The 129879-nt window shown below is 36.4% G+C and overlaps 2 protein-coding genes and 1 long non-coding RNA gene across 13 annotated transcripts in view; 1 reads left to right on the top strand and 2 right to left on the bottom strand.

Moving 5' to 3' along the window:
* LOC141370773 (uncharacterized) overlaps positions 1–11454 on the top strand; it is a 24268-nt gene extending 12814 nt beyond the window's left edge. The window contains exons 2-4 of the long non-coding RNA XR_012375109.1: positions 8760–8841; positions 10383–10530; positions 11261–11454. This is a non-coding gene — a long non-coding RNA (uncharacterized lncRNA). The remainder of the gene's footprint in view (positions 1–8759; positions 8842–10382; positions 10531–11260) is intronic.
* Positions 4404–50741, bottom strand: GXYLT1 (glucoside xylosyltransferase 1). Of its 3 annotated transcripts, XM_025883159.2 has the most exons (8): positions 50016–50736; positions 41601–41693; positions 31886–32057; positions 28662–28787; positions 25756–26007; positions 17240–17363; positions 16756–16928; positions 4404–10208 (listed from the first exon to the last, which is right to left on the bottom strand). In XM_025883159.2, the coding sequence occupies exons 1-8, from the start codon at positions 50234–50236 to the stop codon at positions 10047–10049; spliced, it is 1323 nt and encodes a 440-aa protein (XP_025738944.1). In that variant the 5' UTR covers positions 50237–50736; the 3' UTR covers positions 4404–10046. The 3 variants fall into 3 exon arrangements, with proteins under 3 accessions (XP_025738944.1, XP_073738209.1, XP_025738945.1); XM_073882108.1 differs by lacking the exon at positions 28662–28787 and having other exon boundaries at positions 50016–50741; XM_025883160.2 differs by lacking the exon at positions 41601–41693 and having other exon boundaries at positions 50016–50733.
* Positions 50742–59334: 8593 nt separating this feature from the next.
* On the bottom strand, positions 59335–129661 carry YAF2 (YY1 associated factor 2). Of its 9 annotated transcripts, none has more exons than XR_012375111.1 (7): positions 129470–129661; positions 128917–129042; positions 126916–127294; positions 125881–126015; positions 106179–106311; positions 105987–106086; positions 61963–62100 (listed from the first exon to the last, which is right to left on the bottom strand). XR_012375111.1 is itself a non-coding variant. In XM_025883231.2 (5 exons), the coding sequence occupies exons 1-5, from the start codon at positions 129493–129495 to the stop codon at positions 60883–60885; spliced, it is 615 nt and encodes a 204-aa protein (XP_025739016.1). In that variant the 5' UTR covers positions 129496–129658; the 3' UTR covers positions 59335–60882. The 9 variants fall into 9 exon arrangements, 3 of the variants coding, with proteins under 3 accessions (XP_025739016.1, XP_025739017.1, XP_025739018.1); XR_012375110.1 differs by having other exon boundaries at positions 106179–106250; XR_003210399.2 differs by lacking the exon at positions 125881–126015.
* Positions 129662–129879: the final 218 nt, after the last annotated feature.

The raw sequence follows: 129879 nt of genomic DNA, 5'->3' as shown, positions 1-129879 counted from the left end.
AGAAAGAAAGAAAGAAAGAAAGAAAGAAAGAAAGAAAGAAAGAAAGAGAAAGACTCCCAAATTCACTATAATCTTGCCAGCACTGAGTTTCCTCTCATTAAAAAACAAAACAAGCTACCAAAAAATACTTATATTACATTAAAAAAAATGCACCCCTTCTAGTCTGATTTTCTTTCACTATTAATGAGGGTGTACCTTTTTCTAGAATAGAATTTTATTTAATATCTTTATAAATAAAATGGCCAGAATTCAAACTCTTCCAATTTTACAAAAAAAAAATCCACAATTTTATAAAACATCTCTGAATTAATATTCATTCACCAAATTTGAGTGTCTACCATGATCAGTCACAGTACTAGGTGACCAAGATACTACAGTAATAACAGAAATGGTTCTTGCCTTCAGAGTTTACATTCTAGAATTGCACTATCCAACATGGTAGCCACCAGCCACTAGTGGCCATTAAACACTTGAGACGTAGCAAGTTCAAATGGAGATGTGGTGTATGTGAAAAATACATGCTACTTAGTAAGAAAAAAAAAGTGTTATCTCCCTAACATTTTCATACTGACTACATGTCCAGATGATAATATTTTGGATATGTGGGGTTAAGTAAAACATATTATTAAATGGCTAGCTTAGTATAGCACACAACTCTTGATCTCAGGGTTGTGAGTTCGAGCCCCACATTTGGTGTAGAGATTACTTAAAATCTTTAAAAAATAAATACAATAATTTTAAAAATTATTTTCAAGGGCTTTTTACTGCTTTTGTGGTTACTAGAAAACTTAAAATTATACATGTGATTGCATCATATTTCTGTTCACACTGTTCTAAAAGATTAAAAAAACTCTTTAACCAGTTAAGTGGCCCTATTAATAGATTTTAAATGCTAAAGTACAGGCAAAGAACAGGTCAGTTTTTGCTAATTTTCACAAATTCTTTTAAATCTACTCAAAAAAAATTTTTAAAGATTTTATTTATTTGGCAGAGACAGAGAGCACAAGCAGGGAGAGGGGCAGGCAGAAGGAGAAGCAGGCTCCCCACTGAGCAAGGAGCCCAACGCGGGCGGGACTTGATCTCACAACCCTGGGTTCATGACCCGCGCCAAAGGCAGACGCTTAACCAACAGAGCCACGCAGGCACCCCACTCAAAATACTTAAAAAAAAAAAAATGTAAAGGTAGAAGAACAAACCTAAAGTAACAATATTCAGACTTGCCAGTCTCGCAAAAATAGTCTTACTTATTTTACTAGTATGTATTGAATAAACTATACAGAATTTTTCAGACTTTTAATTAAAAAAATAAAATTATATTTTGCAACAACATGGATAGAGCTAGAAAGTATAATGCTGAGTGAAATAAGTCAGTCAGGGTAGGCAAATACCTTTTGGTCTCACTCATATGTGGAATTTAAGAAACAAAACAAATGAGCAAAGGAAAAAAAAAAAGAGAGACAAACCAAGCAACAGAGTATTAACTATAAAGAACAAACTGATGGCTACTGGAGGGAGGTGGGTAGGAGGCTGGGGGAAATAAGGGATGGAGATAGATGAAAAAAAAGAGAAAATAGCTTATTGTTTTCCAAGACTATATTTTTTCTATAAAATGATATAGAGGTTATCTTCATGTTTTCATAATCTAAATAAAATTCAAAGATCTTAATAAAAAATAAAACAATCTGACATTTACTTTGATGCCTGAGGTACACTGGCTTTTTGTCCACAATTTAATGCCCCTTAGAGTAAATTAAATTACACTTAACTAGCAAAATGGGCAAAGTGGTTATTTACTATGAAAACTCATTATGTAACACATTTATATTTCAGAAGTCTGTGTGCTAATCTCTACATAAGTACATTACTATAAAATATGCAGTTATAAAGAATGAGGTGTATCTAATGTATTGACAAGGAAAAATATTATGTGGAAAAAAGTCAAGTTGTGTAAATGTGCAAAGTAGGATCCAACCATAACTTTATTGTGTGTCTTATATATATATGTGTGCACAGCAAAAGATTTCATATACTTTAAGTATAATTAACAGTGTTATATTAGCTTCAGGTGTACAATATAGTGATTCAACAATTCTATACTACTCAGTGCTCACCACTGTATGTGTACTTTTAATTCCCTTTATCAATTTCACCCATCCCCCCACCCACCTCCCCTCTGGCAACTACGTTTGTTATCTGTATTTAAGAGTATGGGTTTATTTTTTCTATTTTTGTTCATTTGTTATTCCTTAAATTCTACATGAGTGAAATCATATGGTATTTTTCTGATTTATTTCACTTAGTATTATATCTTGTTCTATCCATGTTGCTGCAAATGGCAAGATCACATTCTTTTTCGTCGCTGAGCAATATTCCACCGTGTGTATATGTATACATATTTCTTCCATGTATTTATAATCTATGTATCTCTACATACCACAACTTATCCATTTCTATAGATGGACATGCTGGGTTGCTTCCATATCTTAGCTATTGTAAATAATGCTGCAATAAATATAGGGGATCTTTTCAAATTGTTTTCATCCTTTTTTTTTTTTTTTTTGTTAAATACCCAAGCGGTGGGATTACTGAATCATATGGTAATTCTATTTTTAAATTTTTGAGGGACCTCCGTACTATTTTTCACAGTGGCTGCAACAGTTTGCATTCCCACCAACAGCGTACAAGGGTTCCTTTTTCTCCACATCCTCAACACTTATTTCTTGTGTTTTTTATTTTAGCCATTCTAACAATGTATGGTGACATTTCATTATGGTCTTAACTTCCATTTTCATGATTAGTGATGTTGAGCATCTTTTCATATGTCTGTTTTGATCTGTAGGTCTTTGGAAGAAATGTCTATTCTGCTCCTCTTCCTATTATTTAATTGGATTATTTGGTTTTTTGGTGTTGAGTTACTTAAGTTCTTTTTATATTTTGGACATCAACTCCTTATCGGATATACCACTTGCAAATTATCTTCATCAGGTTGCCTTTTTGTTTTGTGATGGTTTCCTTTGCTGTGCAAAAGTTTTTTATTTTGGTATAGTCCCAGTAGTTTAATTTTGCTTTTGTTCCCCTTGTCTGAGGAGACGTATCTAGAAAAATGTTTCTATAGCTGATGTCAAAGAGATTACTGTCTATGCTTTCTTCTGGAAGTTTTATGGTTTCATGCCTCACATTTAGGTCTTTAATCCGTTTTATTTTTATGTATGGTGTAAGAAATTGGTCATTTTCCCAACACCATTTGTTGAAGAGACTGTGTTTTCCCCATTATATATTCTTGCCTCCTCTGTCATAAACTGACCATATAAATGTGGGTTTATTTCTGGGCTCTCTGTTCTGTCCTGTGGATCTATGTGTCTATTTTTGTGCCAGCGCCATACTGTTTTGATTACTACAACTTTGTCCTATGTCTTGAAATCTGAGATTGTGGTACCTCCAATTTGTTCTTCTTTCTCGAGATTACTTTAGAGTATTTGGAGTCTTTTGTGGTTCCACACAGATTTTAGGATTATGTGTTCTAGTTCTGTGAAAAATGCTGTTGGTATCTTAATAGGGATAGCATTACTTCACATATTTTTCTGTATTATTTGAATTTTTTTTTCAATGGGGACATTTTGTAACTCATAAAAGATTTAATTGAAAATATGATAAAGATTGCTAATAAGTATTTATTAATATATTTTTCATGAATTTAAAAGAACTGCTTCTTGAAAGCAGTCATCACCTCAGTAATCTTTTAAAACCCTTTATATTGTATAAATAATAAAATATGTAAAACTGCAAACTGTGAGGTCATAACAATACAGAGAACTTTCAAACAAAATTACACCTTGGCACAGAAAAGGTGCTTGTCTCTAATCTGAAATGTGATCCCCCTGGAAATTATAAGAAATACTTGGGCCCATAAATAATGTATGGCCTGTCGCCTACCCAGTAGCTATCTCCCAAGCTCCCAACCCTTCTACCTCACCAACTGTTCCCTTTCCTCTGAGCAGCCATTCTTCAAGGAGAAGCCATCTTTAAGTTTGGGGCAAATCGTCATGGTCTGAGTAAACTGTGAGTTCTATTGCCTTTGCGAAGTGACTGTTTTAGGCACAGATACTATTATGGCTATGAGAACAAGTAGAACCTTCCTCTTACAACAAAGACGTATTTCTGCCTCTGGTTGTGACTGTAATCTGGATGTTAGTGGTCACTCTGGGGCCATGTGGTGAGACCAAGCTCACATGGTGAGAATGGTAATGGAAAAATAGACAGTACTTAATTTCCTGATGACATTGTTCGGCTGCAGAAATACCCACTCCAGAAACTGCCCACTGCCTAGGCTCCTGGTTATCAAGCATCCCAACCCTAAAGATTCCAAAATTGTTTTTGATGGCTAGAATAATTCAGACACGCCATTTGAGGAAATTAAACATTTATGGAGTACATATTTATTTAGCAACAGCAATACAGTTTCTCAAGATGACTTGAACTCCCCCAATACAGAACAAAGCAATTTCCATTATTCTCAGGTTACACCCAAATCTAGAATCTTATTCCCCTTTAATAAATTTTAAGATACACAAAATACTTGGAGGAAGATATCCAAATTATCCTAAAATCATAATATTTTAAGGTAAAAAGCAGTTTAAAGGTAGTAATTTCTACATGTCACAGTATGCCAACATGCCTTCCTGCAGCTTTAGAACCATTACTACTGAAAATATTAATATATTTATGTAAAATGCCTGTGAAAAATTGAAACACCTGCAACTTTTCCAGTTTATTTTGGGAACAGGTGCAAACCACGATCTCCTTCACAGATCTTCTGTTATAACATCCATCAAAAACCACTGGTCCAGCTCTCAAATACTGATGACAATGCATATTATGCATGTGGGTTCTGCTAAGTCTTGAATGGATGACATACTCTATGGGTATACAAGCCCTGAATTATACTTTTGCATAACATTCCAATATTCCCTGAAGAGATTTTATACAAAGTTGAAAACAGCTATTTGCCATACATAGTCAAAGTCGCTTTACTTTTTAAATGGAATATAACACTTGCGTTCTCTTCATGTTTTACAAGGAGTTGCTATGGTATTATGTGTGTGAATATGCTCACAAATTCAGATTGTATATATAAACCAAACATAAGCAAAGGCTCCACATCAGTTCTTAAGTCTGATATTAAGATGCCCGACCACAGACCCTCCAAATAGCATTCACAGTATTGGCAGTTAAGAGAAATTTTCCTTTCTTTTTTTTCCCTTTTTTGAAAGGCACTTTTTTGTTTAAAAACAGAGTTTAAAGAAAATTCTAAAGAAATAATCCCATTAGACATTTGGAATTATTGGTAGAAATGAGGTGACAATACATTGTTCTCCATTTAAAAGTAAATTTGACATTTATTTTCATCAATTTTAAATTGCCTAGTCCAACATGCTATTCCATATTCTTCTCATGGTTCTCTAATTCCTAGACATTTGAATTAACATCATATTCATTTTTATTAAAAAAAAAAAAAACAGAACATTCCTCTGCCACCTCTTAGACTTAAGTTTATATAACTTAGTTTTAGAAATCTGGTTTCCGGTTCAGTAAATTAGGAAACAGCGAACACTGGAACAACTTAGCCAGACTTTAAGAGGCAAAAAAGGGTTGCTTTGGCAATGTAAAAAGGATAACTGTTACAAATCATTAATCTACTTCTATTAAATATTAAAATGCAATAAGGCAATTGTTGTTTTAAGACACTTGAAAGTACATTTAATAAATGGATAACTGGCCCCATACCTGACATATTGCACCACTACTATCCTTCTCTATTTACTCTAAGGACCAAAAAAGGTATTTAAAAAAACAACAACAGATCCATGATCTTTCTAAAATGGTTCAAAGAGGTTCTGATTACTATTAAGGTATTTATTACTTACAATACAAACTTCTGAAAAGTATCTTTTCAGGCTTTTCCCTTCAATGTGTTTCTCCTGTCTCCTCGTCTCTTAAATCCATTTATAACGGTTCCACTGAAAGTATGCGTACTGAGGAATCAATAGATGTGATTTACTGCCATGGGGGGGGCAGTGATTCCCAAATCTGGCTTCCTATCAGTATCATCTGGAAAACTGTTGTAACAGATTCCTGGGGCCCCTTCCAACCTAACTGAGCCGTCCCCTCCACCCACTATCCATGTGGTTAGTCTTGTATAATCCAACAACTGACTGGGATCCAGTCAAGAAATACAATGTTGAATCATTATCACTAAATTAGTGAGTACAGTGACTGGAACAGGACTCTAGTATTGACACATCAAACCAAAGTAGTTGTGCTGCCCGCCTCCATGAAAGCCAGTACCCTTCCTGACCCCGGAGGGCCTCACGAACTAAAAACAGAAGGCAGGCAGACAGGGGCACGGGGTGGGGGGCCTACAACTCAAAAAGTGACAGTTTCCACAGCATTTCTCTCCACCTCCACTTCTCGATTTTCCCACTCTCATTCCATCTTTTCTCTTACTCTGCCTTTTGCCATTCTCACTTTTACCCTCTTCTCTTTCCTCACCTTTCTCACTTTCTCTCTTTTCCTTCTTTTTTTTTTTTTTGAGCATTCATTTATAATCACTCCTTTCTTCTCTGCTTTCTCTTCCTTAAAATCTCCTCCTTACATAATATAAGCAAATTCTTACTGGAGATATAATACATGTCAGAAAACATTCACCCTAAGGAAACAGAATGATCTGTACAGGAGGCAAAACAGAACTTCAACACTAATGCTCGTGTGTGGCATGTATTAGCCATGTAGAATGCATGCAGATCCATTATCTCTGTGGAGTCACGTAACTTTCTGACTTATGACTTCTGAGACTCATGAGGTTGGACGAGCATATCGATTGTTACAACCTAAGGCACAGAGAAGGTGAAAGGATATGCCTGAGGTCCCCATCCAAGGAAAGAATCCAGATATAATATACAGATTGGTTTTTTGCCATTACACCAGTAACATCTTACAGGAGGCGAGATGAAAGAGCAATGAGTTAAGCGGTAATATTATTTCAGGTTCTAAAGTGTCCAAAACATAACTGGGTTACCTTATACATTATGAGCTATTCTTCACAGGGGAAAAAAAAAGTTATGTATTGCTTTAAAATGTAAATCACAATATATATTTCCTTAAGATTTCCAAGTTCTTTTAAGATGGCTATTTCATACAAATGAAGTATGACTACATTTTAAAGTCATTCCACTTTGGTAATACTGTAGCCCAGAGATAGTTCTGAGGTCAGAATTGTTCTAATACAAAGACTCAAAGAATATATAATGTAATTTATATAAACTGCATAGATATACTGTTTTATGAAAAGAAATATATTCTCTAAGTCGTTCTATAAATTTAACCTCACTAATGCTGAGAACTGCATTTCTTAAGAATTCTCATAGAAAAAGTTACCTTATCTAAAGATAAATTCAGAAAACTCATTTTACCATTGTTATGGACTTTCTGTGATATCCTAAATTTTAGGTAAATATAGTCCCTAAGTAGAAAGTTTTCACCATATCCCAATTTATGGTAAAATGCCCAATTAGGTCAGGTCTGAATAAAACCAAACGAAAACCTTCTAACTGATCCACAATGTGGAGTGTGTGACAGTGTAAATAAGCCACAACATAAAACCAGAGATATATAGTCCAGTTGGATTAAATTATGACCACACACTACATAGCCCCAACCCACTTTATTAGAGCCCATGGGGCTGCGATTCCCTGTTCACTGAGGAAATTAAACCTAAGAAACTTACTAATAATATCAATTCATATCTTGCCAATAACCCCAATTCCTCTAATATTTCAGAATCACATTTATAATCTGTGCCAAGAATTATGGTATCCTAACTTCAACCTTCAGCTTGGCAAAACGGCTCCCAGTATTTCCCAAACTAGCTGACATCAAAATTATCTGAGATGCTTATTAAAAATAGAACCATAAGATGACTTATTTTTGCACTCTAATCTACCATTGGAGACAATTAAGGAAATTTGCTTAGGAATGGATAGTAAATGAAGTCAAAGGAGGTATGATGTCACTGTAGTTACCAAAGCACTCATTGCAGTGAAATAACAGGCTATCCGGCATTTTCTTTAAGATATTTCAGCAAAGGGAAAAGGAATACATGACACAAATATGGTAAGATATTTAAGGTTTAATCTGGGCGATGAGTACCACTGTACTGTTCTCTCTACTTTTATGTAGTTTTAAAATCTCTTCATTAAAAAAACATTTGCAGCCCCTATCCTAGACACAGTGTCCAAGAAGTCTAAAGGGGAAGCCCGGGGATCCATGCTCAACAAGCTCCCCACGAGAGTCTAATCTAGACAGGCAAAGTTCTCTTTTGGGGACCATTAGAAATGATCTTATATATACTCTCCAAACTTCAAAATTCTAGGATTCTAATTCTCTACTCAGTAAACTCAATTATCAGCACAGTTCACAAGTGCTTATATTCACCGTGGCATTCTGCCAAGGACATACAGATTGTGTGCTCTAAACGCATCTGTTCAAAGAGTGCTGGGCTGGTTATCAACTTCTAATTTGCCTTTCTTTACACCTTCCTCTCTCAGTTTGCCCTGACTGAACTGCAAAAGACAGGGGACAACTGCACTGACCATGTCTTCTTGCATATGCCATGTCTTCACAGAGGACACTCTATCTTTATAAAGCTGATCACTTTTTTCACATAAGTTTTTTTTTTCTTCATTTTTCCTTCTCTACCTAAGCATTAAGATATCAAAAAAGGAAAAAGAAGAATAACCATATAGCACTTAATAAGATGAGATACATGCCACAGCACGGTACATGGTAAGTACTCAGACTCTCTAGTCATGTTAGAGAGCAGTCAAGAACACTGAGAAGTAATCTTTTTCTTATCTTCGAAATTAAAAAAAAGTCTTAAGTGATGTTCAAAAAAAGAAGATATGCACATTAACCCAATCAAAACTACTTTTTCTATACTCAGATATAACAATCTTCTTAATCCAAATCATCCATGAACGTTGTCCAACTGACTTAAAGTAAGCTCTCTACATTTGCTTCTTCAAAAGTATCTTGTAAAGCCATTCTGAGGTAGAAGAAAAAAGTTTAAATCGACCACTTTTTTCTGCTTCATTGTAACTAAAATTACTGTTCACAGGAAGTATATAGCTTATGCCTTTTGGTCCATCACATTTTCCACAATCACGTAAGTATACTAGTTAGGTTCTCACTTTATGATCAGCATACTTTTTGTCCAGAATGCCCAGTAAAGCTGAAAATTTTCATTTAAAGTGATGAAAATTTCCAAAAATATCTTTTTAACAATCTCAGATTTGAGTTTTGGCAACACAGGTTAACATAAACAAATGAAAATACTACACTTCACAAACACACACAGACTAAAACTCCAACATTTTTATGGTTTTCCCACTTTCTTATATAGCTCCATTTTAAACATGCAGCTTACTTATAATCTAATTTTAAACATGATTGTCACAGGAGTATTTTAAAACAGAGATGAAATGTATAAAGGCACACATCGATTGTCAATGATTACATCAGTTACATCACATTGCTTTAGAAACAGAACCTGTTCTGTTCCTGTAAACTTTCTGTCACACATTTAAAGTGAGGTTAGTGCTGACATAAAATTATTGCTATACTCACAGTTTGAGTGTTTTCACTGTGTATGAGGTACATTTTCTCCATCCATACACCCCTACTGTTCCTACTCACTTGAGAAGAGTCAACCAAAGTCTGTAGGCTACAAACCATTCAATATTTTCATCAATACTGGATTGACAGCAAACAACATTACAAAACATCAGAGATCAAAAATGTCTTGCTGGAGTCCAAGACTTTAACTTCTTCTTCATTACATGAATATATATACTCATTTAACTTCTTCAGGAGAAACAATTATTCTGAAGATGAATAATTCCTTCCTGAACACTTCATCCAAGACCATTCCTTCATACATGTCCTCTGATATTTTGTTGTTTTAATTCATTTGATTTAACGGTCACCAAGGATCACCTTTCCTTTGGTGGTCTATCATAACGATCTTGTATGCTTTTTGTTAGCTGTTTGATAAATATTTTGTAAATTTTTCCACAGTACGTATGGACTGTCTTTTGTAGTTCCAGTTCTAAAGGTTTTAATAAGGAACGGATGCTGTCATCTTTAAAAGAACACTAGAGAAAGAAAATAAAAAGACAAAGATATATATATATATATATATATGAAAATTCAATTATCCTCTAAACTTCCTCAATTTAATATTGATAACTTCCACTTAGTCTCACAAAAAGTACATATGCTCAACAAATATTTTCAATGAATTAAATGGATGTATGATCTCACGTTAGTCACAGTAAATCACTGAGGGCATCAGGGAGTTTTTCAGAGAAGAGGTAATGGAGGCACGGCATTTCAAGCCAAGACAAGAACGTGTGCAAGAGCAGAGAAGGCCCAGAGACAGCGACTGCTGTGAGATGATGACCAAAAGTTCTGAAGGTATGTATCTGAGAGACACTAAGGAAAGCCAAAACTCACTCCGATAATAGTGTTGAGGCTAGACTACAAAGAATTGAGAGAGGCATGCAGTGGGAGGAATGAATGCAAAATGACAGCACAGTTCAGGGTTTCCCAAAGAGCCCTAACTATACAAAGCAGCCCCATGGGTAAATGCATTTGGGAGCCACTCCACATCACACACTCTTCATGGGAACTCACACCGGCACATGAAAAACTGTAAACAGTAAAATGAAAAATACATGTGTTGAATGTTGTTTGGCCCACCAGTTCCAAAATATATTTTGACCAGAGTCCTTTTTTACTGTAAAATATACAATATCCCAAGGAATACATTTTGAAAAACACTGTAGTAGCAGGTATTATAACTTGTGATTTTAGTGCTTTCAACCAGCTATATTTTTTGATTTGGCATTTGCCACTAGGCATATTTTCAATTAGAAAGATAGATGGGGTTTAAAAATGGAATATTTTATGTGAAAGTTTAGAGTCAGTGAAAAATGCAAACTCCTGAAGGAAATGCAGAACCTGACATCTCAGAGGGCTCAAATGACCTAAGGTGATCCCCAAGGTTCACTACCATGACACTGAGGAAGAGGAAACCAAGTGCCACTTGAATCGCAATTAGTGAGTCTATGGGAAGCCATAGCCAATCTTTGGAGAACAGGATAAACTTAAAGGATAATTTGTAACATGGCTTTTATCAATGTAGAGATGTAAAGAGATGATGAACCTCAGTATCTCTTCAGAAAGAAAATATGAGCATTAACTGCATGAAACCATCACTCTTGGGATGATTTTTAAACCCAATCACATGCACTGAAGATAAACACTGTTTAGAAGATTAAAAACAAAAAGAGGAGAGGATGCTTAACTAGGAAGAATGCACTGAAAACAGTACTAACTGGCATGTAACTGGGAGAAACTAATAAAAGCTGGATTGGTCTTTTGTTTGTTTGAAAGTGCTGTATATGGATACGCCTAAAATTTATTTGGGGTTAAGAAGAGCAGCCATGTTGAAAAAGAGCAGCCTTTATCAAGGTTTATCACCTTTATCAAGTAACATCTCAATGCATACAAAAAACATCCTTAGACGACTGTGGTTGAGAGGCTAATAATAACGGGAAGACCAAACTATGACGTTTTTCTAAGCAATGAAAATAAAATGACAACATGGGTGACCAGGTAATGGTATTAAGGAGGGCACGTGTTGGGATGAGCACTGGGTGTTATATGCAACTCATGAATCGTTGAACACTACAACAAAAACTTATAATGTACTATATGTTGGCTAACTGAACATAAGGAAAAATAAAAAAAAAAATTTAAAAAAGGAAAATAAAATGACATTACAAAGGTGTTTAAAAGTTAATTTCCAGAAATATGAAGTACCTGATATTCAGTTCATTCATTTTCATGTTATTTAAATCCCAGTGTTTGTGGTTAAAAAAATTTTTTTTCATGGGGCACCTGGCTGGCTCAGTAAGAGAAGCGTGCGACTCCTGATCTTGGGGTCATGAGTTCAAGCCCCATGTTGGGTGTAGAGATTACTTAAGTAAATGAGTAATTAAAAAAAAAATTTTTTTCTTCCCTAAGTATTTTGAAGAAGATTTTTCTAAAATAAAAACAGTGCCTCGTGAATTAGAGCTCTTTTAGTCCACATATAACACAACTAATTTGACCTTTTAGAGAAAAGATGATGAATTACCAAAATTGCCACCCATATAAATAGAGCCTGAAGTCATGGCACATTCTGCCATTCACATAATCTGTAGCACTGCAGAGCTGTGCAGGACATAACTTGCATCTAGGTGTTCCCCTTCCCAGAGCCCACATGTGGCCTCACCTGACTGGAGACCTTTTTCCATTTTCCACACTGTATGCTATGCCTGACTCATTTTCACTCTTCCTTCTCTGCCTTTATTACAATATATTGTTATATAATTGTTCTACTTCATTATTATTGTTCTTAATCTCTTATGTGTCTAATTTATAAATTAAACTTTATCAGATGTCGGGAGCCATGAGCAACAAGGGGGTTAATCAGGTAGAGCAAAGGCTCCCTGATCCCTTTGAACCATGGCCACCTGACTGCCCCCATACAAAAACATGTTGTACTGGCTAGCCTGAGTTGTATATAGGCCAAGAAAACCACAGTGTTATTAATAGACCCTGAAAGATAGCACACCTGGCCCTTTAAAGGCATACCGCGTAAACAAAACAGGGAAGAAACTATGCGCTTGAGGAATCTGGCCTTGAACCAGAAACTCGGGACGGAGCCAGGAGAAGGGCAGGGAGGAACCTGTGGAATTTGTTTATGTCTTATTGTTATATAACCTAAGCCTATATAAAGTGTGTGAGAAAGAATAAAGTTGTTGCTCGCGGCACCCCCGTGGGCAGCCCTCCTGTTCCCATACTTTTACGTTTCATTCTCTTGCCCTCATCCCTGTTCGACCTTGTACGCGGGCCGTGGCAATCAGAGATATGTATGTATAGGAAAAAAACAGTATATATAGGGTTCAGTACTATCTGTAGTTTCAGACATCCACTGGGGGGCTTGGAACGTATCCCCCATAGACAAGGTGGACGAGCATAGCACAGAAGGGAAACACTCAGGACGACTCCCTTGTGGAGACAGTTATGCAAATATAAGCAGGATGTGAAGTAATTCAAAGTTAACACAGAACCACCAAGAAATGTAATTCAGAATGAAATACATGAAGCAGAAAATACCTTACAGAGCAATAAAATGTTTTGTTCCCATTTTAATCTTAATATTTTTATTCACTCAACAACTAATATTTAACAAAAATGTATGGACTGTAAAACCTGATTTGCTGGAAGACACAGACATGCATTTACATTTTAAAGATGGTTCATATCCTTTATAATTCATATTGTTCATTGCATTCAATGGCAATGACTAAGCTTCTGTCTGAAACTTGCATAAATACCCTTGTCTGAATACATTGCTTTTAAAAATTACACTTCTCATTGAATTATAGATAAGGGAAGATAAAAACACTAACCAAGAGCACCATAAAAGACTGATTATCTTCATTAAGTTGAAAAATGGAAAGATACAGCTATAGTTAATCCAGATTCAAAACAAATACAAATAATCAATTCAGTATTTGAAGTCATTTTAAAAGATTTATTTTTTAAATCAAGTGTAATTAGTCAGCTTAAAACCATTACTCAGCTTTTTAAAGGTATATATTTACCAAAGATCAAAGAAAAGATCAAATAAAATTAGTGAAATTTAATTCCTTAATAATGGAGATTTTCTTAGTGCTCAAAGGAAACAAAGAAATCATATTTTTATAAGAATGCATTTCTTTTCTATTCTGCAGTCTCAGAACCCCAAAAGTACTTTTCTTCATTTTTATCACCTTTTGACAAAACATGATAAAGCATTAATATACAAAATTGATTTCTGGAGGCATATAAGGTCTGCTACATTAAATGAACATCAACACTAAATTTTAGAATTCTTCAGTGAGCATAGCTATATCATGATAAACTGATTATACAGAAACTTTATCTGTCTAGTTTACAGGAGAAGAAACTTAGCAAATAACATACAAAATGGTAGCCTACCATGCCATTAGCACTTTGCCTACCACCAAGTTTGAGAAACACTGATTTCCAGGAAAAAACTTCAATTCCTTATCATTGCAGATCATCACCTTGATGCAGCATATCATCACCACACTGATCCCAGCCCAGCCACTGCCTACCATCACCCAGCACTCCACTCCAACTGAACGGCTCCACACCTGACCTCTCCATGGACTTTTCATGAAAAAAGTGTTTTTTTTGTGTTAAAACCCCTGAGCCTTTTTCTCAGGCAGTACTCTGCCCAGATAGACCCCGCTCCTGGAAAACTCTTCCTCATCCAAGGCCCACTTCAAAGGCCTCCTGTGAGTGAGGCACAAGGCTTCCTCAGGCTCTTCAAGGCAAACAAAGTTCTTATACTGTCTTATGGTTCCAGTACAGTCTCTGTCACAATGGATTACAGTTAAGTATTTTCATCCTCATTCCTATTTATGAGGCTGTACTAGACCAATCATTAGCAATAAAAAGAATAAGAGTCTAAAAAACAGAGGCAATCAGCTCTTCTCCTGACCCCCACACTTAAACCAAACTAGCACTCCTATTATTTACTTATGTTCTGTCTTCACGTCCCCATAAGATTAGGCACAGTCTAGCAGAACAAAGAGTACATCTGCATGAGACATAAGTGGTCACATATACTTCTCCCCAAGTATCAGTGAATTAACTGCATAGACAGGAGGATATAGCTCATTAAGCAAAATCATAAATCGAATCTTCATCTGGACTTGCCCCAAGTTTTGGTCCCCAACATATTCATGGAGACCTGGTTTATGATTCAAACTGAGACATGTAAAGTACAGTCATCTCTCCCTGTCAACCCACCTTAATCACATAAAAGAGGACTGCAAGAACAAGAAAAAAAGAAGAAGAAGATATCTGGGGCAAGGGTGGGAAAGGGGCAGTACAGTTTTCTCAAATTCAATATAAAGCAGATGCTTAAAAAAGGAAACCCCATTTACAAAGGCAACAAAAGATAAAATACCTAAGCATGAACTTAAGATATGTTCAAAATCTGAATGAAGAAATCTATGAAACATTCCTGAAAGAACAAATGGAAAGATAGTCCTTGCTCTTGATTAAGATGTCTCAACACCATCAAAACGTCAGCAGTTCCTAATATAAGAAACTAATTCGCTCCCAATAAAAATAGTTTTTTGAGTTAATGAGTTAATGTTTGTTTTTTGAGTTAAATGAGTTAATATTTGTGGAAAAATAAATATGCAATAGCTAGGAAAACACTAAGAACAGGCTCTGAAGAGGGAGTAACCCCCCAGATACTGAAACACAGTACAATGCCTTTATAACTAAAACAGTGCAGCATTAGACAAACCAGTGGAACAAAAGAGAAAATTCGGAAATTACAAATGGAACTTCAGTATGTGATAAAGTCAGTATCTCAAATCTTTGGGTTAAAGACAGACTTTTTAAATAAATGGGTGCACTTTTCGAGTGCATGTTGAACATTCTCCAGAATAGATCACATACTGGGTCACAAATCAGCCCTCAACAAGTATAAAAAGATCGAGATCATTCCATGCATATTTTCAGACCACAACACATGAAACTGAAGTCAACCAAAATAACCCAAAATAATGAAGGGAATATGTCAGATGGGCACACGAGTTTGGCAAAAGGGACTCCAATGGCCAAATTGGAAACAACTTAGGCATCAACACAAATAATACATTATAAATCATCGAAAAAAAACACCTATCAATGATTTCTTACTAATAATGTATCAGTCAATAAATGGGTAAAAGGGGATGGTTCTTCCTTACAGGAGAATGCTGAGTGCCAAAGTTGCACGGAGAAGGACAACTAGGGCTGACAATCCTCAGTCTGCAGCGACCATAGTAAAGACTGGTTTAAACAAGAACCAACAATGGATGCTCAATGTGGCATGGAAATTTTGATGAGGAGGTACTGACATGGTTTTAAAGAGTCTCCCCACAGACTGCTTACAAGAGGAAAGACAACTACACAGTGGAGAAACTGAACATTTTGAGTGAGTGATCAAAAGCAGCATCGCCAAGGAAAGGCAGGTAGACAAAGGTGACTGTGAAGGTGACACCTGAGAAGCTCACACTGCTTACACAGTACTTTGACCAGGAGGGCATACGCCGAACCTAATCATAAGGAAACATCAGACAAGGCAATATGAGGAACATTCTAATATGAACAAAAGGTAAAGAGGCTCTATTCTCCAAAAACGCCAATGTCATAAAAGACAAAAACTGAGAAACTGTTCTATATCGAAAGAGAATACACATGAAAGAACTGTATCAATATGAAATTTCCTGAGTTTGATACCTGTACTGTGTGGTTAATAAGAGAATGTCCCTGTTCTTAGTGAAAACACATTACAATCTTTAAGGAGCAAAAGAGCATGATGTGTGTAACCTACATTCAGATGGTTCAGAACAAAACCTGTCTATACTGAAAGAGAACCAATGGTAAAGCAAATAAGGTAAGATGTTAATAACTAATGAACATGAGTAAAGGATATGGGAATTCTTTGTATATTCTTGCAAATTCTCTAAGTTTGTAAGAATTTCAACATAGAAAGTTAAAAAAAAAACACATTCTTACATTTCTCAGTGCTTCATAAATGGCTCTAAATGCTGGTTGCTTATCATCATGGTAAACACCTCTGTTCCCATGAAGAATAAAGATTCCTTCTTCTTCTGCTTCCTGGCAATTGCTTCCATATATACAATGATCTGGTCGATAATTCCATTGACACGGAAAAACAAAAAGGCTTTCTATGTGAAGAAAAATAAAACAATGAAGCAAATAACCCCAATTCCATAGAATCAACATTCTGCAAAGCTTTTAGTTTAAAAACACAGCTCTTACAGGAGAAGATTTAAAACAGTGAAAAATGTTTGGCATTTAGATCCTTTCCTACAAAAACAATATTAAGAAAAGTTTAAAAAAAAGTTTTACCCAGTCTTAAACATAGTGATAATCATTAATATAAGCCAAAATCAAATAACTGCATTTCATTTTTGACTAAATATTATCTATGATTTTTTTTACAAATGCAAAGAATAAAAGAAATTTAAATGATTACCTGGATTATGAAAAAAGATGATATTCAACAGATCTTGATCCCCCCATGTGATGTTAAGTTTGTATTTTTTAAGCAATGGCATAAGTATATCTCCCCATCGCAGCCGTACAGTTGTCATGTCATTCTGTTGGTAAATACATTAAGAAGATCCTCAGGCTTCCATGTTTAATATGGCAGCACAATGATAGTTCCCCATTCTTCCCTTAGCATCACAGAGCACCAAGAAATGCAAACTTCTTCTGTTATAAAACCAAGTGACTAACGTAAACCTAAATGTGAGTAGGGCTGTCTATCTGGGAACAGTAAAGATAATAAAAGAAGGTATCTGAAGCTACAACATAGAAGTGATAAAACTAGTAAGTCAGGAAAGATTGGGAAAGAGAAAGTAGGTGATAGTTTAAAGTACAATGACTGTGTCCTCATCCTAAAATGCAGATAGTTTTAGTACCTACGTCATATGCCTAGACACAGTACCTAGGTCTATATCACAGTTATTATGGGTTCAACCTATTAACATATAAATAAAAAGTACTTAGAGAGTACCTGACACATGACACATCTCAGTGTTAGCTATTATTGTTACCAGGATCACTATCACTCAGACTGATTTGTAAATCTTTTATAACTGACATTTCAAAGAGATCAATTTGAAACTGGTAAATCAAAAACAGTGAATTTCATCAGGGGCCTTTTCAGCTTCTATAAAGTTGCCCATAGCTCATTTTTTTAAAAAACACAAAGTCAAATACCCAAGGAAACAAGAGTTGACGGAGAGCTCTAGATCTTGTGAATGTGGGTGAGAAGCAGTGGAGCTGAATACTAAGCCTTTTCAATTCATTCGACTCTTAAACTCTTCAGACTTAGCCCAATACTCCTCAAAGTACAGTTTTCAATGTGCACAACAGTGAATTTTTAAAGTCCTTCACAATATTAAGTACAGAAATTAAGAGTAACATTTAGAAACCTTTACAGCAACTCAACAGAATTTTAGGTCTATTTAATCTAATACTTTTCTAGTAACTTACATCATTTTTACAAAAGTATTAGCTCACGAAAAATTGTACATTTAAAAAACAAAATTGATCCTCCATACACAGTTTGAAAGACATTGTGATAATCTAGTCTAGGATATATAATAAACGCAATGGGTGTAAAAACAATCTATCCTCTAAGAAAGACAAAGAAAAGCCAGAATTCCTAAGGGGAAAAGATATATATTTAAACTAAATATTATCTGCTCTAACTGTATTACCCTTGTGTGAAGTTTTCAGAACACAGTAAACACAATAATTATAAAATAATCAGAAATTCCCCCCAAACAATCTGGAAGATGACTGAAAGAAGTCTTACTTAAGGAAAAAATAAGAAAATACTTTATTGAAAGGACAACTCCGAAATAAGTCATTTAGCAAGTTAACTAAATATTCTTAGCATCTGAAAAGGAAACTCTTAATTGTACAAGAACAAAGACTAGCAACTCATTCGATAGACAGGGCTGGTGGGCACCTTGTACCAGGCCATGTTCAAATCTTCATTGGATTCTTTCCATTCAAATATAATACATATAAATATATATAAATATATATACCTATTCAAAGAAAAAAATCAATGAAAGATCAAATTACAAGGTCCAGTTGCAGTCTTAGGGAAAAAAAAACAGATGTTGGCAAGGATGTGAAGAAAGGGGAACCCTTTTACACTGCTGGTGGAAATGCAAACTGATGCAGCCACTCTGGAAAACAGTATGGAGGTTCCTCAAAAAGTTAAAAATAGAACTACCCTATGATCCAGCAATTGCACTACTAGGTATTTACCCGAAGGATATAAAAAGTGATTCAAAGGGGCACATGCACCCCAATGTTTACAGCAGCAATGTCCACAACAGCCAAACTATGGAAAGAGCCCAGATGTCCATCAACAGATGAATGGGTAACGAAGATGTGGCGCGCGCGCACACACACACACACACACACACACACACACACACACACACACACAGGAATATTACTCAGCCATCAAAAAGAATGAAATCTTGCCATGTGTAAAAAATTTGGATGGAACTAGAGGGTATTATGCTAGCGAAATAAGTCAGTCAGAGAAAAACAAATACCATATGATTTAAGAAACAAAACAGATGAACATATGGGAGGGGAAAAAAAAGAAAAGAGAGGAGACAAACCATAAGAGACTCTTAACTATAGGGAAAAAACTGAGGGTTGCTGGAGGGAAGGGGGATGGGGGGGATGGAGTAACTGGGTGATGGGCAATAAGGAGGGCACTTGATGTAGTGAGCACTAGGTGTTATATGCAACTGATGAATCACTAAATTCTACCCCGAAACTAATAATACACTATATGTTAACTAAATTCAATTTAAATAAAAATTTTATTAAAAAAAGAGGCATGACATATAAAAGGAGTTCAGGTTATAGAAAAAAATTGTAAAGTAGAGAAATGGTCAAGGGGTATGGACAAACAGCCATTCACAAAGGAGGAAACAAATGGCCAAAAATTAAATGAAAATATAATTTTCCACACTAGTAGTATAGTCAGGAAAGTATAAGCTAAAATATGAGATATTTCCAGCCATATAACTACATGCTCATACTAGTACACACAAACAATAAAACCAAATCATCCATTCTCTGCTATCTCATTTACACATTAAAAATGTGACAGACTATGTACTGACATAAAAATGAGTCAATTACATATTTACTAAGTAAAAAAGGCAAACTGAAGATGTATAAAAGGCATAAAAAAGATGTAAGTGCTTATGTACATGTATATCTGTTTCAAAACACATTTTTTAATAGGTCTGAAAAATATATAGCAAAGTTTATAACATCATTGGGCAAAGAAATGAAACTGGGAAGAATGCTATATAAGGGGAGACTTTTTATTCTACATACAATGAATTATTTCAATTTTTATAAGCCTGATTTCATTTTGCAATTTATAAATTTTTTTAAGTTCATTTATTTTAAGTAATCTCTATACCCAGCGTGGAACTTGAACTCACAACTCCAACATCAAGAGTCACATGCTCCTCTGAGTCAGCCAGGTGCCCCTCGTTTTGTAATTTTTAAAAAGAAAAATGTAGTTCTAATTTACTAATTTTAGCCAACCTACCACCAAAATGTGCACATATTAAGATCAATTAATTTCGTTTCAGAATGTATGCTTTTGAAAATACTTATCATTATGAGTCTATCTTATATACAAATATAAGACTGATAGCTGGCTATTCATGGCATGTTCCAACGGTGCTAGAAACTGGGAACTCATCAATTCCCAAAGATCAGTTACTGCACTAATCTTTGAAAAGAGTTCTACCCTTGTTAGTAAGATGTTCAGATACTCTGTTCTCATAAGCTATACATATATATAAAATAGAATAAAAGTTCTCCATCACATACATTTTACAAACATGTAAAAATAACCATCATGTCTACTTCATGGATGTGGAAATGTTCTTTCCAATATTTTTTAATAACTCACTAATGGCCCAGTTTCTAAAACTTTCATCTATCCTCTGTCAGGAATTACCTACTAAGTTGCTATTTTATGTCATACCCCATTCTATTTTTTTTTTTAAAGATTTTATTTATTTGACAGAGAGAGAGACAGCAAGAGAGGGAACACAATCAGGGGGGAGTGGGAGAGGGAGAAGCAGGCCTCCCACTGAGCAGGGAGTCAGATGCAGGGCTTGATCCCAGGATCCTGGGATCATGATCTGAGCCAAAGGCAGACGCTTAACAACTGAGCCACCCAGGCGCCCCTCATGCCCCATTCTAAATATTCCCAATACAAAGTTGTACAAAACACACATCCTGCCCTCAGTAGGTGGAGAAAACAGACAAAGATTACTTTACAAAGTAATATATGGCAGGATGTGAACAGAGTACAGCAAATATACAAGAGAAGGATTCTCAAGATGCCTTATTTGGGGGCACCTGGCTGGCTTAGTCAGTAGAGCATGTGACTCTTGATCTCAGGGTTGTGGGTTTGAGCCCCACGTTGAGTACACTTAAAAAGTAAATAAAAACAACAAAAAAAATTTTTAAAGATGCCTTATTTATATTCTTTGGTTTTCCCTAATAAATAGAAAAAGGCTAAAAAATATCCAAATAGGGATTCAATACTGCAAATATAATCGTAACACAAAATACAAAGCAATAGCTTAACCACTTTATCATTATCTACCAAGCATAATGAGAAACAAAAAAGCAGAATTTTTACTATTTTAATTTTTAATGCATATAATACATTAGTTTGGAAATGAACAGTCATGAATGGTAGGGACTGGGTGACAGCAAAGCAAATTAAGAATTTAAAATATGGCCATTATCTTAAATGGGTAGTCTTACAGCTTTTCATGCAATAACTACCATGGAGCAACATTCACAGATGTGTACGGAACAATTTAGAAAGTTAGTATAAGTAATCAGTTATATCACTAGAGCCAGAAACTGTAGAATTAGTAGGAAAAAACAAGGCAATGTTTGCTACAAATACAGTCTGGAAAACAATCAGGAAAAACAAAGACAAACATATGAAAAAAGGAATCAAAAATAAATTTTATAGAAACATATTAGCAATCATAAATATAGTAATATTTGAAAACAAAGCAAATCTGTGTTGTTCCCACTGGGCAACACAGGGATGGTAGGTTGAAGTAAACTGTACCTACTGAATTAATGTATTAATGTAATTAATATATAATCATGCATCTCATAGTCTTCTTCATTAAGGCTACTACACACAGATGAAAACAAAGTTTGAGGGGCGCCTGGGTGGCTCAGTTGTTAAGCGTCTGCCTTCGGCTCAGATCATGATCCCAGGGTCCCCCACATCGGGCTCCCTGCTCAGCAGGAAGCCTGCTTCTCCCTCTCCCACTCCCCCTGCTTGTGTTCCTGCTCTCGCTGTCTCTGTCAAATAAATAAAATCTTTAAAAAAAAAAGAAAAGAAAAGAAAAGAAAACAAAGTTTGAAAGTTTAGAAATGATTTCAACGCCTGTATCTACAGCTCTAGTTGATTTTAGAACATGCCATGACAGAAAAAAGGGGGGGGGGGACGTTGAAAGTATTTAGGAGTGACATTTAAATAAGTAAAAGACAATCATAGATTTGAACTGGAGAGTTGTTAATTTTGAAATGTTTAAAAAATAATGGTGTTTACTAAATTATCTCTAAGGTTCTTTGCAATAGTAAGCTTCTCGTAATTCTATGAATTTCAAATGAAGAGTTACTGAGAAGTCATATTATTCCTTAGCAGGTAATCTTATAGCACCATCTTCTGGTATAATATTACTGTGCATAAACTAACAATCAGAATAGGAGGAACTCATGGTATTATGCCTGTTTTATTGAGTACAACTTTATGGTACATGAAATTTTAAAATTTAAGCTATATTAACAAATTAGGTAGCTGAAGAAATGTTCACTGTTAAGCAAGAGCACAGGTTACACTAGCCTCGTTAAAGCATTCAATTGTGGGAGACAAAATTGAAATGAAATCAAGGTTTCGAAAAGGTTCAGAAAATGAGAAGGCAAAAACAACAGCAAAAAAACTAAGTTTACTAGATCTACAGAAAAAGAATGATGGGTACAAACAGTACTAAGACTGAAATGTCGAAGCATGGGCATGGCTGCAAGCAGTTCTGCTGCATACACCAAAGATGAATCAAGGAAACAACTCTAAATGAGGCCAAAATTTAAATACGACACACAAAAAGGAGTAATAAATAATGGTGTGAAGTCTGGTCTACCAGAAGCCATAAGAAAAACATCTGACATGGGGCGCCTGGGTGGCTCAGTTGGTTAAGCGACTGCCTTCGGCTCAGGTCATGATCCTGGAGTCCCGGGATCGAGTCCCGCATCAGGCTCCCTGCTCAGCAGGGAGTCAGCTTCTCCCTCTGACCCTCTTCCCTCTCGTGCTCTCTATCTCTCATTCTCTCTCTCAAATAAATAAAATCTTAAAAAAAAAAAAAATCTGACATATATGCATACATACACATATACGTATTTTCTTGTATCATAAAAGACATAATATTCCTTAATGTTTAATATAGCCCCAACCAGATGGAAAGGGATAAACAGCACGTCTATATGGGTATTTCAGAAGTCACTGTATTTAGCTAACATTTAAGTGCTTACTATGTGCCATGCTCTGCACTAAGCATTATATTTTTTTCATTTTAATTCCAGTATAATTATCATACAATGTTATGTTAGTTTCAAGCATTCAATATAGTGATTCAACAATTCCATACATTACTCAGTGCTCATCATAAGTGTGCTCTTTAATCCCCATCACCTATTCCACAAATCTCCCCTCCAACCACCCCTCTGGTAATCATCAGTTTGTTCTCTATAGTCAAGAGTCTGTCTCTTGGTTTGTCTTTTTTTATTTGTTTTCTTTCTTAAATTCCATAAAGAATGAAATCACATGGTATTTGTCTTTCTCTGACTTATTTCACTTAGCATTATACTCTCTAGATTCACCCATGTTATTGCAAATGGCAAGATTTCATTCCTTTTTATGGTTAATATTCCATTGTGTGTGTGTGTGTGTGTGTGTGTATACATACACACACACACACACACACACGCATCTTCTTTATCCATTCATTTATCAATGGACACTTGGGTTGCTTGCTTCCATAATTTTATGGCTATTGTAAATAACGCTGCAATAAACATAGGGGTTCATATATCCTTTTGAATTAGTGTTTTTGTATTCTTTGGGAAAATATCCAATAGTGGAGTTACTGTATCACACCGTAATTCTATTTTTAATTTTTTTAACAACCTCATACTGTTTTCCATAGCGGCTGCACCAGTTTGTATTCCCACCAACACTAGATAAAGCTTCCTTTTTTTCCACATCCTCACCAACACTTGTTGTTTCTTGTGTTTTTGATTTTAGTCATTCTGACAGGTATGAAGTGGTATCTTTGTAGTTTTGATCTGTATTTCCCTTAGAATGAGTGATGTTGAGCATCTTTTCGTGTGTGTATTAGCCATCTGGATGTCTTTGGAATAATATCTGCAGATGTCTTCTGCCCATTTTTTATTTGAATTATTTATTTTTTGGGTGTTGAGTTGTTAAAGCTCTTTATATATTTTGGATACTAACCCTTTATTATGTATGTCATTTGCAAATACCTTCTCCCATTCAGTAGATGGTCTTTTAGTTTTGTTGATGGTTTCCTTTGCTGTGCTAAAGGTTTTTATTTTGATGTAGTCCCAATAGTTTATTTTATATTTGCTTTTGTCTTCCTTGCCTCAAGAGACTTATCTAGAAAAATGTTGCTACAGCTGATGTTAGAAATTACTGCCTGTGCTCTCTTCTAGGATTTTTATGGTTTCAGGTCTCCCATTTAGATCTTTAATCCATTTTGAGTTTATTTTTGTGTATACTGTAAGAAAATGGTCCAGTTTTCCCAGCACCATTTGTTGAAGAAATGCACTAAGTATTCTAAAAGGATCTCCTTTAAACTGACAACCTACATAAGCCCATTTATTATCTATTTTTCAGTTGAGAGAATTGACATTTAAAGTTAACCAGCTAGTGGTTAAATAAATGCACAGGTGGCAAGGTTAAACATAAAGACAGTTTGACTCCAGTGCCCACAAACTACAATGACATAAAACTCATCAACATAAAATTGGTAAACCATACAACATACTCCTCTATTCAGAATGCACAGAGAATCTAAATAGCCTGATTCTTCCACTGACTCCATAATTTGAGAGATAAGAAACATGCAAGATTTTTTTTATCTGAGAGAGGGAGAGAGGGAGAAGGCACACAGTGGGAGGGAGGGGCAGAGGGTAAGGGAGAAGCAGGCTCCCCAATGAGCAGGGAGCCCAACACAGGGCTCAATCCCAAGACCCCGAGATCATGACCCGAGCTGAAGGCAGATGCTTAACCGAATGAGCCACCCAGGCACCCCAAGAATTTTCTTTTTTTAATGTTAACTTCCAATAGCCCCAAACAGCTCACATTTATAATGTGTTAGCCACTGTTCTAATTCAATCTTTATAAAAGTCCTATGATGTAAGTAATGTTACCTACCATCCTCATCTCACATCTGAGAAAACTAAAGCCCAGAGATGTTCAAAACTCACTCAAGGTCTTAGAGTTTTAAACCTGGCCAACAGGGTCCAGAGTCTTAAGCTCTTCACATCTCTGTATCACCCCCAAGATGTTCTACAGTTACACAACTACAAAATGACAACTATTACCTAGAATAACAATCTAGAAAGATGACGTTCACTACTTAATGCATTGTTATTTTACTTCATTGTGAGGACACCTGGCTTGATCTACCACAATGGTCCAATAAACAGAATACTAAGGACACACTTTTCTTCAATTATTCTAAATAAGTGGGAAAATTCTAAGTAGTTTAATCTAGTTCTTAATAAAACAAAACTAAATTGGAAACCAAACATTTTGTGGAAGGAAAAGAGAGAACTGTTAACCAACTACCTGTATCAGTGACTTACCTTGAAATATTTCCTTCTCATTCTAGTCATGTTCATCAACATAACTCCAGAGTTTACTCCAGTTTTTCCATAATATGGATGCCTGGCAAAGCGATTATACCATCCTATTCGTGGCTCTTCATGTTCTGGCGCCATTGCAGCAATTTGTGTGGAATTAAATTTCTTTAGTAAAGACCAAATATCATCAACGGGCCGTAAAAAAAGGATATCAGTGTCGACGTATAATAGTGAGTCAACTTCTTTCAGGATTAACTATGAGAAGAGATATTTGAAACATTAATTATAATTCTATTTATTTAATATAAAACATAAAAAAGGCTTTAGTTGTAAAAGAAATACCTATGAGACAAGTTAATTATGTTAATTTTTTAAAGTAATCTTGCCTAAACTGTCATTTTTTTACAATAGTATATATAGAGATACTATGCTAATCTTTATATTAACTTTCAGAGAACAAAAGCTATAAAAACAAATCAGAACAAAAAAATAAATACTAACAATTGGAAAAATAAATAAAATAAAATAAAAGCAATATTCTCAAAGATTAGGGACATGTTTTTAGTAATGGAAAATAACATTAACTTAGCTGAATTTATATCCTGAATCTTAATTTCCTAAAATAAATACAGAAATAAACCAATAAAATGAAGATCTTCTGAATTTGTTCCCTTGGCCTGTAACACTAATGGCTGGCACCACTGTACCATTTTGGTCTCAACTAGTAAATGATTGAGCCAAAACTGGAACCCAGACCACCTAGCTCTGGAATCCATGCTCTTTTATTTTCGTGCTCACTGTCTCCCAACAAATCAAAGTAAATGTGCATATACTTAGCAAGGGTGAAGACAAGAGGTGTCTTGAAAGAAGGACTGGCTATATTATTACTTTCTGAGAGATGCTGAATGTGTCTTCTACAGGGATTTTTCAAGGAAAACTTTTTATATCTGTCTTACCCACAAAATTTAGAATCCAATTCCTGCAAATTTAAATTTACTGCATGTATCAGTGTATTAGAACTCAATTATTAGATTAACCTAAATCTTTTTAGTTAAGAATATAAAGAGAAGAGTTTGGTCCTTGTTCCGCTCCTTTTCAAAACTGTTGCCTCCTCCTTCTGGTAAGGTTAAGCCATCACCTTAATGAGAAACTACAAGGCTGCAATCACCCCATTTCCCCCACCAGCTGATTTAATATCAAGCTGGGGGGGAAAAAGTGGTTTGACTCAGAGCCTGAGTAGGTAATCTATTTCAAAGAAGAAAAACTCAGTAATTAAAAAATTACCACTTAGAAAAATAAAGCATCAATTTACTTAAATCTAGTTAAAAAGATGCAGAACTAACAGTGAAATATGAGGACAATTTGACAGGTTTCAAGTATTTTATTTGTTTCAAATTCCGTTTAGGAATTTAACCAGATTGCATCACTAAATGATCTGGGAAACTTCATTATCACAACACCCAACAATTAAACTTGTTAATAATGCAGAACAAAATGAAAGGGAAATGGTTGTAACCTTAGCCTTCTACCATCATGTATTGTTTTTTTCAGTAATATATTTGTTTATTGAACGTCATATTGTATTTGTTTAATCCCTGCCTCCCACATCAGACAATAAGCTCTATAAAAATAAGAAACCCATCTGTTCTATTCATTCCTATATAGCAGAACTTCAGTACAGATTCTCGGCAGAAAATAAGCACTCAATTTATTAAATGTGATACAACAAGGATTCAACATAAAAATTTTGTTCTAAACTTGTAAAGTCTACATGAAATATCTAAAACTTTTTGGGTTTTTTTTTCCCCTACCTTAACCCCTTATTTGTGTGCCTCTTAAAATGGAAGCAGAGACTTCTGAGAAAGATCCTAAGATCCAAATTTTTTAATTTTGACCAGTAACAAAGTTACTGGTTAGGCAGACTCAGTGATCAAAATTATAACTTTAAATCTTATTGATGACCTGGATTCAGTAAATTATATCTTAATATGGTAAGAAGTGCTTTGCTCCACTTAAGAATAACAAGTAACTGAAGTTTCTTCCCCCATAATTCATACACTTTCCACAAACTTGTGACCTTCTTAAATTCAGTATCTCTACTACTACAGATGTGGATGAAATCAACTCAAAATGAAGAGGTAACCTTGCTTCTGAATATTTTTAGATTAAAAAAAAAATGATCTGGGGTGCCTGGGTGGCTCAGCTGGTTAAGCATCTGCCTTTGGTTCAAGTCATGATCCCAGCGTTCTGGGATCAAGCCCCACACTGGGCTCCCTGTTCAGCGGGGAGTCTGCTTCTCCCTCTCCCTCTGCCTGCAGCTTCCCCTGCCTGTGCTGTCAAATAAATAAAATATTAAAAAAAAAAAATGATCAGGGTTTATCACCAGAGACCACCAGCAAAGAAAAGCTCCACTGAACAAATGGTTCCCATTTCCCTTTGAGTTCACATGCTTTAAATTTGTGTCTATGTTAAAATAGAATCTGGAAAGGGTAAGGTGGCTTGGTATAAGACAGAAATGGCTATGTAATGATACAATCTACTTCACTTCCCAAAGTATAAATGCAGTGAGTAACAAGAAGGTGATACTGCCACTGCATTTCTGCTGGCAACAGACCTGGCTCCGGTAAGATCTGATGACCTCTATGCCTTCTTAGAAATAAAAGTTTGCAGCACCTGAATAAATTAAAATGTAAGAAATAGTATTTCCACAGAAATTACTTACATTTTTCATTTTAAACAGATGTTTTCTTTTGTAGCTTTTATTTGTTCTATCGGAAGATTTTTCCTAATGTTCAAAGGGAAAATCTACACGTGTATGTTTATTTAACTCATTTACATGTAACTCTTCATTAACTCGTGTGTAAAAGCAAAATTAGAAGAAAAAAAAAAACACTAGAGAAAAAACTTACTGGCAAGAATAATCTCTGGGAAGCACATGGTTTAAAAAGCTTTTTCCACTCCGCTGCATTCTCACTTGGAAAAGTTATTGGGTATAATGAATAATTAAATGTCTGCAGAAATGACCAGCTATCAAGCTAAAAAAATATATAAAAAAAAAACCTTAGTTTAGATTATTTCACTTTTAATTTTCTCTCTAAAATCATAAACCAATAGATTATTTTAAAAAGCTATAAATTAAAGATACTATATGTTGTGCTGTACATAGTTAAGAGAAAGTCAGATTCTTCTTTCCCACCGTTTGTTTTCATTCAAAATCTTACAATCGTAGTAATATTCTAGAAAGATTCCACCATAAAGATCAGAGGCACAATGAAAGTTAACCACCACAAAATTAGAAAGCTGAAAGCCTTGCGTGTTGTTCATCTACCTCATCTTTACCTGATGTATAAATCCTATAAATCCCTAAACAAATTAAACTCAAAAAAATTAAGCACTAATTTTATTACCAAAGTATGTATAAGAGAAAATGTCTACACTCAAAGTCAGACCAATATGAAACTGGTTAGAAAATATTTGTCTATCTATGTATTTTTAATATGCATGGATATTCCTGATAATAAAATACTGATAAACACATATCAATGCCAATTTTTGAAAAATTCATTACAAAAAGCAAAGATCTGAAAATCTATAATGAACAGGTTTACTTTTCATGCATTTCAAGACACTAAATTCTTTCAAATTCAGTTTAAGACAAGTTTCCTACAGAGCATTCACAATATATAGGGGGATGGGGCACCTGGATGGCTCAGTCAGTTAAGCGTCCGACTCTTAATTTTGGCTCAGGTCATGATCTCAGGGTCATGAGATTGAGCCCCATGTTGGGCTCCGTGCTGAATGTAGAGCCTGCTTTAGATTCTCTCTCACTCTCCCTTTGGCCCTCCCCACTGGTTCACAATCACTAAATTAATTAATTAAAAGTTAAAAATTAAAAATAAATTAAAAATGTCAAAATTAAAAAATAATAAACAATTTATTAAAAACCATACATGGAGGAGAAAAACTAAGTAGCTTATGTAATAGGCTGAAGATGCTCTTTTTTTAATTATGACTGTGTTCAAGTAATTTTTAAAAACATTAATGCCTTCCAACATAGTTTAAGGGAGTATCTTTAACTCCAACATTCTGCTTTGATGTCTCTGTTAATTAGTTTAAAACACTAGCATTTTACTTTCCCTGCACGAGTTATAAATCACTTAAAGATACTTTCAATAGCAACTTCAAAAGGAAAGCTTAGTCACTTTTTTCTTAATTCTAATATTTAGTCATCTTTTTTGCAGTCAAAGCATGTTCTACTAGTATTTGATACTTTCATCAAAAGCAAAACCAAACATTCTCAGAACTGACTGTAATAGTTAAAAACCAAGTTTAAAAATACAGTATATACTGGGGTGCCTGGGTGGCTCAGTCACTTGGGCATCTGACTCTTGGTTTCAGCTTGGGTCATGATCTCATGGGTTGTGGGACTGAGCCCCTCAACAGCCTCTGCACTCAGCGGGGAGTCTGCTTGAGGATTCTCTCTCTGCCCCACACCCCCCCGATCAAGTAATTAAATAAATAAATCTTTTTTTTTAATACAGTATATATTACACAAGCAATCACTCAGTCAGATTTGAACTAAACACTGAAGCTGCATATAAGATGAAACAATAATTTCATTTTTTTATTATACTTCCAAAGGTTTCCACATTCCGTAGCAATCTGTTGCTATTCTCTGAACTGTTAAGACAAGAGTAATTCCTCAGTTAGTATTTTAGAAAACAATCCAGGCAAAGAGATCAAGATTACAAAAGCACATATCACAAATACAGACACCAGAGGTGCTTGGCTGGCTTAGTCAGTAGAGCATGCGACTCTTGATCTCGGGGTTTAAGTATGAGGCCCACGTTGGGTGTAGCGACTGCTTAAAAATAAAATCTTTTAAAAAAAAAATACAGACACTAGAGATATTTTAGAACAGTACGTAAAGCTTTATACCTCTTGGAATCAAAGATTTTGTTTGAAAACTAAAAGACTTGAGGTCACAAGTAGTATTTTTCACTCTCAATATTTTGAACTACTTTAACTTGAGAAAACACCAAATACGTATTTTTCTACATAGTTAGGCCAAGCATAAAAACCAAATCAGTTTGAAAAGTTAACTTAGTGTACATAGATAAACAGAGATAGTGGGGAGAGGGGTAATCACTATTATCATCTTTACCACTGTCTCAGAACACAAGGTAGTGAGATTTCAGGTGAATTTTCTTTTTCTTGTATATTCTTCCCTCATATCTATCTGTTCTACTCTTCTTGCATAGTAATAATTTTTTTATTGTTAGGGAGGTTACATGGCAGTCCTGATTAAAGAGTGTATTTTTAACCCTCACAAACAGCTCTAACAGTAAGGTTACATGACTAAGTTCAGGCCAATGAGATAGGGGCAAGAATATCATATGCAACTTCTGGAAAATATCCATAGAGGGTAGGAAGGGATTGCCTTCCTCACTCCTTTCTCCCTTGTGTTGGTTAAAATATGGGTGTGAGGGCTGAAGAGTGAGTAGCCATCTTGGACCATGAAGGAGAAGTCTTATGTTAAAATGGCTCAGCCACAAGACAGAAGCCAGAGTCCCTGAAGACATGGAGCTACCATATACCACAGACTGCCTACTCTTATGTGAGAGAGAAATAAACTTCTATCTTGTTTAAGCCACTGTTAGTTTGGGTTTTCTGCCAATATAGCCAAACTGATTGTAACTAATACAAAACCAAAATAAAGAACTTTCTTATCAAAACAAAAAGCCACTTCCTTCCATATTGTCAATTAAGAGCTCCCACCCCTGAAAACAGAATAAAAATCTTTGTGCACACTTTGTGGAGGCACTCCCAAGCCAAGGATGGGAATAAAATTAAGTCACAGGATTTTCCGGTCAAATCATCCTGGAGCTATAGCCAGTGAAATAAAACCTCCATGCTTGGCAAAGGACTTTAAGCGACTTACTTCTTTTCAAAAACAAACCCTCCTCTTACACCCTAGATCTGGACTCTTAAATGGAAGTGGCAGCCCAACTCTAGGAGGGCAGTTAGTTACTGAGTAAACAGTTTTGTTCAATGAAGGAATAAAACAACATTCTGTGATAGTATACCATTAAATATTCACCTCTACTGTCTTAACAAAGTCTCAAATACTTACTATGCCTTTAAAACTATCATGTAGTTGATCTTCAGCAAAAATATGGAACTGAAGAGGTCTGATGCTGAAAATGATAGCTGACTTCAACATGGTTACAGTTTCTTCCAGTCTTTCACCACAGGCAACCACAGCAAGGTGCATTCTCTGAATGGGCTGCACATTCAGACTATACCTAATAGAAAAGAAAACCACATTTTCCAACAGTTTTAGTACAGGGTAACATGTTAACAACACAATATTTTGACCATGTCCAAAAACTGAAGTTCAAAATTTCTACTTAAAAAGCAAAGAAATATCAAATTACACAATAGTACAATGTTGAGTCAATTATATATTTCTGTATCCTCAACCAACCTTTCTCGGCCAATGTTCCTCACTAGGAACCAAAAAAAAAAAATTACTACTGTCTCAATTCTCCCAAGAATAGCACACAAGTAGCACCATTCTACACAGGAGAAAAGTTAATTCATTACTCAGACTAGATGCATTAGGGCTTAATTCTCTCAAGGAACCCCCCAAATGACAAAAGGAGCATCACCGATTGAAGGTCTTCCATTCAATTATTTTTTAGCTTTTTTATTTAAAAAAAATCTCAAAAATATATGAAGTAGAGAGAATAGAATAAATCCCCATGTACCCATCTCCCAACGGCTATAAACATCCATTCAAAGGTATTCTTTCTTCACCTAAAATCCCTCTCCACATCCCCTTCTCTAACCAACAGATCATTGTGAAGCAAACCCAGCCATAAATTCATCCATAAATATTTCAGTATGATACCCAATCTTCAACCATACTAATTATAGGAAAAAGTTTCCTTCACATAACTTTTTTCACCTATAAACATTCAGTTCCATCTACCAAGTAATCAGTGAGAGGTAAAAATGTCTGAGGTGGTCTAAAACATACTAATTAAACATCAGTATGGATTTTGGAAGGAAAGATTCCCTAAACGCAAGTTATTGGCTTAGGCTATGTCAGATCCTACTTCTAATATAAAGTAGCAGTGCACAACACTGGGCCTAAGGACCCTTTCAAAATTCTTGCATCTTAATAGTGAACTAATAATAATCCACTAGCATATAAAGAACAGAATTATTTATGTGTGACTATACTGTTATTAAATAAAATAACCTATTTGTAATATTAAATTCAGATCTCACCTGTAATTATGGCATAATCATTTTGGAACTGACAGCTAAAGGAACAGAAGAATGGAAGACAACATAAAACTAGTAACACATTAAGGTATTATAAAGTACAAACATTCTAAACTAAAAACATAAAATCTGACTTTAATTCAGTTCTTGCTTACAGAGATCCTTTCTGTAAAATGTATAAGGGTTAGAAATTACATTATTTAACATTAACAGTTGTATGTATACATTACTGAGATTTGCAATAGCGGGAATGAGTGATTAATCATTTTTCTTAAATTTGAAAGTTAAAATCAACTGTAGTTATATTCCTTAACATAGGACTTTGTAATCTTGAGTATTCACGTGTACATGTGTTAAGGTGAAACAGAACTATTTTCTGAGGAAAATTTTGTTCTTGCTCATGGGTCATCCCTCAACTGACCAGGAGATCAGAAAACAAAATCATACTAAGGAATAACATTAAATGCAAACAACTGACTATATAAAACATACCTGAATGCCAAATTCATACATCTCAATGTTTTAACATTAAACATGTGTAATTATTTTATATTAATAGGATAAAAAAATCATGCTCCCGCTTTTATTGTGGATCTATCCCTTCCTATTAACAAGTCTGTTTTGGTAAGAGCCTGGAGATATAAAGTATTAAGATAGCTGTCTGAAACTGATACTTTTCTGGTCTGACCGGGCTCCTAAGGCCTTGAAAACGGGTTCACTTCTCTTACAAGGGACATTTCTCACTTATGTGAGTACTGGTAATGGTCAGCCTTCAGCAGGGGAGCTGAAAAGCTCCTGACCCCAAATATTTATCTTCTAGAAAACACATGGGTCATTTCCTCCTGATCCTTCTACTGGGAGGATAAAACTTAAACTCAATACCCTGGTAACTAACCCTTTGTTCAGGCTAAAGGGCCAAAGATTCTATAAACGAGGTTCTTTAAAACAATTGAACTGTTTTTAAGAAACCTCCCCCAGACGATTCATAAAGGTACATATTATTACACCACTTTGTTAATGGTATTAAACGAAGAAGTCACATAAGTGGTATTCTTGCAAGAAGCATTATTTACTATATCAGAAATGGTGGTGATATTTCATTCTTCATTAAGGTTAAGATTGCCATTAAAATACAATACTTTGTTTTTAAAATTTATATTAATCTGCCAGGTATTAAATTTTACGAATAGTTTGAAGTAGGAAACAATTGCCTAATTTTGCACATGTCTATCCAACTGTGCAAACATCATTTGTTTCAGAATTACCAGTTTATCCTTTCCCCACCTACCTGCTGTGCCACTTCCTTCACATAGATGGTGTTAGCAATAGCTTAAGTCTTTTTAAAGCTCTGTTCTTTTCCATTGACAGCAATTAGGAAGTAGTAGTACCTCCTCCCTTGGCAGCACCCTCTGTTTCCTTCTTTTCTGTTAAGCCCCTCAGTTTATAACACTGAAACCCTATGTGAGGGGACACTATCTACGCCCTCTGTACATACAGCAAGGTAATGTATACCCGGTTCATCTCAAAGCAGTGGAAGCCACAGTGATAAAAGTTAAAGAAAGACAAGGCAATCAAGACACACAACAATTTCACAAAGCTCTAAATTATCTCATCTTTCAGGTAAGTGCCTCCACACCAAGACTTTAGAATTGGCAATGAATGGGCTTGGATTGCTTAACTGATCATAACTAGATCCTGCCTCGAAGCTAAAGCCCAGAGATTTAAAAAGTAAGCCACAATAGTCATGTGCTGTTTTGCACAGAATTCTCCACACAAAGACAAGTATAATAAAACCTTAATAAGTGAAATGTTATTTCAGGTTAAAAAAAAAAAATCCCTCTAAAATCAATACCAGATCTGACTCCTCCCAAGCATTTTAGCAAGACTTGTTTTAGTCACATTGCCAGCACTCCTTCCACCAATTTCTGTGGAAGGAGTATTGTCAACTACCTTTTGGATATATGTCCCTTTTTAGTAAAACATTATAACAGTACAGACTCTTAACACCATAAACCGTACTTTAAAGATGTCACTGCTTACCACCCTGTCCCTAGACCCCAAGAACAGGAAATAATTGCAACCTAAAAAATTCTAAAGTAATCTTCCACCACTAGAGGAAGGAATAACTAAAACCTTCTAATAAGATACCGGGAAGCAGCCATTCAAGTAATTTTGATCCCAAAATGATATAAATCTTGGATGATATAATCTGGTCTGTAAAAATGTGCTATATTTTAATCACAGCGTGAATAAGAGGTCCCTATGGATTTAAAGAAATATTATCCAAAAGGTCATTTTTAAGTCAAACCTATTTTTCTACAGATGTATGATTAGAAGAAATTCTACAGGGCGCCTGGGTGGCTCAGTTGGTTAAGTGACTGCCTTCGGCTCAGGTCATGATCCCGGAGTCCCGGGATCGAGTCCCACATCGGGCTCCCTGCTTGACGGGGAGTCTGCTTCTCCCTCTGACCCTCTTCCCTCTCGTGCTCTCTATCTCTCATTCTCTCTCTCTCTCTCAAATAAATAAATAAATAAATAAATCTTAAAAAAAAATCTTAAAAAAAAAAAAGAAGAAGAAGAAGAAGAAATTCTACAGATAATTCAAAGATAATATCTGAGTGCTTCCATGGCTAAATATGGCATAATCTGAGCATCAACAGGAATTATGACAGTAATGAATGATAACACATAAAAGATAATGAATCCATAAGTCTAAAAAGATACTAAATAAAGGGGCTAGGGGGAAGGGGGAAACCCTTCTTTAAACACAAATATCAGCCAATAATGTAGAAGGAAAGTCAGAATTACAAAAATCACTATTCTGCAATCACCACTGTAACCAATGATTTGAACAAGAATAATGATTACTACAACCACAGAGTATCAAGGTGTTATCCCCACACATTACAAAAGGGATAAAGGTACTGTCACATGTAGAAATGTGACACCACCACCTTAACCACATGATCAAAGTTAACCAATGTTAAACTTATGACAGAGGCTTCCTGAGAGCATGCCCAAAGAAGAGCACAGTATCACCTATGCAGTATTCCTGCCCCAAGTCCGGAATCTAATAACGGAAAGATAGGCAAATCCAAATAAAGGAACATTCAGCAAAAACAAAACAAAAATATCATGTCATGAAAGATACCACGACCACCCCCCCAAAAAAAGTCCGGGGAACTGTTCTACAAGGAAGGAGACTATAAATAGATCTCACAGATGAATGCGGGGGGGGGGGGTATGTAAAGTTCATTAAAAGAAAAATAAGGAAATATGAATATATATTCTGCCAGTGTTAAATAACTAGAAGTGACAGTTTTATGATGATTATATTGGGGAATGCTTCTGTTATGAGGTGATACATGCTGAATATTTAGGCGTACATCATAATGAATGCAGCTCTCAGATGATTCAGCCAAAAACGGAAAGTGGCAAAATGTTAATAACAGGTCAATACCTAGTGAACAGCAGGTAGTGAGTGTGCTCACTATACTATTCCTATAACCTCTGCAGATTTGAAACTTACCAAAGCAAAAAGTTCAGAGGGGAAATCAGAAAAAAAAAAGTTAATACTTAGAGTATTTTAGATGATAAATTCTAATACAAACACTGTTAATAGATTTCTAAAACTTAGGAATAGATTTATTTTAAATAACATTTCTGCTATGAAGGAATCATAATAATGTGTCTTCTTTTTTTTATTTAGACAGTACAAAAAGCTTTCAGGGTGTTCTGTCAGCCTAGTGTTCTCTCTATAAAAGAAAACAATGTTTAATAATATTTAGGCCAACAATTAGCATTATAAATGAAGTATGCAAAGCCAAACCAAATTAAATTTCTGATAACAATCACCTCAACTAAAAAGTAACTGCTATGAATCATCTTTAAAAACTTGCAGTTAAACAAAATGGAAAACTATGTTCAGAAACATTAATGGCAATTTCCTTAATGTATAGCTTAAAATGTATAGCTTAATGTATAGCTTAAAAACAAAATATTTTACTATAAAAAAAAATGTTGAATTATCATACTAGGTAAAAAACTACTTTGAAGAGTTGTATAGGGGCGCCTGGGTGGCTCAATCAGTTGAGCGTCTGCCTTCGGCTCGGGGCATGATCCCAGGGTCCTGGGACTGAGCCCCTCATCGGGCTCCCTGCTCGGGGAGCCTGCTTCTCCCTCTCCCTGCCACTCCCCCTGCTTGTACTCTCTCTCTCTGTCAAATGAATGAAATCTTAAAAAATAAAAAAAACAAAAAATAAAGAGTTGTATATAATCACTTTTGAAACAAAATATAACACCTGAAAAATCTTCAGGTTCCCATCATAAAGATTAAATACTTTAAAAGCTCAAGTTGCAAAAAATTTAGTACATTAAAAGAGAATTTTTAAATAATAATATTAAAATTAAGAGACTGCTTAGAGGCACCTGGCTGGTTCAGTAGGCAGAACGTGCAACTCTTGATCTTGGGGTTATAAGTTCAAGGCCCATGTTGGGCCTAGAGCTTACTTAAAAAGAGAGAGAGAGAGAGAGATTGCTTAATGAAATAACTAAAACAAAAAAATAAAACCAGGAAGATATTTGTAATCAATGGCAAAAACAGAATATATTATCCTAAGAGATCATAAAACAAGCATTAAAAACTCAAGAGGTAAATATCAATACAGAAAATATATAAAACAAAAGCTCAACAATGATGGAAATATATTCAGCAAATAATCAACAAAATATAAATCAGTAATTATCATTTTACTCTAATAAATGCTAAATTATAACTCCCAATAATGCTAAGGTCATGATGACACCTGTATATTCACACAGTGCTGGTGCAGACTTAAATCCATATAATTTTTAGAACACAATTTAGTAATATAATTCATTCTCTTTAATGAATATTTGAACTTCTTTCATATGCTAGACACTGGGGATAAGCAAGAAAGCCACAATCCTGACCTCATACAATTTACAGTCGATTGCAAAAAGACAGAATTTCAAAAGATTTAATGGGAAAGCATGGTAACTGCTTAAATAGAAAAAAAAAGATTGTTAAGGAAGCTCACTATACAAACATCAAAAATAGTCAAAGTGTTGGGGAAAAAATCATTATTTACTGGTTGCCAAGCACCTTGCTCGGCATGGGGCTTGAATGATGAACAACACATGGTATCTCTCTGCAAAGCCAACAGTCTGGAAGATTCACAACCACAACAGATGTGTAAGTACAGTGACAAAGAGGATACTGAGAAGGGAGAAGCAGTGGGTAGGGAAGGGAAATCCTTGGATAAGAAGTGATGAGCACAATAATTAAGGGAATAGGAAGAAGAGACTATCAGGAGCAACAGTGTGAAAGGAGCTGGGTAGAAGAGTCACCGTGGACTGACATGAAGAAAGTCAATCATAAACCAGGATACAAAACACACATGAGGGAAGGTGTGAGAAGCCAGATCAGGTTTAACCATGAACTCAGGTTTAAACAACAGAGTCTGAGGCATCTGAATCAGCAAGTTAAAAAAATGACCAAAATGCAGCTGGAAACACAGTTCTTGAGCTCAGAAAAGAGCTCTGGAGTTGAGGTATCAGTTAAAAAGATTATCTGGGGTACCTGGGTGGTTCAGTCAGTTAAGTGGCTGCCTTTGGCTCAGGTCATGATCCCAGGGTCCTGGGACTGAGTCCTGTGTCGGGCTCCCTGCTGGGCAGGAAGCCTGCTTCTCCCTCTCCCGCTCCTGCTCCCCCTGCTTGTGCCCATTGTCTCCCTCTCTCTCAAATAAGTAAAATCTAAATAAATAAATAAATAAATAAATAATTATCTTGTGACTATCCAGGGAGTGGGGAGAGAAGACAGCAGGGTCCTAAGGAACATTAACATGAAGGAGTCAGGACAAGGAGAGGAGTCCAGAAGGAGAGAGATCAAGTAGCTGAGACCCTGGTCTTAAGAGCCAGAGACTGACAGAGCTGAAAGAAAGAGGAAGCGGTAACCAGTGTCAAAGGGACCAAAAAAAGTAAGACTGGGCCCCAGAAGAACAATTCAGAGGTCAGAGGTGACTTCACGGTAGGGGAGGGGGCTTAGTCAGATAGCCAGTGCTGCTCAGGCAGGTTGAGGCGGGGAGGTCTTTCGTCGTTGTTTAAGGGTGTGAAGTAAGTATATACTCTTAAAAGAAGTCTTGCTGGTGAAGAGAAACAGAGTAAACAATGAATGCTTAAAGAAAAAAAGGGCTGAGTGCAAGCTGTTGGTAGAAATTCTGTTTGGTTTTGTTTCAAGAACAGAAAAGACAGGAGAGGTGTGAGCATTCTGACAAGCTGCTGGGAGGCATTCGGTTGGTCAGGAAATGACTTAGTAAATGCAGATACGAATTACTAAAAGCCTATGCACATCAAAAGCAGTTTTTCTTTTTTATGTAATTTTATGTTCACTGTGTAAATTAATTGGGAGGAAATAATCCCCCAGATAAGCTTTGATCAAAATAAAAGTCACAAAGTATAAAGAATTCCAAATGGGAAAGCAGGGCAGGCCTGGGAAGAAAACAGTGCCAGCTAAGGGCCCACTGGGGCCTGGCAAAATGCGGACCTAAGGTTGGTAGTAACTGGGAATTTCAAAGAAGCTTTACCAGGTGGTCAGACAAGCTCTTAGAGGTAGGCAAAACTGAGGTGCTACTTGGAGTTAAGACTGCAATGCAGGGTGAGAACGATATGGCAATTGTATGGCATCCTGGCTTGTCTCCATGTTCAAACAGAGTAAATGCGAGGGATCCTACGTTCTAAGCAAGAAACTAAGTTTGAGAGATTTTACAGAATGATTTGATACATATAACAAAACCATTACAGATATATACTATGGATTTAATATTACAAGTAGAGAGTGTAACAGAGAAGTGTAACTTTTAAAATCTCAAATTTAGGAAAGTAACTAGCACAAGGGTTTATACCATTATGTATCCATCCACATGTAATTCCTTCCAAGGAATACTTGGAAGCATTAGGAAAATAATGAGTTGGAGAAGCCAAAACAGAAATAATAAGCAGAGGCTCCAGGATTCAGACTAGATCAACTTCCCTTCCCTGGGGTACTCTTGCACTCAGCAGAGGGGGAGGGAAGATTATTACTCATGTTGTAACTTACAAAAGGACCTGGGTTGTATAAATCAGGGTATACAGTTTTCAAGCTTACCCAGCCTTCAGAGTGAGTAGATTTACGTCACAAGGCTGGAGATAGCCAAGTGGTAGCTGTCAATACTCTATTCATTAGCAAACTTTTATAAGAATGAAAAATACAGAGCTCCAATTTTCCAAATTTATGAACAAGCTGAAGGATAATATTATCTTAGTTTTTAGAAGTTTGAATAATCTGATTTAATTGACTCGTATCGGAATTTCAATCACCCAATCTTTTCCATAGCAATGAGATATAATTAAAATAATGGATTTCAATGATTCCTTCCTGGTTGTTCATGGAATGTATAATGTATCAGGAATACAAGAACATAAAAATATATACTGTTAATATATATAAAGAATGTAATTCTTCCCACCTAAAATACTTTACCTCCTGTCCTTGAGCCTAATTTCCATGTTCCTCAGGCAGTCACTCCCACCAGGAAGCCTTCCCCGATGCCTTAGGATGATCCCACCTGATGACTCACTTGTTTCTCCCATCATCGCAGCTTTAACTTGTCACCCTCTATCTTTATCTCAGGTTTACTAGTGTGAAGTTCCTACAGAATGCAAGCCCCAAAAGGATGGAGCCACATTAACTAGACTCAGAGTCTGGTTCTAAGCACCTGGCACTGTGCCTAGCAAATAGAATGAGTAGAATTAAAATTTAAATTAATCATAAAGACAGTAAAAATAGGTGTCTCTCAAAGAAATTTTACTCTTAGGAAGGCATTTCAGGCTACTGCCTCAGTATCCCCTGCCACTATGCCACAGAGACAGTCTGATAGCCCATTCCTATCAACACTGCTTTCACTAAAGGCGAGAGCAGAATCCAAGGCCTTCATTACCCAGAGCCATGCACAAAGCCAAACTACTGAGCAACATACAAGCTCAATAAACAATGTCATATCAATACTTGCTCCTTCATTAAACACTTATTTTTATCCTCTCATTCCTCAACATTCAATTTCTCTGATAATAACCAACATATCCTTCCTCAATTATCCCCATCCACCTACAAAATGTTTTTTCAGCAGCTTTAAAGTAGATAAATGCCATATATATGTTTGTAAATGTCAAGGGAAGTCTATCTTTATCACCTGTTTAATACTTTATCACCCAGTTACCTAAAATTATATCATAAATGCTCCTAAGAACAATAGTTAACCTTAATAACACCTAAAAACAAGTTAGAGCATTTTATACACAGTATATACTAAAAATTGGTTATAACAACTACAAAGTAGGATAAACAGGAAACCCAATCAGAAAATGAGTTCTTTGCTTGTAAGAAAATATTAAATTACAGGAAAAGAAACATTTTTGTGTCCTATTACAGTCGAAAATTTACTACGTACTATCTAATCTTACCTACACTGATCTACCAATTAAATTTAGGTGCCTACCTAAAAGCCGCTTCCCAAAAGCAGTTCATTCCACAAACATCAGAGGGCAGCATCCAATAGGGATTCCAGTAACACAGAGAGAAATCTTTACACCTAACAGAGTAAGACAGAAATAAAGAGTCCTATGTGAGTATTTAGGTTTAAAACTAACAAGGAATTTACTTAATAACATAATAGCTTACTGTTCTATTTTACAGCAACAAAACTGCAAATCCAATTTTGCGAATTCAATAAAGCTAAGGTAACTTGAGTTTTGGAAATTTCTCCCTTTTCAAGGTACCATTATTTTTTTTTTTTGAGGTACCATTATTTTAAAAAGGACTTTAAAACCGTTAGGCAGAATATAGTACAGACTGAAAAACCATTTCCTAGTCAGGAACTCTCCAAACATATTAAAATTCCCTCCTCAGATGACACAGAAAATATGGAAATACTTCTAAAATTTTCCTTTGTGTACTACATAGATCCCCCTAGAATAAAATCCATTTCAGCCAAATAAAATAGTTGCTTATTCTGGAGCAAATTTAAAATGCCACAAATGCTGACAGAAAAGGAAGAAAGGATCTTTGAAGGCTTTTAAATTAATCTTCAATCCAAGCTAGTTGTATGGTGTTTTAAACTGGAAAAAAAAAAAAAAGCAAGCAAGCAAGCACGCTGATACCCATGGCTCAGTTTCATTATGTACATTATCTTCGTTTCGCTGTATTACACAAGCTAAAATGGAGGGATTAAGTGTAGTCTTTCCTCTTAGATTGCAGGTGGGAGCTCAGTTAACAACAGCCATAACACCTCACCTTACAAAAAGTATGCTTTTCATTGTTACTACTTTTCAAAACAATAGTTTAGTTTGAAATTCACTGCAGTGAGGCCTGGATACTAAAGCAAGTATGAAATCAGGGTGTCACTAAACTAGGTCACCTCATGTCCCCTCACCATGTAACTTTTTCTCTTGCTATAAATTCAATTATATGTTACTGTCTTAGAGCAAAAGGTCTATGAAATTTCATATTTGCAAAGATTTCTGATCATATCTCTCACACATGCCAACAGTCCAGGGCAGAGGATCTCAAACCCAGGCTGCACAGCGAAATCACCCAGAGAGCCCCGTAGGAGAACTATTAAATCAGAATCTCTGTGAACAGGGTGGGGCACAGATGGCACATTTTAAAATGGGTCCCAGGACCTGAGATGATGATACAAGAGCTGAAGGCAGATGCTTAACCAACTGAGCCACCCATGCACCCACAAATCTATCTTCTGTCTCTACAGATTTGCCTGTTACAAATACTTCACATAAATGAAATCATACAATATGTGGTCTCTCAAGTCTGACTTCCTTCAGTCTAACCCTTGAATATCAAGGTTCATCTACTGTAGTACACCTAAGTACCCTTCATTCCTTTTTACAACCAAAAAATGCATGGATATACCACATTTTGTTTAGTTATTCATCAGTTGATAGACATTTCGGTTGTTTTCCACCTTTTGGCTATTATAATGCCGCTATGAACATTTACAATTTCTCTCCAAATATGTTTTCAATTCTCTTGCATATATATCTACAAGTGAAATTGCTAAAAACTATAGTAATTAATGCAAATGAAATTGCAGGGAAAAAGTCAAGTTTTAGGTTTTCATAACCATAACTCAATGTCAAAACAGTTTTTTTTAGAAGGGATTTTTTTTTCCGTCCTTCTTTAATGGAAATGTAAAAGATATGCACTAGTGAGTACACATACCACTATTTAAAAAAAAAAATCATAAAACACTGATGTGCTGCCGGCAAGAGGTGGCATAATTTAATGTTTCTTATTTCCCAAACTTACATTCTCTCACTTATGAAAAAATGGTTTTAAAGACTGAGAGTAGAAACTCATTACGTACCAGTTAACTGTTATTACAAGCAAAGATTAGAAAAAAAAAACTAATCTGGAGACAGACAGCAACTGTATTTTCAGGCCAGAAAAAAATAAAGTTAAAAAATATTGAGAAAATAAAGGTAGTTATCCAAGTTCCGGTTATTAGTTGCTTTTGCTTTTATTCCTTAAAACTGTTGGAGGGGCAACCGGGTGGCTCAGTCGGTTAAGCGACTGCCTTTAGCTCAGGCCATGATATCCAAGCCCTGGGATGGAGCCCCATATCGGGCTCCCCGCACAGCCAGGAGTCTGCTTCTCCCTCTCCCTCTGCCCCTCCCCACCACTCCACTCCCAACTCCCACCCGACCCTGGCTCGTGCTCCATCTCTCTCTAAGTAAAATCTTAAAAAAAAAAAAGAAAAAAAACTATTGGAAATGAAATATTAGAAATATACTACATTCAAAGAGGTAATTCTATCAAATAATTTTAATGGGGCAAAACTGTAAGTTGAGCTTAGTGGGTATGTCTTCAGTAAACAGTGACATCCAAAAATCAATGAAGTCCATAAATGCAAATCTTCTTCACTGTGGAATAAATTGAAATAAAACTTTACTATGACTCATCCTCAAATTTCATATGGCATAATGTTTCTAGTTCTAGGTGGCTTGTCTACAAAGTGGTCAAGGGGTAGCACAAGGGATCTTATGGTGATAACACAGCTGTGTTTGTGGAGGTGGTTGCACGAATTTACACATGTGATAAAACTGCATGACACATACGAAAAGCATGTAAAACTGGGATATCTGAATAGTCTATGTGCTGTACAATGTCAATTTCTGGGGTTTTAATATTGCACTATATTGATATATATTCCAGTTGTATTGATATATATTCCAATATTGTACTATGCTCATATAAAATCCTACTATTGGAGGAAACAAGTGAATGATAGAAGGGTGTCTCTGAAACTTCCTGTGAATTTATGTTTATTTTAAAAATTTAAAAAATTATCAGAAACAAAATTCCCCAAAATTTCAGTACTTGAAGAACTGAGATACTTCATGCTCGGGATTAAGCAGAGCATTTAACTATATAAACTCTCCACAATAACAGTTCCCAAACTTGAAGTTTACTTAAATCTGGTAACAGAAGGTCTTTTGTACTTTTAAATTAACCTGGAAAATGTACTTTTCATCTCAAAACATCTACCACAGTCGTGAGGCTTTAGTGAAAACCATGCACAACTTACAGTCAGGGATAGGTTTAGGCATATCCCGCAAAAGAATGTGGAAGTCTGAATGAAGTGCTGCGAGCCACCGTGCAACCTCAAGGCATAGATACCTACACTGTGACTATGGCAAGAAAAACAGAGACACTCTCAACCACATTAAAGGAGACCATTCCCATGATACTGACAAATCAGCCTTACTTGAAGATCAGTACCTGGGTCACTCATTTTCAACTAAAAATTGTCTCCAGACAACTTAATTTCTAGCTCTGTCAGCTCTTCATTTCTTTTTCTTAAATCTCTAATTTCATTACTACTTAGGGCAAAAACGACTGCTTATATACAAAAGGCAACAATTACTTATCTATTTCAAAACTAAGCATCACATCGTACCCAACTCCCTCCTCCAGGAAAAAGAAAAAAAAAGAAACCGTATTAAAGATTTAAACGTTAAAAAAAAGTGGGGGGGGACCCTCCAGTAGAAAGTTTTCCTCTGCATGACAAAGATAAAAATGGTAAAGGAAAAAACTGAATACATAAAAAGTTTAAACTTCATATGGTATACACACAGGTAAGTTAATATGTGGGGACAAGTATTTTCAACAGGTATGGCACAGATAATAACTTTAATGTGTTAAAAGAGGATTTCTAAATCAAAAGTACACATTCCTTTTTTACTAGCCTAATCAGTTTCCCTCCAACAACATAGAACAAAATAATTTTAATTAAGTAATTACTAGTCAGATTTGTGCTAAGCACTTTACAACCATGTGAAGTATGATCCTCAATGAACTAAAATACAAGTGTAGGGTATTGGTTTTACATAAGATGTCTTTGCATGAACAAAGCAGAAATGAAGGTGGCTTTAGTAAGTAATCTGTTTCACTATTCACTGCCTGAACTTCTCTCTTCAAAAACGACTTCAGGAAAGAGGGAAAAAATTTCTCTACTAAAAACAGTAGTGTGAAAATAGTGGTCAAACCTTTCTCAGCTACATTAGTGGTTCTCAATCTTTGGTTGTGTAACAATAACCTGGAGCACGTATCTAAAATATAGATTCCCAGGGGCGCCTGGGTGGCTCAGATGGTTAAGCGTCTGCCTTCGGCTCAGGTCATGATCCCAGGGTCCTGGGATCGAGTCCCGCATCGGGCTCCCTGCTCAGTGCAGAGCCTGCTTCTCCCTCTCCCTCTGCCATTCCCTCTGCTGTGCTCTTCTCTCTAACTCTCTGTCAAATAAATAAATAAAACCTTTAAAAAATAATAATAATAAAATAAAATATAGATTCCCAGACCCCACTAATAGGCACCTGGTTTAAGCAGGTCTGGACTGGGGACTAAGGACAGGATTTTTTCCAGAGGGCAGAAATTGAAATAAAAATTTTTTTTTTTATTAAAATTTAAATGACTGAGGGGCCCCTGGGTGGCTCAGTCGGTTAAGCACCAGACTCTGGGATTCAGCTTGGGTCCTGATCTCAATGAGATCGAGCCCTGCGTCCCCGGATGTGCACAAGAGGGTAGTCTGCTTGGATATTCTCTCTGCCCTTTCCCCCAGCTGTATGCTCACTCTCCCCCAAATAAATAAATAAATCATTTTCTTAGGATTTTTTGAGAGAGAAGCACTAGCAGGGGGAGGGGCAGAGGGAGAGAGAGAATCCTCGGGCAGACTCCCCAGATTGCCTGCTGAGTGAGGAGCCCAACGCAGGGCTCGATCCCAGGACCCTGGGATCATTACCTGAACTGAAGGTAGATGCTTAACTGACTAAGCCACCCAGGTACCCTAAATAAGTAAATCTTAAAAAATTTTTTAATTTAAATGATTGAAACCATCACCATATTAGCCACAGTTTTACTGTGCTAGACACCATATTCAGTCATCATTCAAGCTACTTCATTTCAAATTCTCACACACAACCCAATGTCATACTCTTACCTCTAATCTAACTTTTGAGTAAATGTATTCAAAGTTCACACAGCCAAACATATGTTAAAGCTGAAGTCTGGGTCTCCAAAGCCCTACAGATGCTCAGTACATCCTACTAGTGTTCACAAGATCCAGGAGAAATGAGAACTCAACGGCCTCACCAGTGAGGTGACTTGACACAACAAACAGCATGATGGGTCCAGAAATGGTTATCACTCAAAAGCTCAGTAGTTTCCTGATTCCCCACTTCACACCACCATACAGCTACAACAGGACGAAATCTTGATAATCATCAAGAATCATTAGTGAAATGTGAGAATTCATTCTGAGTAGCTAAAGTCACAAAACAGTCTAACTCCTTCTACAGAAGTCCTGTGTTTATATTATATTGAATAACTTAGTAACAGTCTGTCCACGTGGAGCAGCTAAAGAGGGTTTCTCTATGTGGAAGAGCCACTGCCTAGCCAGCATTCTCCTCTTCAAGACACCACTCATCCCCAACACCAATCATGCTATCCTGTCCACCACAAGGATGTGCAAGTAACACAGAGCCAGAGAATCAGAGGTCACCATTCTTGACAACACTGATGGACATGTGATGCAAACAAGTCCAATGAGAGCCTTTTCCTAAAAATTTTTATTTGAGATAAGAGAAGAAACACTGCAAAGATCCCAAGAACAAAGCCGGTCTACAGTGGAAGAGAGTAAGGGAGTCCTCGTCCTTCGGGTCGCTGGAGCCGCCCGGGGAATTTTCCTTTCAATTTTGCTCCTGCCAGCGACCCATGTAAGCCTCTAAGTACATTTTGCTTAAGTCAGTTGTATTGGATTTTAATCACTGACAACTAAGGATTCTATTTACCAATTAACTAAGGTTAAGTATTACCCACATTTTACAGGTGAGAAAACGGAAGTAGAGAGGTGGTCAAGGTTTCACAGCAGAGACAGGAAGAGAACAGGTTTGTCTGACTCTAAGACCCGTGCATTTTCTAAATACCAAAATATAATGGATTCAAACAAGATACACTAATTAATAGATTTCACTGAAAAATTGTTCCTATCATTTTAGAAATTTTACTCTGAGAACTCGGAAGGATCTTTCCAAGTAATTTATTGTCATGGAATTCCATGCAACAAACGCTGTCTATAAGATTTGACAGTAAAAGGTATAACCTAGATTCCGTATTTTAAATGAATGCGAAAAATAATAGTTAAAGTTTTTCAGGTAAGACTGCTTCAAAAAAGAATGCAATGATAAATCTAGCCCTACCAAGAAAAGGAAGATGTTGCCTGCCTTATACACCTTTTTCCACTGATGAAACACTATGTAGCCCAGATTCTCATCAAAGAAGCTTCACAGAAAGAGCCCTAAAGAATCAAAAGATACAATCCTGGTCCAATTACTGATGCCTTCTGGACCCTGGTCAAATGATTTATACATAGGAAGAGAGGTTAAAGACAGGTATCTACTCCATATCCTGTGGTAGCCAAAAAAGTTCACCAAACTCTATGAGAAATCTTTAAAAATGTTATAAGTAATATCTAAAATTAAGACTCCTGATGTCTTAAGAATTCTCCTGACCTTGTCAAACTGTAGAGTAAAAATGTAACAATCTAACTTTTTCATGTTGTTCCTCTGCCCAAAGTTATTATACAAGCACATGCAGTGAAATGTACTTCACATTTTTACCAAGACTAAAACAATTTTAAAGTTAGAGTTATACCTCATTTAAAATGAGAAGTTATGCTGCTCAGAGGACCTGTAAATATACAGCTTTTTAGTTGACCTGGACACATCAAACTTAAAATTTCAGTAATAGCTCTATAAAACATTTATTAAGATGAAGTGCTGGGACACCTGGCTGGCTCAGTCAGTAGACACACGACTCTTGATTTTGGGGTTGTGAGTTCCAGCCCCACGTTGGACACAGAGATTACTTAAAAAAAAAAAAAAAAAAAAAAAAAAGGTACCGAGGTGCTTATTCTAAATAAAGTAATTCTGTTCAAATCAGCTAGCCAAGCAAATACAATTTACAAAAATCTGTCACAAAATAAAGTGTAAGTATCTGAGACAAAGCACTAAAGATGAATGTCACGCTACCAAACTGAAATCTAATACTATATCATAGTCCAATTTCATCCAATGTTTTAAAATGTGGCTTCCTTCCGATTCTACCCACTACAAAAATAATTTTCTTTTCCATAATTTTAAATGCTTCACAATCACAGCTTTTCCTGAGCCTCATTATTCAAGAGCTCATTCAGGTCTTCAGTCACCGCCTCTCCCAGGGCAGGGAAGAGTTGACAAACCTGACTGGAAGTGGTTCTGCTTTTATGAATACGGTCAGGGATTCGCCTGACTGTAATCAAATCCGGGGGTAAAAACATGACAGTCCAGCTTTCCCATGCTGCTCCTAGGCCCACACGTCCTCCCCCTTTCATTTTGAAAACGACCATCAACTCTCAGAACGTTCAAGAGCCTGCAGCTGACCTGCCCCTCCTCTCTTACCAACCCCGTACTTGCTGATACCAAAGCCGACTTCGCCTCTTACTAAGGGAGCGCTCCGAGTCATTCCCAGGGAGGTGCCCACAAATATAGGAGCTTATTTTTCAAGGAAGTGGAAAGGCTCTGATTCTGTTAAGCATTCATAATGCGCCGCATTCTTTTTAAAATCTCACGTAGATTCCAACCCTGGCAGTGATCTGTGTAAATCCACGTTAAGTCATTATGTTACTTTTTAAACACCGATTCTTAAAAGAAAGATATCCCATCCCACAAAACACGTTAGCATGTTAAGTATCGCTCATTTTTCTTAACTTGCTGTAACTTTCAGAACAAACCGATGTTTCCTAAAGAAAAATTCAAAATACGCATAAAAGTTCTGTCCAGATTTAACAGATTAATAATGAAAATTTAAGCGTTAACACACAAAAATTAGATGCCCCATTCAGGAGAGGGGGAAAAAATTGAACTAGGGCGCCAGCCTGATGTTTAAATATCTCAACTTGAACTCCATGGAAACAAGAGGGAATTCCCACTAGCCAGACAGCAAGAAAGCTTTTGTGGGGCACCTTTTACTTTCAATGAATTCTGTCAGGGGGAAAAAAAAAACTGTCGATTAAAAGTTGAAAATTAATTTCTACACGCTTTAAAGAGCGCATAAGGAATGCGTCAGAAGACAAACACAAAGACCATGGGGTGCTCTCCGACTAGGCTCACGCGCGGATGGAAGGGGAAGGAGGGAAACGAGAGAAGGGGTCAGAGACCGCGGCAAAGAAGCGGGAGGCGCGGGCCCGGCGGCGGGAGGCGCGGGGCGGACCGGCGAGCAGCCAAGCCCAGGCCGAGCCCCGCGCCCCCGCGACCGCCGCGCCCCTCGCCCCGGCCCCGGTGCCCTGACAGGGAACGGCCCGTACCTGTCTGACGGGCCGGGATGCGCTGCGGGGCCCACGCTGCCCACCCCTCTTGAGCCGCCGCGTCCGCCGCCCGTGAGCCAGGAAGCCGCCGCGGCCTGCGGCTTCCCGCCACGGCCGCCCGCTCCTTCCTCCAAGGACACGGCGAGCTGGCTGAAGGCGTAAAGGAGCGAGCAGAAGCCGCAGGCCAGGCACAGCACCACGATGCGCAGGTAACGCCGCATCGCCCCGGCCCCGCGCCTCAGCCGCCGCCGCCACCGCCACCGCCACCGCCGCCGCACCGCGCCCGCCCGGCGAACTGGAGCGTAGGGAGCCGCACAGCGCAGCCGCGGCCGCAACAAGTTCCTCCTCCGCCGCGGCCTCGAGCCCGCCCCTCCTTCCTCTTCTCCCTCCCGACCTCCTCTCCTCCCTCTCTCCCTCCTCGCCTCGCCTCACCCCGCCCAACCGCCTTCGCCTGCTAGCCGACTACCCTGCCCGGGGCCCTGACACCGCCTCCGCCGCCGGGCCCCTCCCCGGAATGCGGGCAGCTGCCGGACGCGCAGGCGCAGTGACCGCGAGAGAACTTGGCACGCCGGGGGGTCGGAAGGGAAGGCCAAAGGAACTCGGCGCAGGTAGCTCCCGGTGGCTCGGCACTGCAGAGGAGGGGTGTGGCGAAATGAACGGGGTGTTGAAGACAGGTGACCCAAATTCAAGTTATGGTTCTTCCACATGGTAGTTTGTGACGTGGAGCAACCTAAATTCTCTGAGCATGTTTCTTCATCTCTAAAACGGTGATAATATCCTCATCATAGGGTGATTGAAAGATTAAACTGCTTAACGCACGAAAAACGCCTTGCACCTGGAAGGCTTTTTTTTTATCTATTTATTATTTGAGAGAGAGAGAATGAGAGCTAGAGAGCACAAGAGGGAAGAGGGTCAGAGGGAGAAGCAGACTCTGCGGGACTCGATCCCAGGACTCCAGGATCATGACCTGAGCCGAAGGCAGTCGCTTAACCAACTGAGCCACCCAGGCGCCCTGGAAGGCATTTGATTAGGCCAGTTTTCAGTTCTGTCCTCCTCAGCAGGGACTTCCCCAGCCTCTAAGTTTCTATAATACTGTGTGAGCCATTTTCATCCAGATACTTAATTACCTCGTAATGCTGTTGAGTATGCATATCTTGCCTCCGAACGAGCTTGTTAAGGGCATGTTCAGCTGAGGTCCTCCCTATTACATCTTTTTGACCTCCTTTACAACTCATCATTTGCATGTCCATAAGAATAATATTCTCCCTAAAGGGCTTTCTCTTTAGCTTTCCATTTCTTCTCCCTCTTCATCAGCCGTATTTCCATTCCATTCATTTATTGAACATTTATAAAGCACCACTATGAGCCAAGAATTATGTGAGTACTTTGGGGTATAAAGAGACCTAGTTGGGCATGGGGTGAGACAGTAAATAAGTACATAAATAAATGGGACTAATAAATAAGTGTAAATAAGTAAATGAAGGACAATAAGTAAATAAGTGGGACTTGTAAATAAGTGCAATACCACGATACAGACATTAGGAGAGAAGCCTGTAAAGGTGTGGGCAAACACAAAAAAGAGTGATCAGTTATACTGAGGGCATCGTCAAGAGACACTTGGTAGTAAAAGAGGCACAGATTCTTCGGTGGGGTAAGGGAAGGAATTGCAGGCTGAGGGATCAATGAAACAGATTCTTGTGTTTGGGGAACTGTAAGAAGTTTGATACCACCAGCTAAGTGAATGCAAGGGAGGGTATGATGAGTGATAAGACTAGAAGTTAAAGGGGACAGATATTTGAGTGCCTTGTTTGGTATACCAAGGAGTTTGAACTTAATCTAGCAGACAGTGGTGACCAGTGAAGGGTTTAAATTAGGAAGTAACATGATCACATTTGCCTTTTACAGAGCAGGTTTTGGCCCCACTGTGGAGACTGAGACAAAGATTAAGACTGGAACCAGAAAGCAGTTACAGTGCCACAAAGTGAGGGAAAGAAGGTTTTAAACACACACACACACACACACACACACACACACACACACTTCATGAAGAAAAATCATGCTGTTAAACTTCAAATTGCATTTGGAGTTCTTTTATTTTTTTAAGGATTTCATTTATTTGAGAGAGAGAGAACACAAGCAGGGGGAGTTACAGAGGGAGAGGGAGAAGCAGGCTCCCCGCTGAGCAGGGATTGATGCAGGGCTCCACCCCAGGACCCCGAGATCATGACCGGAGCAGAGGGCAGACACCCCAACCCACTGAACCACCCAGGTGCCCTGCAGTTGGAGCTTTGAAGAGTTTGGCCATGAGAAACAAAGTGGGGAAATGCTTTGTAATTTCGCAGTAGTTCTCCATTTGGAATCCCTACACAATCCCTACCAAAAACTGCTGGCTCTGTGACCATGGGAAAGTTACTAAATAAATTTAAGCCTCAGTTTCTTCTATAAGGATTAAATTTCTTGACTTACCAGACAAAAAAATGAAAACTAGCATGCTATCAAGATGTGTAAGTATAATGAAAACATACACTTATTCATTCAATAAACATTTATTAAATATATTCTACATGCCAGACAAGGGGCTAGAGTGTACTGCCCTCAAAGGGAAGACAGGCAAGTAAAAATAATGACAATATTAAATTAATCCTTCTACTACACTTTACAATTCTTAAGAGAAATAAAGATAAACTTAACGAGGTACAAAGATGGATCGCAAAAGCATTTATAAGAATGGAAAATAGATTTTGAGAGAGAAAAATAAAGGACATGGTACCAAGAAACTGGAGTAAGAGCTAGTACTCAAATAGATCAAAGATGTTTAAAGAGATGCCTACCACAATTGTTCTCTATTTCAACAAAGAAACTAAATGTAGTAAAAACAAAGAATAATTTAATGCTCCACAGGATGTTAAAATACTGGAATGGCAGTTTTCATTCTGCAACAATTTATGGGACAAGCACATCCAGAAGAATGATTCATTTACTTGACATCAGGGTTCTAGACTATATCACATCCCTTTAGTTCCTTTTAATCCTGTAATTAAAAAGAAAATTCTGTTGAAAAAGCATATAAGGCATTCCAAAATTAGAAATGATTTTTGTATTACCCACAGTGTTACCTGATTATCTTGGAGTATAAGGAGCCATGTACATGCCCTTATGATCATTTCCAGGATTCACACATTTTTATATTTTTTTATACTTTTTTAAAAGATTTCTATATTTAAGTAATCTCTGCATCCAACATGGGGCTCAAACTCATGACCCCGAGATTAAGAGTCAGATGCTCTTCTGACTGAGCCAGCCAGGTGCCCCTGAACATTTTTATATTCTTAAAATTAATTTTAAATTATTGAAAATGATTTAAATATTTTTGATGTCATAATAGGTACTTCTGTCATTTACTGTGTGTATGTATGTACTCTTTTTTTTAAAAGATTTTATTTACTTATTTGACAGAGAGAGACACAGCGAGAGAGGGAACACAAGCAGGGGGAGTGGGAGAGGGAGAGGCAGGCTTCCCGCCAAGCAGGGAGCCCAAATGCAGGGCTCGATCCCATGACCCTGGGGTCATGACCTGAGCCGAAGGCAGACGCTTAACGACTGAGCCACCCAGGTGCCCCTATGTATGTACTCCTAAGTTTACTTTTTCATGTCTAGACCACCCTCATAATTCTCTAGTGACAGACTGGCTATATAAAAATTTTTAATCAATGTTGATCTTCCCTTCATTCTGTCAAAAAGGTTAATCTAGGTGGACAAAAAGAAATTTACAAGAAGCAATATTTGTTGTTAAATTATAAAGACCTCCTCCGTGATCTAGAAAACTCTGATTCAGGAAAATCCAAATTTCAAGAATCTTCTATTCAAAAGATTAATCTTGATTATTCTTATAGCTCCTGGTACATTTTGAATGTATACCAGACATTCCATTAATGTTTTTTTTTTTTTTTTATAAATCCTCTCTAAGTCACTCTGTAACAAATTTAGGGTCTGCTCAGCATTTCCTTCCTACTTCCGTTTACCTTTTAGGACTTCTTTTTAAAAAAAAAGAAGAAATCCTCTGGGGGAAAAGATAAATTCTTTATCTTTTCAGAGTAAAGTTCAAAATTTTTTAATATAACTTCACTTTATAAAGGTCTATGCATAATCTGATTCAATCCTTGTAACACACATATGATGTAGATGTTATTTTCTTTTAAAAAACAAGGAACTTGAAACTCAGAGGTTTGTTAACCCCATCACTAATTTTGACGATCCATAATTCAAATGGAAATCTTTAAGGATCCAACACATTTTTCTTCCATTTTACCATACTACCTCTGAACAAATAAATGCTAAACTGAGTGATGCAAATTAAAAGTAAAAGCAAAAAGAAAAAAAAAAACCTATGTTATGTGAAAACCTCTTAGACTGGTCTTGGGATTAAAACAAAATTTACAATCAGAGAAATACAAGTCAGATTAGTTGCAGAGCACAGAGAATCAGAAATTCAGACTAAAAGTGAAGACCATTCTCTCTTCCGGTTGGCTTCTAGTGAAATCTCTTCATTTCCCACAGTCCATTTCCTAGAAACCTTGTTGGACTGGAGGAAGAAGTTGGAAAAGAATACTGTCGGTATGGGGGCACTGGGTGGCTCAGTCATTAAGCGTCTGCCTTCGGCTCAGGTCATGATCCCAGGGTCCTGGGATGGAGCCCCACAACGGGCTCCCTGCTCAGCCGGAAGCCTGCTTCTCCCTCTGCCACCCGCCCCCCACCCCCCGCTTGTGTTCCCTCTCTCGCCGTGTCTCTGTCAAATAAATAAATAAAATCTTAAAAAAAAAAAAGAATACTCTCAGTTTGAACAAAAAGTATTTCAGTTTACGTGTTCATTCAGACCAGTAAATGTGAGGAAAAAGTAGAGTCAGGGATAGGATGAAAGAGAAAACGATTCTCTTCATTCTCAAATGTAGGCCACATGATTTGAAAAAGTGGCAGTGTAAGACCAATGAATGGGGACACCTTAGCTTCTATATGATCCCCAAATTTAGCTGGTATTTCCATCCACAAGGAAGGGAGAGTATAGAGGGGGTGGAGTAGGGAGGGGAGTAAGGAATATCTTATGGACCATCCCTGTACTTATCCCCCATTCAGTCTTCAGGAACCCTCCATTCCCATTAATACAATAGATTTTAATCTTTTTTTTTTAATAAAATACTGTCAGTAAAAGCTAGATTTGCAGGGAAATTTAGTCATGAGGAAAATTAGAATTAAAACACACATGCGCAAGTTCTCTAAAACCTGCCATCAATCGAGGTCATGATTACAAGAGTAAGTAACAGATCTTCTGCCTGACCCAGGTCCCCAAAGGCTGAAGGCTGAAAATAATTAAGAATTCTGATACCATCACACTTCAGAAGTCCAGTTCTCAGTTCAAAAATAAAATCAGAATTCTTACTGTTACCCGTATTCCTTTCTATAAAGAAATTACATCACTAGGCAACCCTATGTTATGTTTGGTTTCTTTTTACTTTTCTATATTTTTAATGAAGTAAAAAAAAAAAATTCTTTTCTCCTCTGAGTTAAACTGTTCTTTATCTTATCCTGTACTGGAAACAGGCTTTCTTATCTTCTTTTATTAAAGAACTACCTCTTGGGCCAAGATCATTTTGCTCTTTTGAGAACTCAGCCTACTTTCCTTTTTTAAAAATGCTTTCACTGCCATTTTGTCCCTTAGGAGTCTTCTCCCAAACTGGTTTTACACAGTATCCCAACCTCAATTCTGCTGACTCTAAAAGTAAACACAGGCTCATTTCGTTGTTGCTATTACTATAAATTAAGAGGATAGTGAAAATAATACACATGAAAAACTCTAAATTAATGAGTCTTGGTACCCAGTTTAGTTTCTGAATTCTCTTGCTGAGTTAATGGAAATAATGAAGATGAGATGGTAGCTTTCATCCAAACTCCCTACTTCCAGGTAAGCCAGCAGATCTAAACCTAGACATAAGCTCAAGACCTGCCACTTAGGAAGGCACCCATTTCACTACAACCTGTCCCAAAAAGTTCTCATTGGGGCTTAGCCTCACACATTGAAATGAAGAAATTTTCTAACTTTTTAAAAGTTAGTATTACCAAAGTTTTATAATATTTTATACTATAATACTTTATAATACTAAAATAGTATTACTAAATAGTATTACTGTTTAGCTTTACAGAAGAGATTTGAGGAACTTTATAAGAACACAAGGAAAAACATTAAGATCAGAATCTAGAAAAAATATAGATCAAGAATAAGAATATAGACATGGCAGGCAATTAAGTCCTACATAATTATTAAAAGTAAGCCTAATTTTAATCTGAGATTTCTCTCAGAAACAGAGGGCAATCAATAAATTATCTGCATTGTCTGTAACAAAAAGGCAAATTTTCTCATGTGAATTAAAGCTTTTCCTGAAATAGGTCTAAATAAAATTTCTCATTTGGATTCTGGGTAATGTTTCTTCATTATCTTCACAAAAAGGAATAGCAGACCTCATTCAGCTGATTTTTAAAAATTAGTATAGAGAAAAATCTCACATGGCTTAAAGTCTTAAACTTTGAAAATTCAAGCAGGAGTAATGAAATGAGAGCTAGTAAAACTACTACTGACACCGAACATTATCAGCTGCAACTATCAAGATGAGATCCTAACATTTTCAGTGTGGACTTGCAGTGGATACTTAGTCCAAGCTGAGTTTCCTAGAAAAAAAGGGGGTGGGGGGTTTGGCACACACTCCCTCTGCTACTTCTGTTATCTTACACGTTTTTATTGTTGCAGTGAGATGGCATTGTAATTACTTATTTACAGATCTCTCCTCTTAACATGTGAGCTCCAACCCCTAGCTCAGTGTCAAGCACACAAAATACACTCAATAAATGTTCACTGAATTGAGTACTGATATAAAGACAATCTAGATCAGGAAAATACTGAATGTGTAACAATAGTAAAATAGCTACTACTGTCTACAACTCCTACTGAAGAAAACACACAGAAAACAGACACACACACAATGATTCAGAACATGAAACACGTCCCAGAGCACTGAAACTTCTCAGAGTTCTACTTGATTTTTCCATAGAAGTACCTAGCTTATTACGGCATTTCATATACTCCAGAACTGGCCCATTCCATAAAGACAGGAATATCTACACTGGCTAAATACAAAGGCCACATTAAAAACATTCAAATTATCTAGGAGAGCGGGGATCTGCATTCAGGAAAGTAGTGTTCATATAATTCAAGGTAAAACTTCTCTATGACAGCTTCTTAAAATGAACTGGTTTTGAAGAAAATTGTTCTGAAGTTCTTACACATATTGCTGTCCTAGTAAACACAGCCAAAACTTTATGACTGAGTCATTAGGAGGAGGATGTATCACAGCACGATTTTTAAACCTTCTCAGAGACAGACATACTACATTTTGTTCTCTGCCTTCCTAGTGATTCTTCTCTACAATCATCCAGATTGTGTTCCAATACCCCATTTTCTAATTTCTGCTTTTTTTTCCTACCCCATCCCTCATTTTTTCCCCCATTCCTAGCCTTCCTTGCCTTTGATATTACTGGGGCTTATTTTCTATCACCCTCAATAGCCAGTGAGGGCATTCTTTTCCTTCTGCTTTCACAAAATGATCAGTCAAATCCTGTATTCGGTAACCTTCAGTGTCTCTTGATCCTGATCACTGACTTTTCTGCACTTCAATTTTTCTGTTCATCTTCCACACAACTGAAGGTGCCTGTGGTTGAAGGGCGGGGGTGGGGGGGTGGCAGTGCCAGTAAGTCAAAATATTATTTTATGCTTATCCTTTTCTTTATATACTCCCTTTTCTGTTTTTACTTAATGTTCAAAGTATAGAAATTCCTATCGACGGTCCAGTTCCTGAAGAGGTAATGTGCAGATCAAAAAAATAAGTAAAATAAGGGCCTCAGTGGAAACTAGAACTTCTAGACCATTTAGCATAAACATGCAGAAACTACATTCTTTTTAGGCAATAAGGATTTTGGTCTAAAAGAAAGGTAATATGCTATCAACTTAGAAAAGCTGAGATTCTCTTAATGTTTTCACTTTGTCTACTATCACTATAATTTTAGGAAAGCATGTAACAAAAATAAAACCTTTAAGTCAACTATTTCTACTGTGTAATACAAAAGGTTTTAAGAATATGTATTCTGGTATGCCTCAAATTATATCTTTGCTTTTAATTGTATCAAAATAAGGTAATAAACTCTGAAAAACATTCAAATTCTTTTTGTATGAAATTTGGTTAAAAGAACCCACTGCTAAAACCACTGTGTAAATTGATGAAACAGAACTACAAATGTACCCTAAGCCCAGGCTCTGAATCTTTTTGCATATTTTAACATTAGGTGTATTTATGCAATTTGGGTCTGTTTCCTGGTTTGGAAGTGTATTTGAGGTAGGGGGAAATGAAAGCAAGTGAATTGTGATTAATGACAGGAAAACAAAATTTCAAACCAGCCGACTCAGTTCATATGTCCTGTCTCATAGTGCATACCATTAGGTTCTTTAATTACAGAAAGCTGGCTGGTCTGGGATCAGAGCAAACATCCGATGTAGAAAATTCAGTGTATCCTACAGAACACAATTCCTTTTGGTCATCCGAGAGGGTGTGGAAACAATTTTTGTTACAAAGAATATTTTTGTAATGGGATTTTACCTATAAAGATAGTAGTAAAGGCTCATTTACTGAGCAGCCAGTGTGCGCCATGTAATTGTTAAGAATTTTATGTGGATTGACATTTAATCCTCCCAACAACCCGATCAGTTAGATTTGATTACCATTATCCCTGTTTAACAGATGGGACCGTGACCCTGAGTAATTTACTCAAGTTCACTTAGGTTCTATAACAGGGATTCAAAACACACCAGTCAGCACTCTAAATTTTCACTCTATACTATCTCCCTCCTTTTTAACAAGATGACTGTCCTCCATTCAGGTAAAATCCCATCTCTGTCAGATTTTTCTCTCCCACAGTCCATTTAAAATACATCCTGAAAGAATCTGATCATCATCCGAAGACCTAGTGCCTCCAAAACATAGTTTTGACTTAAAAATTAGATTTTCCCTATTACAATTATTACTTGAATTTTTACAATGTCTAAAATTTAAAACATTTGAAACGTGAAAAACAATAAAATATGGCAAAAATTTTTCATGTTTTAAAAGAACATAACCAGTTAGCTGGGGTTCCACTGAAAGTATCTTATAATAAAAACAAACTTTAATTTTTCATTTAACAACACTAAAGAATGAGGTATATAAATGTTTTAATCACAGACTTTTACTGTATGCAATTAACTGTATTTCACAACTAGCATCTTACAAAAAAGACAGTCCCATTGTGCCTGGAAAAAGTACTGCAATTAAACAGAAAATTACATTACCACGAGAAACCACCAAATATATCACAACTGTCAGGATGTACAGTTTTGTTTTATTTTTGTTTTGTTTTGTTTTGTTTTTCAAATGCTATCATAGTGTTTTTAAGTGATATTCTGCATCCAAGTTATGTTTTTAATTTATATTTCAGAAGTCTCCTAGAGGTGGATATATATTAAGCAAATGACTAAAAGCAGCAGGAGACCCCAGAAAAATTTAAGAAGTACTATATGTGTGGTTTCTAGGTTGGATTTTTAAATACAATATGAAACACATTATTAGTTGTGAACAAAAATGCAAAATCTGTAGTCATAAAAATATTTTATTGGTAATTTTACATAATAAGTAAGTGGGGCTGTAAATACTTTTTTTATTTCAGGATATTGATAAACACATAAACTGGCAGTTGTGTCTGAAAATAGGGCACTATGATTTTCATAAGAATCATTATATTTAATAAGAAGCCAATTAAACTGATTTAAGATTAGTTATTTCCCAGTTCTGTGCAACAGTTCCCATTTCTGTATTAATTGGATTCATACTTCTATGACCCTGCACAAGTTTGGGGCAACACAACAGTGATAAACTATTATTAAGTTAAAGCTTTTCCAAAATTGCAGCCTTTAAAATACGTCAGGTTTCTTTTGTTTTTGCCAAATGCTTATAATTATTTGAACTTCAAAGTTTTATATTATACAGAAAATACCAGTGTTCAATGACAAGAGCACTAAACCTGAATTATAAAGCTAAATAATCAATGTTTTATTGTTTACCACTCTGCTAGTAAACATTACAATAATGTATGTTTTAAAAGATAAACAAAAACAAAAACAAAGATAAAACCAGAAACATAATTCAGGAACAATAATTTAGTAAAATGTGTCAAAAACATTGGCAACGGTTCATACAAATTCTTTATTTAATAACAATTTTTCCTATTTAACCACACCAAGTACCAGCAGGTGTATTTAAGAGGATAACCATTAAGAAAATCCTGTTGCAGCAATAGTTGATTAAGTTGATCTTTGACTTGTATACATATAACTATTTGTTTCACAATTCTCAAATAATACATATTTAGGCAGCTTGCACTATGTTATAAAAATTTAAATTCGTTACATGCCAATAGTAGAGAATTCAAGAATTATGTGTTAGAATTCACTAAACTAAAAGTGAAGATAGACTTACCAATAACACTGCATAATGAATAATTCAACCACATTTTCATGGCACCTTGAACCGCGGAGACCAAAATGTGAAGTCTGAAAATGTTTGGTAGGCATAGATTGCAGTAAAGTCTAACAAATTCTAACAAATTTCTATTTTGTGTAAAATGCAAATTATGGATTGTGCATGAATGTTTGTCATGAAAATGTGGTACTTCTTGGCATAATCTGTGTATTTGCATGTTATGACAGAAGTGACTAAGAAATTGGAGAAAATAAATTTTAATGAGATTCTCCATTCAATGATGAGGCTTCTCCTCTGGGTGAAGATGACCTGGACATTCCCCTCTCTGTGTTATCAGAGCTAGAGCCACTCTGACTGTGTTGATCTGCAGAAGCAGCACTAGATGCAGGCGGTGACTTTGTTTTCTCCTTAAAGTCTGTAATAATGACTGTCAGATCTCCAACGGTAACTTCCAAATGCTGAGCACTACTCCGATCCACATTTTTCAATCTTGGCCTAAATAGAAAAGATGATAAAATTTTAAACTAGCTTTTCTCTCTACCAACTTTCTGAACATATAATGAATAAATTAGGTAGAAATAACAAAATGAATACATCTGTGTTCTAGGTTCATGTATGAACTAGCCACAAAAATATAATTAAATGCTTCAAATCGTTAACATTAATCGAACCAATCATTGATTAATCTTCTTCAACATGACAAACTGATATTCTGGAAGCAATGGTCTCTTAATTGTGCTTTTATAGCTTTATCATAATTTTGCAGATAGCTTATCAATTTTACTAAAATAAATGTTTTAGAAAAGCAATGACATAGTTGGATCAACAGAATAAGTTGATAACCATTAAGGTTGAGTTATATGAAAAGCTGTTACTCCAGAGATGGGCATCATGACTATCTGTTCTGCCTGTACCCATGAAGATTTTAACTGGTTAAAGCCCATGCAAATATCTGTTCAGTATTGTGACTATCACTCCTGGCTTTATGACCGAAAAGAATCAGCTCAAACACAAATGTCTTTGAATCTAGTAGGGAAGGAAGGGAAGGGAGAAAGGAAAGAAGGGAAGGGAAGAAAGGAAAGGAGGAAGGAAGGAAGAAAAAGAAAAGAAAGCATCCTTACATTTAAGCTTATATTGGTGGCCTCTGTATTTAATTTCTAATATACCTCTCAAACTCATAAAAACACTTTCATGATATTTTATAATAAAGGAGATGAAATCTTTTATTTCTACTTTGTATATGAATATATCAATGTTAAAAGAGAATATTAAATGGTTCATTTTATTATTAATAAGTGCCATAAAATACTCTTCAAATTTACCTGGTTTTCTTATGACTGTTCTTTTTGCTAGTTGTTTCCTTTTCACTTTTTTCTTTTTCTACTTTATCTTTTTTCTCTTTCTTTGACTGTGTAGGGGGCACAAACTGCTGAGTAACCTGCTGGGCAACCAACTGGGAGACAGGTCGAGGTTTCCTGTATGTATGTTAAAAAGAAAGGGTTTTTTTTTATTATAACTTAAGAATATATATTCCTTATGAGAACAGCTCAAATTTAAGAATAGGTATACGACATGATTTTCAAGTATAAAAATTCCTCATGTGAGATAATTTAATGTGCAATTTAACAGATTTTACACACATGCACACACACACACACACAAATTGTTGTCCTTCCTATCCAACAAAAACAGAACTATAATAACAGTAGAAGTTATAGCCCAAAATATATGGTCAACCATTAGAATATAACCATTACATCAATCAACGTGAAAATTACTTAAAAAGTATATCAAACTGAATGCTCACAGGGAAGCACACATATAAACATGAGACCTAAGAATTAAACTTGAAAATTTATACTGAAATAATGTTTAAATTTACCCTTCTCCCTCATAGAAGGAAATATGTAACCATCTGTGACAATGGCTATGTGTTCCTTCCTCTAAAATCTTTCATTTATTCGTTTAATAAATATTTGAGTGTCAAAATTTCTCACTCTTTATTGCTAAAATCCTTAAGGTTCCTTATATTGCTAGTCACAATCTCACCATGCTTTTTTGACCTTGACAATCTGCCTAGTCCTTTGAGAGTTTCCTACTTACTCACTTACTCATTTAAAAAATATTGAGAACCTACTGCAGAAATCGCACCAAGATATCTGAAATGTTGCTTGGCTTCACCCTTTGGTGCCAGTACAAGTTGTGACTCTATTGAGCCAGCGTCAAGGATCCCTCCGGCTTTATGGTAGAATTTGGGCAACTGAGGTCAAGATTCAGAGAAGACAATCTCTAAGTTCTTAAACTGAGAGAAAGAAGACTGAGGAGAAGGGGGAGAAGTGAAAAATTAAGGGAGAGTAAGATAAACATATATTTTGACAGAGGGTCTACAAAACATAGTAATTCTATTGCTTGGAAAATCCTGACCCTATTCTGGTCAGTAGAATTATTAAAGAATCTTTTTGTTGTTGTTCCACCAGAACAAGACAAAAAAATAGAAACCAATGAGAAAATACTGCACTATCTACCATTCAAAGCTATAAGGAGGAATCTTTTGAAGGAGTAAATAGGAAACACGGTATGTAAAACAGGTTTTAGTAGATGCATAATGCATTTTGTTTAGAGCCTACAGAGTCTGAAGTACAGAACAGATATCCAAGAAATATGTTTAACACAATTTAAGAAGCAGGGTTGACACAGATACCGGGTTAATGATGTAGATTAAGAGTTACACAAATGAAAGTGATATTGAAAACACAGTCATTAATGGCTGAGCTTGGTAAGGAAATAATTTTTTTTAAAGGATTAAAGCAATGGTTCCTGAACTTAAGGTACATCAGGATCACCTGGAAGACCTGTTTATAGCTTAATTAGTGATACTCCCAGGGTCTCCAATTCAGTAGGCCCTGAGGTGGGGCCTAAAAATTTGCATTTCTAACTCATTTCTGAGTTAGCTGATGCCTCTGATCTAGCCCGAACTTCACAAAGAAGCTTGCAGTGCAAATATTGGTACTACTGCCATATAAAGTTTGAGATGGAGAGTGGGGAGTGGCAAGGAAATAAAAAGCAAGGCTAAACGGATGGGAAGGAATCCAATAATGAAAAGCCAGCGAATCTGACTTACACTTAAAAGATGGGAGATCACAGAAGAAATTCAGAATTGAATTTTACAAAGATTACTGGCAGCAGTCTGAAGGGGAAAGGTACTACAGTGGCAGAGAAACTGTTAGGAAAGCTACTTTAATAGATTAGGCAGAAATAAAAAGGGCTTGAACTAAGGAAGCAGCAAGGGGGTTATTTAGGACAGGCTGAAGAAGGAGAATCAAAGGGACAAGGTAACTAATTATATACACCTTTCTCACTTCTTAACCAACAAATATTCCTCTAGAAAAACAGAAATCCTTGCCCCCATGGAGCGAACATTATGTGGGTGGAATCAAATAAAAAATGAATACAGGCTCTTAAATGTTGGTAAGTGCTATGGAAAAAAAAAAAAAAAGGAACATAGGGAGTAATGGAGAAGTTGCAATTTTATTTTTTTTGTCTGTCTCCTTTTCTACGATATAAAACTCCACAAGGAAAGGGATGGTATCAGGTTTATGCACCACTGTATAACTAGCACTTAGCATAGTACTGAAAAAATCCTAGCTACTTAGTATTTGTTGCTGCATAATAAAATCAGGTTTAACAAGGAAGAAAGATGTTTTTTAAGAGCAATGTCTCTAAGGTTACTCATTGGCCAGGATCAACCACTCACTGCACAGAAGAACACAAGTAGTAAAAAAGAGCAACAAGAATTTATCTTTCAATTATGTTGGAAAATGGAAAGAGAAAAGAAAGTTCAAAGGTGTGGCAGGATTGAGAAGAGTTGTTTAAACTAGTGCCTAGTGAACAGTGAGTCACCTAAAATTGAGAGTCACTCCAAGATATAAAATGCAATTGAGGTGTAGTCATCATTTGGTCTCCCAAGGTAATATGGATCTCTGAATGTCTTCCTTCCATAACAAATGAAGGTTTGACAACTTCCTTTATTACATTTTGTACTGTGTCACTCCCTCCATCCTAAAATTTAATGCAAATTAACAAAAATGTTAATGATTAAATTGAATTAAAATAAAATTACAAACATTAAAATAAATTTACATGCCTTTGAACCTAGAGTAGAAATCCTGATGTTTCTAGCAATCAAATTGACATAAGTTATTGAGTAGCCATTACTATCTTAAGATATGTAATTGATTTATATTATCTTTATTAGTGCTGCCTTCAAGTAAAACTGCATATTTTTCAAGGTTTTTCTGTATTATTAATGACCTCCACTTCTGTATCCATTAATGACCTGTATTCATTAATGACCTAATGCTGTTTTTCCTTTAAGATCTAACTATATCTCAATCATGGGTTCTCTGATCAAGATTTTCAGGAATATAACCCTTTGTGCTGTGGTTAGGTACAGAATATTTTCATAACATGATCAATCACTCCTTCACCCCTTCAGCACTTGTCTCCAAGTGGGTACCCATCTACTATGTGACACTGTTCCTCAACATCCCACTCCTGCTTTTATGTGAGAAAGGGATAATCCTAATTCCCCAACTTCAGGTCTCTTACAACTGTTACCAAGTCTTTTTCATATTTAACAAACATTATCTCTCCAGAATCTTCCTAGAATCATTTTCCCTTTTTATATGGCCTATCAATCTGAAAATATTAGTAGAGGACGCCTGGGTGGCTCAGTTGGTTAAGCGACTGCCTTTGGCTCAGGTCATGATCCTGGAGTCCCAGGATGGAGTCCAGCATCGGGCTCCCTGCTCAGCAGGGAGTCTGCTTCTCCCTCTGACCTTCTTCCCTCTCATGCTCTCTCTCTACCATTCTCTCTCTCTCTCAATAAATAAATAAAAATCTTTAAAAAAAAGAAAATATTAGTAGAGTGTGATTTGCTTCATAAAACCATGAGGTTGAGTAAAATATATAATTTATTTTTAAATGAGTTATGAATCTAAAATTCTTCTAAGTGTTACTCTCAGTGGTAAGAACAAACTATTCAATAAACACATACCATCCAAGTCAAAACAAACACAGAAAGAACAATTAAACTGGTCAGGTGAGAGGCTGGACTCTGAAGACAAGCTAGAAGACAAGCTAGAAGACTACCACATCAAACTGGAAATGAAGTAATAGTAGTAAAGGTCTATTCTAGTCAGGAGAATGGCATTGAAGCACTGAATGTGAGGACATTTCAGAAGGATAATATAATGAGATGTGTTCCTAAATAAGAGGGATAAAGAACTCTCCCCCAAATGGGAATAAAACTGAAAGAAATGGGAGAATTTAGAAGGACAGTGCTGTGAACTGGATGTTTGTGTTCCCTGCAAAATTCATTTGTTGAAATCCTACCCCTCCAAGGATAGTATTAGGAGGTGGGGCCTTTGAGAGGTGATTAGGTCATGTGGGTATGGCCCTCAGGAGTACTGCTCCAGAGATCCCTTAACCCTTTGCTATGTGAGAAAATATCTGTCAGTGTGGAAATGGGTCCTTAACAGACAGCTAATCTGCTGGTGCCATGATCCAGACTTGCAGCCTCCAGAACTGTGAGAAATATATGTCTGTTGTTCATAAGCCACCCCATTTATGGTATTTTTGTTATAGCAGCTCAAATGGACTAAGGCAGTTACAGGAAAGCCAAGAACAGGTCTACTCTAAATAAAAGCAACTGATAAACTTGGTGTTAATTATGTTGGATTTATATTTTTATAAAATATAAGCAACGCTGTCCTTTGAGCAAGAGTAAATATAACACAAGTAATCTAATAAGCAACCAAGTATTATTAGTGTACCTACTGTAGTTATTGATTTTGTTATTTTTCAGTCACCAACAAATCTGTAGTGGTTCTCTTTTACCTTAAGAAAAATATTATTTATTTCTGTTCTTGAGTAGTGGTATGTTGAGTAAGTGATATCTTTTTATCCTAGACTTTCCTAAATGTATAATGTTCCATTCCTTTATTCTCATTTTAATGATGGTTGATTTTCACTTAAAAGATTATGATTGTGCTCCACTGCTCTATGATTATTTGATCCGATACAACTTTGGGGAAAAAGGCACAAAATATAAATACACAAGTGTGTGTATATGTGTGTATGTATGTATGAGAGAGCGAGAAAGACTAGTTACTTTAGTAGTAAGTTCTCTGATGCTCTCTAGAGGATGAATGCACTTTAAAGATGCTTCACTGAAGGTAGGGGAAACACAGCTTACCTTTTTAACATATCATAAAGTGACTCAGTACCAGGCCCCACTGAAAAGAAAGCCCTCATATCTCTAGGGATCTTAAGATTTAAACTATGATCCCTCTTCTCCTTAATGAGAAAAATCTGGATAGTAGGAAATTTTGGAGGTGGGAGATTATTAACTCAATAAGGGGCAGGGTGTCATTTTTAAGATATGCCTTTTATGTTCAGTGATTTCTCATTCGTGGTTTTGACAATGCAACTGTAATGCCAAAGGTTCTGTAATATGGAGGACAAAAGGTCATCTAGTTAGTAAATGACCATATCCCAAATGCATTCTATTGTCCCCTTCCTATTTACATATGTCATGACTAAGCTGTTACGTGTGAAATATTGTATTCAAAAATTGGGGGATCTTCATATGTCGGTATGTATCCTTCATAAACAGCCCAAATAGACTGTGTAAAATTTTGCAGGTCTGTTGAATAAGAACAAAGTGAAATTTCAACAATAACGTAATGGTTATCACACTATTCATCAGAACAAAGTATTTTTAGGAGCTGCTTAACTTCCCATGTGGGTAGAAAACTGTTGGTACATGTTGACTTTTGGTATATGCCATTTCTAACTACATGTCTGCCTTCTATCCCCACCACCCCACAACAAAAATTCTATATCCTAAATATTTTAAGAAAAATGTCTCAAGCTTGGTCAGCCTGATCACAATTTAGCTTTGTCGAGTTGGACAAGCAAAACAAACCAGATATAAAATATTTACTAGTTCTTTTCTAAAAAAGGCAGCATTACTCACAGTTCAGAAAGAAATACTCATCTTCACATAACACTAAAATATATGGTAAAGTGAAGCAATACAATAAATCTCAATGAGTAAAAATAACTGAACTACACCTAAACTTATAACAAGTTTTTAATACACTGCTAACAAAAACCCAAAAATCTAATAACCAAGGTAGATTTTATAAGCAGTGACCTTGTTTAACAAATTTACTGCACACTTACATGAGTCAGGTATATGTAAGATGCTGGACATTCGCCGTGGTAAGACACACACAGCCCGTGCCCTCACAGAATTTACTTAGCAAAGGAGATTAAAAAAAAAAAAAAAGCAAAAGTGAACTAAAAAAGTAAGTTTTGTCAAAAGCACTAAGAAGAAAAAGAAAACAGTGTACTGTAATACAGAATGAGAACTTATTATAGATAAGGTGGAAAGAACATTTAGTTCATGTTTAAACTGTCAGTACACCAAGAAAAAGAACCATCACCATGGGGCCTTTTAAAAAATACTTTGTCATTTTATGAATAATTTACAGAAGAAATAAAGTAATAAAATTCAACCAACATTAAAATTTTTACCAAGCATTTAAAACATACTTAACCCAAACTTTTATTCTGTAATAATTTGGTTTTGAAAGTATATAGACCTGGAATAGACAAAGTTTTTTTGACCAACTCCTCAGCAGCTATTAGGCCTAATCTTAGGAACATAACTACCTTGAAATACTGATTTCATGATTTCAAACACACCTCTAATAGATTTTGGCTTATCTTCATTTCCACTTCTTCTTGCACTGGCATTACCAAAACATTTTACTTCAAAAACCTTGATGGCTCATAGTTTTTTGAAGAGAGGACCACCGTTTTCTTTCCTCCAAAATTACCAAACATTTTCATTTTTAGACTAGGTATACATACCTATCCTTCTGCATCTGCCCACTTATGAATCATAGCACATAAATTTTGATGCCAAATGTCATAAAAGATGAAAGACTACCATCACATGTTTTTATGGCAAAACACGATGGTTCAGGTTTATTGTTGTAAAATATTGCATAATAAAATCCTTTCTGTTGAATGATTACTCATGTGAGAAACCACATTTCCTTTCTGTCCTTAAAAATATAATGTTCATGTAATGTTTCTTGAATTTGGGGAAAAACTCATCTAGGAAATTATCATTTGAAGACACATCAGACAGCTCTAGCACCATGCCACCTACAGAGGGTTAACAAGCAAGAAGGGATGTAAACTACTCAGTGTGAATTTCCCGGATTTCTCCTCCAGCCCCATAGCCTGGGGAGCATTCTGCAGCCTGTTCAATGACTCTTCCCCTCCCAGGCTTTCTGAGGTAGATTTTTTTTTTAAAACAAATCAGTTTTTGAGATTATGTGATAAGGAAATAAGACACTGATGAGAGAGGTTTTGAGAACTGCAGCTTGGGAGCAAAACTATTATGTGAGGACAGAGATAAAAGAGGGAAAATGATGACTAAAAAATGTTGCTAGGGCTCTCTTTTTTCACAATGTTCAAGAAATATAAAGGATTTGCTACTTTATTTTGAAACTTAGAGAAAAAGAAATGAGCTAATCCGCAAAATAAATTAATTAGCTTTAGTGGTCTTCCTTCTGTGCATGTTCTATTTGGTGCATAGAACATATTTATATAATGTGTTATTTCGGATTTTAAATATAACGTGTTATTTCGGATTTTAATGATTAAAATATGTTTAGAGAAATATGCATCAAATATTTGTGGAGCCCCTGCAGCACCTCATGGAGAAACATGTTTCCACATTCTTCTGTAATGCTGTTGATCCTTACATGGCTGTGTTCTATCTCCCCACCAACTGTACTCTAATCCATACATGAGAAGAGATCCATATCTCACTTATTTTTGTATCCCCAACACCTAGTATAGATCTTACATGTATAGATGCTCAATGAACATCTCTTGACATTAATGATCATTAAAAATACCAGTTAGATATGATGCATAAATACAACTATTAAACAACTGTGTGACCGATTTGACTAGGTACCAACTTTCAAGAATTCATTTTCTTGAAAAAATTGCTGATGTCATCTTCTTTTGAGCCATTTACTTCTTTTTCATGAAAATGTAATGAAAGGTTTAATGTACAGGTCTGCTTTCTATAAAAATTTATTACTAAATAGAAAGATAAAAGAGTTCTTACAAAATGGTTTTCTCTACCTCCAACTACTCTGCTAATACTGGCACTATTTGACTTATCAGCAAAATTCAAATATTACTTATAGTAATGATATTCAAATTTTTTGTTATTGTTTTTGCAGCAGAATCATCTTGCTAACAAAATTTTACAAGGAATCTCAATATATTAAACAAAACCTAACTTCTGTATGAAGTTGATGTGGAGACTCTTGAACCCCCATCTGCTCAGTGCTCATCCTTGAACCTCCCAGTTATCCCTGAGGTGTGGCTGTGAGAAATACAATGCAAAACCACTGGTCCAAGTAGTCACACTATACTAATTAAATTTACACTTCAGCTTCAATGTACTCTTTCTTCTTGTCACTTGCCTAAGTGTGCTTATAGAATGCAAGGAACAATACCCTTCATCATTTCAAGAATCTGAGTATTTTGAAGACTTTTTACCCTGAGGTCTAATTTTTGGCATCAAACACTTCTGCAAAAGCCTAGAGCACATTTTTCCCTAAACTCCTGGGAAGTGGCAGCAGGAGACTTGATTCTTTGGCAGCTACTAAGAAAGTCCTTGGTAAGCACAGACAAAATAAATGACTACACAACAGCTCTAGAAAAACTAGGCTAGAGTGTTCAGCAATTAAATCTCTGACAAACCCCTCAAATCATTAAACAACATCACAGCTCCCTTAATTTGAAAGACTAAGGACACTCTCCAGAGCTACAAACAGGTCCTCCTCAACTTTTCCTTCCCCTTAGCCAAACAAATATCAAGTCCTTTCAATTTTTCTTTCACATTATTGGAACGATTCCCCCTTATCATTCCCACAACTACCACTCTCACCTGAACCAGCAGCAGCCTTCTACATTATCTACTTGATTGACTTCTTGTCTTCCCCCTCCAATCCAAGATTACTCTCCCTTACATTCATTTGTTTAACAAATATTTATTAAACAGTGTTCAAATCACTGTTCCAAGCACTGGGGATAGAACACTAACTTACTTTTACTGTGTGCTGTTTTATCATGGAGTGACCCTGATTCTTATTTCACAGAGAAAATAGAAGCTATTTCATGAAAATTTCCACAAGCTTCCATCTATGCCCATATCCTCTAACTTCCCTATCCATATTTCCAATTATGGCGATGTCTCTATTTGCCCTTCTCCAGGACACTACTCCTGCTACTGACCTACTTTATCTCCTGCTTCAGAGATACTTCCTTCTGCAAATAAGTAATTCCTGTCAACATAAAAACACCCAACAATAGCTCTTACCTTAAAAAAGGAAAAGAAGAAACTCTTCCCTAAGTCCACATCCCTTTCTAGCCACTGCCCCATTTCTCTGTTCTCTTTTCTACTATAAGCATCAAATGATTTGTCTGTACTTACTTTCCACACCTCTTTCCTCCATTCTTTCACAGGCTCATCTCTATCAGGCTCTTGTCCCTACCATTCTAACACTGTCACTTTCAAGGTCACCAACAATCACTTTACCATACACACTGCTCAACTATAGCTCTCATCTTACGCAGTCTTTTCAAGCTGCATTTTACTGAGTTTACCACTCCTTCACTTTGGGCAAAACCACTTCACAAGCCTCTAGAACACTACATAATTTTTCTCCTGCCTCACCAGCTACTCCTCCCCAGTCTCAATTATTGGTTCTTTTCCTTCTTTCACAATTTCTAAACTTCAGAGTGCATTAGGCCTCAGTCTTCACATATCCCTTCTATCTACACTAACCCTCTAGGACAGTGCTAGACAAAGGGTGGTACACTAACCAAACTGAGGTATCAGCACCAGGGAGGCTAGTACAAATGCAGATTCTCAGACCTAGCCTAGGAACCACGGGTATTTTTTATGCACACAAAATGTGAGAAATGCTATTCAAGATGACCTCATTTAGTCCCTGCTTTAAATACCAAATTAGAATTAACCAGCAATACTTTTTATAAAATAACTGCCTATCCTTTTGCTTCTAAGAACCTAAGGTAACACATAAAATACATGTTCAGATGAACCAAGTCTGTTCATCCTCATGGAACAAATAAATATAGTCTCTGAATCTGGGGGAAAAAAAAAAATAACTGCCTATAGGGGCTCCTGGGTGGCTCAGTCAGTTAAGTGTCCGTCTCTTGATTTCAGCTCAGGTCATGATCTCAGGGTCTAAGACCAAGCCATGCTCAGCAAGGAGTCCACTTGAGATTCTCTCTCTCCCTCTGCCCCTCCCTGCCTTTGCATACAAGCACTCTCTCTCTAAAGTAAATAAATAAATCTTCAAAAAAAAAAATAAAACTGCCTAGGGGAAAAAAGTTAAATTTTGTTAAATTTTATAAATAGAATAAGATTTGTAAAAGTGAACAGACACATAAGAAAAAACTAGATTTTTTAAATGAAATACTAAATTGAACATTAATCTTAATAATGAAAATAGTCCCAGAATAATCTTTTCTATGCATAAGAGTTTTTCTCAAGGACACACATACACACATACACGTGCACAGACAAAACCCCTCATGCTGAAACATGAAAAAAAATGTGATCCATTCCACTCCAAGATATTTACCCAGAGAAGGAAACACACATCCATAAAAAGACTTCTACATGGATGTTCACAGTAGCTTTATCTGTAATGGCCAAAAACTAAAAACAAACCAAATGTCCACCAGCAGATGAATAAAGAAATCATGCTATGCTCATATAATGAAATACTGCTCAGCAACAGAAAGGAATGAATTACTGATACATGCAACACAGATGAATATTAAAATAACTATGCTTAAAGAAGCCACAGAAGACTATACACTGTATGATTCCATTTATAAAATTCTAGAAAATGCAAACTAATCTATACAGAAAGCAGATAGTAGTTGCCTAGCAACTAAGGATGAGAGAGAGGTAGGCATGGGAGGGAAGAATTGAAAAGGGGTACAAAGAAATTTCTGGCGATGATGGATATGATATGTTCACTACCTTAACTGTGGTGATGGTTTCACAGGTGTATTCACATGTCAAAACTTATACTGCACACTTTAATTGTGTGCAGTATACTGTATGTCAGTGATCCCTCAATAGAAGCTGTTCTAAAAAATGTTTAACCTAACCACTTATCAAATTAAAAAATGCCTGAGTCCTACTCCCAAAATAAATCGATGCATTCAAGGTTGAAAATAAGTATCTATACAATAATACTCCAAAATTTCTCTCACCTACCCCAATATCTCCCCTACACTCTAGATTTATATAACCAACTGCCTATTTACATCTTCATTTCAAGGTCTAGTAGCAACTGAAAATAACTTAGCTTATTCAACAATACTTCTGATTCCTCCCTTTTCCTGCTCTTCCAGTCTGACAGTCTCCTGAGTAAATACACTCCATTTTTCCAGTGGCTCGGACCAAACACATAGAAGCAGTATTCATTCTCCATTTTCTCTCTCACACACATCTAATTTACCAGCAAATCCTTTCCACTCTACCTTCAAAATATATTGAGAATTGGATTTCTCACCAACCCCACTGAGGCCTCCCTTGTAACATCCTGCCTGATTCCTCAACTGCTTTGCTAAAGACTATTCTCCCACAAAGCAGCCAGGTGATCTTTCCAGATGTAAATCAAATTTTATCACTCTTCTGCTTAAAACCATTCATTGGGTTCCTCCTCCCCACCCAAAACCCAACATCTGTTACACTCTGGCAACCAGAGTATATGGCAATTGAGAATAAAATTCAGAATTCTTGCTCTAGTCTGCAACCCTACATGATTTAGTCTCTCTTTCCACCTCATCTTCCATACTCTACCCTCTGGAATCCTGTTCCTGTGTCTTAGCTTGAGCTGCCACAACAAACGCTGTAGTCTGGGTGGCTTAAACAACAGAAATTTATTTTCTCACAGTTCTGGAGGCTATCAAGTCCAAGATCAAGGTCCAGCAGGGTATGGCTTCTGGACAGTGCTCTCCTCCTGGCTTGCAGAGAGCCTCTTTCTCATTGTCCTCACATGGTAGAGAAAGAGAAAAAGAGAGAGAGAGATCGCTCTTTTCCTCTTCTTATAAGGCCACCAATGTATCATACCTTTCACCAATCCTTATGACCTCCTTTACCCTGAATTACTTCCTCAAAGCCCTATCTCCAAGCACAGTCACACTGGGGATTAGGGCTTCGATGTAATTCAACAGATTTAGGGGGATGGGGCACAATTAGTCTGTAATATCCAACCTCACTGGCCGCCCACGCTTGCGGGATTTCCCTGCTGCTACCCCCTCTATCTACTCACTCCCTCACTTCTTCCAGGTATCTGCTCAAATGCCAGTTAAGTCTTTCCTAACCTGACATAAAATGGCACTCTCCTCTCCAACTCCACTGCCCACTCTGTCCATTACTCTGTCCCTCTCACTCTGCTTTTCTTCAAAGCACTTGTTTCTACTTACATTATGTATTATTAGCTTATTGCCTGTCTTACCCTATCAAAAAAGAATATAAGCTCACTACCACCCCCATAATTGTAAACAGGGACATTTTCTTGTTGCATCTGGTTTACTGCCGTTTGCCCTGCGCCTGCAGAATAAAAAAATACCTAATGTGTTTTTAATGGATAGGTAAATGTTAAGCCCTCCCACTCAAAAATTTCCAGGGACCGGGACACCTGAGTGGCTCAGTCAGTTAAGTGTCTGCCTTCGGCTCAGGTCATGATCCCAGGGTCCTGGGATCGAGCCCCGCATCGGGCTCTCTGCTCCACGCGGAGCCTACTTCTCCCTCTGCCTCTGTCTCTCATGAATAAATAAATAAAATCTTAAAAAAAAAAATTTCCAGAGACCTTAAGTGATCCCATAGCAGTTTTTCCAACCCCACAGCAACACACAGAGTCTTATAAAAATTACAATACTCGGGACCCACTCAGACCAACCGAATAAACATCTTCAGGAGTGAAAACTGGTAATTTTCAAAGCTTCTCCGTTGTTCCTTTTGTACAGTCACTGGCCTACAGAATAAGAGCAAAGTGCTGGCTAAATGGTCAGATCTCTCCAAATCGGACTCCAGAATCTAGATCTGTCAAGTGAAGCAAGTTACTGCATTTCGCTTTATACTTTCCTAATGCACCCTGGATCCCATCTTTTCCAAATAGCATTCTTTATCTACTCTAGTCTACATTCATCTCTCCCCTCCCCGAAACCCTATAGCCCATGTAGACTGTGTCAGATAATAAGAAATATATATATAACAATATAATAAAGTATAGCTTACTTCCATTTTTAAACTACTCACTTTTTCACCCCTCCCCAAGCGCTATGCATATACTGGACACTGAATAAATACATGCTGAATGAAGAAAACTTCTTCATAAAATTATCTCCTTTTCAATTTGCACAAAACCAGAGAAAGGGTACATACTCAACTCCTTCCACTAAGAACCACTTATCAGTTATAAAATAAATAAGTCACAGGGATGAAAAGTACAGCATTGACAATAGTGTCAATAATATTGTAATAACTTTGTGTGGTGACAGGTGGTGACTACACTTATGGTAGCAAGCCTTTCCTAATGTATATAACTGCTGAATCATTATGTTATACACCTGAAACTAATGTCAATTATATTTCAATTAAATTAAAAAAAAATCAGCAGGGTTCCTAACCCTGACCACACATTGCAATCTCCTCACAAGCTTTTAAAGCAATATTCCTTGTCCTGGCCCCACCGTTAGGGGCTCTGATTTATTTAGCCTGGGTTAGAGCCCAGGTATCCCTTTTTGGCTTGGTATCCCCCCGTTTATTCTTTTTCAGTTTCCAAGGTGATTCCAATGTGCAGGGAAAGCTGAGAACCAATGACTGAAAAACACTGAATTCGGAGATTCTACTTTTTCTAAATATAGAGACTGGCAGTATTAAAAGATGTTACTTGATTTAGACTCTGCAGAAAACAGCACTCGTCTCTCTCAAGCCTTTCTTTTATGATATGGATGAACTTACATGTCTATATGTTATGATATGGTGTACCAACTGACCAAAATATGTCTATTTTTAGCTAAAACAAGTCTTATCTGGAGACTAATTTTCTCTTCTATGGTTTACTTTCCATTCTTGCAACCTTTATTTATGGAGGACTTATCAGTACAAGATATTTTTCCTAAGTTTCTCTCCATTCCTTCATTCATTTACTCATTCATAAAAATGGCAGGCAATTATTGTGTCAGGTAGACTTCTGAGTTGGTCCCCAATAATCCCTGCCTCCTGGCATTCATGCTCTTGTCTAATCCCCTCCCTGTGAGCAGGCTGGACCTAGTAAAATACTTCTAACAAACAGAATATAGCAAAATTAACTGATGCTACTTCTACTAAAAGACTCTAGCTTCCATCCTGCCCATACTCTCTTGCCTTCTTGTGAACTCCCTACAGAGGAGCTCACATGACAAAGAATAGGGGGAAGGCTCTGGTCAACAGATCAGTGAGGAACCGGGGCCTGTCACCAGCCACCTGAGTAAGACTGGAAGAAATTCCTCACCCCCAATACCTTGAGAGGACTACAGTCTGTCACAGACCCTGAAATCTGAGCACCCACCAGAGTTGCACCCAGATTCCTAACTGGCAGAAATTGTTAGGTAGTTAATGCTTGTTGTTTTAAGCAGCTAAGTTTTGAGGTAATTTGCTATGTGGCAACAGGTAACTAATATACATGCTGGCATCTACTAACATTGCAAGTAATACGATGCCATTCTTTCTTACAGAAAATCTAGTACCCATACCAGAGGATGGTTTCTTTGATACACCACTGAATCTTTATGTATCACACAGAAGTTATGGTACTGACTTAGCTCACCACCAGACTCTAACAACCATCAGATTATAGCACCTGCAGTGTGGGACAAGCTGTCCTTTGCTTGAAATTACTGAAGTAAATACTTGATTTGTCCTTCACTTACTGTCCTCCTACAGCTGTTCTAGTTGGTACTCCTTCACTCCTTTGTAGTTTATGAGCTGTCAGTTATTCCTGTTACACGGTTTACTGTGTGTTGTCTCTCCTTATTCCTTTGCTTCTTGGTCCAGTGTGGGTAAGACAATTATTTTCAAAGTCATCACCAGGCAGCAGTATTGCTTCTTTCATTTTACCTCTCCTTTACTTTTACCACCCAGACCCGTTACTTCTTGTGCTTCTAGAACAGCTTAGCATAACATTCCCAAAGCATGGTCTACGTACCACTAGTGGGCCCTTATCAATCAATCAAAGGTGACCTGGTATAATCATATATTTAAAAAGTAAGATCAATGATTTTTCACTGAAATCCTGTTATTTTATAACAATCCAAACTCATAAAAATTGTTTTAACTCATAGAAGTAGAGATGAAAATAATTCCAGAAATGCCAAAATTCAGAATAATGATATAAACACTGAGCAAGACATCAGTAGAACACAGAATGTCAATTAGAATGACTTGGGTAAATGAATTTCTAAGTGTTGTTGTGGATGAACAAGTACCTGGAAAGAAAAGTGTGAGTGAGGGGGCGCCTGGGTGGCTCAGTTGGTTAAACAACTACCTTCAGCTCAGGTCACGATCCTGGAGTCCCTGGATCGAGTCCCGCATCGGGCTCCCTGCTTGGCGGGGAGTCTGCTTCTCCCTCTGACCCTTCCCCCTCTCATGGGCTCTCTCTCTCTCTCTCTCATTCTCTCTCAAATAAATAAAATTTAAAAAAAAGTGTGAATGAGAAGCGTACTGACAAATACCTAAAAACTGTTTTTAACAAACCAGCATTTTTTTACCTCTACTGACCACAATATACTCCTTTGTGAAATAGTGGCATGAAGCATCAGAGCTGTTGAATAATTTCCAAAATTATTGGCAAACCAAGTAAGTTTTTACAAAACAAGAGCAAAATATAGGCTTCAGTGTAAAATTGATTAATTCTGTCACCAAAAAGAGAGGTCTAAAACCACAAAGGCATCATTCATAGTTGTACTCATAACAGCAAAAACATTATAAACAGAAGCTTTAAAAAAACTCCAAAGTTGATGACATGTTTGAAGAGAAAGCGGAAGGCACAAAATTCTTTTAATACATGGTATAACTGGACAATGTATAATATTAATAGCATACAATGTAGAAGAGTTAATACTATTACATGTCCATGCTAGCAGATTTTTTGCTTTACAGTTAGAACCACAAATATGAAAAAATATCAGTTGTTCTATCATTATAGACAACCTAGTTGAGAGAAAAGTGATCAAAGACTGATTTATCATTGACACTCCAAGCTACAGAAAAGTTACTGCCAGTAGAGTGAAACTATATTAAAAACTGTGAACTACAATGTCAGCCGCAAAAGACGGGTTGGGACCAGTTGACAGAACACCAGTTATTTGTGTAGTTATGAAGCTTTTATAAAAGAGGCTATAATTGATTGCCTAATCTATACGTTGCTTTAGTCCTCAATGCACAGCTGGCAATCAAAAATACACCTCCCAATTCTGATTCAATGTTATCAGAATGGTCATAATGTCTTTTCTATACAAAGAAAATATTATCTAATATACTGAGTTTTCTATCTTAATATAAACTGTTCCAGGAAAAACTGTTTATATTTCTTCAAGATACTGATAACATCTGAAATGAATGTTCCTGTGATTTTTTTTTTTTACGATTTTATTTATTTGAGGGGCACCTGGGTGGCTCAGTCATTAAGCATCTGCCTTTAGCTCAGGTCATGATCCCAGGGTCCTGGGATCGAGCCCCTGCATCAGGCTCCCTGCTCAGCGGGGAGCCTGCTTCTCCCTCTCCTACTCCCCCTGCTTGTGTTCCCTCTCTCGCTGTGTCTCTCTCTGTCAAATAAATAAATATAATCTTTAAAAAAAAAAAGACTGTATTTATTTGGGAGACAGTGAGAGCCAGAGAGATCACAGAGGGAGAGGGAGAAGCAGACTCACCGCTAAGCAGAGAGTCCGATGTGGGGCTTGATCGCAGGACCCTGAGACCATGACCCGAGCTGAAGGCAGACACTCAACTGAATGTGCCACCCAGGCACCCCTAATGTTTCTGTGATTTCTAAGATTTGCTCAAGTGGCATGTATTTCTGGGCAATATGTTTAGAATCTTGAATAGCATGAATATGTTGATTTAGGGTGCAATACAATAAATTTAATTTTTAGTTGAACAAAAAGGCAAATAGTGGGTATAGGGTTGATCACCAAGGGATTGACTTTCCTACTAAGAATAATCAGGAAGCTACTTAATAATACATTTGTCATTGCCTCAATCTGAAATATTCAAACACTCAGCATTTTAGTGAGATGAGGTTCATCAAGAGTCTGAGAACACAAGAAACAGTCTAAGAAATTATCCATAATTTTGGGGTCATATTCAGTCTGAATATCCAGAATTATCTGAGCAAGCCACTGCTTGTTACCATGTCAGCAATATATTAAGTTAGCAGAAATTAAGGGCAGGAAAAAAAAAACATACATAATGTAGAACTTAATCTATAGTTCAAGTTCATGAGCCCTAGAGAAAACCTAGTAAGCAACATCTCTTTTGCAGATATGACTTATTATAAATAATAACTATTTTTTAAAATACTTTTTATTACTTTAGAATTTTTTTAATTTACAAAAATTTGTGGTGCGCTTATATATCCTCTGTGTTCCAAGGATACTGAAAGATTTGAGATTCAATGGCATGTTTAAAAGCTTGGTTCTGAAATAAGATTGCCTGGAGTCTAATCCTACTCTGACACTTAAAAAGTCTCCTACTCTGACACTTAAAAAGTCTCATTTATCATTTATAAGCTAGCAATTATGAGAAGCAATACTGTGAGTAGAAGTTGTGAACATGAAAACACCTTAACACACTATCTTATACACAGTATTATTAAAGATTAATAATGAATTATTATTTATTTTTGAGGTTATTCAGATAATTGAGTGTATGAAAAATCTGAAAGCTAATATGTGAAGATACCACTAAAATTTGATTTAGGAATGCATTCTTTTAAGAGTTTAAGTCTTTCATATTCTGTCATTTTCAAATAAAATGGCAATGCTATACTCTAAAGTCCCAATTTGGAAAAAACTAAAAACTATTTGGCTTTTTTACTTCACCTATGTGCTGCTCAGTTCCAGAGAAGAGTTAGACAACTGGCACTAGCCTCAAAGATGGTCCTGATGAGCCTTACCTCTCTTGGCATTCAAATCCTGTATAGTCTCCTCTCACACTGAACAGTGCTGACATGTGTAACCGGAGGATACTGCAGAAATGACTAAGGGGGACTTTCGAGGCTAGGTCATAAAATTCACAGTGATTTCCATCTTTTGGATCACTCAATCTAGGGGAAGCCAACTGCTCTGTCATCAGGACACTGAAGCAGGCCTATGGAGAAGTACACATAGCAAGGAATGGAGGCCTCCTGCCAACAACAGCGAGTGTGACTACGCCATCTTGGAAGCAGATGCTGTAGCTGAGTCAAGTCTTCAGATGACTGCAGGCTTCAGTTGACATCTTAATTGCAACCTCATGATAAACCCTGAGCCAGAACTATCAAGCTAAGCTGCTCCCAAATTCTTTACTCACAGAAACTGTGAGAAATGTTTTGAGATAGTTTGTTAAACAGAAATATATAATAAATCGGTTTGCCAAAAATCCATGTGAAAAGAGTTGTTTCCGGTATGGGAAAGAGGAAGACAGATGAGACAAAGAGGGAGCAGAATGGGAATAGAGCTAAATTAAAAAGTGAATAGAATACATCAATGCGAAATGTTCAAAAATGTTTTAGGTTACCATTATTTCTAGGTTTCTAATATGATTTTACTTTTCTTCTTTGTCCTCATCTATATTTTCTACACTTTTAACAAAAATGTTTCACTTTTTGAAATAAAAAACAAATATACTTTTTAATTTTAAAAACTAAAGTATTCACTGTATAGTTTTATTATAGAATAATCTACTAAAAAATAACTGAAGGTCAACTGTTGACTATTCACTTCAAAGCCTCACCTATATATATGCAAGACACTGTGCTAAATGCAATAAGGGACTAAAAATGAAGACAACACGGTCCCGACATCATGGAGCCTCAAGCTTAGTAGGAGAAACAGACATGAGGAATCCAATAATGGCCTAGAACACAGTATATTCTCAGTAAGTAAGTGTTGAATAAATATGAGAGGTAGGAAACACTAAAAGAGCACACTTACAACTGGAAGTGTTAGAGTGGAAAAGAAAAATGTCAGAGAAGGCTTCCTGAAGAACTCATACTTAAACTGAGCCTTAAGTTGCAGAATTTCAACAGATGGGATTGAAAAGAAGGGCAATTAAGGCAGAGGGAGCACTATGAGCAGTCACAATGTCAAAAGGATGCAAGCAATTTCCAAAGCATTTTCAGAAAACCGATAGTTATAAGTAATCCAGTATAGCTGGAATACTGAGATTATAATAGGAAACAAAGCTAGAAAAGCAAGTTGGAACCAGGCTATGGAAAAGTTCTGATTTATGTATTAAGTGGTCTGAAGTCTGCATTTCATTTTGAAGGAATAGGGAGCCATCTATCACAAGTTCAATCCATAGGTTATTCTATTTTTGCATACGTTTGAAATGTTCATGAAAAATTTTAAAAAATCCATTTTTGAATCCTCACTGTTGAAAACGAAAGGGCATCAGGGTCAGACTTGAAGGACAACCATTAAGAAATTATTACAACAGGTGAGAGAGAAGTGATAAGGGTCTAAAAAGTAGGGCTTTAGGGGTTAAATGGACTATGTGAGAGAATGTGAAGAAAAACACTCACAGCTCTTATTGGATTTGGGGCTGTGGAGACAGAGGGGAGGAGAGTCAACCGTGACTTCAAGGCTTAGGCTGGATGCCTAAAACCATGATGATGCCACAATAGCACAAACATATCTCAAGTTTGCTATGTGGCCTTGTGTATGTATATATGTGAGTGTGTATATGTGTGTGCATATGTACACATATACCTATTTTCTATAATCTGATATTGAAATGTTATACACATTATATATTATAAAATTATATACAACATATATTTGTGGCAGATATAAGATTCTTAGAAATACTTTCCTGATATGTTTCTTAGAATAATATTAATATTAAATGGAATTTCATAAATATTGATTGCATATGCTACAGATAGACAGGAAAAGTAAGCAAACCCACACCATGTATCAGAGGAAAATTAACCTAGTATAAGCACCTTTTGTTGATAATTCATATACAAATGATCAGTTCAAGACCAACAAAAGAATAATGTGTATATTACAAAAGCACATTCTAAATAATAAAAGCAGCTACATTTAATATTTTTAAAACTTTTTTTACTTATTTGAGAGAGAGAGTATGTGCATGCAGGGGAGAGGGGCAGAAGGATAGAGAAACTTAAGCAGACCCCGTGCTCAGTCCAGAGTCCAGCTCAGCAGAGTCCGACACCGGGCTCGATTTCATGACCCTGAGATCAGGGCCCTAAGATCACAACCTAAGTCAAAACCAAGAGTTGGATGCTTAACCGACTACACCACCCAGGCACCCCAAGCTACATTTAATTTGAAAGTGTCAGAACACAAATCTTGATCAAACGTGCCTGTTTTATTATACAATGTCATACAATTTACTTTTGTCATTTTCTTTAGAGTTTTTTCTACTTAATTCAAAATGCCTATAATCACAGATTTCATTCTAATTTTATTTTATTTTATTTTATTTTTAAAGATTTTATTTTATTCATTCATGAGAGACAGAGAGAGGCAGAGGCAGAGGAGAAGCAGGCTCCCAAAGGAGCCGGGAGCCTTATGTGGGGCTCAACCCCAGGACCCCAGGATCACGAACTGGGCTGAAGGTAGATGCTTAACTGACTAAGCCACCCAGGCACCCTCATTCTAATTCTAAAAATATTCTTCTTGGGGCACCTGGGTGGCTCAGTCGTTAAAGTGTCTGCCTTCAGCTCGGGTCATGATCCCAGGGTCCTGGGACTGAGCCCCACATCGGGGTCCGTGCTCGGCAGGAAGCCTGCTTCTCCCTCTCCCCACTCCCCCTGCTTGTGTTCCCTCTCTAGCTGTATCTCTCTCTCTCTGTTAAATAAATAAATAAAATAAAAAATAACAAATAAATAAACGCTTCTCCCTCTCCCGCTCCCCCTGCTTCTGTTCCCTCTCTAGCTGTCTCTCTCTCTCTGTCAAATAAATAAATAAATAAAATAAAAATGTTCTTCTAGAGATAGCTCTAATTAGAAAAAAATTTTTAAAAAGCCTAATAATACCAATCACTGCTAATCTACTTCCTTTTGATTATTCTACATATTACATTTGGTACAGATGTAATATGCATATTTTATATTATTACATTTGTCACAAGTCATAAATCAACAAATGGTTATCTTTTATCTGCTAACAGAAGATTTAATTCAGTCTTCATAAAGTTCTCTAAAATTTGGATCAATGGCTATATATGAAGTTTGTGACATAATACCGTATTTCTTAGAATAAAAACAGTATTCTGAATAAACATTTGTATGTTTACTAAGATTTAGCTCTAATCAGTTAAATTATATCACAAAACAGTAAGTGAACAACTTCAGTTTGTAGAGAAGTGAACTGAATTATTTTTTAAAAATACTTTATTTATTTGAGTGAGAAAGAAAGCATGAGTGGAGGGGAGCAAGGGAGAGGGAGAAGGCTTCCTGCTGGGCAGGGAGCAGGATGGACGCAGATGGATGTGGGGCTCGATCCCAGGATCCCTTGGATCATGACCTGAGCCAAAGGCAGACGCTGAATGACTGAGCCACCCAGGTACCCCAGAACTAAATTACTTTAGAATGAATAGGTCATAAAGACATGTTCCAAAATAACTGAAAAGGGGAAGTTAAGGTTTAACAATAACAGGGAAATATAAAGAAACATGCAACAAAAAGAGGCTTACCTAAAGAAGAGAGGAAAAGACTACAGAAGGGATGGATTTCTGTTGATGAAGAGTCCTAATTTAGAAGAGACAAATGTCCCTCTATTCTCAGTATTTCTCAATCAAACATAAGTGAACTCCCAGCTTCTCTTAGGGGGAGGGGGTTGGGCAAAGTGGGTGTATTAGGCTCCCCAAATGAGATAAATAAAAAAGAAATATGAGAAGACTACTGTTATAATCTCACACAGAATATGTACTAACAAATGGAAGCTATGTGAAGAAATTTTTGTTGGACAGGCCACGAATAAACACAATTTATCAAACACTGCCCCTGAGTTTATACAGACCAACAGTGACTAAAAATTAACTCAGTTCTTTGAAATAACTGAAGTTTCCATAGAAGAGTTTTCTTTTTTTTTTTTAAAGTCTTCTTTTTTTTTTTTTAAGATTTTATTTATTTATTTGAGAGAGAGAGAGAATGAGAGACAGAAAGCACGAGAGGGAAGAGGGTCAGAGGGAGAAGCAGACTCCCTGCTGAGCAGGGAGCCCGATGTGGGACTCGATCCCGGGACTCCAGGATCATGACCTGAGCCGAAGGCAGTTGCTTAACCAACTGAGCCACCCAGGCGCCCCGAGTTTTCTTTTTTTTTAAGATTTTTATTTATTTATTGGAGAGTGAGATAGACAGAGATAGTGACAGAGATAGCGAGAGAGAGAGGAAAAAGCAGGCTTCCCGCTGAGCAGGGAGCCCAATGCGAGACTCGATCCCAGGACCCTGGGATCATGACCTGAGTTGAAGGCAGCCATTTAACCGATTGAGCCACCCAGGAATCCCCATGAAAGAGTTTTCTTAACATAGAATTTACTAAGTTATAACAGTTACCAACGATATTTAGCAATTCACTAGTAGTAGTTCGATGCAAATGGAAGATCCTGGGTGGCTCAGTTGTTAAGCGTCTGCCTTTGGCTCAGGTCATGATCCCAGGGTCATGGGATCCGGCCCCACATCGGGCTCCCTGCTCAGCGGGAAGCCTGCTTCTCCCTCTCCCACTACCCCTGCTTGTGTTCCCTCTCTCGCTGTGTCTCTCTCTGTCAAATAAATAAAAAAAAATTTTAAGAAAAAAAGATACTATTACATTAATATTCAAAGTTAGATGCAGTCAAACTGAAAATATGACACCTATGCATTTTATTGCATGTTAATTATACTTCAGTTAAAAAATGCAATGTAGCAAGATTTTGGTTATGAGTAACTGAGAATGAAGTGTTTAAATAAAATTGATTTTCTAGCTAACTAAAGCACACATTTAAAAAACCCAAACCTTTAAATTTTGTTCCTAAAATTTGTTACCTGCTTCACTGTCTTAGTAAACAGTGTAACATATAAAAGCTATGAAGGGTGTCTTACGTGTGCCAAGAATCAAACTAAGCTCTACAACCACTAACTCCTTTCATTTCAAATCCCTTTTCACATGATGAGGAAAGTAAGACTCAAAATGTTTAAGAAACCTGCCATGATCACATTCCAAGTCATATTCAACTCCCAGTTGGCCTGACTCTAAAGTCCATACTTTTTTTCCCAGCCTTATTAGCGTGCATTTGACAAACAAAAATTGTATATAATTAAGGTATAAATGTTTTCATATATGAATACACTGTAAAATGGTTGTCATAATCAAGCTAATTAACATATCCATCGACTTTTTGTTGTGGTGGTGGTGGCGAGAACATTAAAGATCTACTCTTTTAGCAAATTTCAAGTATACAATACAATATTAACTATAGTCACCATGCTGTACATTAGATTCCCCAGAACTTTTTTATCCTGCATAACTTAAACTGTGCCTTTTGACCAACATTTCCCAGTTCTCCCACTCCTCAGCAGCCACCATTCTGTTCTGCTTCTATGAGTTCAACATTTTTAGATTCCTTATATACAAGAGATCATGCAGTATTTGACTTTCAACAGCACATGCTTTCTGGGTCACAATGTTGTGTGGTTTTCACGACTCAAGAGTCACCATTCACAACTACACACAACATGTCTCATCCACATAGCCATTAAGATGTTTTGGCCATCTCCCCTTATTTGAGAGGGCAGTTCCAGAATGTTCTGTCATTCTAGTTGGTAATTCTTTGGTGTCCTGTCTCATTATCAGTTACCACTTCTTGATATATCTGCTTTTGGCAATCACATTCACAATTAAGTGATCACATTCACAACTCCCAATCCCAAGCTGCTTCTAAATTTAGTATCTACCATAACCAAAGAAGAATCGAAAGCTGCCAAGAATAAGATCTTATCAAATTGGTGACCATATTTTATAAAACAATTGTTTTATATCACTGTAAAGGACTGCAACATAGAAAACTGCATAAGACAGAACAGAGTTGTAATTTTTTTATTTTTTAAGTAGGCTCCATGTCCAACATGGGGCTTGTACTCACCATCCTGAGATCAAGAGTCATATGTTCTATCGACTGAGCCAGCCAGATGCCCTTAGAGCTGTCATTTTTAAAGCTGCATATAGCACTCCCAGAACTCATCAGGAAGAGTTCCCTAACCCCTCTGCAACCAAAGCAGCTCTGTTTTGCTTTACTAGAGTTCCAAACAAAATTCTTTGAGATTTTTTCTTAAATGTGAAAACTACTAAAATAAGCTAATCCAAAACACTTTAAGACTGTGTGGATAGAAGTTACTGGAAAATAGGTGAAAATTCAGTACAGCAAAATAGTCAGTGAACACACAGTAACTAAATGCCCAGAACAAAGCACTGGATGTTATCCAAAGGGTTAGGGGATTACTTCTATATCGTGCTTCTCTATTTAGCACATCTAGAACAAAGCTAAAAGTGGTAAGATAATATTTTTGCCTTGTTTCTATTAATTTCATTTTATTTCTAATATATCTCCATGAACTACTTTCCTGACTATGGTTTTGAGGTGCATATTTTAATTGCAAAGGTTTTATTAAAGACTTTTCAGGAGTAAATGTACAATTTTATTAACAGTATTTCAAGATCTACTGAGATGATCATATAGCTTTTCCTCCTTTATCAACTATTATGTTGAATTACAGTAAGAGCATTCTAATATATCTTTGCAGTCCTGGAATAAATTCTACCTAATCATTATATAGTGTATTTTATAATGTACTATTGGATTTCTGCATCAATATTCTTAGATAAAACTGATCTGTAGTTTTATTTTATCATGATTATCTCTATCAGGTGTTATCAATTTCATGTCTGCTCTACTGCTCTATTTTTGTGACACTAACATTTATTGAATGCTTTCTACATATCAGGCATTGCTCTAAGAACTGTATTTGCACTAACCTGTTTAATCTTCTTAGCAACTTTAGGTTGTGGTAGATTCTCTTATTTTAAAAATAGGAAGCCTCAATTCTTTCTATTTCCTCGAGGTCAGTTTGGTATCAGTGAAATCACCTGTTCCATAAAGGTTTGAAAGAAGTCATTTGTAAAACCCTCTGAGCCTGGTAGGTTTAGGGTTTCAGTCTCTTCTTGGATCAATTTTTATTATCTGCTTTTTCCTAGAAAACAATGTATTTGTGCCAACCATTCTAATTATATTAATATTATTTATAGCTATAGTTGCTTTATTTTTCATAATCCTGATTTGATTTTTGTACTTTCTCCCTTTGTTAAAAAGAAAGTTGTTAGTCTATTTTTCTTTTTATCAAAAAACCAGCTCTTTATTTTGTCTTAACTACCTTCTAATTTACTACTTCCTATCTTTATCTTTTTAGATTACCTTTTCCAGCTTTCCTTACGTTTATTTTGTTATTCTTTTATTAAATTCAGTTGAATTTTAACTCATTATTTTAACTCAGTATTTTAGTAATGAAATTTTTAGAAATAATTTTTCCTGTGTCCCATATATTATTTATGTACTTAATTTTCATTGTAATTCTTTTCTAGATAGATTACATTTGCCAGTTTGCAGTATCTTTTAGACCTTTGACCTAAGATTTTTTTTGGAGACGATTTTTACACTTTTTAATTCAAGTGTTTGAGGTTTTTGTTTTGAGGTTTGAGAAGGTTTTGTGGTTTGGTTTCTGGGTCCTGCTTTTGTTATATTAACTTAAAATTTCATTGTAGGGGGCACCTGGGTGGCTCAGTCAGTTAAGCATCTGCCTTCCCCTCAGGTCATGATCCCAGGGTCCTGGGATAGAACCCCATGTTCGGCTCCCTGTTCAGCGGGGAAACCTCCTTCTCCCTCTCCCCCTGCCTGCCACTCCCCTTGCTTGTGCTCTGTCAAATAAAAATAAATAAAATCTTTAAAAAAAATTTTTTTTAATTTCATTGTAGAGTATGTAGTTGTTAATATTTTTACTTTTTTTTCCACTTTTCTTTCTAGTACTTATTTTTTTAAATGTTCCATGGGAAATAGAAAAGGTGTTCTTTCTTTTTACAATAAGAGTATATTCACTGTTATCAGATTTATTGATTATATGATTCAGACTGTCTACATCTTATTTTTTATCTCTTTGATGTGTCAAGGACTGAAATCTAGAATATATATATATATATATATATATATATATATATATATTCTTCGGATTTAGTTTTCACTTTACATACTTCAATGCTTCATCTTTAAAAAAATAAGGATATATGGTTCTCCTTATATTAGTAACTATATCCTTGACAATTATGAAGTGCCTCTCTTCTTTCTCACACTGCTTTTTTAAAAAAGACTTTTATTTATTTATTTATTGAGGGGGGCACAAGTGCGGGGGGTTGGGAGAAGAGGGAGAAGCAGACTCCCCGCTGAGCAGGAAGCCTTCCTTGGGGCTCAATCACAGGACCCTGGGATCAGGACCTGAGCTAAAGGCAGTCACTCAACCAACTGAGCCACCCAGGCACCCCTGATGTTTACTGCTTTTAATTCAACTCTGTCTAGCAATACCATCCACTGATTAATTTTTTGTTTATATTTGCCTAATATCTTGTTTTGACTATCCATTTACTTCCAACCTTCTTAGTAATTTTGTTCTAGATGTGTTCCTAACATCCACTGTATAGTTGGGGTTTGTATTTCACCTAATCTGAGTCTTGCTGAATAGCTGGGCTTATGTCATGGGTATTTAGTGTTTTAATAAGCACATGTGGTCTTCTTATGTTTTCTTTTTTTTTCTTTCCATGCTCGTTTTTCTGTCTTCCATCTTTTGTTATACAGTTATTTCACATGTTAAACAAATGTGTACCAAGCACCTACTATGTGCCAGGCACCATGCTTAGTGTTAGGAATACAATGACAAACAAAAGTAGCTAACTAACTATATATATAATTACAAACTGTGGTTTTGTTCTTCCCTGCCCACTCCAACACCATGACCAACTGTAACAGGAGTGTAGATAAGGCTTTCAAGGAATTCTGCTCACAAGACCTGACATGCTCAGATTTAAATAATACAAAGGAGTTACCCTCTGTAGAAAGACTGGGAGAAAGATTATATCTGGCAAAAAAAAAAAAAAAAGCAAGCACTGAGTGTACAAAGGCAGCAAAGAACTTGATGTGTTGTAGAAACTGAAAGTTTGTAACACTGAAGAATATTGAGGGGGAAGAACTGCATGACATCAAGAGGTAGGCAGTCCACACCAGGTCTACGAATGGGCCAACTTAAAGAATCTGAATTTTATTCTATGAACAGTAGAGAAATAGTTTTCAGGAGAGAAGCTATTTCTATCATATTTCCATTTTAAAACTGTTGTGTAGAGAATGAGCTAAAGCATGACATACCTGGAATTGGAGAGATCAAGTAGTACACTATTAGAGTAGCCCAGACAAGAGATGATGGTGGCTTGGAGTAGTTGGCAAATGATGGAGATAAATGGATCCAAAAGATTTTAATCGAGGTAGTACTATCACTCTTCCTCCTCCCCTTTCCCCCAACTTTTGGAGTTAAATCGTCTACTTTTAGTTCTATTCAAGATTACTTTCACATACAGTATAATTTGGTTATTTTCATAATAAGGACATCCCTGTTCCTTTCCATAACCTTATTGATTCAGTAAATATTTATTAAATATGTATTGCCACCAGACAACATTCTACACATGAGAATAGAGCAAAGAAGAAAATCCTTAGCCTCATAAAGCTTACAAGTTGTGAAATAAAATAAAACTAAGCCTTCCTTATGTATGATTGTGTACTACCATAATACTCTAATTCAGTAACACTAAAACACTTTTTGGTATTATACAGTCATTCACTCAACATTTACTGAACACCATCTACATACCAGGTCCAATGCTACAAATGTACAGAAATATCCCCTCATGGAGCATACAGACGTTCTAGTAAAGATGGGCAAATGTATACATCTTATACACACATACACACACTTATATGCAAATATATGAATGTACACACACATACACATGAAATATTATTAGGTAGTAGAAGAAAAATTAAGCAGGGTATGGGAAAAGAGAACTACAAAGAAACGCTATTTTTCTACAGGGAAATCAGAGTAGCACCTCCAGTGAGGTTACTTAAACAGAGTCCTAAATGAAGTGACAGAGTAAGCCAAGGAGGTCTCTAGATATGAAAAATTCCAGGAAAGGCAAGACAAATTACAAAAGGCCCTGTAGCAGAAGGCTGGAATGTTCGAAGAACACTAAGATGACCAAAAGGTCTCAACTGCAATGAATGAGAGAGGAAATAGTAAAATCAGTTTGAAGAGGTCCCAAGGATCAGACCATGTAAGGCCTTAAGGCCTTCCTTTCACACAATGGAAAGAACTTAGAATAGTATTCTAAGTAGAATGGGATACTAAGTAGAATGCAAAGGTTCTGAAAAAGAATAACATGATCTGACTAGAGTTAAAATAAAAATTACCTGGCTGCCCTTTTAGAATAGTCAAATTCCAGAACACTGTCAATACCAAATGCTGGAGAGGATGCAGAACAACAGAAACTCTGATTCATTGCTGGTGGGAATGCAAAAAGGAATAGCCACTTTGGAAGACAGTTTGGCAGCTTCTTGCAAAACTAAACATATTTTTACCATATAATTCAGCAATCATACTCCTTGGTATTTAACCAAAAGAGCTGATATGTCCACATAAAAACCTGTATATGGATGTAGATAGCAGCTTTATCCACAATTATCAAAACTTGGAAGCAACCTAGATGTCTTTTAAAAGGTGAATGGACACATAAAACTTGGCACATCCAGACAATGGAATATTATTCAGTAATGAAAAGAAATAAGCTATCAAGCCATCAAAAGACATGGAAAAACTTTAAATGGATATTACTAAAGTGAAAGAAGCCGGTTTGAAAGGTTATATACTGTATAATTCCAACTATATGATATTCTGGAAAAGACAAAACTACAGACAGCAAGCAAAAAGATCACGGGTTGCCAGGGGTTGGGGAGAGCGAGAGATAAATAGGCAGAGCATCAAAGATTTTTAGGACAGTAAAACTATCCTATATGACACTATAATGGTGGATACATGTCAGTCATTATATATTTGTCTAAACTCACAGAATGTACAACACCAAGAATGAACCCAAATATAAACAATAGACTTTTGGGGATAATGATGCATCAATAAAGGTTTATCAGTTGTAACAAATGTACCACTCTGGTGGGGAATGATGATAATAGGGAGGGGGGCACTTAGCAAGTGTAGGGGCAAGAGGTGTATGGAAAAATCTCTGTACCTTCTGCTCAATTTAACTGTGAACTTAAAACTGCTCTTAAGAAGTGACTATAGGACACCTGGATGGCTCATTTGGTTAAGCGTCTGCCTTTGACTCAGGTCATGATCCCGGTGTCCTGGGATTGAGCCCCGCGTCGGGCTCCCTGCTCAGCGGGGAGCCTGTCTCTCCTTCTTCCTCTTCCCTCCCTCTCCTGCTTGTGCTCACTCTCTCTCTCAAATAAATAAAATCTTTAAAAAAAAGTGACTATAAATAGTATGAATGACTATCCATTTGGAAAACTGTCTGGGGGAGACTTTAAGGTAATGTCCTTATGGATTCTCAAGTCATCACATTTAGAATTTGTGGTCCACAAGGCAAAGCTTTGAGACATGAAGATCTGTAATCAAATTTTGGCTCTACTAATGAATGGCTTCTGTTCTCATGTAAGTCACTTAACCTGTATGGACTCTGCTTTCTTGGTAAAATAATTACAATAATAACTGATTCTACAAAGGGGTTTGCGAGGATCAAATTTAAATGAGCTTTGGAAACTAAAGAAAAAAAAATAAATTACTACCTGGCTGCACTGCTATTTAGACAACAGATGGTAGGAAAGCATACTAAAATCACAGCAACCAATTAGGAACTTATTATAATAGGCAAGCAGGAGATGATGGTGGCCTATAATGGGATGGCAACAGTTGAGGGTGAAAGAGGTGAAATTCTAAATATATTTTGGAGGTACAGCATGTAGGATTTATAGATGAATAGCAGGAAGTAGAAGGTAAGAGAGAAGGAAGTAGAGAGAGTGTGTGTCATCAAGAGAGGGGAAATTTGGGGAGAGAATTGTAAGTTCAATTTTGCACATATGAAGTTTGAAATTCCTAGAAGACATAAAGTGGAGTTACCTAAATAATTGCCTAATAATAATCATGCAAAGAAATGAGAGATGTTCATGCCGAACTTATTGAAAACACTCACTGTTTTAGTCACATCTTAAACATGCACATGGTGAATATCAGGATCTTCTAAACTCCAGTATTAGTTAAGATATACCAACAGGTGATTATAACAAGGCAGACATGGTTTCAACCCTTAGTTTAGTTTAGTGTGAGAAACAGAAAAAAAACAAACAAACAAGCAATTAAAATATATGCACTGTTATTATGGGAAAAGTCCAAAATGGAAGAAGAAATTTAGGTAGAGATCTAAAACATCTGGCTAGATGTCCGAGTTCTCAATAAATAAGGGAGAATATTTAGGATAGTAGAGCCTTGACTCATAAATTGACTATAATCACTAGACAAACTATTTTAGCTAGCAATCTACTAATAAGCACAAGTTACTGGCAAATAACACCTTAAGAATGATACTGTACATGGGCGCCTGGGTGGCTCAGTCGTTAAGCGTCTGCCTTGGGCTCGGGCATGATTCCAGGGTCCTGGGATCGAGCCCCACATCAGGCTCACTGCTCTGCGGGAAGCCTGCTTCTCCCTCTCCCACTCCCCCTGCTTGTGTTCCTGCTCTTGCTATCTCTGTCAAATAAATAAATAAAATCTTAAAAAAAAAAGAATGATACTGTACGTTAAATATAACAAAGTAATGTACATGAAAACCATGTCAAGTGTAAAATGAGACATTTCTAAAAAGTATTCCCAGAACCTAAGGAAGAAAAGGTAAGTAGATACTGAAATTAGCTAAAAAAAAAAAAAAAAAATCGCTTAGGATAGCCCCCCCTAAGTTGAAGCTTAGAAGATGAACAAGAGTTGGAAGAGTAAAAAGATTATTCCATACAATAGAAATTCCATAAGCAAAGACTCAGAATTAGAAATTGTTAAAAGAACTTAGAGAAAGAAGCCATTCCTACTCAAGAAATATTTACTATATATCTATTTTATGACAGGCCCTGGGAATCAAAAGTGATGAAGACACCCTCTTACAAAGTCTAGAGCAGGTTTGGAAAGCAGACTACCCAAAACAGTTGGCAAGTGCTAAGACTGGGTTAAATGCAGGCAGTTATGGAAATATATAGGATGAATACCTAGGCAGATCCTATGGGAAGAGAGAAGGCTTTCTGAAGGAAAGAAGACATGAAATTAACAGGAATTAACCAAACTTGGGGTGGGTGGTGGGAAGCAGTGGGAACACAGGATGAGAAGAAAGGCAAAATAACATTTAAGATTTGAGTGTGTACAAAGGCTAGAGACAACAGAGCACATTACTGGTAGGAGGATGGTGGATATGGCCGAGGCGCAACATTATGGGGTGAATGGCAACAGCTAGGGACAAAGAAATAAACATGAACCAAGCCATGAAAAGATTTGTAAGCCATGTTAAAGGAGTACAGACTTTACCTAAGGATGTCTCTTGGCCTTATTAAAAAGTTCCTATCAAAGAAAAGAAAGTTTAGAGTAGTGAGATATCATCAGATTACCTAGAACAGGAGTTACAAACTCAATTATCTACAGAAACTAGATAATTAATAAAAATGAGTGAGGAGGGCCAGGTAAAACAAACAGCCAGGAGACAACAGTGAGTGATGAGAACTGTGGAGAACCAAAGTCTCCCCTAAATGGGTCAAACTGTTGCAATGAACAACGAGGCTCAGGGTTGCTAGACCTTCCAATTAAAAAAAAAAAGCTGGAAATTTAAAATTTCAAGAAAAATCTCCTTAATTTTTAATAGTGGCAATTCAATTTCTTTGAAACATGATGTAGACCAACACTGAAGGGACCAAATAAAACAAAGAGTCAAATTGGTACCACCAGTCATCGGTTTCCAGTCTCTACTGAAGAAACTCAAAAACTAAGCTGAGGCCTCTGACTTGGACCTGAAGGCAGTAGAGAGCTCCTGGATATTTAAAGAGAAATAAAAGTAACCACTGCTTGAGAAGGCACAGTGTCCATCCTGGTCACTGCTGAGAAAGTACCTGGCACTTCATTGGTCTCAGCAAATACTCAGAGATGAAGCTAAACTGGCATCTTTTGAACATCAGTGTCATGGCAGTAGATAGGACAAACTATCCAATCACAGAAAAGAAAAGAAGAAAACAAATCCAGTGTTCCTTTGCTCTAATCCTAGAATCCTTTTCAGTTAGTCTTTAGTTTTGTTCAAAGTCAGCAGCTACCACATGCTGCCTAGTGTTCACTGGCTTAACAGCCTCTAACTCAGAAATCTGACCAACATACCAGTGACCACAATTAGCAACTACCAGCTTTCACCTAGGTAGAGGCAATGAAATTAAATAGGATGAATGGTCATAGTGGATGGGAAAATGAGAATATTCTATGCTTCACTTCAACACCAGACCAGGCCCTCCAATGCTAATTCCACACCATACCCTATCACACTGTTGCTAAAAGTCGACCTTAACAAATGCTGTGTTCACTGTGCTTGGCAATACCTACCAACAATAAAGGGTATTCCTGGATAGTAAGGCTGGGAAGGAAACAGAATGGGATCAAGATTCTGCTAGAAGGGAGACAGAGTAACAAAGAGGTAGGCTGAGAAAGACTGGAAATTCAAAAGAGGTGTGAAATTTAAAATAACTAAGACCAGAAAAAAGCAGGTAGCCCAAGAAACCTCAGAATCTGAGCATTTATATATTCAGAGTTCAAGTAATCTCATTACAAGAATACTGTTTGAAATAAAATATAGAAGATTCTTCTGCTGGCACTGGGACACAGAGATAACCAGTGTTAGAGGTCATAAATTCATTTACTGAGAATAATCTTCATAGATGTCACTGAACTAGGAAAGGTGAAACCAAGAGGGTATCAAAATGTCAAGTCATGGGGCGCCTGGGTGGCTCGGTTAAGCGTCTCCCTTTGGCTCAGGTCATGGTCCCTGGGTCCTGGGATCGAGCCCCACATCAGGCTCCCTGCTTGACAGGGGGCCTGCTTCTCCCTCTCCCTCTGCCGTTCCCACTGCTTGTGCTCTCCTGCTCTCTCTCTGACAAATAAATAAATAAAATCTTTAAAAAAAAAAAGTCAAGTCATATGTGTTGTACCTTAGATATGCTTTTATTTTGCAGTATGTTCATTCTCATAGTATCTACTAAGGAAGAAGTAGAGAAAAATTGATTGATTTGGAAATCTTTAAGCAATTAGCATCTTAGAGAATGGACACCCAATCCCCATAAAGTATGATGTTGGACTTCCCTCTTATAAAAAAAAAAAGTCATCATATAAGGAACACTTCTGGTTCAGACAATGACTTTAAACCAAGAAAGGAGAGGTTTGTTACCCTGCTGGGGTGGGGGAGATGACAATGGCAATAATGTATAATCCTACCTAGAGTAGCCTATGTAGAAGGTCTGAATCTGACATTCTGATAAAAAGTAGGAGCTTTTTATAGGAAGCTTATAGGAAGGATGGGGTACCTAGATGGCTCAGTCGGTTGGTTAAGCGTCCAAGTCTTGGTTTCAGCTCAGGTTATGATCTCAGAGTCATGGGATCGAGCCCCACATTAGGCTCCATGCTCAGCACAGAGTCTGCTTGAGATTCTTTCTCCCTTCTTCTCTATTCCCTGGTCCCCTGCTCGCTCTTGCTCCCTCCCTCCCTCTCTCAAATAAATAAATAAAATCTTTTAAAAATAATATATAAAGAAATTAAGTAGACCTAGGTATCAGGGAATACTACAGTAAGACCTCAATGTTCTGGTCAAATGTAGCAATGGATAGTAGGCTTCAGGTTACCAATGATCAACAGTAAAGCTGAGCACCCACACACAGGTGAAGTAATAAAAGAAAAAAAGAAATTCAAAGCACCTTTAATGAGAAGTAATAGGAGAATTATACAAAACCAAATGTTTTTTTCAGATGCTCTAAGTCTGTGCTATATAATACAGAAGCCACAAGTGGGTACTAAGGACTTGAAATGTGCTAGCCCAAACAGATGTGCTATAAATATAAAATATAGACCAGAGTCCAAAGACTCAGTATGAAAAAGATTGTAAAACATCTCAATAATGATTTGAAAGGATAATTTTTTAGATATATTGGGTTAAATAAAATACAGTATTAAAATTAATTTCACCTGTTACATTTTACTTTTTTAATTTGGCCTTGAGAAATTTTTAAATTACACATATGGCTCCCTTTTGTGGCTTGCATTATATTTCTATTGGAGTGCTATAAAAATTAGTCATGCTTAATGTGAAGCCTTCAATCAATATAACTATTTTAACATTTTCACTGAATTTAATATTGTCTCCTCCTTTAGTATTAAATTCCTCTTGGGTACATCCCGAATAAGATGATTTTAACATGAAGAACAATGACAGCTTACCAGACTGTCCAGAAAAGAGATTGAATCAAATTTCTGGGCAGAGGCTTGAGCCAGCAGGCTTGTTCCACCAAATGGTAACCAGGCTCTCTTCGTGTTATCTCTGGCAAAAGGGTTATAGAGTAAGAAAGCAGCACTATGTACACATGGAACAGGATTTGACCAATAGTTTAAATCCATCCAGCATAATAACACTTGTTTTAGGATTTTCTCAATTATAATCCAAGTGTTAAATTTACAAAGTGAAATAAACATCTTTCACTATGATTTATTCAAATTTACCCATTTTCACGAATTTTTAAGGTATTCACATTTGCCCTTTTGGGAAAGATTCTCTCCTAACAGTGACTCTAATTTGCTACCAAGGAAAACACACCTCTCTCATTAGGGTGAAAGGAAACAACAGTAACTATTTTTTATGAGATACCATGACAGATTTTAAAAGACACTAGGATTCTCATACCATAAACACTAATACCATCTGGAAACAGTCCCTGGTCCATCTGGAAACTTGAACAGAATGTGGTTTTAGGAAATTAAGAATTTCACAAATAAGAAATAGAACATAAACACTTGTACAAGACAGCACTGACTCAAAGACAGAGAATATAGGAAAACAATTGTACTATCCCAATATTAGAAGACTACTAGTTTTAAAAAAATGTACTGGACTCAGCACAATGAAAATAAAATTGGATTTTAGAGATCCAAAATTTCCTACAGATTAAAATATTCTCAAGTCAAAGTTCTTTGGCACAAAACAATTTAAGGCTTCATACACTATTCTTAGTCAAACTACCACAGCCTTTGATAATCAATGGAAGAAACAGAACCAATGGAAGATATCCCAGATGGCTAAGGAGAAATTTGTGTTCAAGTGCTAGTTAATTCGAGAGGGTAGTATGCCAGTTATTCACCAGTTATTCAATTAAGCACAAGGATTATACTAAGTTTTGGAGATACAATGGTGAACATGCTACAATCTCTGACCATTAGTTTACTCTCTGGTAGTTTTCTAAAAGAACAGGAAGTAGGACTGCCACTGACATTTCACTGCCTGTTTCCCATGCCCCAATGAGGATGTTTCCCCCTTCTCCTATTTGTATTCGGAGGAAAGGGCGGGGATGGGGGGATGGAAAAACAAAGAAAAAAAAAGATCTATATATAACATATTGAATTACAATTATTTATCTCTTTCCCTATAAAACTCTAAACTCCTTAAAGAAAGAGGATGAAACCTATTCACCACCTCCCTATTCCTAGCACCTAACCCTGTGACTGGTGTTCATTTGCTACCTTAGAACTAAACTAAATCACAGTCACTGTGCTAAGGCCACTGCTTTCATTTTCCACTATAAACCAGTATCAAGGGGCGCCTGGGTGGCTCAGTCATTAAGTGTCTGCCTTCGGCTCAGGTCATGCATGGTCCCATGGTCCTGGGATCGAGCCCCACATCGGGCTCCCTGCTCAGCTGGAAGCCTGCTTCTCCCTCTCCCACTCCCCTTGCTGGTGTTCCCTCTCTCGCTGTGTCTCTGTCAAATAAATAAATAATCTTAAAAAAAAAATAAAAAAATAAGCCAGTATCAAGAATAAATGCAGATTAAAACAATTAGATCAATCCTTCTAGTTTTTCTTTTTGTAAAAATAAGCTTATATATACATTAACTGTAGGTGTTTAAAAGCTACAAAGTAACATACATGTTTTTTAAGGAAAAACATGTAGTTCCATAAAGCTTCCTTTCACCATTATCACTAGATCTCCCCTTACCAGCCCCATCCATCCAGAGGTAACCACCATCATGAATTTGGTGTAAATGATATCACATTGTACACATCACTCTGCCTTGACTTTATCTTACATTTCTGAGCTCTCTCCCTATTTAGACACATTGAAATGCAGCATGGCATAATGGACTCCGGAGCCAGACAACTGAGATTCAAATCCTAACTTTCAATTTCCACTCTGCCATTTACCACCTTTGAAAGTAGGTAAGTTTTTTGCCTCTGTATGCTTCAGTATTTCCGTATATAAAATGGAGATAATAATTGTACTATTTCTGAGTTCTTATGAGGACTAAAATAACTGCTTATATATGCTTAAAACAATTCCTGGGCATAAACAATATAATTTTTTCTTAAAGATAAAAATAGTCACCAATGATAAAAATCTAAACATAGACTTGGTAATTCTCTGTTATATAACTATTTTATATCTTATTTATCCATGCCTACTGACGGACATTTAGATTTTTCCAAATGAATATCCCTGTACAAATCTCCCTGGGCAAATGTGCAAATTTCTCTAGACTAATAATAGCTTGAATAGTAATTTCTGGATACTAGGATATGCACCTTTCAACTGTGTAACACTTACCTGATCCTGAGCTAATGGGTGAAAAAACTGATGGCTCATAAGTTTTTAATTGCATTTCCCTGCAAATGAAACTAAGCATCTTTTCAGTTCATTAGCCATTCCAATTTCCTTTGCTCTGCTGTGAATTGCCTTAATATCCACTGTTCATTTTATTTGCATTTGTATCATCTGTCTTATTATTTTCCTCTTTATATATTCTGGACACAAATCCACTAGATATTACAGACATTACACCTATCTCTCCGTCATGCCACTCACATTTTAGTTTGGTTTATGATGTATTTTATTAAACCTAAGTTTTTCTTTCTGAAGTAGTCAAATCCTTTATCCTTGATGTCTTTATCTTCGATGGTCCATTCTTCTTTTCTTGACTTGTTAAAGAACGCCTCACACATCCTAAAGACATTCTTCTATACTTTCCTCTTTATCAAACGGTTGTTCATGCTTAGTGTAAAGTTCAAATGGAACTGACATCTGCATATAGTTTGAAGCAGAGACTTAGTTTTCCCCCCATATAGAAAACCAATTCAACAGTCCACTCTTTCTTTCCCTGCTGATAGAAAATGTCATCTCTAACTCTTACCAACTTCTCAAATATGTATGGATCCATTTCTGAACTCTCTCTTCTATTATATTAAGCTGTCTTTTCCTGTATTAAGACTATACTACTTTAAAAAAAAAAAGACTATACTACTTTAACTACCATAAATCTGTATTTTACTTTTTTTATTAAGGTGTAATTTACATAAAGTATAACTTTGATTTTTAATTAATGTATACCCAACCCAGATAAAGATATTAACATTTCTCATGCTCCAGAATGCTCCCTCCCAATCAGAACCATGCTTCCAAGATAACCACTATTCTGATCTCTAACACCATAGATTAGTTCTACCTGTTTTTGAACTTCCTGTAAATGAAATCATACGATATATAATATTTTGTTTCTCATTTCTTTTGCTGAACATAAGCATGGGAGAATCATGCCATGTTGTGTGTAGCAGTTTATTCTTTTTCACTGCTAGGTAGTACTCCATTCTAAATAACATGTTTAAAATTAGTCTTGCTGAACAACAGCACAAGCCACTCCTCACTGTTCTTGCAGAACTGTCTTGGTTATTCTTCTGGCTTTAACTTTGTATATAATCTTTGTATAAAAAAATCCTATTGGGATTTTTGTCTGAAACTATGTATAATAAATCACAGAGAAGTAATTTTTTAAGCAATATTTATACTTACCATAAATATAGTATGTTCTGTCTTTTACTCATGTCTAATTTTATGTCCTTCAATAACACTTTACCCACTTTATAGAACTTGTGTATAGGAGAAATTTATTTTCTAATTGGCTACTGCCAATTTTAATCTCAATCTTATATCTAGTGACACTGAATTCTCTTATTAATACAGTGTTAGTTTTTTAAAAAATTTTCTATGGATATGTTCATCTCATTTTTCTTCTTTTCCAATCCATTTGGATTGTAGTTCTTTTTGCTTATGAGTAAAGACATATTTGTCTGATTCTTGACCTTAATGGGACTGTTTCTAAGGTTTCACCATTAAGCATAATGTTGCTGTTTGAAAGACAGTTTGAAAGACAGCCTTTACTGAAAGAAAGAGTTCACTTGTCAGGGTTTGAGGGTTGTTTTTTTTTTTCCAAAACATTAATGGGCATTGAGTTTTATCATAAACTTTCACTAAATCTTTCAAGATTCTTCCCCTAGGGGCGCCTGGTGGCTCAGTCGGTTAAGCATCTGCCTTTGGCTCAGGTCATGATCTCCGGGTCCTGGGATCGAGCCCCACGTTGGACTCCCTGCTCAGCGGGGAGTCTGCTTCTCCCTCTGCCTGCTGCTCCCCCACTTGTTCTCTCTCCCTCTCTCTGTGTCAAACAAATAAAATCTTAAAAAGAAAGAAAGACTACTCCCCTAAAGCTTTTAAGTTACCTTGATACAATTTTCAAATACTGAACTATCCTTACGTTCTCATCCTAATCAAAATTTTTATGTCTCTGTTCATACATAAGATTGAATATATTTTCCTTTGTATATTCTTTCCAGTTTAGGTTTCCAGACTACCCTTGTCTGATAAACGGCAGTGTAGCTTTCCCTCTTTTTCTATTATCTGGGTCATTTTTGTATAAAAATAGAATTATCTGTTCACCATAAGTATATCTGAAAAAGGATTATAAATATCAAAATTAAAACTATTCCTCTGATAACACTTCACACAGTGAGGATGGGTAAAGTAAAAAAGACAGATACTGAAAGTGCTGGTGAGGATGTGGAAAATTAGAACCCTCATACGCTACTGGTGGGAAAGTAAAATGGCACAGCCACTTTGGAAAACAGTCTGGCAGTTCCTCAAAAGGTTAAACTTAGTTACATATGACCTAGTAATTTCACTCCTAGGTATATATCCAAGAGAAATGAAAATGTATGTCCACACCAAAATCTGTACATAAATGCTGACAGCAGCTATTCATAATAGGCAAAAAATGCAGAATGATCCAAATATCCATCAACTGATGAAAGGATAACCAAAATGTGGTATATGCATAAAATGAAATAATATTTGGCCATAAAAAGAAATAAAGTGCACTGATATATGGTACAACATGGTTGGACATTAAAAATATTATAAGTGAAAGAAGTGAGTCACAAAAGGCCAAATATTGAATGATTCCACTTATGTGAAATGTCTAGAATAGGCAAATCTATAGAAAACAGAGTAAATTAGTGGTTGCCTAAGTCTGGAGGGTTTGAGGAAAATTGGGACTGACTGCGAACAGGTACAGCAGTTTCTTTTTGGGATGAGAAAATATTCTAAAATATCAAAGTAATGGCTGCACAACTCTAAAAATACTAAAAACCACTGAATTGTACATTTTAAATGGATAAATAATAGAATTTGTGAATTACAGCTCAATAAAGTTTCCATTTTTATTTTTATTTTATTATTATTTTTAAATAGGCTCCACACTCTGCATGGAGCCCAACATAGGGCCTGACACCAAGACTTGAGCAGAGATCAAGAGCTGGATGTTTAACTGACTGAGCCACCCAGGCGCCCCTAAAGTTGTTATTTTTCTTTTTTAAAGATTTTATTTTATTTATTTGACAGAGAGAGACAGCGAGAGGGGGAACACAAGCAGGGGGAGTGGGAGAGAGAGAAGCAGGCTTCCCGCCCAGCAGGGAGCCCGATGCGGGGCTTGATCCCAGACCTGAGCCAAAGGCAGACCTTTAACGACTGAGCCATCCAGGTGCCCCTAAAGTTGTTATTTTTAAAAGTCTATTCCTCTTGGGGAAATTTACTACAATTTCAATTTTTTTAACAGTTTTTAAATTTCTTTAGATTTTTTCTTTACAATTTTGGAATGATTTTTTTTTCCCTAGAAAACAATCCAGTTCACCTGGTTTTTAAAATTTATATATATATATATATTATTTATATATATTAACATATATGTTATGTTATATATTATTTATACATTAATATATGTTATAATATAAATTAAAACTTAGTGATCTCTTGTGATTTTTAAATTTATAATTGTGTTTGTAGTTATATCTCATTTTAAATTTTATTATTTGCATCTTTTTTTTTTTTAAGATTTTATTTATTTATTTGACAGAGAGAGACACAGCGACAGAGGGAACACAAGCAGGGGGAGTGGGAGAAGGAGAAGCAGGCTTCCCACTGAGCAGGGAGCCCGATGCGGGGCTTGATCCCAGGACCCTGGGATCACGACCGGAGCTGAAGGCAGACACTTAACGACTGAGCCACCCAGGCGCCCCTCATCATCTGTTTTTTGAGTATGTCCAGAACTTAATCAACTAAAAAGGACCAGCTCTGATCTGAATAAACACTGCTATTGTTTTTATGTTGATTATTTTCTATTTCACCAAATTCTATTTTTATTTTTTTTCCTCCCTTCTTTCTTAGCTTTTACTTTCTTTTTTTTTAGTTTTTGAGTTGAGTATCTGGCTCATTTATTTTCTTTCAACCTAATACATGCATTTAAGGTTATAAATTCACCCCTAAGCACCACTTTTCCTGTATCCTTCAAGTTCTGATACAATGCCTTTGTTATGATTCAGTTCTAGTTATTCAACAATTTCCACTTTTTAAAAAAAATTCTTGAAAATGGTTAGTCATTTTTTCTTCAGTACTGCTTCTCCACCATTCTCTGTATTCTCTGTTCTGGAACTCCAATCAGACCTACCCTGGAACTTTTCAACCTACTTCTAAGGTGGCTCAGCTCTTCTTTCATTCTTTTCATCTCTTTATCTTGCTGTATGGTGTCCTGGAAGAGTTATCAGTTTTATCTTGAAATTAACAACTTCTCTCTTCAGCTAAGTCTAATCTTTTTTGCTCATTTATGGAGTTATTTTATAACTAGCTATATTTTTCGATTTCAATTAGTTACTTCATTTATTTCTACATATTTACTGCTTCTTGACTGCTCTTGTTCAATTATAATGCAATATGCTCTGAATAAGAAAAAGGGATATATTTTAAGCTAATATGCTTTTACGTGAAATGTACTTTGAAAGTTGTCTGCTATAAAACTCTTCTTTAATGTCAAAAAAAAAAACCCCACTTCTTAAAAGTTCTCTTGACTGCCATTCTACCAAATGTACCCCCCACTGTGCCGACCAGTATCAAGGCATAGAAAGAACAAGTTCTATTATTCCCATTTTAGAATTAGAGAAATTGAAGCACAATACAGTTCTTTTTAAAATACTTTCTCAACTTTTTTTTTGAAAAATATCAAAACCACAGAAAAGTTGAAAGTACAATGTATACCCTATATACCCTTCACCTAGATTCAAAATTGTTAACATTTGCCACATTTGCTTTATCTCTTCTTATATCTCTCTCTACACACACACATATACTGAACACACCCAAATACCCACACTTTTCTGAACCTATCATAATATTTCCTTCTAAATTTTTCAGCATGTATCTCTAAAGAATAAAGAATAAGGATATTCTTAATATACCATAGCACTATTATACCAAAGAAACACTGAAACTGGATGTGCAGAAGGAAATTCACAACAAGCACTTAAGTCATCTAAATATTCTTACTTTGGCTTGTCTAATTGGACCTGAATTGGTTCTCTGGTGACTATTTAAAAGCGACACTCAATCTGTCATTCCCTTCCTTCAGCAACCTGAAATCAGATTTTATCTACTGCTTCTTCAGACACATAATCTTAAAACCAAACACTTCTGAAAATCAAGCAATAGTCTTCTAAGATAATGAAACCTCAAAAATCAAGTACACTGAACTTCCAGTTTGTTTTCTAACACTACACAAAGTCTTAAAATGGAGCCAAACTAGTTAACTCACTCAAAACTATACATTTTATTTTAATGTCCCGTAGAAGAAATTTATATTGCACTAAACAATTATAATTTCACTATTCTAGTTTCAAAGGGAAAAAACTTTTGTTCTTAAGAAAAACTGACAATACAAACAGGATTGATAAGCCAAATGACCCCATTTTATAAATGAGAAAACTAGTAAATATATTCATGAAAAACTAAGTTTTTTCTATCAACTACGTAAAAAACTATTTTTTAATGGGTATAATTTAATCCCAGTCACTGACGTTAGGAACTAAATAAAATTAAAAACAATAAAATCCTATTTTTGTTCTCCATGATCATACAAATCAGCTTAAGAGTTTCGTATCGAAGAAACAGCAATACAACCCACAGCTAATATCTAAAGGCTAAACTGTGTCATACAGATGAAAATTATATCCATAATCACAGAAATGTTCCATCTTTAATCAAATAACAGTTAACAAGAGTGTTTACAATGTGCCACTAGGAACTGTTCTAAGTACATTCCACAAATTAATTCAATCCTCATAGTAATCTCATTTTCCACTGAGGGAACAGAGGTCCCAGGGAGGTGCTAGCGTAAGAGGAACTGTAAGGGATAGGGCCTGATCTCAGCCTTGTAGAAAAGTAGAATAAAAAGAAAGTCATGTTTTAAAAATTGGCAAAGCACAAGCCCCAAAGCATAAATATAACAAGTAAACAAGTAAGACCAAAAGAAAAGCTTCAAAGTGAAGAACTGAAGAGCCTGGGTAAACAGGATGGCACTGGGTTATGAGAGGCCCGAAGCAACCAGCAAATGGACAAAAGTTTTATAGAACAACCTGAACAGAGGACCACTACAGGCTCTTTATGTGTTAAAAGTGCCCTTTTAGAAAGGATAACCTGGTAACAAAGCAGAGTAAGTGAGAGAGAGAGAAATTAGAAGCAAGGAATTCTGTCCAATTCTAACATTCACATGCCCGTTCAATAAATTGTCAGTACCTGTGGAAGCAGAGACTCACAACAAACCAGTAAGTCCATCTATACGAACAAGGGAGTGGTAAAGACACCGTGAATTATTTTCCAAATATACCTACAATGAAGCTAAAAGGTACACTGAAAACTGTATCAGTAAGAAGTGCTAGTTGATTAATATAAAATTATTTTTTGTTGTTCAGTACTATCCCAAAAGAATGTGGCCAAATTTGGCATGAGCCTAAGTTTTATAGTATAAGTATATACTTCATGTAAAAGCAACATCACAAATAAAGGAATTTATAAAACAATTCAACACATAGCTTCCTTAAATTGCTTTAGTAGTATTACACTATTTACCAGAAGGTAATAGATACATAATTTTTATAAACAGCTATTATGTAAGTGATACTCTTTCAAATTAATGTCACACTTATTCATACACCCATTAAGAACTAGGTATTTATCATCCATACAATAAATTCCATAATCTACATCAAATTTACAAAATGAAGTTATCTCAAATAACTTTCTTCTTTGTAATTAAACAAACTCATTCTAAAGAGAAGAAATGTGAGAAAAAAAATCTCAAGTTTTTGAAAACTAGATTACTCACCAGTAACTTGAGTTATCCTATTGGGTCTTTTCCCTCACAGATCCACCTCTCTTGCCCTTCTGTCCAGCATGAGAATCTTCCTGATGGGCATCCACTGGAACTGAGGGGGCATGCAGTACAGACGTATATGTAAGAAAGTTGGGGGGAGGGGATTTGGGAATGCTAGAGACATGCTTCAGTGCACTTGCTTACCTTCCTGAAATTGGAAATTTCAACGGTTCCTTGGTCCTCGAGGCATTCACAATAACTTCAAAGAATGTGGATCTGTGGAGATTACCCAATAGGAGAACTCCAGTTACTGGTAAGTGATCCAGCTTTTTCTTCTCTAGCAGAATAAGAAGATTAATTTTATTTGAGATTATTAATACACATAGAACTACAGGGGAAAGGGGTGTAAATTCACCAGATAACTGCATATGCATGCCCCAAAGTAAACATCGAAACGTGCTAACTACAATGTCAACGGAAACTTTTGGCACTATCAGAAAAAGAAGGAAAAGAGAATATGATTTGAATGGTTTCATTTTTAAATTCCCACTATAATGGCAGCTATATTTTAATATACAAAAATATCACCTATTAGACTATTCCATTTTACTGAAACAACACCATCACTTTTTAATATTAGTACAAGGATAATTAGTCGATCAAAATCTGCCATTTCTTAACTAGCCACTGTCATTAACATTCACCAAATTTTGGTGTAGAGGCCACAGTGAATTAACAATCTATAAGACTTCAGATAAAAAAACATCAATACAATTCCCTTTTATCACTCAATAAGTCTTTAAAATAGCCATTTGTCACCTATTAAGAAACCAAGCGCACACACACATATAAATGTATGTCAGGCCACTGATAAATAATAATGCTGATTTTAATTTAAATACTTGTACAAAGTAGTACAGCCATAGTTTTGATTAACTGTTATGCTTTTTAAATATTGCCTAAAAATGGTCCTGTCATTAAAAACAACAAAAAACCCCTGACTTCTAATAAAAGGGAAAAAAAAAGGTCTCCTCAGAAGAATTTCATCTTCAAGCTCACATGAAAATATTCTATTACCTTTAACTCAATACATATTAATCAGGTACATGTTCACTTTAACGTACTACAGAAAAGATGGCTTCAAACACTAGTTCCTGTTGAAGATACAGATATGTTTCAGTAATACTCCACCCTATTACCATTATGCGGCAAATAATCATCTACTACCTTCAGGAAACATAAGGTTTTTATGGTTCTTAGTTCCATGGAAACAAATCGAAGATAATGTACAGCTTTTCCTTTGTTTAAAGATTTATTTATTTGACAGAGAGAGAGAGATCGAGCACAGGATGGGTGGTCAGAGGAAGAGGGATAGAAAGTGGGTTGCTCACAATCCTGAGATCAGGACCTGAGCTGAAACCACGAGTCCAACACTTGACCACCCAGACGCCCCAGTTTTTCCTTTGTTTTAAAAGTAAATAGGATACAGACCTGTACCCCTGAAACAAATAATACATTATATGTTAATTAAAGAAAATAAAATACAAAATAAATAAATAAATAAAAGTCGGATAAATTGGTGTATAAACTTATTCAACAAAAACAAGCTGAAAATGTAATTCTAATGAAAATCTTACCTTTCACTCGTTATGACACGTTTGTATTTACTAAAGGTTGACAGCACATGTCAAGATTTTTGCTAGATTCCTACTTAATTTAAAGATATAAATTGTCTTGGAAAAATCATATATTTTTTAAAATAAATCTGAGTTTTAAAAAATAGTAATTACTGCATTTGTTTTTAAATGACCCATTCATACAAACAGAGGCACTAAGACCTCCATTTCTAACTGTAATACAGAAATAAATATCAAAAGGGTCTTCTAATTAACTCTTCTAGATTCCTAGTTAACTTCCATTACCCGAGAGTGAACAAGTACCTATCACAAAGGTCCGACATGTTTGGATTAATAAAACAGATACAGGTGCAATAATCCAAATATTTTATCCTTTTGGTATAAGCTCGAATAAAAGATGTCACTTACTAAAAATTTCCAATTTTTATTTACAGCAAATGCAGTCTCCATTTAGACTCATGAATTTAAAACAAAATCAACTGCATTTTTAAAGTAACTCAAGAGAATTACGATATCTTGAAAATATTTTAAAGTAACCAAAAGGGTCACTTAGAGACCAACATTGAAAGCTGTTTGTTATCATGCCATAAGCTCAACTAACATGGATTTTATCAGAATAACTTAGAAAAGAAATTCCAGAAATTAGGATCCTCTATTAAAAACTATCTTGTGTGAGCTCTAATAATTACAACACTCATCCACAAAAAGGTACTCCTTAGGAATTAAGAACCCAAATGAAGCACTTCAGTAATGAAAATCTACTCCATAAAAATCAATCTGAACTTGTGAAAAAACTGCTCAGAAGAAACTGTGGTAGCTAACTTTCATTTCCAATACTACTCACTGGTTTGGACATTATATTTTGGCTAGAAGCAATTTAAATTACAACTGGTTGTGATGATTCCAGGCACTTTATTTTCTAATTTTCAATTAAGATTTAAAATTCTAATGTAAGGTATTACGGTTGTAAAAGGTTGTTCACAGTAAATCCTGGACTTGGAATCCTGTAACATCATAATAAAATTTAGTATTATACACATATTCACACATATTTAAGTGACGTTATTGATGGCTCATATGTAAACAAACATGGGGGGGATGTGTGTTTATATTTGAATTGAACTAAGTCCATTATGACTTACTGCCCTTTCAGTCCCATTATATACTACCCTCAAGGTCCCCAAATTATAAACACCATCTCATTTCCTAATTAAAATTTTCCTTTCCCTCAGTTTTATCCACTACTTCCCACTACAGCAATCCATAGAGAAACAAACAAAACCAGTACTATTTTCTCATTAACATAAATTAACTTAAAATCAAGACAGCAAAAACTACATTCATCAGTAAAATAAGGATAACAAAAGAACCCAGTTTGCAGGGCAGCAGAAGGAATTAAGATAAATAAAGCATTTGGAAACAATGCCCAGAATCTAACTATATATCAAACTGTTGACATAACCACTCAGATAAAGTTTTCAAATGATTTTATACACCTTTAGAGGAATATAGTCTAAGGACTAAAAGAAATACATAAAGAAATTCTAAACCTACAGATTTATTGTTTGTTATTAATTTTGGTACTATTATTTTGAAGCTATATTCTTTACACTGCACGATAAAGAAAATAGGTAATTTATGTTACTGATTAGAAATTACAATTTACAGCATAAAAGCAGTAAGAACATGTTAATATTAAAATTGAATTTCAAATACCACTATACATTTGTGATTTTTTAGAAATACATATAATTTGGAAATAGTTAATAAAACATTTCAGGCAGCAGTTAGTAAGTAAATCACTATCATTATCACACCAATATATAAATTATATTTGCTAATACTACAAGACAGCTAATACAATATATAAATTACATCTGCTAATACTATAAAAACAAACTGATTAATAGCATTATCACACCAACATATAAATTGTATCTGCTAATACTACAAAACCAGGCATTACATTCGATTTACTTTTACTAAAGGAAGTTACTCGACTTTAAAAGTTGCCAGAAACATTTACACAAATTGTTTTCCATGTTGTAATACCTGATTTTTATAAGCTAGAATTTTACAACTGTTGACAAATCCTAAAATGAAAATATGAGAAAAACAGTATTTATTCATGTTCTTGATTGATGTTTGATGGTAAAGATATTAATATTCAAATTGTTTGGCAGATAAAGGGGAAGGATGACAGCTAAGATCTACCACCCTAGAACCCGTTTTGGTCAGAAGAATTTCTTTTTTTTTTTTTTTTAAGATTTTATTTATTTTACAGAGAGAGAGCGAGCACGTGCACACAAGCAGAGGGAGCAGCAGAGGGAGTGGGAGAAGCAGACTCCCTGCTAAGCAGGGAACCGGCCCTGGGGCTCAATCCCAGGACCCCAGGATCATGATCTGAACTGAAGGCAGATGCTTAACTGGCTAAGCCACTCAGGTGCCCCGGACAGAATTTCTTATTTATCTATTTTATATTTTGAGTTTCCCCCATAAGCTTTCCTTCCAAGAAAGAATTCTGCTAAAAGTTTTCAACTTTAAAGGACAGTGTACTGAGCAACCTTTAAGATGGCCCACAATGATCCCTCCTCTTCCTGGTATGCAAACCCTTCGGTAATCTCCTCCTCTTGAGATGGGCTGGATTTAGTGACTCATTTCCAAGGAACAGAATTTAGCAGAGTAACAGGATATCACTCCCAAATTAGGTTATAAAAAGACTGGCTTCTGTTTTGGGGGCTTTCACTCAGATACCTTGCTTTAGAGTAAATAAGCTGCCATATTGTGAGCAGCCCCATGGAGAAGCCCAGGTGGCCAAGAAATTGATGTCTCTGGCCAACAGCCAGAGTCCTGAGGCCTACCAACAGCCATGTGAGTAACTTGGAAGCAGGTGTTCCTAAGGCCACGTGACAACCACATGAGTAAGCTTGGAAATGAATCCTCCCTCAGTTGAGCTTGAGACCCTGAGCCAGAATCACCTGATAGGCTGCTTCCGAATTTTCAACTCAAAAAAAAAAAGAATAAGATAATAAATGTTTATTATTTTCAGCCTAAACTTAATTTTGGGATAATTTGTTACACAAATAGGTAACTAATACAGAAAACTTTACAAAGTAATTAGTATTAGGCTAAAAGTGATAAATCAAATGCCAATTAGCTATCTAAATGGGAACTCGTAAAAAAATAATATCTATGAGTTGATGGATGGGGTCCCAATTTTGATTTGGTTCTTGGTTTTTAGGTCCAAAAATTCAACCTAAAGCTAAAGCAGATACAATTCAATGACAGAATTCTATCAACCAATATCACCAAACTGATTAATAAATCAGGGCATTTCTTTCCCAGTATCAACATATTCAGACAGGGCCAAAGCATTAACAAAGACTTGCATAATGCATATACTAAGTGTAAAGTAGCTGCCCTGAAACCGGTTGCTGTATCTACAAACCACTTTTTTTTACTTGAATGATGTTAAGAACTAGTTAATATAAAGAAGACTACGTTATTACGACAACCCCAGAATAAAAGTATCACTCTAGTGACCATCAAATAGCATCTCTCACTTCCTACCACCTCTTGTACTATGCTACATATTAACCAATTGTCCAGTGCTATAACGCTGTGTGGTTTTTCTTTTACATCATTTTATGTTCTACTCATTCTTCCTAAGGATACCTTAATCACATTAATTGATCTCCAATAATATTTTGATCTTCCTAATTTAACAGATACCCCAGTTCCCTTAAGAAAGCACCACATTTTATAAACCGTATCTTAAAATGGTATACTTCCATAGACAGTTAATATCATCTATTTTTTATCGCTTCTAGTCCAAGGAAACATTTTCCTGATCCTAGTCCAAAATGTCAGGAGCATTATATGTAATCCTTTATACACCAACTATAGTTAGTATCCAAGTTAACACACAAAAATAACAGCTAATGGTACTCTCAATGCCAACAATCATGCCAGCATGAAAATGAAGTCTTGGGGCGCATGGGTGGCTCAGTCGTTAAGCATCTGCCTTCGGCTCAGGTCATGATCCCAGAGTCCTGGGTTCGAGCCCCGCATCGGGCTCCCTGCTCGGGGGGAAGCCTGCTTCTCCCTCTCCCACTCCCCCTCCTTGTGTTCCCTCTCTAGCTGTCTCTCTATCAAATAAATAAAATCTTTAAAAAAAAAAAAAAGAAAATGAAATCTAACCTTTCTTTACCCTGTGATTATGTTCTTTTTCTCAACTTTTGATATTAAAATTAATCTGACCAGATTCTAAGGCCTGTATTAGTTTTCAAAGCAATTCTTAATAACCATCTCTAAAATGTATAAGTGCGTATTTTCTGTGTAAAACTGATTTTATAAAACAATGGCAAATTTTTCTAACATAAATTCCAATATAGTCTGAAGTCAACAGTGATAGTTTTCAAACTACAGACTATATTCTAAATAATAACTTTGTTTTTCAGCACTCATAAAATCTGAATCATGAATCACATCAGATCCAACATACTCCACAGATAACTATTACTTTACAAACCAAACAGTTTTATGGAAGTGCTGTGATTTGCTTGGTTAGCTGATCAAGAGAGTGCTATGATTCAGTCCTTCTAAAAACAGAAGAGCTTCTTTAAACCATACATGCTCCCCCACCCAATTATGCAATTACATTTACTTAGCACTTAAAAAATTGATACCAAGATGGACCCAATTTTTTAAATTAAGTCTGTTAATTTTTGTACCTACAATCAGGAGCTACCTGTAAAAGTACAGGCTTAATGATAGATTTTGCTAGATAATTAGAGCATTCTTCCTTGAGAAAGTTAGATTACTAACATAATTTTACTCATCTCCTGACCTACCAATATTAACTTCCTTTATTTAACCTACAGATGGAACTACTGTAACTTTCATGAAAAGCTTAGTACAAGCACTATGCAGGATTATTATCTTGTTATAACTTAAAATATAAATTTTAACACCTGTTAAACATTACACAGAATGCAAAGGAAAAATTAAGATTCTATCTGATGAAAGGTCATTTGATACGGCTCACCACATCCTCTCCTTTTGAAAATCTCTTCCCTGTTTCTGTAACATTACACTCTCCTGGGTTTCTTTCTCCTTATTTCTCTTTCTCCTCCAATTCTTTCTTTGTCTTGGTGGGATGCTTTTCTACCATCGCAAAAACGTAGTGATGTTTCTCAAGTTTCTGTCCTGGGTTCTCTCTTCTCATGCTATGCAGTCTATTCTCTCCTTGATCTGTCTTGCCTACTCCCACAGCTTCAACTGGATCATGTATGCTGATGACTACAGCAAGTATATATTTATAGCCCTGTTTTCCTTCATAAACTTAAGCCCCACATATCCAACTGTCTTACAGATCTTCCCTCTCAGATTTCCCTCAGATACCTGAAATTCAACAAATCTACAAGTGAAATATTACCTTTCCCCAAAATTGTCTATCCTATTTCCTATGTCAATGAAAAGCACATTAACCAAGCTGCTTACCTGAGCCAGAATCCTGGGATTCATCCTTGATTCTTCCCTCTCTACAACCCAACTTCCTACTTCCCAGAACCATATCCAGCCACCCATCAAATCCTATAAATTTCCTTCTATATATATCTCGAATCTATTCATTTCTTTCTCCCACTGGCATTATCCTTGTTTAGGCCACTACTGTCTCTTGTGTAGACTTTTGTAATGGCTTCCACTAAATGGTTTCTCCGCCTCTAGTTCAGATTCAACAAACAAGTAAGCATGACATAAGATGGAATAAAATGCTATTGGTTGTGGTTTAAACTATATATTATACTGATGGCAAAAGAAAACATTTTTTAAATTGCTGGAAAAGTTGAGTAAGAATGTAACTTTGGTTAATACAAGTTCTTTTGTCAAGTAAAATGGGCGTAATAAAACATACTCCATTCAACTCACAGGCTCATGAAATAAAATTATATTATATAAATGTTCCTTAAAAAACAAGAAGTGGAAAACAGCTTAAAGCAGCAATCAGATAAATGATAAAGAGCCTTTGCAATTAAGCATTATCAATACCTATGTAAGACATAGTGACAGGCACTGGGAATTTTTATTAATATTATTTAAAATTATTTATTATCATTATTAATTAGGAACTATGCTAAGTTCCCTACATCGTTTATCACACTGAATCATCATCATAAAGCCATAAGGTTATATGGCTATAAATGGCAAGGTGGGGATTTAAGCTGAAATGTGATTCCAGGACAAATGGTACTGCTCTCCAAGAGATTACAGTCCTGGGAAGGAGAAAGCAACAGACACAAAATGATGTCAATACACTATGTAATTACACTTATCACATTTTTGCATAGAATGCTTCAAGAGTAATTGAAAGGACATTCATTCTGGCCTAGAGATAAAGAAATGTTTCTTGAGAGATGATACTTGAACACTCACAAAAACCAAGAAAGAAACTGTGGAGGACTGGAGAATGTGCGGTAGAAGAAACAGCGTAATATACCAGATGGCAAAAGTGGCCTAAAAAAGATCACGACCATGCTTTCTGACAATCCAACCCTGGAAACAGATTGCTCTTTAACTATGGCAAACAGCAAAAAATGCTGTTTTTAACTATTCAATTCTTAAGTCTATATACAGCTTGCCCCACGCTTGCCCCAACAAGCTGTCCCCCAACAGCTTACCATTATTGTACTACTAAAGTGCTTTTTAGATGTTAAAACTTTTACTGGTAAGCCCCAAATGTTTATGTGACAAGCCACATCAGGTTACTAGGAAACACACACACACACACACACACACACACACACACGCACGCACACCTCTCTGCAGGCACAAATAGGGTAGGAAAGAGAAGAGGGAGGTAGGGAGAGAGGGTGGGTAGGTGAGATTATTCCTGAAGCAACTTCTGGAAATGATATCTTTTAGTAAAAAACACTTGTTCTTATGCTCTGGTTTTGTTAGAGCATACCTGAACCCACATCCTTGACAAAAGGAACTGTTATACCCCTAAATTCTATCACCACTCATGTATTTGATTATTTTAGCTAACATTTATTGAGGACTTACTATATGCCAGGCACTGTTGTCAAGTACTTTACAAGAATTATCACATTTAATCCTCACAATTCTATGCGATAGAGCTATTGTCAATTCTATTGTATAAACATAAAAACTGAGGCTCAAAAAGTTGGTTAACTTTCACAAGGTCACACGACCAGTGAGTGGTGGGTGAGACCAATATTTAAACCCAGTCAAGCTCCAGAGTCCAGTCTTCACCACTATAGTATATAACTGCAGGGAACTCTGAAATATTGACTTTTTTTTTTTTTTTTTTGCTTGCCATTATGCTGAATACACATAAAAATTTAAAACGGGGCGCCTGGGTGGCTCAGTCAGTCAAGCGTCTGCCTTCGGCTCAGGTCATGATCCCAGGGTCCTGGGATCGAGCCCCGCATCGGGCTCTCTGCTCAGCGGGAAGCCTACTTCTCCCTCTCCCACTGCCTGCTGCTCCCCCTGCTTGTGCTCACACACTCTCTCTCTCTAATAAATAAGTAAAGTCTTAAAAAATTTTTTTAAACAAACAGGCAGGTGAAAAAATAAAACTAGATAAATTTTCCTGCACCCAAAATATGAATATATAATGGAAGTCCTACACAAGTGGAAGATGGCAAGATTACAATTAAAATGTCAGCTACCAAGGAATAGTACAGAAAAATGCTACGTGATCAGAGGCATTAAGTTACAGAAAATTGGCAAGGAGGGAATACTGACCAAATGTGATAACCACATTCTTATAGATAATGGAATAGCCTTATTTTTACCAAAAAGTATAATTTGATGACATTATGAATTTAATATATTTCTCATCTATAAATTATACTGTTCATTACTCATCTAATCAATGATTATGCAGCTCTAGGTTTTACCAGTCTTGGTCTTTTAAAAAAAAGAGCAAAGTGTCTAATAAGAATGGCGAGAAGAAAGGAAAGATATAGGGAAGGAAGGAAAAAGAAAAGGCTTTTCAAGGGAGAAAGTTTCAAATCCACCCATCACTACACTAAGCTTATTATTAGCTCTTGCCTTTGAAATGTGAGGCTAAGAAGTCCAGTTACAATTAACCTAGCCTGTGCTGAACTGAAGAATTTAAGTGGTAGAAGACTAAATGGATAGAACAGGGCAGTGGTTTAAAAAAAAAAAAAAATGTTCTGATAGCAAAACACTTTTCGAAAATAAAAATTAGAAGAAATCCCAATAAATAAAGTGTATAAGAGCATAGATGATGTGGCTGAAGTGGAGTATGGGAGCATGGAACCCCACTTGCTTGCTCCTATTGAGACAGGCACTGAGACAATTTCCTAAGACTTCAGGGCTCCAATCAACACAATTAAAAACTACTGGGTTCTTCTGAGGGAAAGCTAGTTCATTTCTACCCCTTTACCTGTTGTTTGATTCTAACTGGCAAACACATCTTCTCCTTACTCCCTTATTTCCTGCAACTTGCTCTCTCACAGGTTTCCCAAAGTCAGCCCTGAATGAGCTGTATGGGTGAAGGAATGTATGGTTGTGTACAAATATCAGAAACAGGGATAAGAAGGAGGAAGTGTTAACGGAGGAGGCACTTTTGAATGTAAGAGTTCATGAGGGAAGTGTCTGTTGGTCAGAGAGGAGGCACCATAAACAGAGAGACACCCACACTGACATGCCTGTACACAAATGCACACCCACATGCACACGTACATGCAACCCTGCCTACACATGTGTGCACCCCCAAAAGAGGAAAGCCCTTTGGAAAAAGCAGTTCAAATGGAATGAGTACCTCAGAGCCTTGCCCACCTCACTATCTTATCCTGAAAAAAAAAAAAAACTAGAGCAGTGCTTCTCAAATTTTAATGTGCATACTGAATAATCTAGGGATCCTGCTGAAATTCAGGTTCTGACTCATAAATCCTTGGTGGGACCTGAGCTTCTACATTTCTTTTTTATTTTTTTAACGTTTTATTTATTTAAGTAATCTCTACACCCATCGTGGGATTTGAACTCACAACCTTGAGATCAAGAGTCACATACTCCTCCAACTGAGCCAGCTGACACCCTGAGATTCTGCATTTCCAAAAGCTCCCAAGTGATGCCTATGCCAGTGGTCTTTGGACCACACTTCAATAGCAAGGGTTTACAAAACAGTATGCCCCAACAAGTTTTGTATTATAATAGAAAAACAAAACAAAACAAAACCCAGTCAAGTACGATTGAGAACTGCTCAACTAAATAAGCTAAACAAATTCCACTGGAGAACTTCTCAGAACTTGCAATTCATTAAACTCCAAAAAGATAGGATACACCGTATTTTCCAAACTCTTGGCTTCTTTTTTGCAAAGACATTCCTTAGGACCAGTGTTTGTGAAGCACGCTGAAGCAGAGAGAGAATCAAGGCAAGATGAGGGCTATCTTGAGAAGTCAGAAAACTCCCGATTTAGAAGTCTCCTCAGCGGGAAGCCTGCTTCTCCCTCTCCCTCTGCCCCTGCTTGTGTTCCCTCTCTCGCTGTGTCTCTGTCAAATAAATAAATAAAAATAATAAATAAATAAATAAATAAATAAATAAATAAATAAATAAATAAATAAATCTTTAAAAAAAAAAAACAAACAAGAGAGGGAGACAAACCATAAGAGACTCTTAACGCTAGGGAAAAAACTGTGGGTTGCTAGAGGGGAAATGGGTGGGGGGGGATGATAGGCATTAAGGAGGGTACTTAATATAACAAGCAATACATGTTATATGCAGCTGATGAGTCACTAAACTTTACCCTGAACCTAATAATACATTATGTTAACTAAATTCGATTTAAATAAACAAACACTAATGTCCACGTGTAAAAGAAAGGAAACACATTTTAGAAGTAGCTATCTCTGGGTGGAGAGATGTTATGATGGGCATTCCTATTTTCCTTCTATTTCTTTAGTATCTTCAATGAACATGTAATACTTTTATCATCAGAATGAGAGTTACTACCTTAAGAAAAAAATAACTTTATCCCCCATGCTCAGGTTATTTATATTCACACTTGAAACAATTATTTTATTCAGATTTACAGAACAGATGAAACAAAAAAGATTTTCTAGTAAAGGAAGAACTGCTGGTGGAGTGAAGAAAATAAAGAATGCAAGCAAGGTAGGAAAAAAAAAAGGCAACCTAGAAATGACTATTAGTGAGGAGACTTTGGGCCTTGGGGAGATCAAAGATAAATAGCAAAAAAGGATGGAAAAAGATGAAAGAAGTCCAAAACAATTTTGCCTTCTCTGCAAATGTACCTAGAGCTCTACTTCTTGAGCAATCACCTTACTGTCATCAAATATTATCTACTTGCTGCTATTAGAGGTTGATCATCCCTAGTACAACCTATAAAGTATGACAGTGTGCAGAAGAACCCTGATCAGACTATAAAACATGTAAAAATGAAGTGGTTTAACTCATGTCTAAAAATTGCCAGTGGGCTGCATAAATTTTTTATCATTCATATACACACATATAGTCAAATTGGTTATTAATTATACTATTAATGACTCTTATTGTGTCACCATAAAAGAGGGAAATAATATTTACAGGGATTTTTCTTCTAAGAAATACTATATCAAAGAAGTCAGGATAACTACAGCACAATAAATGTTACTATAAAAAACATCAAAATGAAGTTTGTTAACATTTGCACTTCAAAAATATTATTTTGGGGGCTGTCATTTTGTTCTTCATTCCCTATACTGCTAGCCCAGTTTTAACATAAATTCTTGTATTAGTTGTAAGTAGTAGGTTTAATGCTAGAAATTATCAAGATGTACAGCACTAGATCTAGGTATACAAAATTTACAAGAAATCCTTAAGAAGTTACTTGCTTGCAAATTTAAATGTTACCACAGCAAGGTGATAAAAAGGGCTGGAAATCCAAATATCTGAATCCAACATTAACAAGTTATTGCCTTTTAAACAAAGTTACAATCTTTCCAAGCCTGTTTTCTTACCTGCCAGAATGATACTAGGGCTAGAGCCCTGGGTTTCAACAAAAAGACCTCACCCAGCAAACCGCTACGCTTTACCTGTCAGTTCTCAGTAAACAGCAACAAGAAAACTTAGCTGAAAATCCCAATCAAGAAGGATTTGCAAACAATGGTGGCCTCAACCTATTTCAAAAGTTTTAATATCCAACACTTTTACCCCAAACCCCTCAAGATCTCTCCTCTGAAGACAATCTTATCCATCTACTATTAAGGTTTCAAGTTATAAAAACTAGCCTGTCTCAGGAAATGACTAAACACCATGGAAGCTCTTGAAAGGTTTCTTACAGCTCTAAAATTCTTAGTAATTCTGTAATTTCCCATAATTAACAATATTGCAAATGGAGTGCCTACTGAATCTTCTAAAACAGATGATTATCACAGATCATGTAACAAAAGGTACAGATTTTAATAACCATGAAAGCCAATAAACAAAACACTGTCAGTATTAAGTAAATATTTGTTAACTAATTTATTTTTAAATTCACAATGACATATTTTACATACTTGCAATACCACTAAAATTACAAGCTATAAAAGATTATTAAGGAAAAATGTGTCTTTAAAAAAAAAACACCTGTTTCATTAAATCCTTGAATGAAAACTTGACACCCCACAAAATGCTAATCTTTCTACCAAAATATGCTGGCCTTCTAATGCCTTGAAGAGGAATAAGCAAAGAAACCTTTCACTCAAATAGAGTTTTATAAACCTCTTTATCAGAAACAAAAGGATGAAAAGATCAACTAGTAGTCAACCTGCATTTCAATCTAGGATCTAACACTAATCTGCGATTGGACGACCATCTTCCTCTCCTCCTTACAGTTTGATGAGCAAATGGAAGGATATATAGGAAAGCATTCTGAACACAGAAAATCACCACATGAATGATAAATAATTTATTCTACCCCCCCAGAAACCACAATAACAAAATTAATTTTGTAGCAATACGTTATAAATATTCTTTCAAATATATACCTTAATAGTAATGGCTACCATTTAGTGAGCCACTGTAATTAAGGCTTTACAGAAATTAACTCATTTAATTTTCTCAACAATGCTTTAAAAAAAAAAAACCTGAGTAGCACACTGAAAATGACTGCCAATATAATCAGTAAGATAGCTGAAAATTTAACATCTGTTAAATTCAGTAATGTAGTCCCATTATAAAATGTTATTCTCAAAAAAGATGGTTTCTGGGATTATTAAATATTAAATATATATACATTTAACAGTCTACCATCCTATGTAAATTTGTCACAGGCAAATAATTTTAGTTCTCTGAAATCTTACTTCAATTATATAACAATTATCTTAAAAACAGCAGTTCCTTTTTAAAATATACAAATTTATATACACATAGACCTATACAAGGAGAAAAAGAGAGGGTTTTACCTAGTGATGTGGCAGTTTCATTTGGCTTAAATTTCTTAAGAGAAAGCTAATCGATCAAATTGGAAATTGGCCATGATGTTAGAACACACTTTACCAAAAGGGCTTGACTCACAATGACTATGCCAATAACTGACTTCATTCTTAACTTGAGCACAGGACTTCTCCAAAAACTAGGAAAATTAATTCTAATGTTGGAAAATTAATTCTAAATTCCTTCTTCTTTTTACTCATTAGCATATACCATTTATCTATCTTTCCTAGAATTCAAACTCTCAAAGAGGGTGGAACTGGGTCTCAGTCCTAGTGTAATTCCTGGCATATGGTACGTTTTCATTAAGCATATGCAGAATTCTAGAATTTTGTTCACTACCATTTACTTCTGATAATTCACACAGAATTCCAACTTCTTCAAAGCTTATATATTAAAAAAATAATAACTTTTCCTTTCTAATATGTATATTCCTCTTTCAACAAACTTTTCTTGAACACCTATTATTTCCCAGGCACTTTGTCAAGCATCTTTGAAAAAGGTAACGAAAAGCTCTTATTTCCCTTAAGAAACTCACAGCATAACTAGAAAGTAAATACATACATGTAGCACAACTATAATACACTAAATGATATAATGAAGATAAGCATCACAAACTGAGGGACTATTTAGATTCTAAAAAGAATACGGCTACTCTCACAACTTTAACCAAAGAGCCACCCTCCTCCCTCTAGATAATTCGTCCTCTTAGAATACTCAGCTTCAGGGCACCTGGGTGGCTCAGTCCTTAAGCATCTGCCTTCAGCTTGGGTCATGATCCCAGAGTCCTGGGATGGAGCCCCGCACAGGGCTCCCTGCTCCGCGGGAAGCCTGCTTCTCCCTCTCTCACTCCCCCTGCTTGTGTTCCCTCTCTCACTGTGTCTCTCTCTGTCAAATAAATAAATAAATAAAAATTTTTAAAAACTTTAAAAAAAAAAAAAAAGAATACTCAAGCTTCATGAGAAAGGCACAAATCAAGCCTGAATTTATGAGGGAATGCTAAAGCTTGATGAAGATCACAATCAGAGGTATGCACAAAAGACAAAGGAAGGCATGTTTCGGATGGGTCAAGGAGAAAAGAGACGTGAACTACGTTTTGAAGAATAAGCAGTTAACTAGGTAGGCAAAACGATAACAGAACTGTAGAAAAATATCAGCAACTAATCCTGTTAGTCTGACTCTGGACAACTGGAAACAGTAAAGAAGCACAAGATGAGGGAAAATTCCAATATTTCTTTAATGTCTGCCTAATTTCTACAGTTGTATAGGCGTCTGCTAATTTATGTAACTGATTTATCTTTAAAAGTAACAAGTTCATAGGTAAAAGATTATCTCAATCATAAGGTAAAAATTAGTTCCATTTTAATTATAATTACTTTGTTCCATTAACTTTAAGCTCTGTAAATTCAAAAACAAACACAAAATTTTAATTCTAAACGATTTTTCAATTAAACAATCTCCAATATCACAAATCTATGGTATATTCTAGTTTTTGACAAGCACTCGATATCAACTATCTTTAAATATCACTCAACAGAAAACTTACAATTTAGTATATTTCATAATACACTGTACTCTTTCATGACTTCGGCAGTTTACTTTAGTCAAGAAATACTTCTCATTTTTAGCCATGCTACGCAAATTTCAATAATGTGAATAACAAGACCTACATAAGTGTTGTGAGATAATAAAAATAATAAACTCTAAAGTTATGCCATAAAAATGCTAAGGTATTCATGCACATTAGCATCCTTGAAATTGAGAGGCAAATTATATTTTTTTACTTGCACACATACAAAAACAAATATAGTAATAGAAAAAATATGTAAAAGAGATGCACTAAGTTCTTTACGTTCTCAATCTTCAAAAACAACCACATATTGTGTTATAACATTATTGTGTTATAAAAATACTATTTCCATGTTTAAAGACAAAGATATGAAGACTCAGGGTCACTCATCTCAGTTACTAGTCTAACTGTGAACACTTGCTTTGAATCAAATAATAGCATCAAAATACAAAACAAAATTGTGAAAAATTTTTAAAAAGTAATGCTAAAATATATACCTACAAATTATGGACAAAATAGCCTGCTAACACGTTCGCAATCTTAAAAGTTATTGGGGGGTGCCTGCCTGGCTCAGTCGGAAGGGCATGCGACTCTTGATCTCGGGGTCGTGAGTTCAAGCCCCATGCTGGGTGTAGAGATTACTCAAAATAAATAAGTAAACTTAAAAAAAAAAGTTATTGGAAAAGCAATGCTAGGTGTCAAAGAGCAATAGTAAAATTTAAAGGAACGTTAGCTGAAGAAGTTTAAATGCCTATAATGTTCCAAATATTTTCTAGCTTCTGGGGATGCCAAGGGTAAGAGTGCCCAGAAGGACAGATAAACATCTAGACAATATTACCACAACATGGTGATTCTCTAGGAATAATTACATATACATTTACATAGATTGAATCAATAAAACAGTTGGGGTAGGGAGGTTATAATCCCAGAAGGATTTAAGAAAGGGCCATTTGATAAAAATACTTCAGTGCTGATGCAGCATTAGATTGGTTAAGCTATGCAGCAGGAAACGAAGCTAGCTAGGAAGGCAGTTCAGAGATAGATCATATAGCCCTGAATACCATACTCAGGAGCTCAACCTTTATTCAATAAAGAGGTCTTTATTCACTGGAGATCTCGCTTTTTTTTTTCTTTTAATAAAGGGACGAACATAATCACATAGTTTCCAAAAAACATACTGAAGATAATGTTAGCAGCACTGTGGAGAAGAGACCAATTTGTCATAATTCATGAGAGAGATGACATGGGCTTCTAAAGTACGCAACATAAACTGGAAAAAGGACAGATCTGAGAGACAACCCAAAGACGGGACATGAGGGATGACGATGAGTTAGAATCAAACTTGAGACAATGATAGTTTCTGACTTAGATTCCAAAAGTTTATGCCACATACAAGTGAAGTATATAGAGAAGCCAGGTTTCAGTGGGCAGAAATTGATTTAAGAGATATACAAGAAAAACTAGGAATAAGTCGTGTTAGAGACATCAAAAAGGGAGAATTTCAATTAAAAAAAAAAAGGCTACCAACACCAAATTCTATGGAGGTAACATGGGAAGAAGAGTGAGATTAGGCCACTGAGTTTAACAAGTAGGTCACTAGGTTATCAAGGAGATCTTACTCAACGAAGTATAAATGAAAGGAAAAGAATGCCTGCTGAAGTAAATCTGTTGGATGTAGAAACCCAAGCTAGTAAAACCCTACACCAGCAGTTCATAAACTTTTTGGTCTCAGGCTCTCTGTACACTCTCAAAGTTAAAAGAACTTTAGTGTATGTAAGTCTTATCTAGCAAGAAATAAATTACTATATTAGAAATAAAAACAGCTAAAATTTAAATATATATTAGTTCATTAAAAAAATAAAAAGCACATTTTAACATAAATATTTTTATTTTAAGAAACCCTGTATTTTCCAAAACAAAAGTAATTTTGTGTGAAGAGTAGCACTTGCATACTTTTGCAAACCTCTAATATCTGGCTTAACAGAAGACATCTGGACTGTCATATCTACTTCTGCATTCAATTTGTCGCAATAGGTTGGTTCAGTTCAAGAATATGAAGAAAATCTGGACTCCCACAAATATGCAGTTGAATAGGGAAGAGTATTTTAGCAGCCTTTTCAGATAATTATATCCATAATTGTATCCATAATTATCTGAAAAGAAACAAGTAGTTACTTCTCAAAGGTTAGTTGCAATGTGAAATCTGAAACCCCATCAACAAAGTTCTCATAGTTGTCCCTTAAAATCTATTGGTTTATTTTGTACTTTAAATGGATTATCTATGCATGGTTTTGTAACATCATACATTAGTTATTAGAAAATACTGGTTCACTGAGTTATGCAAATCCTCCAAATACCAACAAATTTCATGATAAAATAGAAATTATGTTCACTGGTATCACCACCTAATTTCATCTTTCAAGTAATAGGAACTATAGTGGTTACACATTTTCAAAAAACTCTAGTTTTTACTTGAAAGCTCAATGTTTATCATTGGCAACAAATACTATCAATTGTTTTCACGTCAAGGAAAACAATTCACTGTGTTCACTTTCGAGAAAATATGTGGTACATATCCAAGTCTGAATAGCCATAGTCTGTCAGGCATTCTCTCAAGCAAAAACGATGTTCTATGAAAAAAGCAGCTAGTTCTGCCTGCAGCTCCAACAACTACACAAATGCTTTCCCTTCAATCAACCACTGTATTCTGGTATGCAGTAGAAGTGCTTTACTTGTACTTTCCAGTTCATCAGACAATATTAAAAAAGACACGAGACTTCCTAAAATTAGTAACTTTTACTGCTTCGTCAAGGGAATACATTCTTAAGTGAAACTGGTGTTATTTTTACTTCACACACATAGTAGTGAAGATTATGATAAATATAGATAACAATTTGGTACCCCTGCTTTGATTCATGCTAAGGGGCCAGTAGTTTTACCCACCCTTGCCTTTGCACCACCACTGCAGTGTCAACACAGCAAAAAAAGGCAAATAACATCTTAATGTGATTTTGAAAATAGTTTAGACCTTACAGACTCCCTAAAAGGGTCTCAAGGATCCCCAGGATTCCTCAGATCACACTTTGAAAACCACTAATCGAACCACTAATCACTTTAGGAATTTCTCTGTAAACAATGAATTCCTGTGACTACACTAACCCAAGATATGAAGACGAAAACCAACCAACCAACCTCCTAGAATAAGGAGTCTCTGAACAACAACAGCTGTGTGGTAGCTAGAAAGGCTCCTCAGACAGGTAAGGGAGGCTGGGGAACTCTGCATTTCTGAAAAACAAACTGACTTAGATGGCCCTCAATTTTTTTCTCCCATTCCTACATCAAGAGTAGGAGAATCTGAGACAAACCTCAAATTAGAAGACAGAAAGCATATATGATAACAATAATACTGAAAAGATTTTAATCAGATAATTGGCCAGGACTCTGGGATCATGACCTGAGCCAAAGGCAGATGCCCAGGAGACTGAGCCACCCAAGGCACCCCAACACTACTTTTTTTAAGTGAGAAAATTTTAACCTCTCTGACGTATACATAAAGATTTACTAATACTATTTCACGTATAGAATTTGATACAATTCAAAGTGTTTCTGATTTGACAACAAAATCATAAAATTTTACAAAGGAAACATCTATTTGCTCACCATTGTATGTCCAACACCTAGCTCAACCCTTATATAAAATAAGATGTTCAGTAAACACTGCTGAACACTGAAGTAGTTGAAATGGTTAAGAACACAGGTCGCCAGACACCTAGTACAACTAGTGTTCTTTCTTCCATGTGAAATCTTTTTCATTGTTCTCTAAAACAACATCTCTAAAAAATCTAAGTAATAAATCTATTACAACTTATCCTGAGAAAATATAACATTACCTGTTATACTTTAAATTACACCTGAAAGTCCACTATAGACTAGGTGTCTTATATGTTCTCATTTAGATCACATTTCAAAATCAAAACAAATAGCTTCATCATACTCATTTTTAAATATCTGCCATCTGAGTCAAGCAGTAATTCCCATTCCTATATGAAGTGGCAATAAGATACTATTTTAACTCAATCATCATACATTGATTGTACTACCCTTATACACACTAAATTTTCTCTGATGATTCAGAATGGTTCTTAATTTCCTAAAGTTTCTGAGGTTTATATTTGAGACACTTATTGTCTTATAAAAACTTGAGATATAAAGATGAAGGAGACTGTATAGTACCTTTGATAGTAATTTGTCACCGTAGCTTTTTCTTTTTTAAATGTTTTCTGTCAGTATGACATTTATCATTGCTTCTCTCACAAGAGCACAATGTAGAAAACTTCAGGTAACTTGAACTATCTAGTTATTTAGATTCTGGATAAAAAAAGAGATTAATCAAATTTAAACTAATTAAGGCCAGCAAGCACAAACCTGAAATTCAATCACAGAAATGGCATAAATTTAAAGAATATAACTGATAAATTTAGGAATTGAAGCTACTTCAAATCATGTTTCATTTTAAAATACGACTATGAATATGACCTCATTTCATTGCATACAGTTATTTTGCAGAAAATCGTGACCTACCAAGGATACAGCCAAAAAAAAAAAAAGGGTCTTCTGTTGATATATAAAGGATTTGAACTTGATATTCCTTAAAAACAAAATTGTCAGTAAAGACTTCGGAGGGAGATCATGGGCTCCGTCTTCTCTGGAGGTTTAAAAAAAGACAAGACTTTTCAGATGTCTGGGATGGCTGAGACTTGGCCTCACATTTGGCGACTTCCAGACAGAATCAGTTCAAAGGTCAGTTTGACCCAAGCAATTCAAGTCCCGTAGGTCAGTCACGCAAACAAGTCATTAGCAAACTGCATCTTCTGCTCTGCCGCTATCCAGTCCCTGCTTTGATAATCGCCAACCTTACCCATGAAACTACCCTAACTGCTAATTAACATGCCAATTGTACAAAATTATTTCTTCCACCTCCTGAAACGTTTGCTTCTCACTAGTATTCTGCAATCCTGTTTTTCTAACATTACCAGAGAGGGAAATATTTTGTGGTGCAGTCAATATCTGCCCTATTAACAATGACCTGTTCCATTATTCTATCCAAACATGGATTCCACTCTGAATTGCAGAAACAGTGGCAGGAAAATAACAGATAACACAGAAATCAGAGCTCTTAGGTTTAACTTAGGGCCAAAATCAAAAGAGAAGAGACAATTCAGAGAGAGGAAGGAGGAAGCTGAGAGGGTCGTAGTGTAGAACACTTACTTTTAGGAACAGAGAGTCCCTTAGACTTCTGGTGAGTTGCCCAGAGCCTCTTCAGTTTCAATCCAAATGACAATGCTTCTCTGAGTCCTCCTCAAGTAATGTTTCCACCACTAAAAATTGGATCTACAAGAGCTCAGATGTACTGGTAAAAAAATATCAGGGGCCCCCATGTGGGCCTCAAGCCTCTTTTAAACTAGGCCCACTTCTCTGTCCTGGGCCAACTCCCCTGTGCACTATATTCCTTCTTCTTCCAGGTGCCAGGTATTCAGCCTGTTTCTTCTCTTCTGAGCTGCCACCACCTACTCTATTTCTCAGGGTTCCTCTAACCCCAAGACTGGCTGTGGAGTAGGACAACAGCTTCCCCCCTTCCTTGCTGTCCCTGCAAATAAACATATAGGCTCTTCTAATTTCAGTATTTTTTCTAATGGCTACAAGAAAATAGAGAGGGAACAACAAAAAGCAACAACATCGTACCAGAGATTAAGATTATAATAATTGTCTCCACTTTAAAGTTCCTGCCTCCAAAAACCATTTTCTGAAAATTGATTGAGTGTTTTAAGAAGTACAAAGTACTAACATAGATACACAAATATATTCTAAACCAAATCCAACCTTATATAAAGATATACTCTACTTTTCAAAACACTTAAATCACGGGTCCAAAAATAGTTGCCACATTCACTTTAGCAAATAGGTGCTTTTTTTCTTTTTAGAATGGTCTATCATATTTCCTTGAATTTAGAAGATGTTTTAAAGTTTGCTTCTTAAAGGATATCATGAAAAATGCTCAATACGTTTTATCCTATGTAAATGAAAATTAATATACAAAAAGCACATTATGATCCACAAAAAGACAGGTATGTCAAAAGCAGCTAGCTTCACTAAGCAAATCTTAAAATTTAAGTAATTGCCAACCATTTGTCTCTACCTTTTAGAAAAATTTAATAAATTGCTGTAAATGGGGTTTAAAAATCTGGATATCTCATTTTTAGAAATCTAACTCCTACTGAATAAATTAATGTCAGTTTCGAGTAAGGCCTTTTTTAAAGCAACAATATATCACATCAGGATACGTACACTCGTGTGACAGCATAGTTTCTAAAAGACTTTCTAATATCAAAATACATGATATCTAAATATTAACCTATAAATCACATTATTACAATAAATTCAAAGGCTACTTTCCTATAAAGGTGAAGAAACTGTAACCAAGTGTTGGCAGATCAAGAATGTCAGACTTTGAATTTCCTCTCCAATTTTCTTTATCCACTTAACTCACTTAAGTGGTTTTTTAAAAAGAATGACCTATTATACTGTAAGCCTACAATAAAGTAAAGACTGAAAATAGGCAGAGATCATTTCATCTCATTTGTATAGTCTAAGAGATTGCCATTTAATCAAACTAAAAACATTCAGATACTTTAAGTAAAAATGTGTCCCTGTGACTGGGCTCACCTCCAACTATTTATAAAATCTTAGAGAATAAGAATAAATATACTAACCAAAACCTTGATCTGACCCTTCCAGACATCTATACTAAAAAAAGAAAAATGAAATTTAACCTATTGTGTATTCTATAATCAGATTTTTTTTTTGAGGAACGAAATTAAATTACATCTTTTGCTTCTAGAGGATTTCATGGTTTTTCTTTGATTCCTACACACTAACACAACAATGCAGCCAACATTATTATACCCGGAATGGGGAGGGGGGGCATTACACCCAGCAATACGAGTTAAAATCGCAGTAGCTAATGCCTCCCTTAAATAATTTATTCTCTCTTGGCAGCAAATAACGTTACGGCCTCTTCAATTACCCAACACCGCAAACCATCGCTTGGGTCGCGATCAATCTGACCCAATTCCTATCGCGGCCACCACCTCAGTCTCGCCTCCTCCCGCCGGGTCTGCAAGTGTCACGGGAGGGGGCGGCAGCCGCAGGGGCGTCCTCTGCGCCGCGACCCGGGCGGCCGACGGCGCGCGGGGCAGGCCCGGGACTCACCGGGTGGAGGTGCCCTTCCGCACATCGCACATCATGCACTTGAAGGCCTCGGCGCTGTTCCGGAAGGTGCAGACGCTACAGTCCCAGTAACCCTCATCCGAGGACGGCTTCGGCTGCCGCTTCGGCCTGCAGGACACAACACGGACACGACGCGGCGCGGGGTCACCAGCAGGCCGCGCCCGGCGCCCGGGCCCCGCGGCCGCCCCCGCCCCGCCCCCCGCCCCAATTCCGCGACCCCCGCCCGGCGGGCCCCCGGCGCGCCGCGCTCCGGCTCGGAGTGGGAGGGAAGTCAGGAAGGGGGAGGGCGCGGGCGCGGCCGCAGTCGCCGCCGCTCTGACACCCCGGGCTGCCGCTCCGGCCGCCGCCATCGCGGCTCCATTGTGGGGCGGCCGGCGCCGGCCCCTCACGCGGCAGCGCTCGCGCAGCAGCGGCGCCGGCGCCGCCCCCGTTCTGGCCCCGCTGCCCGGGCGGCGAGCGAGACCGCCGCCCGAAACCCGGCGCGAGGGCCCCGCCGCCTGCACAGTCCGGGCCCCGGGGGCCCGGGCGCTGTTACCTGGTCGGGCTCTTCTTGTCTCCCATGGCTTGGCTACAAATGCTCGCCGAGAGTCGCCGCCGCGGCCGCTCTGTTTGTCAATAAGGAGGATAATAAGCCGGGCGGAAGCGGGCGGGGGAGGAGGGAGGAGGGGGCGGGGAAGGCCGCACCGCCGAGCTCGGGAGCCGCCGCCGGATCCCACGCAGCCTCCAGCTGTCGGGGAAACTCCTGCCTGGGCGCACGTGACCCGCGCCGGCCAACCAGCGGCGGCGCCGGAGACTTCAAACGCGGCCAGCGCGGCCCAGCACCCGCGGCGAGTTCGCGGGCGGGCGGCGTGGGGGTGGCCGCTGCAGCCCGGGGCGCCGCCGCCGCCGCCGCCGCTTCCTCGCCCCGCTCTCCGCCCTTCCCCACCGCATCCCGGGGTGGCGGGG

This window comes from Callorhinus ursinus, unplaced genomic scaffold, assembly GCF_003265705.2.
Source record: "Callorhinus ursinus isolate GAN/ISIS: 27379988/994484 unplaced genomic scaffold, GSC_fseal_2.0 scaffold44, whole genome shotgun sequence".
In the NCBI taxonomy this organism is placed as follows: domain Eukaryota; kingdom Metazoa; phylum Chordata; class Mammalia; order Carnivora; family Otariidae; genus Callorhinus; species Callorhinus ursinus.
This window is presented reverse-complemented; position numbering and strand designations above follow the sequence as displayed.

Excerpts from the sequence above, each read along its gene's own strand:
- GXYLT1 (XM_025883159.2), bottom strand. The coding sequence starts at position 50,236 with ATGCGGCGTTACCTGCGCATCGTGGTGCTGTGCCTGGCCTGCGGCTTC. Across the intron at positions 41,694-50,015 it reads CATCCCGGCCCGTCAGACAG|GTGTAAAGATTTCTCTCTGT; the intron begins GTACGGGCCGTT and ends TTACTCTGTTAG. Across the intron at positions 17,364-25,755 it reads TGAGAAGGAAATATTTCAAG|AATGACATGACAACTGTACG; the intron begins GTAAGTCACTGA and ends ATTTACCAACAG.
- YAF2 (XM_025883231.2), bottom strand. The coding sequence starts at position 129,495 with ATGGGAGACAAGAAGAGCCCGACCAG. Across the intron at positions 62,101-106,178 it reads AAATTTCCAATTTCAGGAAG|GAAACCTCGACCTGTCTCCC; the intron begins GTAAGCAAGTGC and ends ACATACATACAG. Across the intron at positions 61,121-61,947 it reads AACAGTCATAAGAAAACCAG|GCCAAGATTGAAAAATGTGG; the intron begins GTAAATTTGAAG and ends TTTTCTATTTAG.